The sequence below is a fragment of the Theropithecus gelada genome, chromosome 3 (assembly GCF_003255815.1).
Source record: "Theropithecus gelada isolate Dixy chromosome 3, Tgel_1.0, whole genome shotgun sequence".
Classification (NCBI taxonomy): domain Eukaryota; kingdom Metazoa; phylum Chordata; class Mammalia; order Primates; family Cercopithecidae; genus Theropithecus; species Theropithecus gelada.
Window position 1 is genome coordinate 137,188,947 of NC_037670.1, and position 144,179 is coordinate 137,333,125.

Below are 144,179 nucleotides of genomic sequence, written 5' to 3' on the forward strand. Positions count from 1 at the left end.
ACTGCCATTGGTATAGTTTGGATAATTGTCCTCACCAAAATCTCGTGTTGAAATGTAATCCGCAGTGTTAGAGGTGGGGCCTGGTGGGAGGTGTTTGGGTTATGGGAGTGGATTCCTCATGGCTTGGTGCTGTCTTCTGGGTAGCGAGTTCATTCTCACGAGATCTGGTTGTTTAAAGTGTGTGGCACCTCCCCTACTCTCCCTTGCTCCTGCCTTCAGCATGTGAAGTGCCTGCTCCTGCTTTGCCTTCCGCCACAAGTAAAAGCTTCCTGAGGCCTCTCCAGAAGCAGATGCCAGCACTGTGCTTCCTGTACAGCCTGCAGAAGCATGAGCCAATTAAAGCTCTTTCTTATAAATTACCCAGTCTTGAGTATAAAAATGCAAGAATGGCCTAACACAGCCAAGCTTGATATTTATGGAACCCTCTCTCAGGCTTAATAGTTGATTCAAACACAATGAATAAGTGGTCCCCTGTCTTTGTGAATTCATAGATAAAAAGACAAGACAATCTTGTATTGTGACTTGTTTTGTAGTTTCCATTGAAATCTTGTAGGGTAGGTTGTAGTGAAGTGCGTATCTTACATCATTTTCTGGGAATTCATAGGGAAGAAAAATTGAAGATAAGAAAACACTGATTATCTTGCTCAGTATGATTCTAAGGAGTTGATATCAGACTTCGAATTGGGTGTTCATGGTGGAGATGAAATAGTGAATGTGTGCGGAGCAGGCAAGACTGAATGAAGAGAAGGAATGGGGCTATTAAAGGCACTTTGCCAAAATAAATAATAGTCACTATATGTCGTATCCCTACTATGTGACAAGATTGTTATCTGCTTTACAGACATCATTTTGAAACCTATCAATAACCTTGCAAAGTGAATTTTGTGGATTATCAAACAGGTTCTGAGAAGAACTTTGCCCCAATAAGTTTTCATAGGGTTAGTGATGGAAATCTTTCTGGATACAAAAGCCAGTGGAAAGTAGTACAAATCATGTATCCCTTATACGAATAAAGAAACTTCTGGAGTACCACTACTCTTGTGGGGTTGAAGAGATCATTTAGGTAAATATTCCTTTTAAAGATGTAAAAGCTAATGATGGTTTACAAACTTAAATTCTTTTACCAGCAAGGAGAGGGAGCTGGCCATTGAAGAGAGAGTACTGACGGACATGGCAAGAAAGTAGCATTTTAGGTTTAGATATAATTCATTTTAATGAATGTGTGGGAATACACAGAAGAGAAATTATATGGCTCCAGGTTACTTAGGATTGATCTAAGCCTCAGTTTATACAAACCAATTTAGACTTTCCTGAAGTATAAATTGAGCTATATCTTAATTATGAGAACACATTAATTAATATAAACAGGACCAGACCACCCCAAAAGATTCATAAACTAAGCATCAGCAGTGGCCCTGTATCATCACAGTTGCATTTTGGAAGGTGAAATTAACCATTTGGAAATTTGTATTCAATCACCTTCTTTATGCAACGTACTTATTTAGGCTGAAGATACAGGATAGAAAGGGGCTTTGCCCATATACACAGATGAACATGGACAAAGATAAACTGCAGATAATTAGAGCTATGCAGAGACTTTATGGTATTGTGAAGAGGCTATTTTCGATTATGTGAACTAGGACGGTGTCCCAGAGGATGTGGTATTTAAGCAGAGATTTCAATAACAAAAACAAACTAGCCATGGAAATAAAATATAGGAGGAAGAAATTCTAGGCAGAGGGACTAGCTAGTGCAAAGGTGGGCACATGATGTGTGTGTGTGTGTGTGTGTTTCCCCCACAGAAGGTCAAGGAGAGAATGGTGGGAAGTTGGAAAGGTAGGGAGGGGCCGCATCATTTACATTTGGCCCCTTTATGATAAGGGGCATCCACATTAAAGTAAATTGCCTCTAGATGGGTTATGAACAGTTGTCATAAAAGTGAACAGGTTTCATTTATATGTACCACCAGATGCTGCAGTGCAAGAATGTTTTCTGTAATGTTTGTTTTTATTTTTTGCCTCATATTAATGCTAGTGTATTTAAGTTCCCATTGTCAGCCCCTGAAGAGCAGAGCAGACATCTGCTCCTTATAGTACCTAATCCAGCGCCATGGCACAGAAATTCTCAATTAGTGAATCAATATTGATTGAATAGTGTAGACTAGTTAACTATGTTATTGCCACAAATGACCCCTAACTTGAGCTAGTTATTCCCACAAATAGTCCTCGTAGTTATAAAAAGGGAACCACAAGGCCTACTAGATCAGTGAAAATTCATTATTACTCAAGACAACTCCAAGTACATAACGTCTTAGGTAATACTCTATATAAAGTGATTTGTCACAGACCTGTGCTTGCTTTCTTTTGAATTTCATGCTTCACATTCTGTGGGACTGTGTATTACATAAGTATCTCACAGAAGTATTACTATTAACCTATATTTACTTACAATACTGTCTTCTACAGCGTGATGTTAAAATGTTGCTTCTTTCTGTTTGATAAATTTTAGGGAGGAAAATGTTGGTCTTTTTTTTTTTTTTTTTCTCAGACAAGCTCTTAAGTCTGTTGCCCAGCCTGGAGTGCATTGGCCTAATCTTGGCTCACTGCAACCTCTGCCTCCCAGGCTCAGGTGATCTTTGTGCCTCAGTCTCCCGAGTAGTGAGGACTACAAGTGTGCGCCACTGCGCCTGGCTGATTTTTTAAATTTTTGTGTGCAGATGAGGTCTCACTATATTGCCAGGCCGGTCTTGAACTCCTGGGCTCAAGCGATCTACCTACCTTGGCCTCTCAAAGTGCTGGGATTACAGGTGTGAGCTACTACACCCAGCCTGTTCATTTTATTATAAATAATTCGTTGGAACTTTCTCAGTTATAGAATTGATATTAGCAGTTCAGTTTAGTCCAACCCTAAGACTAAAGGGATGATTTGTGACATCCTGACTCCCATTCTGTATCTCTTCATTCCAATTGGCACCATTCCCTAGGCCCACAGGGTCTTCCCCTCTGCCCTCCCCTTCCCCCACCTGCCCTCACCTTTTCTGGTTACAAGCTTCAGACCATTCCACTTTCCTATCAAAATATGTCTTCTTACTTTCAAATTCCCAGGTCCCTGTTCTACTTCCATCACACTGTACTCCAGTACTTTAATCTGTGGTAATGATTCAGAGGGGCCAGAAAATATAAAGCTCGTTATACAGTTAGTTAAGCTGTTAGGCCCTCTTTCTGTCTTAGGCATCTTTCTTCTTGCAGACAGTCTCAAAGATTTTTCCTTTTTCCAGTAATCACCCATTTATTTCCAAGGAATGTTTCATCCATGCCTAGCTTTAGGAAACATGTTATTTCTTGGATTTCTATTAGAAGTATCTGTGGCAATTTGGACACCATTTTTTTCCTGACTTCATTATTCTTTCATGTTTTAGCCTGTCAATGCAAAAACTCTTTTATCCAGAGACGCATTATAGAACAGGAGTTTAAGGGAGAAGGAAATTAATACTGGCCATGGTCATTGTTCGTATTCTTTCTCCTTGTAGAAGACAACGGGCATAGCTAGGGTGGATTAGCTAACTGCAAAAAGGATTTGTAGGTCTAGGGATGAATGTAAACGTAAACAACTTAAATATGGATTCTATTATAGCTTCATATAGAGTATCTGTGACCAGAAAACATATTCTTCTCAGTAGCTGATTTCCCACACCAGTTCAAAGAGCTACAGAAGAAATACTGTCATCAGGACACTACTGAATAATTTACTTGGATATATGCAGTAAAAGGATGCAAGTATATTTTCTTGCATTTTCTCCCTAAAGAGTTGCAAACAGGGCTGGATCTAGAAAATACTTTTTCATTTTTTGGGGGGTAATGCTCCTTACCATTTTTATGGTTTACATAGGCATTCCAATCCAACAATAGATTTGTTTTACAGCTTTCAAATTATTAATGACAAATTCAAGAAACAATTCTGCAAAGACTATGCTCTAATTTTTTGTAGTTTTCCTTTAACTTAAAAAACATAGAAGTACCATCTTTGATACTACTGATGGGCCCAAACTTAAAAGATTTATCAGGCAAAATAGTTTTAGCTATCATTTTTGATTACTAAAAACAAGCACTGACAGTAAATATTTTATACTATCACAAAAAGCAGACTAGCTTTCTCATAACTCAGCAAAGGTGTTATGGTTGAAAATAAAATTCAAAATAAATTGAACTGCTTAACTTATATTTACTAGAAGTTTATACTCAATAGTGCCATATGTAACAAGATCCTCATAAAAAAATAGATGCATACTAATTTAAAAACTACTGAGATGGTTATTTTCTTTTGAGATCGAGCCTCACTGTCACCCAGGCTGGAGTGCAGTGGCGTGATCTCAGCTCACTGCAACCTCTGCCTTCGAGGTTCAAGTGATTCTTGTGCCTCAGCCTCCTTGAGTAGCTGGGATTACAGTCACGCCATGCCTGGCTAAGTTTTATATTTTTAGTAGACATGGAGTTTCATCATGTTGGCTAGGCTGGTCTTGAACTCTTGACCTCAAGCAATCCACCCACCTCGGCCTCCCAAACTGCTGGGATTACAGGCGTGAGCCACCGCACCTGGCCAGAAAACTACTGAGATTCTGAAACAAATTTAGAAAAAAGCATACAAACCAAAGTTTAAGGTAAATTTAAAAGGTTTTCCAATTGTTGAAATTTGCATTTCTCTCATCAGAGAAAAACATTTAGAAAAACCAGCATCTCTCTCCTTTTATGCACTTAGAGATCTTTAAAATTGTTAGCTATTGTAGCCTGCTTGTTCGTTGGGTTTTGTAGTGTGTGTGTGTGTGTGTATATACATATATATAGGCCACCACTAATATACTTGGGGAGCTTTGCATTCACAGTAGCTCATGGATATGACTTTAACATGAACTATCATACTATCATGGTTATTGCAATTCAGTTTTTTTTTGAAGAATAGTTATAATACAAACATTCCTTGTAGTAAATGTTTGTATTACGGGTTTTGTTTTGTTTTTTTTGTAACAAAGAATATTTTCTACCTTTGTTACCATCTAACAAGCAATTCACAAAACCAAGAAGGAACCAAATCTTTGATTTACATTTCTGCTGACCTAGTGTGTGGACTCTGGCAGAGGAATAGCATTGCTGCATGGTGCTCAGAAAGTGTGGGAAAATGGAACAAAAAGCTTGAATCCATTTTTTTTTCTGCTTTTACATCAGAATTTATATTTAGGTTATACTTTTCTAGAGGAATGAACAATACATCTCTTATCCACAATATGTAATTTGCTAGTTTTGTGTTTAAAGCTTTTCTTATTTCCTGTTCTACGTCTGTGAATTAAGGATTTTAAGCAGGGGCAAAACTATAGGATCAGCAGGTAATCATTCTTGGATACAGATATTAAGTACACATAGCATGCTTGTCTTCACTCTTAGGTCATAAGCTCCACGAGAGCAGGGGACAATGATCACTCCAATCCTTGCTGCTTTCCGAGCAATATAGCACATGGCAGAATTCAAACATTTGTTTAATAAACAACAACAAAAAACCTTTCATATTACGAGAAAGACATCTGCTGCCCTGAAAGAACTGATAAATTATTATGTAGTTTACTTTCAAAAAAAAGAATATGATATGGTTGACACATAATGAAGTAGAATTTATGCTGTTGCCCTGCTTCTGTCATAAACATGACAAAACATGACAATGGGAAGTCACTTGAGTTCTCTGGATCTCAGTAAATAAATTTATGACATTAAGGGATTTAACAAAAATGAAACCCAGTTGGAAAATTGTACAAGTCACTCAAGTTCTAAATTGCTTCCCAATGCCAAAATCACTTAGTGAGATACATCAAGGACCACAGAACTTTCGGTTTACAAGTAACAGACAAAGAATACTAGAAAATTTAAAATTTTTAATAAATGTGCTTTGTTCACAAAATGTGAAAAAATACAACAAACACACACGTACATTTTCAGGTATGCTACCTCCCACCACTTGGCAACTATGGTAAAACCATATGATCTAGTCGTGATCCTGAAGAATCCAACCAAATGATTACCATTTGTTTTTGAAACAACCAAATTATTTTGGAGAACCTGCTGTGAATGTGACAGGAGGCCTTATAACTTCTTTATATCCAAAATGAAATAATTCTTAGGAGTACCCATACAGTATTAGAAGGCCCTATTAACTTCCACTTGTTATTACATACATGATCTGGCATCAAGCTGCAATGACTGCTTATACTTCAATACTTATACACTGAATTGGCTTTGGTGGAATGTATATCAGTTTAAATCTGTGCCAACCTAATTTGAATAAGCTGAATTTACAGTAACAAATGATATAAATTCAAACAAATTTATACTAAGTGGTAGTAGGTTTTATAAAGAGACTTCCTCAGAGTACTACGTAAAATACATCATGCACACTTTGGAGCATAAGCAGAATCAACATCTGTAAACAATCAGAATTTATAGCACCAACATTTTAGCTATAACACAAAGGCTGACTCCAGGGTCATACTACACCAGCCTTTCAAAAGTGCTGTTTTCATTTACTTTCAAAGCATTTTCATTTGGTGTATTGTTTTCTTTTCTCTTAAGATATTTACCCAAGTCAAAAAGCAAACAGTATGGTAAAAGTTACTACCAAAATTGTTCAAAATAGTTCTGTATTATCAACACAGTGCTTTTTTTCCCCCTTCTCTTGGGGAAGCTACAAGGCATAATCCTGTAGTGCTTAACTGGAAACAACAGTCAATCCTAAATATTAAGCAATCTTATGCTATTGAAAGTAAATGAAAAATTTTGAGTTACTTGTGGCATATTTGAGCAACCAATATTTATTGCATTTAATCAACTGACTTTAAAAAATCACAATCTTGTTACTTTCATTAATTTAGCAATGTGAAATTTAATTTGAAATACTGGGTACATACACTCAACCATTTATATCATAAAGGATAAGTTTTATATTTCTAAATAAAGTTTGACATTCAAAGGTACTACGGCAATTCACAATAAGCACAAAAACATCAGCTTTACCAGAGTAAAGAAGTGCAGTTTATGAAATTTAGGATCAACTATTGAAAATGCAAGTTTCCTTTAAAAACATACAAACATACGCACAACATTAACCATGAAATCTGAAACTGTGATATTTCAGTGCAAAAACCTCAGTATGAGGTAATTTTAATGTAATAACCACTTGAAAAAAAAAATCCACACAGTGGCACTCTTAAAAATGATAGTTTCCGTGACAATTGCTGGCTGACAAGACAATGTGGACTAAATGTTCTTAACTGTTTAAACTAATCTTGTCTTGTTTGGACATATATTTTTCTCTAATCATTTGCTTCTGATTCAGAAACACAGAAAGGCATTTATTAATGTGGAAAGGGAAAATTCCCACAGCCAACTAATTGATATATTCAAAGAAAATTTTCTGATAGAGTTTAGATAGAAATTAAGATACCAAAAGGTCAAAACCATTTTATGAGATCACCAACAGAGGATTAATTTTAAGTTTTTCCATATAATTTGAAACTTGTAGTGCGGCACCTCCTTCACAGAAAGGTGAGGACCCTATCAAAGTTGGTTTCAACAGAACATAAACTCTTCCAAGTGCAAACCCTTTCAAAAAGGTGTTTTAGGTCATTATTGAGTATTACATTGTTCCTTGCTTAAATAAAACATTTTGTAAATGAAACCTAAGTTTAAGAAAAGTAAAAGTGAACTCTCAGGTAAATATACTTCACACCAAGGCCCAAATCAACAAAGTTATGAAAATACTACTTTGGCAATGGTGTTTAATGGATAGGGCTAATGAAATTAGAATACATACTTTGGGGGAAATCTCTCCCCCAATGTCTGATGCTGTCAAATGAGCTTTTAATAGAAGGAAGAAAGAAAAAGAATTATCACCAATTACAAAAAGTTCAGGAAATATAAAGGAACATAAAATGACTTTCTGTAACATCACAATTTTAGTTAGAAAAAAGAAAAAGATAAGTGCATCACAAAACAACTAACCGATCTATTTTTCTGTATCACATTTAACTTGTGAGTCATCAAAGTGCAATCTACAGCTTTCTACATCTTAAAGTTTCCCATTCAATGGTTTATAGTCAACACTGAAAAGTTGAAAAGGAAAACATATAGCAAATTATGCTTGTTTTCACAATAGCACTAAAGAGAAAAAGGTACCTTTCTATGATAGTGCTAAATGCTAAAGTAACAGAAGTTTCTGCTATGACATGAGTCACTCTGCATGAAACTTTAAGCTTTCTATATAAGAATAAATTTTAAAATTGAGAAGTAGAAAAAAATAGCAAACTCTGTAAACCTCTGCATTTCTTTTATGCAAACCAGGTTTTCAGTACTGAGTTCATGTTAGTATTTCCAATTGGTGTAAGCAATTAGTTTAGGAGCCTGGACTGAAAGGGCCTTTTGCTTCTATATTAACTTAAAAGTAATATGGGGTCCTCTAGCTCATAGAAAGGAATAGAGCTGGCTTGACTTTCTCCAGAATCTGAGTCATATGGAGCATCAGGGAGTTCTGTGAAACCATATGCTAGTTGTTCATCTTCTATATCTGATCGAACATAGCAGGAAGGATTAGAATATTCCTCATCTTCTATACTGTTGAAATCTTGAGGAATATATAACATTCCTGGGTAGTTCCTACTAACCAAGTCACTTGTGGTTTTTAGAGAGATTTTCCTAAATGCCATCAGATGCATATGTGAAAATTTTGAGTACTTGAAGCGTTTAAAGCCCAGAGACTCTATAGCAATCTTCCAGCTTTTCATCATCATAGCATGACGGTTCTGATGGGAGGAATCAGGTGTGATGATAAGTAATAAACCATTTAACACTAACAGTTCATGGGCTTTCTTGCAGCAAATCCATCGCTGGTAAGGAGATGGAAAATAAGAAAGGAGGAGAGAGAAAACAACCACATGGAAAAGTTCTCCAGGAAGAGAATCAATAGGGTTTTTCAGCTGCTTCAAAAAAGCATCTATAGCATCCTGTGCAAGCTGGAGTGGTTGCTGAAGCTGTAAGTTCAGGAAATCACATTTATAGACACTCTGCAGAAACAGAAAACAAGGCATATTAAGAACTTCAAGATTATTTCCACTTTAATACATAGACTTTTCAGCAAACCATTTCACATATCATAGTAATAATTCCAGCATTGATTATACATTTTTCCTTTTAAATTTTAAACTTGAACAGATTTATTCAACCACAACTTTTACAAAAATCGCAAAGTAGTTAAGTCCAAAGACTTGCTAATCATCATTTAAATATATATTTTTGCCTAACAATTTAAAATGTGAAATAATTTAAGTGTGTATTTTGGGTTAGGACTTACATGAATTTTAATTTGGGTAGGAGTTTACAGGAGTGACATTTCTATTTACATTCAGTTTAACATTTACAGTTACCAAAAACAAGCTAATATAAAAACTCTAAACAAGAAATACCATGAAATAAAGATGAATCAAATAAATTAAAGAGGATAATGAAAGAGGCATTATAAAATTTGTACAAGCAGAATGATTCCAAAACTGAAGTTATTTGAAACCATTAACTTTAAGCATTTAAAAAGTAACCCTCAACATTACTTTTATTTTATTAAAAAGCTAATCCCTGGTTTGGAACAAACTAAATTTAGTTAGACAAATGGCCATGGGAAACAATACAACTAAAGGAATAAACAACATTATATAATTTGCTAAATCTTAAAACTATGGAAATGGACCAGAAGAAAGCAATTTTAAAATTAGACAAAAATTACTCTGTCATAGACTAATAGTTATTAACGAAGATATGACCTAATACCTTAATCCCTCACTCATGTTAGTGTATATACAAGCTGGCCACATAGTCATCTGGACTGTTTATTAGGAAAAGTGATATGTAATGTTCTAGTACCAGAAAAAAAGATGCTTTTCTTCTTCCCTTTTTCTTAAAGGCAGCTTTACTCATGTATAAGTGACACAAAAGCATAAGTCTGGCAAGTTGTGATGTATTTTTACACTCATGAGACCACGGGCATGGTCAAGTTAATGAATAGATCCAACATCCCATAATTTTCCTTATGCCCCTTTATAGTCCCTTCCTTCTCTTCCCCTGCCAGCAGGCAATCATTGATGTGATTTCTATCACTATATTCAAGTTTGTGTTTCCTAGAATTTCATATAAATAATAATTTTGAGATTTTTCTTGCAGGTATTAATAGTTTATTCCTTTTTAAATTGCAGAATGGTATCCCATTGTATCAAGGATGTACCACAGTTGGTTTATCCATATACATTTGTTTATGGATATCTGGGTTGTTTCTAGTTTTTGGTTATTACAATTCAAGCTGCTGTGAGTATTCCCATTCATGTGTTTGAATCAACATTCTTTAATTTGTCTTGGGGAAATATCTTGGGTGGCTAGATCATACAGTAGGTGGTGTAGTAAGTTTAATTTTTAAATAACTCCCAACTGATTTCAAAAGTGGTTATGTAGTTTCATGTTCCCACCAGGAGTATGTGAGTTCCAGTTCCTCCAAATCCTTATCAACTCTTGGTATAGCTAGTCTATTTCATTTTAGTAATTGTTATAGGTGTGTAGTGGTATTGCAGTTTTAATCTACATTTTCCTAATGAGTTAGTGATGTTTATCATCTTTTCCCAGATTTATCTGCCATCCAGATATCTTCTGTGTTAAAGTGTTCAAATATTTTGCCCATTTAAAAATAATTGGGTTTCCTTAAATTTTAAATATTTTCTTACTGGGTTTTGAGAGTTCTTTATATATTCTTGATGCAAGTCCTTTATGATATATGACTTGAAAATATTTTCTTAGTATCATGTAGCTTATCTTTTCATTCTTTTAACAGTGTCCTTTGAAGAGCTGAAGTTTTAATTTTGATGAAGACTAATTTATCAATTTGTTATTTCTCAGATGTTGCTTTTGAAGTCAGGTCTAAGAAGTCTTGTCCTATCCCAAGGTCATAAAGACTTTTTTTTCCAAAATGTTTTCCTTTAGTAGTTTTATAGTTTGTTTTTTTCCTTTAGGTCTATAATACATTTTGAGTTTCTTTTTTTTTTTTTTTTTTCCAGATGGAGTCTCACTCTGTTGCCCAGGCTGGAGTGCAGCAGTGTGATCTTGGCTCACTGCAACCTCCACCTCCTGGGTTCAAGTGATTCTCCTGCCTCAGACTCCTGAGTAGCTGGGACTACAGGCCCACATTACCATGCCTGGCTAATTTTTGTATTTTTAGTGGAGACGGGGTTTCACCATATTGGCCAGGCTGGTCTCGAACTCCTGACCTTGTGATCCGCCCACCTTGGCCTCCCAAAGTGCTGGGATTACAGGCATGATCCACCGTGCCTGGCCAAGTTCATTTTTTTTTATATGGAGTGTGGTATGGTCTGAAGTTTCTTCTTTTGTATATGGATACCCCTTTGCTTCAACACCACTGTGCAAAAGACTATGCTCTCCATCTTGGGCAAAAATCAGGTATCTAAGTTTGGGCCTATTTGTGAACCATCTATTATATTTCACTGATATTCTTGAACATCAATACCACACTGTCTTGAATACTGTAGCTTTATAATTTTGAAATCAGGTAGTGTTACTCTCCAACACTGTCCTTTTTCAAAGTTGTTTTGAGGTATTAATTCTAGGTCCTTTCAATTTCCACACAAATTTCAGAGTAAGTTTTTTAATTTCTACAAAAAAGCCCACAAGAGTTTGGTGAGGACTGCACTGACTCTATACAGATAGAGTCTCACTCTGTCACCTAGGCTGGAGTGCAGTGGTGTGATCGTAGCTCACTGCAACCTCCACCCTCTGGGCTCAAGCAATCTTCCTACCTCAGGCTCCTAAGTAGCTGAGACTACAGGCAAGTGCCACCACATCTGGCTAATTTTTCTTTTTTTTTTTTTTTTTTTTGTAGAGACAGGTTTTTGCCACATTGCCCAGGATGGTCTCGACCTTTTGGATACCAGCAATCCACTTACCTAGGCCTCCCAAAATGCTGGGGTTACAGGTGTGAGCCACTGCACCCAGCCTAGGTCATCTTTACTTTCTCCTAATTTGTGGTTTGCAGCATTTGGATTTTTCTACTTTTGTCAGATTTATGAGCTACATATTTTATATATGTTTACATATAAAATATTTCATATTTTTGATGCTAGAGTATATGGTACTGTTTTTAATTAAAATATTTCTGATTGGTTGCTGCTAGTATATACACACAAATATCTATTTTTATTTATCTTTAAAGAGTTTAAACAAGAAGAGAAAATCTTTTTAGCTGTATAGTTACCACTTCTAGTGTTCTTCATTCCTTTGTGTAGAGCCATATTTCTACCTGGCTAAAGCACTTCCAACTTAACATTTCTTGTAATATAATAAGCCTGCTAATATTGAATAATTTCAGTTTTTAGATATCTGAAGAAAATCAATTTCATCTTCATTTTTGAAAGATATTTTGGCTGGGTATAAAATTCTAGGTGACTTTATTTCAGTACTTTAAGGTGTCTTTACAATTTCTGGGAGCTTTTAAGACTTTATCACTAGTTTTAGAAGTTTGATTTGATGTTCCTTGGTGTAATTTTTCTTCATGTTTCTTTTGTTTGGAGTTTGTTGGGCTTCTCTGAATTTGTGAGTTTAAAGCTTTCATCAAATTGGAAAGTTTTTGGCCATTATTTTTTTAACCCCACCTTTTGGGGGATTCCAATTATGTTTATATTTAGCTGCTTAGATTTGTATCACTGATGCTCTTCTATTTTAAAAATTGTGTTTCATTTTGGATAGGTGTTATTATCTTCAATTTACCTTTCCTTCTGCAACATCTAATATGCATTAATCCTATCCGGTATGCATTTTCACATCACACATTGTAGTACTGTCTCTAGAACAGTTTCTTCTTAGCTTTTTATACAGTTTTGATATTTTTAAAATAATAACACTGTATTGAAGCATAACATGTATAACGGAAGAATATAAACTGTGTAAATGTTTAGCTTAAGGAATTTTCCCAAACGGGTATTATCTCTATTTTAATGTCCTTGTTTCTGTGTCAGTTTAGGGTTGGTCGTCGTTGGCTAATTTATCTCCTCACTGTGGGTCCTATTTTCTTGCTGCTCTTCATGGCTATAATTTTTTTTGGATGCTAGACATGGTGAATTTTACCTTGGTGGGTTCTACATAACTATGGATTGCTATAAATATTTCTGAACTGTGTTCTGGGATGTAGTTAAGATACCTGGAGACAACCTGAACTTTTTGGGTCTTGCTTTTAAGATTTGTTACGTGGGACTAGAGCACTAGTGTTTAGTCTAACGCAAATTATTCTCCATTATTGAGGTAAGACCCTTCTCTGTGTACTCTATTAAATGTCTGTGAATCTTGAATGTTCCAGTATGGCTGATGGGAACAGGTACCATATTAGTACTTCCCTGTGTGAGTGCTGGCCACTGTAACCTCTAATCCTTTCGGACAGTACAGTCTCATGTAGTCTTCTCATATACATGTGTGCTGATCTGTACTCAGCTGAGTATTCAAAGGGGGACCTTTTGCAGGCCTCTGGAGTTTTCCTTCTATGGCTTTCTTATTTTCAGTAGACCATTCTAGAAACACGAGCTGCCTCGGTCTCTGAGGACTCACAACTCCACCTTCACAAGTCACGGAATCACCTGAACTCTGCTAGGGTTTCTCTCTGTGCTACATCCTGGAAACTCTCTCAAGGCAATATCCTAGAGTAACTGTAGCGCTTGTCTCATTTGTTTTCCATCTCTCAGAGATCACTGTCCTTCATTACCTGATGTGCAGTGTCAAATTATTTCAAATATTTTGTCCACATTTTTGTTGCTTCAAGTGGAAGAGGATAAAGCTGGTCTATGTTATCCCATCTTGGCTGGAAGAGTAAGTCCCTTTACTCTGTTTTAAAATTATAGGATTCTGAACTGTGAAACTCTGATTCTACACTTAAGTTATTTATAGCAGTTCTTTTGTCTTCCCTGGTGACTATACAATTCAGTGTTTATAACCCTATCCATAGATAGATTTAATATTAAGCTTAAGGATCAGATCAAATGGTCATGATGTCTCAGCAGTCCCTGAATCATGTATGTCTTGAGGAAGGAAGGGAAGAGAATTCATGCATGAAGCCACTTGGGCTTTAAAACTAGTTCCTGATGGCACAGAAATTCTCTGCAGTGGTAAGCTAAGAACAGTGATTTTAGCATAGAGAAGACGAAAGTAGAACTAACAGGAATGGTTTTAGGACTTGCTTGTTCCTCAGTGTTATACCGATTTAATCATGCTCATCAAACTGATACATAATTAAAGTTAAATCTTCATGCAGGAACTTACCAGTAGTAACAACAAACATTTATTTAGCAGGCACTACATAAGAGGTACTATGCTTGATGCTTTAAATACTTTTTTTTTCCCCAAGAAAACATTACAACATCCTATGAAATGTGGTCCACTACTAACCCCATTATACAGGTGAGAAAACTGAGGATCAGAGACTAGAAAAAGGTGATGGAGAGGTTCAAACCTAGGTTGGAAATATTCTATTCTTTTATTTAAAAAAGTATTAAATATACTAGACACTCTTCTAGGTACTGGGAATACAGTAGTAGAGGGAAAAAATCCCTAATAACTGATATATTAATATTCTAATCCATACTTTAAAAATAACATTAAAATGCATTTTATAAATATTTAAATGCATTTAAAAAAATTTTTTGTGTCTGCAGTTCTATCAAGAGTAAAATGGTAAACATAATGAATTAATGTTATGCTGGAAAAAGATCTTTTTCTGATATAATGTGCCTACTTTAGAGTCATCTATCTTTAAAAAATGCCTTTAACACAAACTCTTGGCATCACATGATTAAGGTAAAAGAAAGATCAAGCTGGCTGGGTGTAGTAGTTCATGCCTGCAATCCCAGCACTTTGGGAGGTTGAGGCAGGTGGATCACCTGAGCTCAGGAGTTCGAGACCAGCCTGACCAACATGGTGAAACCCAGTCTCTACTAAAAATACAAAGTTAGCTGGGCATGGTGGTGCATGCCTGTAATTCAGCTATTTCAGAGGCTGAGGCAGGAGAATTTCTGGAACCTGGGAGGCATAGGTTGCAGTGAGTGATCACGCCACTGCACTCAAGCCTGGGCAAGAGCGAAACTCCGTCTTAAAAAAAAGTTCAAGCTGATAAGGAGGTGATCCTGCTTCACTGAATTGAAATGATACTGTCATAATAACTGACCCATAGGAAATGTTCTCAAAGGATAGAATCTATCATTTACTGAGTTCCTACAATTTACCAGGCGAAGTGTTAAGTAGTTTCATTGACTCAAGTACAAACAAGCTGGATTTAATAAAGTTCTGGCTGATGCAAAAGCCCTTGCCTCTTTCTACCATTCCATAATGGCTCTACAACACTATATATTTCAGAAAGAGATGCATTAAAAGAAAATAATAAACCAAATACAACAAAATGCAAAACCCAAACACTACAGCTATGTGGAATTCTGTAATCTACTGAAGTTTCTTTTTATTGTTAGATGGAGTCTCACTGTGTCGCCCAGGTTGGAGTGCAGTGACGCGATCTAGGCTCACTGCCACCTCTGCCTCCCAGGTTCAAGCGATTCTCCTGCCTCCGCCTCCTGAGTAGCTGTGATTACAGGTGCCTGCCACCATGCCCAGTTAATTTTTTTATTTTTTAGGTTTTGCCACGTTGGCCAGGCTGGTCTCAAACTCCTGACCTCAGGTAATCCGCCCATCTTGACCTCCTAAAGTGTTGGGATTACAGGCATGATCCACCATGCCCAGGTGAAGTTTCTTAATTGCTAAGCTTTTACTCTAACATAGTTCTAGATTATGGCTATTTAGATGATAAAGAAAATAAAGACAAAATTTGCTTAAATGCTCAATTTTTCACAAAATGTATTTAGTTTAGAATAGAAATTTCTTCTTAATGGGTACACATGAAATACGTTTGCTATTTTAGGGATGCAAAGACAGTGCTTTTCTTTTCTAAATATACACGTAAAATATTGAACTCTGAAACAAAACTATGCATACCTCTACAGCAGGTACAATGTCTATGCCAACAGTTAGAAATTCTTCAAACTTCAGAAATGGGTTAAAGCAGCTGCCAACATCAAGTAATCTGATTTTTCCTGAGGCTTGTAGCAACCTAAAAACACATATTTTATAAGAACAAAATCAAACATGAGAATTTAATAAATCACATAGATTATCAGTTTTTTAACTTGTTGGTCTCAGGACCCTTTTACACATTTAAAAATTACTGAGGCCCCCAATGAACTTTCATTTCTGTGACTTATATCTATTAATAATGATCATATTTGAAGTTAAGATGAACAAGTCTTAAAATATATTCATTTATTAGACTTAAAAAGGACAGTAAAAAAGTACAGCCTTGTTTTATATATATTTACTTATTTAATGTTTTAAAAATTGAGACAAGGTCTTGCTATGCTGCCCAGGCTGGTCTTGAACTCCTGAGCTCAAGTGATCCTCCAGCCTCAGTCTCCCAAAGTACTGGGATTAGAGGCATGAGCCACTGTGCCTGGCCCCCCCCAACGCCCATTTTAAAAAAATATATTTTTTCAAGTCTCTAATGTCTGGCTTAATTGAAAATGAATGAATTGTAATATCTACTTTTGCATTCAGGCTGTTGCAATATCACATGCTATGTAGTCTCTTGGAAAACTCTACCCTCATGAAAGAGTGAGAGTAAAAACCAAATGAGAATCTGTAACAATATGTAATACTATACACACTACTAGATACTCATTCTAATCCTTATTGGGCTATGGTTAAGGAGTTCTCGAATCAGAAAGGCTAAGATCATAACCTGACTCTGACCCTTAACATGTAATACGGGGATAATAGTGGTACTCACCCTTAGACTTTTTTCCAGAATTAATAAGATAATACATTTCATACTTGACCCTATGCCTAGTACATGGTAAGTGCTTAAAAAGTGGTAGGTATCATTGCTCTCTATTACCATGTTATATAAAAAATTTGTATTTCTTCCACTAATGGTTTTCCCAAGTATAGTAAAAGTAGAATTTGCTATATGCTAAATTCTGTAGTATAAATTCTAGTAAACTGAGTAGCAAAACATTTCTGAGAGTCTTAAAAAATATATACTTCTTATAAATTGAATTTTCTATCTCAATGGAGTAACTTAAACCATTCAAGTTACTTCAACATTATGGAACAATCACCAATAACTTAATCATATCATGGATGAGCTTAATAACTGATCAATTCTCAGTAATATACTTAGTCTATTTCAAATTATTTGGCTTAGCTCCTTATTTTTTTATTTGCATAAAGTATACACAGTTTAAAGAATAGTCACTCAGTAAGTGACCACGTAATTACCACTCAGGTCAAGACATAATGCCTACACCCTGGAAACATGATCCTCCCTGATGACATCCCCACACCCTTCCAAAATGGTAGTCACTATCCTTATTTTAGGTAGTCACTATCCTTATTTTAGTCACTTATCCTTATTTATTCCCTTGATTTCCTTTTATAGTCTTAAGTACCTATGACTGAGTACTAGAGACTTAAGTACCTATGTCTACAGTTTAGTTTAAACTACGTTTTGTGATTTGCTGCTTTCATTTGCTGTTATGTTTTTGAGTTGTTTGTGCTTCTATAATTCACTTTTATTGCTGTATAGTATATACTTAAGACTTTTATTAGTATGGCATTAAGTCTAAAGATCATTTAAGGAGAATTAACATCTTTACAATATTCAATCTTCAAATCCATGAACATGAATAGTTATCCATTTACCTAAAAAAACTGTCAATAGTTTTGATCATTTTCTCTAAAAAGTTTCCTCACATCTTTTGTTGGAGTTATATTCCTTGGTATTTCCTAGTTTTTGATGCTTTTATTATCTCCTTTCCCATGGAACACTTTACTTTTTTTTTTTTTTTTTTAAATTTCATTTTTTATTGTTGGTTACACAGATGCAATTGACTTGGATACAATAGTTCCCCCTTATCTGCTGTTTCACCTTTTGTGGTTTCAGTTACCCATAGTTAACCATGGTCTGAAAATGTTCAACAGAAAATTCCAGAAATAAGCCAATTCATAAGATTTAAATTGCGTGACATTCTGAGTAGCATGGTAAAATCTCACACCGTCAGACCCAGGACATGAATCACATCCATTTGTCCAAAGTATCCACACTTTTTACATTAGCCATTAACAGGATATCTTATGATCCTGATATCTAACAATGGACATAGGCATGGCTTCATGATTTAGGATTACTGAAAGCAGATGATCCTCCTCCTCCTGATATATGGTCAGAAGGTCAACAGTAGCCTAATGCTATGTCACAATGCCTATGTCATTCACCTAACTTCATCTCATTGTATAGGCATTTTATCATCTCACATCATAAGGGTAAGTGAAATACAGTAAGATACTTTGAGATACCATACTCACATAATTTTTATAGTATTTTGTTATAATTGTTCTATTTTATTGTTATTCTTATTGTGCCTAACTTATAAATTAAACTTTATCATGGGTATGTATATATAAAAACATAGTATGTATATAGATTCAGTAATAGCTGTGGTTTTAGGCCTCCATGGGGGGTGCTGGCATGTATTCTCTGTGAAGGAGGGGTGGCTACTATGCATATCTTTTTTAGATCCAGCAGCTTTACTAAATTTATCTCGATTGCTTATCTGTATATTATTTTGTGTACTCTAGGTACGTAAGTTCCTAAACTGTGAAAAATGACATTTGTGTTTCACTCACCTACCCATCCATATTTTTCCCCCTTACCACTCTGCCCAGGACTTCCAATATGTTGGTAGATAGAAGTGGGCAAGTGGATGGACGCTATTAATCCTAGATCAGAAGGAACATTCCAATGTTTCACCATTAAATATAATAACTGGTATAGGTTTTATATACTACCCTTGATAAAGCTGAAGTTCCTTTTTTATAAACTTTTATTTTAGGTCCAGGGGTACATGTACAGGTTACATAGGTAAACTACGTGTCTCAGGAGTTTGGTGTACAAGGAGTTTGGTGTACTGATTATTTTGTCACCCAGGTATAAAGAGAGTTCCCAATAGGTAGGTTTTTTATCCTCTTCCCTTCTCTGTCTCCACCCTTAAGTAATCCCCAGTGTAATCCCCAGGAAATGTTGTTTCCCTCTTTGGGTCCACGTGTTCTCATCACTTAGCTCCCAGTAATAAGTGAGAATGTGAGGTATGTGGTTTTCTGTTCCTGAATTAGTTTGCTTAGGATAATGACCTCCAGCTCCATCCATGTTGCTACAAAGGACATGATTCCATTCTTTTTTTATGGCTGCATGGTATGGTGTACATGTACCACGTTTTCTTTATCCAGTCTACTGTTGTGGGGCACTTAGGTTGATTCTATGTCTTTGCTATTGTGAACTGTGCTGTGATGAACATGTGTGTGCATGTGTCTTTATTGTAGAATGATTTATAGTTCCTTGGGTATATACCCAATAATGGGATTGTTGAGTCTAGTGGTAATTTTAAGTTCTTTGAGGAATTGCTAGACTGCTTTCCACAATGGCTGAACTCATTTATATTCCCACCAGCAGTGTATTAGCATTGCCCTTTCTCAGCAACCTTGCCAGCAGCTGTTATTTTCTGACTTTTTAGTAATAGCCCTTCTGATGCCTGTGAGATGGTGTCTCATTGTGGTTTTGATTTGCATTTCTCTAACGTTTAGTGATGTTGAGCATTTTTTCATATGCTTGTTGGACACGTTTATCTTTTTTTGAGAAGTGTCTGTTCATGTCCTTTGCCCACTTTTTAATGGGGTTGTTTTTTGCCTGTAAATTTGTTTAAATTCTTTATAGACGCTGGATATTGGACCTTTGTCAGATGCATAGTTATATTTTCTCCCGTTCTGTAAATTGTCTGTTTATTCTGTTGATAGTTTCTGTTGCTGTGCAGAAGCTCTTTAGTTTAAGTAGGTCCCACTTGTCAATGTTTTTGTTGCAATTACTTTTAGCATCTTTGTCATAATCTTTCCCAGGTTTTATGTCCAGAATGGTATTTCCTAGGTTATCTTCCAAAGTTTTTCTAGTTGTATATTTAAGTATTTTTAACTGATCTTGAGTTTATTTTTGTGTATGGTATAAGAAAGAGGTCCAGTTTCAATCTTCTGTATATAGTTAGTTACCCCAGCACCATTTATTGAATAGCGAGTCCTTTCCCCATTGTTTTTGTCAACTTTATCGAAGATCAGATGGTTGTAGGTTTTATTTCTGGGTTCTCTATTCTGTCCATTGGTCTGTGTGTGTTTTGGTACCAGTACCATGCTGTTTTGCTTACTGTAGCCTTGTAGTATCATTTGAAGTTGGGTAACATGTGATGCCTCCAGCTTTGTTATTTTTGCTTGGTGATCTGGGCTCTTTTCTGGTTCCACATGAATTTTAAAATAGTTTTTTTTTAATTATGTGAAGAATGTTCATTGGTATTTTGATGAAAATAGCATTGGATCTGTAAATTGCTTTGACAGTATGGCCATTTCAACAATAATGATTCTTCCTATCCATGAGCATGAAATGTTTTCCATTTGTTTGTGTAATCTCTGATTTGAGTATTGTTTTGCAATTCTTGTTGCAGAGATTTTTCACCTCCCTGATTAGCTGCATTCCTAGGTATTTTATTCTTTTTGTGGCAATTGTGGATGGGATTGCATTCTTGATTTGGCTCTCAACTTGAATGTTGTTGATGTATGTGAATGCTACTGATTTTTGTACATTTATTTTGTATACTGAAACTTTGCTGAAGTTGATCATCAGATCTAGGAGCTTTTAGCAGAGACTAGGGGGTTTTCTAGATATAGAATCATGTCATCTGCAAACAGAGATAGTTGGACTCTGCTCGTATCTGTTCCTTTTATTTCTCTTGCCTGATTGCTCCGGCCAGGACTTCTTGAAGTCATTTTTATGCTTAGCTAGGGTGGTTTTTCTTTTTTTGACACAAATCCATGTGGAATTTTATCAAATGCATTCTATATATTTGTGCAGTTATGACTATGTGGTAGAAAAAAATTCATTAATTGTACAGTGTCAAATCAATCTTGCATTCTTTGGAAGGCCTTAATTTGGTTTCTATATATAATTCTTTTCATAATCTGAAGGATTTGTTTTATATGCCTGTGTGTATATATAGTCAATTCTGACTACTTGTAGTCATTTGGTTCTATAAAGTGACCATGAATGTTGAATTACTGAATGCTGAACAATGGCTCTTACGGAAACTACAGGATTAGGTCTCTGGTCACAACATTTTCATCAACACAGACCTTGAATTTACGTGTTTCTGTTTAAAAGCACTATATTTAATACATATTGTTGATGCATTAACATTGAACTCGGGCCAACAGCACTATAACTCATGCCTGAAGGAAGCTTACATAACACATGTATTTTCTTTGTAAGGCACTATACAGCATTCTTGTGCTTAGGAACACTAGACTTCAACACCGTATGTGGGGGTTGTTTTAAAAGCAAAGTCATCAACAAAAAGCACAAACAAAAAATGTAACACCAAATAGGCTGTGAAAAGGGTATTTGTGTAAGAGAGCAGAAACAAGGCATAGCTCACCTTGTTGGACCTCAGCTGGGAAGTTTGTGTGTAGAATGAGCCAAATTTTTTATCACAAATATTGATTATAGTATTACAAGTAAGTAAGTTTTAGTAAGTTAGGTAATTCACAGGGAATTTACAAATGAGAACTGACTGTGTATATGTATTTTCAGGATTTTACATTTATGTTTATAAGTGGACAAGTTTGCTAACCATGTTGTTCAAATATTTGATAGTCTTAAAATGTTTCCTCAATCTTCCACCATTAAGAAAAAAAAAACCAGAATAATCTCTGCAAATTGATTTAAAGGTGTTTTGTTATTTTCATATATATGTTTATTTTTGCAAAAAGAAACCTAGAAAGGATAAACCAGAAACTAATAAAACCTCAGAATATTTGGAACAAAGTAGATGCTTTAAGTATGAGATGGGATGTCTGAGTATACCTTTCATTGTAGTTTTGACTTTTGAAAGTTGTTAATGTTTTACATATTCAAAAAATAAAATCAGTAGACTAGAGAAAAATACAATGGAATAAGAAGATAAACTAATGAATCTAGTTAAATGTCAAATAACCCAGAAGGAAAACCAGTAATTCAATACCACTTGAACATACTATTCTGAAGATAATAATCTTGATGGGTAATATTCTAAGGACAAAAAAAAAAAAGGGCTGCAAAAATACCCTGAAGTTTTATCATGAAAAATTTTTATGTTTGTTGTGGTGGTGGTGCTGATATAGTCATTTTGAAATTATTTTGTGTGTCTTGAAGAGCTGAGCAAATGGCAAATAAACTAAAGTTGCTGGGAGATACAAATTCAGAATGAGGGAACGGATGGAAAAAACCCTGCAGTGATGGATTAGAATTAGAGGTTTCATAAGAAAGGATGTCCAAGCAGTGACACCACAGTAATGAAGAGAATATCTAATACTCAGAATTTGGTTTCTAAATACCATTCTCTCACTAAAAGGAACCTGTACTACTTAGAGGAATAGCTTATGCCAGGGTTGAAGCAGAGAAAGTATATGGTAAGCCTGAATGATCTTATTGTACAAAAAAGTAAAGCACTGCTCAAACACTAGGAAAAGGCAAAAGAAACTACTTTAAAGGCATTTCCATTGGCCTAATTTGGGATGATTTCACCATCATAAGAATGAACTTTAACACAATGATTTAAATCTGAGTCTACAGGTACTTAAACAAATAAGAAAGGGGGAGAAGGGAAAGATGTTTTTACAAAAGAATGCCAACCAATATATTTAAGCACGATAGAAATTAATCACCATTTCGCAACCACTGTAATAAAAACAACTTGATTTAGGCAAGACCATTAACAGATGCTAAAGCCACTGGTGAAAACAGAAACTTCACTTGGTGTTCATGTATAATTCACTCCACAAATTACAGATTAAAGGTACTTTTACAATGGAGGAATCTAGTAGACATCACCTTAGTCAAAAGATCAAACATCACTGAAAATGGGACAAATTGACATTTGCCCCTGAGATGCCCTGAGAGCCCAGTATCACCTATGTAGCATGCTTACCAGAAACATTAATCATAGGGAGTTTTCTGTATTAATGCAGTCCAAGAGATATTTAACTAGATGCTATATGTAATCTTTGATGAATCCTGGATCAAACCACCATCAAAAATCTCCCCAAAACAACTGTAGATTTGTCTGTCAATTTTCATTATATATATAAAGTGTTAATAAATTTCATTATTTATTCAATATTTGTTTCATATATGCATGCAATACTATTAGGTACAAGTTTTAAAAACGTTATATTTTCCTACTAAATCACACCTTTTATCATGAAAAATGTCTCTTTTATCTCTAGCACTGATACTCTAAAGCCTCATGTTTTGGGTATCTCTCATAAGAGCATAAATTGGATTTTTATATGCAGAGTCTGACAATCTATGTTTTAATTGGAATATTTTGATCTATATTATATTACTTTTGTACTTTCTATCTGCTTTACCTATTCTATGTTTCTTTTCTCACATTCTATACTTTCTTTGGAATCACACTGGAAGTTTTAACACCCAGAGATTCTGATTTAATTGGGGTACAATGGAGTCTGGGCATTATGATTTTCAAAAGCTCCCTAAGTGAATGTATTGTATAGCTAAAGTTGAGAACTGGTTTTAGATTTTTCCTTTTTAAATCTCAGTAATTCCATATTTTTGATTTTGCTAACTTGAAAATTTTACATTGCCTTTGTCTTCACACCCAGACCATACAAAACCTTGAGAACACTTAAAATTCTGTTAACCACACAAATTAGACATTTTGTGTATTTTAATTCTATTATTATTACTGGTGTATATCTGTTTAGATTTAGCAACATATTTACTTTATTTTTTTGTTCTTCATCCTGTTTTTCACCTTAGACTTTCCCTTTGGGATCACTTTTTTTTCTGCCTGAAAGGTAGCTTTAGAATTTCTTTTAAGTGAGGTTTGGCTTTCCTATTCCCTCCTCTCCTTCTGCAACTCCAATAAAGATGTAAGTTATACTTCATTTTTATCTTCTGTCTTTAACCATTTTATTTTTTGTATTTTACATTTTCTTGTCTGTGTGAGGCAAGACAAGATAATAATGTTATCTGGATGATAATGTTTCCTAGTTTGATAATTCCCCTTCAATTCATTCCATATACTGAGTTTATGTTAAATAATTTTGGCTTTCCAAATGGCTAGTCTTAAAAGTTTCTATTCCCCATAGAAATTTTCAAGCAATTCTTTTCTCTAAAATAGCTTCATCCCTGGGATGCAAGGCTGGCTCAAAATACACAAATCAATAAATGTAATCCATCACATTAACAGAACCAATGACAAAAACCACATGATTATTTCAACAGATGCAGAAAAGGCCTTCGATAAAATTCAACACCCCTTCATGCTAAAAACTCTCAATAAACTAGGTATTGATGGAACATATCTCAAAATCATAAGAGCGATTTATGACAAACCCACAGCCAGTATCCTACTGAATGGGCAAAAACTGGAAGCATTCCCTTTGAAAACTGGCACAAGACAAGGATGCCCCCTCTCACTCTCACGACTCCTATTCAACACAGTATTGGAAGTTCTGGCCAGGGCAATCAGGCAAGAGAAAGAAATAAAGGGTATGCAACTAGGAAAAGAGGAAGTCAAATTGTCCCTGTTTGCAGATGACATGGCTGTATATTTAGAAAAAAACCCATCGTCTCAGCCCAAAATCTCCTTAAGCTGATAAGCAACTTCAGCAAAGTCTCAGGATACAAAATCAATGTGCAAACATCACAAGCATTCTTTCATACCAGTAAGAGACAGAGAGCCAAATCATAAGTGAACTCCTATTCACAATTGCTACAAAGAAAATAAAATACCTAGGAATACAATTTACAAGGGATGTGAAGGACCTCTTTAAGGAGAACTACAAACCACTGCTCAAGGAAATAAGAGAGGACACAAACAAATGGAAGAACATTCTATCCTCATGGATAGGAAGAATCAGTATCATGAAAATGGCCATACTGTCCAAATTTATAGATTCAATGCTATCCCCATCAAGCTACCATTGACTTCCTTCACAGAATTAGAAAAAACTACTTTAAATTTCATACGGAACCAAAAAAGAGCCCATATAGCCAAGACAATCCTAAGAAAAAAGAACAAAGCTGGAGGCATCACGCTACCTGACTTCAAACTACACTACAAGGCTACAGTAACCAAAGCAGCATGGTACTGGTACCAAAATAGATATACAGACCAATGGAACAGAACAGAGGCCTCAGAAATAACACATCTACAACCATCTGATCTTTGACAAACCTGACAAAAACAAGCAATGGGGAAAGGATTTCCTATTTAATACATGGTGTTGGGAAAACTGGCTAGCCATATGCAAAAAACTGAAACTGGACACCTTCCTTATACCTTATACAAAAATTAAGATGGATTAAAGACTTAAACCTAAGACCCAGAACCATAAAATAGCTTGTTTTATAAATTGTAATTCATAACTCTAATATACAAAGCCTTTATGTCTGTTCTTGCTGCCTCTGCTGACTTTAGGTCATACCGTGTTTTCATACATGCTTAGTAATGATTTTTACTATAAGCAATTTACATTTCTTGAAAAATTATTTATGAAAATTCTTTGAGTAGAAATGTCTTTGCTGTATCAAGCTACCTGGAGCACCACCAGTTTAGGGCCACTTTCAACTAAATAAATACAAGGTTTTTTGAACTATGAATTTGTGCTTGGGATATACTATGGTTTCAACCTGTTCGGGGTCTGTCTGCTTTGGATGAAGGAACAGATTTACTTCTGGTTCACCAAATTGAGAAAGCAGCTGTTTGGAGATTCAACTCTATCAGAGGAGTGTAAAAACCAAAGCTCAGGTTTGCCAGTTTGGACCAATGCTCTCAGCTCAACAGAAGCTTTATGCTTTGCTTACTTTTCTGGCTTCTTCCCATTATTTGGATTTTGGCCTTATCAGTTCTTACCTAAGAAGATTTATCCATCATTTAAAAAAAGTTTTCAGTTTGGAAGATTGGTTAGAATATCTAGATAATCATATTCCAGTTTAACTTTTAAAGTAGAATATGTAAACAGATAAAATTATCTTAGTCTAAGTAGTCAGCATAAAATCAGTTTGTGACAACATAGCCAATAGTTATGAAAGTGTATGTAAATAAACAGTAGTAGTGTTTTGTTACTGTTCATTGATGTGAAAGTACTGTATTACGTGAATACATTAAGTATGCTAAAGACAACAGACTTTGAATAATCTATTAAAAGACTGTACTTTCTTCATCAAAAAAAAAGGCTAGAGGGCCAATCTTAAGTGATCTTAACTGATACACTTTACTTCCATATTAATATATGCAATGCACATAGCAGGAGAACCTAACTTGAGAATCAGTCCCTCATTAAATTATTAAAAAACTAAAACTACAGAGAAGTGCTTGTTATAACATGAGTAACTACCTGAAAATGCATGTTCAGTTGCTTAAATGTTTTCAAACAAATAAAACTCCTTTGCCAAACAATTATAACTTAAATTCAGCAAATATTTAAGTCATCTAATTAAAGAATAAATTTGACTCTTCAAAGACTGTATCATGCAACCATGTGCACCTTCTTCGTCTAAGTCAAGGGTTTTAAAATAATTTTTGGACCCTCAACCCCTTTAAGCAGTCTGAAGACAGATCCCTTTTCAAAATGCTTTCAGAAATACATGAATAAATCAAATCACAAAATTAGTTATTCAGAAATAGTTATAATATTACAAGAAAAACAAAGCTACGATATAGTAACAAGTGTTACATATAATGTGTTAAAGTAACACATTAAATAATGAGGATTCAGCAATGCAATGACTGACTACCACAATTTCAAAGTAGTGATGAGAATAAGTATTCTGATATATAACTACAATATGATACAAACATCTGTAATTTCTCTAATAAAGTCATAGATACTAGTTTTGCTGCCTACATTCATAAAAGAAAGAATTGCTAAATTTTAATTGGAGTGAAACTAGAAAACCTGTAAGAGACAGATAAATTCCTGAACACATATCCCCTCCCAAGACTGAACCAGGAAGAAACAGATTCCCTAAACAGACCAATAATGAGCTCTACAGTAATAAGTAGCCTACCAACCAAAAAATGCCCAGGAGCAGATGGATTCACAGACTTCTACAGCTGTTGAATACTACAAAGAGCTGGTACCATTCCTACTGAAACTATTTCAAATAACTGAGGAGGAGGGACTCTTCCCCAACTCATTCCATGAAGCCAGCATCATTCTGATACCAAACCTGGCAAAGAAAACAAAAAAATAAATATCCTTGATGAACACTGATGCAAAAATCCTCAACAAAATACTTGCAAACCAAATCCAGCAGCACACTGAAAAAAGCCAATCCACCACAGTCAGGCAGGCTTTATCCCGGGGAAGTCAGGTAGGTTCAACATATGCAAATCAATAAATGTGACTCAGCACATATACAGAACTAAAGACAAAAACCACATGATCATCTCAATACATGCAGAAAAGGCTTCTGATAAAGTCCAACATCCCTTCATGTTAAAAACTCCCGATCTCACCACTCCTATCCAACATAGTGTTGGAAGTTCTGGCCAGGGCAATCAGGCAAGAGAAAGAAAGAAAGGTATTCAATTAGGAAAAGAGGAAGGCAAATTGTCCGTTTGCAGATGACATGATTGTATATTTAGAAAACCCCATTGTCTCAGCCCAAAATCTCCTTAAGCTGATAAGAAACTTCAGCAAAGTCTCAGGATACAAAATCAATGTGCAAAAATCACAAGGAGACAAACAGAGCCAAATCATGAGTGAACTCCCATTCACAATTGCTTCAAAGAGAATAAAATACCTAGGAATACAACTTACAAGGGATGTAAAGGACCTCTTCAAGGAGAACTACAAACCACTGCTCAATGAAATAAAAGAGGACACAAACAAATGGAAGAACATTCCATGCTCATGGATAGGAAGAATCAATATCGTGAAAATGGCCATACTACCCAAGGTAATTTATAGATTCAATGCCATCCTCATTAAGCTACAATGACTTACTTCACAGAATTGGAAAAAACTACTTTAAAATTCATATGGAACCAAAAAAGAGCCCTCATTGCCAAGACAGTCCTAAGCCAAAAGAACAAAGCTAGAGGCATCACGCTACCTGACTTCAAACTATACTACAAGGCTACAGTAACCAAAACAGCATGGTACTGGTACCAAAACAGAGATATAGACCAATGGAACAGAACAAAGCCCTCAGAAATAATACCACACATCTACAACCATCTGATCTTTGACAAACCTGACAAAAATAAGCAATGGGGAAAGGATTCCGTATTTAATAAATGGTGCTGGGATAATTGGCTAGCCATAAGTAGAAGGGCTGAAACTGGATCCCTTCCTTACACCTTATACAAAAATTAATTCAAGATGGATTAGAGACTTAAATATTAGACCTAAAACCATAAAAACCCTGGAAGAAAACCTAGACAATACCATTCAGGACATAGGCATGGGCAAGGACTTCATGTCTAAAACACCAAAAGCAATGGCAACAAAAGCCAAAATTGACAAATGGGATCTCATTAAACTAAAGAGCTTCTGCACAGCAAAAGAAACTCCCATCAGAGTGAACAGGCAACCTACAGAATGCGAGAAAATTTTTGCAATCTACTCATCAGACAAAGGGCTAATATCCACAACCTACAAAGAACTCAAACAAATTTACAAGAAAAAAACAACCCCATCAAAAAGTGGGCAAAGGATATGAACAGACATTTCTCAAAAGAGGACATTCATACAGCCAACAGACACATGAAAAAATGCTCATCATCACTGGCCATCAGAGAAATGCAAATCAAAACCACAATGAGATACCATCTCACACCAGTTAGAATGGCAATCATTACAAAGTCAGGAAACAACAGGTGCTGGAGAGGATGTGGAGAAATAGGAACACTTTTACACTGTTGGTGGGATTGTAAACTAGTTCAACCACTGTGGAAAACAGTATGGTGATTCCTCAAGGATCTAGAACTAGAAATACCATATGACACAGCCATCCCATTACTGGGTATATACCCAAAGGATTATAAATTATGCTGCTATAAAGACACATGCACACGTATGTTTATTGCGGCACTATTCACAATAGCAAAGACTTGGAATCAACCCAAATGTCCATCAGTGACAGACTGGATTAAGAAAATGTGGCACATATACACCATGGAATACTATGCAGCCATAAAAAAGGATGAGTTTGTGTCCTTTGTAGGGACATGGATGCAGCTGGAAACCATTATTCTCAGCAAACTATCACAAGAACAGAAAACCAAACACCGTATGTTCTCACTCATAGGTGGGAATTGAACAATGAGAACACTTGGACACAGGAAGGGGAACATCACACACTGGGGCCTGTTGTGGGGAGGGGGGAGGGATAGCATTAGGAGATCTACCTAATGTAAATGATGAGTTAATGGGTGCAGCACACCAACATGGCACATGTATACATATGTAACAAACCTGCACATTGTGTATATGTACCCTAGAACATAAAGTATTAAAAAAAAACTCTCAATAAACTAGGCATTGAAGGAATATACCTCAAAATAGTGAGTCATCTATGACATACTCATAACCAACATCATACTGAATAGGCAAAAGCTGGAAGCATTCCCCTTGACAACCAGCACATGACAAGGATGCCCTCTCACCACTCCTATTCAACATAGTACTGGGATTCCTGGCCAGAGCAGTCAGACAAGAGAAAGAAATAAAGGGCATCCAAATATAACAGAGAGGAAGTCAAACCATCCCTGTTTGCTGATGACGTGATGATCCTGCATTTAGAAAACATCATGGTCCTGGCCCAAAAGTACCTTCTGCTGATAAACAACTCCAGCAAAGTTTCAGGACACAGAACTTGTGTTCATCAAACACAAGTTTCAATGTACAGGAATCACTAGCATTTCTATACACCAGGAAGGCAATGCCATTCACAACTGGCACACACAAAAAATGAAATACCTAGGAATATGGCTAACCAGGAGAGTGAATGATCCCTTACAATGAGAATTACTGCTCAAAGAAATCAGAGACAACACAAACAAATGGAAAAACATTCCATGCTCATGGATGTGAAGAATCAATATTGTTAAAATGGCCATATTGCCCAAAGCAATTTACAGAGTCAATGCTATTCCTGTCAAACTACCAATGAAATTCTTCACAGAACTAGAAAAAACTATTTTAAAATTCATATGGAACCCCAGAAAAGTGCCCTAATTGCCAAGGCAATCCTAAGCAAAAAGAACAAAGTCATCACATTATCCAACTTCAAATGATACTACAAGGCTGCTACAGTAAACAAAACAGCATATGGGAGGCGGAGCAAGAGGGCCGAATAGGAACAGCTCCAGTCTCCAGCTCCTAGCGCGAGCGACACAGAAGACAGGTGATTTCTGCATTATCAACTGAGGTACTGGGTTCATCTCACTGGGGAGTGCCGGACAATCGGTGCTGGTCAGCTGTTGCAGCCTGATCAGCGAGAGCTGAAGCAGGGCGAGGCATCACCTCACCTGGGAAGCACAAGGGGGAAGGGAATCCCTTTTCCTAGCCAGGGGAACAGAGACACACNGTTGGTGGGATTGTAAACTAGTTCAACCACTGTGGAAAACAGTATGGCGATTCCTCAAGGATCTAGAACTAGAAATACCATATGACACAGCCATCCCATTACTGGGTATATACCCAAAGGATTATAAATCATGCTGCTATAAAGACACATGCACACGTATGTTTACTGCAGCACTATTCACAATAGCAAAGACTTGGAATCAACCCAAATGTCCATCAGTGACAGACTGGATTAAGAAAATGTGGCACATATACACCATGGAATACTATGCAGCCATAAAAAAGGATGAGTTTGTGTCCTTTGTAGGGACATGGATGCAGCTGGAAACCATCATTCTCAGCAAACTATCACAAGAACAGAAAACCAAACACCGCATGTTCTCACTCATAGGTGGGAACTGAACAATGAGATCACTTGGACTCGGGAAGGGGAACATCACACACTGGGGCCTATCATGGGGTGGGGGGAGGGGGGAGGGATTGCATTGGGAGTTATACCTGATGTAAATGACGAGTTGATGGGTGCTGACGAGTTGATGGGTGCAGCACACCAACATGGCACAAGTATACATATGTAACAAACCTGCACGTTATGCACATGTACCCTAGAACTTAAAGTATAATAATAAAAAAAAAAACCAAAAAAAAAAAAAACAGGATAGTACTGGTAGATAGACACATAGACCAATGGGAGAGAATAGAGAGCCCAGAATAGAGCTGCACATCTACGACCATCTGATTTTTGACAAAGCTGACAAAAACAAGCAATGAAGAAAGGACACTGAATAAATGGTGCTGGGATCAGTGGCTAGCCCTACACAGAAGATTGAAACTAGACCCCTTCTTTACACCATATACAAAAATCAACTCAAGATGGACTGAAGACATAAATGTAAACCTTAAAACGATAAAAACTTTGGAAGGCAACCTGGGCAACACCATTCTGGACATCGGAATATGCAAAGATTTCATGACCAAGATGCCAAAAGCAATTGCAACAAAAGCAAACTTTGACAAATGGGATCTAATTAAACTTAAAAGCTTCCACACAGCCAAAGGAACTACCAACAGAGTAAACAGACAAGCTATAGAATGGGAGAAAATATTTACAAACTATGCATCGACAAAGGTCCAATATCCAGCATCTATAAGGAACCTAAACAAATTTACAAGAAAAAACAACCCCATTATAAAAAGTGGGCAAAGTACATAAACGGACACTTCTCAACAGAATACATACACATGGCCAATAACTGTATTAAAAAAAGCTCAGTATCAGGATCATTAGAGGAATGCAAATAAAAACCACAATGAGATACCATCTCACACCAGTCATAATGGTTATTATTAAAAAGTCAGTAACAGATGCTAGTGAGGTTGTGTAGAAAAGAAAATGCTTATACACTGCTGGTAGGAGTGTAAGTTAGTTCAACCATTGTGGAAAGCAGTGTGGTGATCTCTCAAATACCTAAAGCAGAAATACCATTTGACCTAGCAATCCTATTACTGGCTGTATACCCAAAGGAATACAAATCGTTTTACGATAAAGACACATGCATGTGTATGTTCGCTGCAGCACTATTGACAGCAGCAAAGACATGGAATCAACCTAAATGCCCATCAATGGTAGACTGGATAATGAAAATGAAATAGTATTGCAGCCATAAAAAAGAACAATATATAATGTCCATTGCAGGAACATGGATGGAGCTGGAGGCCATCATACTTAGCAAACTACTGCAGGAACAGAAAACCAAATAGTGCATGTTTTCACTTATAAGTGATGAGAACATATGGACATAAAGAGGAAAACAACAGACACTGGGGCCTACTTTGAGGGAAGAGGTCAGGAGGAGGGAGAAGATCAGAAAAAACAACTGTTGGGTACTAGGTTTAGTACCTGGGAGACAAAGTAATCTGTACAATTTTTTTTTTTTTTTTTTGGCAAGAGAGAATTCTTTTACATTAATGCTACGTATAGCTATCCTGGTTTCTCTTAGATTTACAAGTTCTTACAGTATTTGTAATCACAGTTAGCAAACTAATGCAGAAACACAAAACCAAATAGTGCATGTTCTCATTTATAAGTGATGAGAACATATGGATATAAAGAGGGAAACAACAGACACTGGGGCCTACTTGAGGGTAGAGGTTGGGAGGACGAAGATCAGAAAAAATAACTATTAGATATTAGTCTTAGTACCTGGGTGGCAAAGTCATCTGTGACATGAGTTTACTTATATAACAAACCTACAGTGTTCTCCTGAGCCTAAAACATAAGTTTAAAAAAGGTGAATGAAAAGATTTTTCTCTTGTTGTTCATGGACCCCATAAAGGGTTAAGTGTCAAATGAAGTAAACCTGGACAGGTTCATTTCACACAGAAAAGGCTGTCAAATGAAAACTATTTTAAAGGAATAGAATAACTTTCTAGGGAACCTACGGTGATTATGAGCTAAATATGTGGCCAACTTCTAACAAGCACACCAGCATTTCCACAGGTTTTGTTTATATTTATCTCACTTCTGGTTCCATATTCATACATTTTATTTTCCTCATTTAAAAAATTGTATCTGTTTTTATAAGCCACTTATATCCTTTTTGGAATATGAGCATTCTAGAAATTTTCTGCAAATTAGTTAATACCTAATATAAATATGAATAAAATTAAACTGAATTATTCATTTTTCCCATTTTAATTACTGCTTATAATTGTTTCTCAAGAGAATTTTTTACATTAATGCTATGTATAGCTACCCTGGTTTCTCTTAGATTTACTATGGTAAGTTCTTACAGGATTTGTAATCATGTAGTCCAAAATAAGTCATTCTATAAGAACTACTTTCACATCAAGATAATTTTTATGTATGGAATCAACAACATTGATAAAGACTAAATTCTAGCACTAATCCTTATGCAAATTCTCACAGTGTAACTTTACCTAAGGGAAAAATCTTATTTGCAAGTTAAATGGTAAAGTTTGTGGTTAGATATCTGGATTTCAAAAAACTGCCTTAGCAAATTAAGAATAAATGATTTAACAGCAGAAATACTCAAATAGTACAACAGGATCTTTATTTTTCTTGATAATACTAATTGAACTATTCTTTCTTACTACAATTAAAGGACCTGAACATTCCAGTTTTTTGTTATCCAAACAATATTTCAGATTACCTTTTATTTACAGAGCACTACCCACCAAAAATACACAAGATAAACCTGTGTTCAGATCATAATTTGTAATTTTTTATGTGGAAAATATTACAACTATAGGCAGGATGCAGTGGCTCATGCCTGTAATCCCAGCACTTTGGGAGGCTGAGGCAGGCGGATCACCTGAGGCCAGGAGTTTGAGACCAGCCTGACCAACGTGGAGAAACCCTGTCTCTACTAAAAATACAAAATTAGTGGTGGTGCATGCCAGTGATCCTAGCTACTCAGGAGGCTGAGGCAGGAGAATTGCTTGAACCCAGGAGGCGGAGGTTGCGGTGAGCCAAGATTGTGCCACTGCACTCCAACCTGGGCAACGAGCGAAACTCCGTCTCAAAAAAAAAAAAAGAAAATATTACAACGATAAGGACTGTCAACCTAAAAAACCCAAGTTCTAAAAACAGAAATATGAGTATAGGCCAGGTGCTGTGGCTCATGCCTGTAATCCCAGTACTTTTGGGAGGCTAGGGCAGGACAGCTTGAGGCCAGAAGTTCAAGACCAGCCCACACCACATAGCTAGTCACTGTCTCTTCAAAAAAATTAAAAAAGAAAAAAATGAGCATTATAGGTCATGGTAGTGCATTCCTGTAGCCCTAGCTACTCAAGAGGCTGAGGTGGGAGGATCGCTTGAGCTCAGGAATTAGAGGCTATAGTGAGCTATGGCCATGCTACTGAGCTCCAGCCTGGGCAACGAAGTGAGACTCTGTATCTTAAAACAATTTTCTTCTGAAAGACAATAAATAATAGAGGCTTATATCAAGTAGCTATAATTATAATATATAGCTATTAAAACTGTTTCTCAGTTTAGAAATCATTATTTTCATTTGGAATTTAGTGAAAAAGTATTTCAAATCTATAAAAATTCAAGTACCTTTACTATCATTAAAAAATAGTTTTACATGTATACATACCTATAATTCGACATATTATTGAATACCTGTTGTATCTGTTAAGCCTGTTTCAGAGCTTGAGATATAAAGTTGAGTAAGAGAGTCCAGATACTCAAGAAATTAGTCCAGTGAAGAAGACACACATGTAAACAGTGCAATGTTTGCATTAGGTAGAGGAGTACACAAAATCTTATGGGAGTAGAACACTCACGGAAGGGAAGGGAAGGGAAACTCGGGGCTCTGGAGCCTGCAGAAGAAGCAAGCTTTTCCCAGGATCAAATGGAGGGGGGATGGTGGAGAGTAAAGGAGAAGACTATTGAGGTGGGTGACTATCATTCCAGTCAGAAAGCATAGTTAACTGAAAAGGTGTATGTTTCTAAGTAGGTATGAACTTTCCACAGACTCTGAATCTCACTGTAAAAGTGCCTTTTGAAATGTTGTGCAGTCACTTATTTCACTATATTTCTTTAAAACTTCTCCAATGCGGGAGGCCGAGGCGGGCGATCACGAGGTCAGGAGTTCGAGACCAGCCTGACCAATATGGTGAAACCCCGTCTCTACTAAAAATACCAAAATTAGCCAGGTGTGGTGGTGCACGCCTGTAATCCCTGCTACTCGGGATGCTGAGGCAAGAGAATTGCTTGAACCTGGGAGGCAGAGGGTGCAGTGAGCCGTGATTGTGCTACTGCACTCCAGCCTGGGTGACAGAGCGAGACTCTAAAAAAACCCAAAACTTATCCAGTGCAACTTTTTTCCCCTACCCTTAACACTGCTTTAAAACTCACTTTGATTTTAAAAATAGTTTAAAAAAAGAAAATATCTTAAATGGTTCTTTCATTGGTTTCTGCAAGATTATTAAATCCAATTCTACTTCCACAAATAAACACACATGTCTATGGAAGTATTTTTCAAAACAACTTATGCTTTAATATAAAAAAATCACAATGTAATTTCCCTCCACAGAAATAGAAAATAGTTTGGTACAGTAAAAAAAGGCTCTGGAGACAGATAATCAACAGAGCTCTATCTTTACCCACACCTTACTAGTATGTGACCTTACGAATTTTACTTATCCTCCTTAGGTCTCAGTTTCTTCAAACATGAAATGAGGGGGTAGAAGTAGATGACCTCCAAAGACCATTCTAACTAACAATTTTAGAGGACTCTTTAGCGTTTTCTAGGTATAAGACATCATTAACGAACAGAGAAAATTTGAACAGAGAAAATTCCAATTTGGATGCCCTTTATTTCTTTCTGTTGCCTGACTGCTCTGGCTAGGACTTCCAGTACTATGTTGAATAGTAGTGGTGAAAGTGGGCATCTTTGTCTTGTTCCAGTTCTTAAGGGGAGTGTTTTCAACTTTTCCCCATTTAGTATGATATTGGCGGTGGGTTTGTTACAGATGGCTTTTATTATTTTGAGGTATGTTCCTGAAATGCCTAGTTTGTTGAGGGGTTTTATGAAAGAATGCTAGATTTTATAAAATGCTTTTTCTGTGTCTATTGAAGTGATCATATGGTTTTTAATTCTTTTTATATGAATGACATTTATTGACTGCATATGTTAAACCATCTTTGCAGCTGGGCGTGGTGGCTCATGCCTGTAATCCCAGCACTTTGGGAGGCCAAGATGGGCGGATCACCTGAGTTCGGGAGTTTGAGACCAGCCTGACCAACATGGAGAAACCCCATCTCTACTAAAAATACAAAACTAGCCGGGTGTGGTGGTGCATGCCTGTAATTCCAGCTACTTGGGAGGCTGAGGGAATTGCTTGGACCCGGGAGGCGGAGGTTGCAGTGAGCCAAGATCGTGCCATGGCACTCCAGTCTGGGTAACAAGAGTGAAACTCTGTCTCAAAACAACAACAACAAAAAATAAACCATCTTTGCACCCCTGGACTAAAACTCACTTATTCGTGGTATATTATATTTTTGATACAAAACAGTATTTTGTTAAGGATTTCTGCACCTATATTCACCATGGATACTGGCCTGTAGTCTTTTTGTGTGTGTGTGCTTGCCTGACTCTGGAATCCGGGTGATCTTGGCTTCACAGAAATTAGTTAGAAAGAATTCACTACACCTCAATTTTTGGGAACAGTTTCAGTTTAAGACTGGTACTAGTTCTTCTCTGTACATCTGGTAGAACTGGCTGTGAACTTGGTCCTTGGCTTTTTGTTGTTGTTGTTGGGAGAGGTTTTATTACTGATTCAATTTCGCTATTAATTATTGGTCTGTTGAGGGTTTCTGATTTTTCCTGGTTCAATGTTGCAGGGCACTGGATGTTTCCAAGAATGTATCCATTTCCTCTAGGGTTTCTAGTTTGTGCATGTAGTTTGTGCAAGACTCAAGGCATCTCTGATGATCTTTTGTATTTTTGCAGTATCAGTTGTAATGTCACTTTTGTCATTTCTAACTGTTGCTTATGTGAATCACCTTTTTTCCCTCAGTTAGTTAGTGTAGCTAGCAGTCTATCAATTTTGTTTATCTTTTCAAAGAACCTTTTGTTTAATAAGTGACTTCAGTAAAGTCAAAATCAACATATAAAAGTCAGTAGCAATTCTATCCACCAATAATGATCAGATGGAGAACCAAATCAAGAACTCAGTCCCATTTCCAATAGTTACGAAATATAAAATACCTAGGAGTACACTTAACCAAGGAGGTGAAAGGTCTCTACAAGGAGAACTACAAAACACTGATGAAAGAAAATGTAGATGATGACACAAATAAATGGAAAAACATCCCATACTTATGGATTGGAAGAATCAATATTGTTAAAATGACTATACAGCCCAAAGCAATCTCAATCACTATTAAATTATCAACATCTTTCACAGAATTAGAAAAAACAAGTCTAAAATTCATATGGAACCCAAAAGGAGCTCAACTAGCCAAAGCAACCTTAAGCAAAAAGAACAAAGCTGGAATCATCATATTACTCGACTTCAAATTACACCATAAGGCTATAATAACAAAAACAGTGTAGTATTAGTATGAAATAGACACATAGATCAGTGGAACAAAACAGAACCCAGAAATAAAGCCACATAACTACAACCAATTGATGTTTGACAAAGTCAATGAAAATATACAATGGGGAAAAAAACCTACTCATTCAATGATGTTGGGAAAATTGGATAGCCATATGCAGAAGAATGACACTGAACCTATATCTCTTACCATACACAAAAATTAACTGAAGATTGATTAAAGACTTAAATATAAGACCTGAAACTATAAAAACTCTAGAAGAAAAATCCAGGGAAAACTCTTCTGGACACTGGTCTAGGCACGACTTCAAAAGCACAAGCAACAAAAACAGATGAATGGGACTTAAAAGCTTCTGCATAGCAAAAGAAGTAATCAACAGAGTAAACACACAACCTATAGAATGGGAGAAAATATTTGCAAACTGTGCATCCTACAAAGGGCTAATATCCAGCATTTAAAGGGAATTCAAACAACCTAAGAAGAAAAATAACAACCCCATTTAAAAAGTGGGCAAAGGGCATGAACACAGACATTCTTCCAAAGACATACAAGTTTCCAATAAATACATGAAAAAATGTTCAGCAGCTCTAATCATGTGAAATCACAATGAGATATCATCTAATGCCAGTCAGAAAGGCCATTATTAAAAAGTCAAGTAACAACAGATGTCGGCAAGGATTCCCACCACACAATTGGTAGGAATGTAAATTAGTGCCACCTCTATGGAAAATGGTGAACTAAAAATGTAACTACCATTCAATCTAGCAATCCCACTACTAGGTATCTACCCAAAGGAAAAGAAATTATATATAAAGACACCTGCCCTCGTACATTGATCACAGCACTATATACAATAGCAAAGTCATGGAATCAACTTGGTTATCAATGGATGGCTAAATACAGAAAACGTGGTGTATATATATATACACACACATACACACATCATGGAATTCTTTTTTTTTTTTTTTTTTTTTTTTGAGACGGAGTCTCGCTGTGTCGCCCAGGCTGGAGTGCAGTGGCCGGATCTCAGCTCACTGCAAGCTCCGCCTCCCGGGTTTTTACGCCATTCTCCTGCCTCAGCCTCCCGAGTAGCCGGGACTACAGGCGCCTGCCACCTCGCCCGGCTAGTTTTTCGTATTTTTTAGTAGAGACGGGGTTTCACCGTGTTAGCCAGGATGGTCTCGAACTCCTGACCTCGTGATCCGCCCGTCTCGGCACATCATGGAATTCTACACAGCCATAAAAAATGAAATTATGTCTTTTGCAGCAGTATGGATGGAACTGGAGGCCATTACCTTGTGTAGTGACTCAGAAAGCCAAATACATGTTCTAACCTGTAAGTGGGAACTAAGCAATGTGACAAACATATTGACCTTGTCAATGTGGCAAACAGAGTGAAATAATAGACACTGGAGACTCCAAAAGGTGGGAGGGGAGTGGGGGATGAGAAACTACCTACTGGGTACCATTTACACTAAAAGCCCAGACTTCACGACGCCATGTATCCACGCAACACAAAAGCATTTGTACTCCTCAAATCTATTCAAATAATAAGAAAAAAGTAAAAAATAATTACAAAATTTTTGGTCAATCCTTGACAGAATAAAATACCACTCTCTTGCCCAATTCTAGTTTTTCTATATCAACTTGCAGCTGTAAATTATTTAAAAATTACTACCTAGTAAATTAGGAGCCACATTTCATGAAAATCTAATAAGTCAGGTTAATATACATCTAAAAGCAGCAAAGCTCTAACAAGAACTTTCTCAGTGTGTCATATATAGAATAAAAACTGGTGTAATCCTGGCACTGTAACATCCAATGATAATGAACCAGAGTTTCTTTCACTGCCTCAACATGGAATCAAAAGTGTAAAGAGACTCTGTCACCTAGAAGCAAAAGACTCTCTAAAGGACAATGAACTAAAATGCTGTTAGGCTGGTTTCTCTTTTCAGCATATCTGCCCTACATTTCTTCATTTACATTTTGTAAAGTGATAAAACACACTGATTGGAAAACAAAGCTTGGCTAAAAAGTTTATTTCTGTTATGCTGCCTCTACATTTTAATGTTACTTTGAAATGTTCATTTATATTCCTTAAATTTTCACTTCTGATTCTTTAGACAAATTTATGCAGAGAATCTTAAAACTGCATTATTTAAAAATATTTTTATAACTTAAGAATTTACAGCCCTTATAACTTCACTTGACAATTTTTCCTTTATTCAGTGGAAAAAAATTGAGGAAAAACCCTTGGTATATATAATGATGTATATAAGCTGTTCAAATTATAATTTTCTACTTACATTTAAATTTCATGTGTGGTTTTTAAGTCAATATTGTCTTTTCTTTTCCAAAACAGAGTTCAAGATCATATTTCTTTACTCTCTCCCCCTTGATTCCCACCCTGCTGGTTATCTATTTTAATAAGGAAATATAGGATTTTTATTTCCTACATAATTTTCTGTTTGGTGTGTGGCCAGTGTTGACAACAGCATTTTGAACTACTCAAGACATGTTAAGAAAGAGCTGTAACTCTAAGTAAGCTTTTTTGCTTATTACATAAGAAAACTTGGCAATATTTATCCAAATATGTAGTTTACAGTAGCTTTTTTGTTGTCGTTTTTTCAAAGTGCTCTCTACAGAGCCGGAGGTATTCTCTAGAGTCAGTGAAGGGCCGGCAAAGGCAGATATGGGAGATATACCTGGAGGCTATACCTTTTATACCCTTCAAACAGAACAGCAATTTTGCTTCATATGGTGGGCTTCCATAAAAGGTTTCTTCTGAATAAAGGGTTCTATGGTTAAAATACTTTGAAATCAATGATCCAGGCCTTATTGATCATCTCTGCTGCTTTGAAGTAGGGGAACGAGAAAAATAGGTTTCTATCTCGTATCTTTTAGAACGGGGAAAATTAAAAAAGAAAATGCGTTGAAAGTCAGTATGTAAATAGCATTGTCACTTCTTGAATTCATGACAGTCATATACATGAGAAATTTTTCTAATGTCTACTTTTGGGGCTGTTAGATGAGAAGTGGGTAAAATTTATTACTAGATACCGGAGATGACATAAAATCATTAGTTCCTCTTGTCTCAGTCATTTAAGGAACAGCAGAAAAAAAATAGTTACAAAATTCCTGACTGTGCATGAGACTAGGCTTATTCTCATTTATTTGGCAACTTACCCTTAGCATTTTTTATATAATCCATTTCATTTCTGTATGCATAAAAAATCCCTGAAATACTGACTGGTTAAAGATTATTGGTTTTGATTGCAATGTGTAACAGTCAGACAACAGCTTCTCTGTATTTTGGTGATTAGGAAATAAAAAACTCATTGTAAGAGGTAAGTGTGGTGATCAAAGGTTACTTATGGGCTAAACAACCTGCACAAAGTAGATTAAAAAAATTCTGCCTATCATACCATACTTAACAAGCTTTAACAAGAAAAGAAAGGAATAGGTATTGGCTCATAGAATTAATGATTTATATCTGAAAAAAGTTTTTCTCAAAGAGCATTTCATGAAATAGTCTTGCAAGAAGCTCTTTAGTCAATAGGTCAATGAATGTGGGAAATATATTCTCTTTTTGAAAAGCTACACAAAGAACGTAACCATCTAATAGCTGTATGGTTAAGGAACTCTATTTCTTTAGTCCAATGTTTCCCCAGATTTATTTTGCTGACAAACTCCCTTTTCAAGAACATATTACTATCTTACAGATCTTTTCTAGAAAACTGAAACCAGAGATCTGGGAATAGAGGCTTAACAAAGGCAAGTATATCTAGTTTCTAAGTAAAATATTTGGAAAAAATAAAAGGATAACCCAGAAACTCCATATACAGAGCTCAGAGAAAGGTATAAAGAATTAAGTAAAAAGATCTTAGCCATGGCTTTTCTCCTGTAAATGTACAGATTCCTGCTCTTATTGACAATATTCTTTGTGTTGTTCTCATCATGAATATCACTACCATATAACAATGACAGCGGCCACTGCAGCAGCAATGCAAAGTTCTTATCAGTATGTACTACTACTCTCATTTTATAGATGAAGACTAAGTCTTAATACACCAAAGATCATATAGCTAATAAGTGATTTCAGATGGTATTAAAATGTTTAGCAGCCTGAGCTTTTAATACTTATACTTTCTAATATAGAAGGAAATGGCAGTTTGGATACATCTTAACTGTTTTCCATGCATAAGATTAATATGCAATGGAAATATATACTATGAATGTTATATATCACTTTGAAAACCACCATAGGTATTAGGTTTTTATTGCTGGGTAACAAACTACCACAAACTTAACTTTAAAACGATATCCAATTCCATAGGTCAAAAGTGCAGGCAGGCAGGGCTGGTACTCTTTTTAGATTCTAATAAAGCTGAAACCAAGGTCTGGGTTCTTATCTCGGGACTATGTGGGGTAGAATCTACTTCAAGCCTCATTCCGGATTTTGGCAGAATCTGGTTTTGCATGGATGTAGGACTGAGGTCCCTGTTTCCTTGCTGGCTGTCTGCTGGGAGTCATTCTCAGCTTCTGGAGGCCACCTATATTTCTTAGGTCACGGCCCCCTCCATTTTCAAAGTCAATAGCACATTGAATCCTTCTTATGCTTCAAATCTCCCTGACATCCTCTTTTCCTCTCCTCTTCTGCTAAATCTGAAGAAAGTTCTTGGCTTTTAAGGACTTAGGTGATTAGATTAAGTTTACCCAAATAATCTATTTTAAGTCAATTGATTCTGCAAAACCATTTTGGGAGTACCTAGATTAGCATTTGACTCAATTAACAAGGGATAAAAATTTTGGAAGTGGGGACATCTTCAGAATCCTGCCTACCTCACCATCCTTGGGGGGGATTAAAAAAAAAAAAAAAACTTTTACTTTCTATTAGCCACTAATAGTTTTAGGAGTTTATTCAGAATTTTTACTTCTGTGGTTAGAGAGTGACATGAGAAAGACTGAGACTTTAGTGTTTCATGTGTGTGTATATGTGGGCACATTTGCTAATAAAAAACGCTGAATTTTATGTTGTTTCTTTGAAGCTATGAATATAAACGAGTATACAACTAAGTCGGAAATTCGGTTAAATGAATGTCATTTTGATTGGACTGTTACAAAATGAAGAAAAATCACAATGGCAGTAGAAATTAATACCTGAATTATAGACTTTTTAAAAAAGAAAAGTTTATTTTTCATTTACTTTTTTATATTTTTATTTTATTTTTATTTTTTTTTTTGAGACCAAGTGTCACTTTGTTGCCCAGGCTGGGGTGCAGTGGTGTGATTTTGGCTTGTGGCAACCTCTGCTTCCTGGGTTCAAGCAGTTGTTGTGCCTCAGTCACCTTAGGACTACAGGCATTGAGCCACCACGCCCAGCTTATTTTTGTATTTTTAGTAGGGATGGGGTTTCACCATATTGGCCAGGCTGGTCTCGAACTCCTGACCTCAGATGATCCACCTGCCTCAGCCTCCCAAAGTGCTGGGATTACAGGCATGAGAAGCCTAGCCTATTTATCTTATTTACTTCTTTGAGGATGTAAAGAAGCAAATACCAGCTTAGCAGCAGTGACCTCTGCATATCTTTTTTGCTATAGTTTTGAAGTACTTGAAAAAGTTGCATTCAAAATTAACAGCTTTTGCAAATAACAGATAGAAAACACAAGGGAATATTAATATTTTGAGTATCTCAAATAATGTTCCTGTACAAGAAAAGTGATGTAAAAATATTTATCGTCCAAATGTATTTACATATTGAATTGAATTTAAATAAGTATCTCCTAAAACAATTCTTTTTGAACTAAAAAAAAAATGAGGAAAAATCAGAAATTAAACTATTCAAAACTATATAGTAAATAAAAACTGAACAAAGGAACAGAATACAGATAGCTTCAGCTCCATATATAAACTTATCTGATAAGTTAGATTCATTCCCTAAATCACATATACACATAAACCTTGGGCAAACTGGTGCTGAGTTACATATAATCTGAACGCAAAGTATTTAATATACAGAGTTTATGCTAAAGAAAAAAACTAATGAAGTCAGCAGTAAAATGTTCTTTTTATCTTTACAGCGCTAAAATAAAACCACAAAAGAATGGTTTGAGTAAAAATATAAACAAATACAATAAGAAAGTAAAAAGCAAACTGAAAACCATTAATACTAATCTATATTAGAAATCACAAAACAAATACAAACATATATCTAAAGTTATAAATTGCAAAAACTATAAAATTTATATATATACAATCATCACACACCAGTGACAAAATGAAAAAATTTCAGAGCTGTGCTGATCTATATTGTGTCTTTGCATCACAGAAGAAGAATTTAAAAGAAAAGATCCCCCCAGCTTCTTCAAATAAAAATGTTTAGTTAGTCTATTGCTGTACAAACTGAGCAACTGTATGCAACTGCCCAAGCTGCCTGTCCAGAGAAGCTTTCCAGAGCCCATGAAGAAGCAACCTGGCTGTACAAATGTGTAAGTCACACATATCCTAAACCTGTAAATGCACACACTGCCAGCAACCTATGACGTCCCAGTGAGATGAGCTTGTCTGGGTCAGAGTAGGAGGTGAGCAAACACTGGGCCTCCTAGAGCAGCAAGTAGGTGAGTGAGGTGTCCCCTGCCATGCACAATATGGCTGGGAAAGAGGAAGCAATGCTATGAGTATTTGGGTAATAAATCATGATGGTCTTTTTTGTTGCTCCAGGGCTGGGTCAGGAGGCAGGACCACCATTTGCTCTTATTTAAGTCAGTATAAATGTCTACCCATGTGAAAGGCTTACTCCTTGGATGTGGCTAACTTGTGTGGTGTGGAGTCTGAATACTATTAATGGCAACTTTTTAAATTACTTTTAAAGCAAAATGAAAATATTTAGTAAGAACGATGAAATATTCATTGTCTTTGAACTGCAATATCACTATAAATTTTCTCTTAAGGATAACATGATAGAAACAAAGACATGAAGCATGAACTTGATTATACAGCCATTAAAAATAAACATGAAGACCACACTAGATACAGAATGTTTACCCTGACAGTAAAAATAGAATATAAAATAATATACAGATTTTGAAAGCAGCAATGCAAAAATATATAAGAAAACAGAAGATAATAGTAATTCTGATAGTAAAATCATTACAGAATATTTTTTAAATGTCTATAATTTTTAAAAAAATCAAGTTGTTATTCTTAAATGCTTAAATACTTCTTACATTATTTACTAAAAATCCTTTTTCCAGTTATAGTAAAAATAAATTTTTGATTAGATGTTAATCATAAATTCAAACTAATATGATTTTAATATATGTCAGTGATTTACTTGTGAAAGTGTATATACTTAATGAAACATCCATCTTTGAGTTTTAACAAGTAAGGCTATGTGTACAGGGTATCCATTACTATGTTCCTAAAAGTAGAGAATATATAATATCACTTACAAGTATGGGAAGCCAGTATCAGAACTTCTATTTATTTGTGATTTTAATTTCTGAAAGAAATGAAGCTGTATTGATATTTAATACATGAAATGACACTTGAGACCCTGTGATGATTAATTTTATGTGTCAACCTGACTAGGTCATAGTACCCAGATATTTGATCAAATACCTGTTTAGATGTTGTTGTGAAGGCACTTAGATGAAATTAACACTTAAATTAGCAGACTTTGAGTAAAGCAGACTACTCTCTACAATGTGGGTGGGCCTCATCCAATCAGTTGAAGGCCTTAATAGAAAAAGACTGAGTTTGCTCCCAGAAGAGGAAATGCAGCCTCCAGATTCAAGCTGCAATATCAACTCTTCCATGGGTCTCCAGCCTACTAGCCTGCCCTGCAGATTTTGGATCTGTCAGCCCCCACAATTCATGTGAATCAGTCCCTTAAGTTTCTCTCTCTATATATACAATTATGAGCCACATAACAACGTTTCCAGTCAATAATGGATGGCATATATGATGGTGGTCTCATAAACATAATGGAGCTGAAAACTTCCTATTGCCTAGTGACACTGTAGTGCAATGCATTGCTCACATTTGTGGAGTTGCTGGTGTAAAACAATTCTGCATTGCCAGTCATAGAAAAGAAAAGCACAGAGAATTATGTACAGTACATAATACCTGATACTAACTATTGGTTATGTATTTACTACACTTTTGTTATATTAGAGTGTATTCCTTCAGGCAGGTCCCTCAGGAAATGTTCCAGAAGTATTGTTGCCATGGGAGATGAGAGCTCCTTGGCCAGTAATGACCTGCCAGTGGGACAAAATTTGGAAGTGGAAGACAGCGGTATTAATGGTCCTGACCCTGTGTAGGTCTAGACTAATGAATGTGTTTGTGTCTTAGTTTTTACCAAAAAAGTTTAAAAAGTAAAAAACCACAAAATTTAAAAGCTTATAGAATAAGAATATAAAGGAAGAGATTTTTTTTTTTACAATGTATGTTTTCAGCTAAGTGTTACTGCAAAGGAGTCAAAAAGCTAAAAATATTAAAAAGTTTATAAAGCAAAACAGTTACAGTAAGCTACAACTGATTTTATTGAAAATAAAATTTAAAAAGTATAGCTTAAGTGCACAGCGTTTATAAAGTCTACAGTAGTATAGAGTAATGCTATAGGCCTTCGCATTCACTCACCACTCACTCACTCTCACCCAGAGCAACTTCTAGTCCTGTAAGTTCCACTCATGGTAAGTGCACTATATAGGTATACCATTTTTAATCTTTTATAATCATATGTCTACGGTGTCTTTTCTATGTTTAGACACACAAATACCATTGTTACAACTGCCTTCAGTATTCAGTACAAAACACGCTTTGCAGGTTTGTAGCCTAGGAGCAAATGACTATACCATATAGCCTATAGGTATGTATAGGCTATACCATCTAGGTTTGTGAAAGTACACTCTATGATGTTCACACAACAATGATTGACGAATGACACATTTCTCAGAATGCATCCCTGTTATTAAGTGACACACGACTATATATGTATACCCATTCTATTCTGTTCTGTTCCTCTGGAGAACCCTAATACACAACCCTACACAGACAACCCTGTTATCTGATGGTTGAGCTTTTTGTTTGTTAAGGGGGAATAACAATGGCAGCACTGCTATTCGTTCCCTTATTGCATACTGTGACTGTATTGAGTTTCCTTGCTCTTAGTTAAGTGCATACAGTAAATTATTGACTTAATTAAACTAAGTCTCACAAAAGAGTAGCTCATCAAGATTCTTTGCAAAAAAACTAAAACTAATGCAAATGCAAGAAAAAAGTCAACAGATTTGATACTTCTGTTCCTAGTAAAAACACTCTTTGCAACAGTGAAGCAAAAAATGACTAAATCAGATCCTGACAAAAGTTGGAAAAAATTATAAAGAAGGCTAATGTAAATACAGATTTACATTTGCTCATGACATTGCCCTAAGTAATTATGTCTTGAGATATGGGTTTACAACACAGATGAGTTATAATATTTTAAAATATTATTTGCTTCAATTATCTCATCTCTTATTTATAGCACAAATAACTTGTTGGAAAACTATATTGCAGTAGTTTTTGACAACTCAATTTTGTGGTAGGACACGTTTCTTTAACCAAGGGGAAGTATCTAGTGCTTAAATATAAGTTTTATATTTAATAGAAATTTCTTATGATTTAATACAGACTTACCAGTCTTCTTAAAAATGACTTAGTGAGCTGAGTGTGGTGGCATGCACCTGTAGTCCCAGCTACTTGAGAGGCTGACATGGGAAGATTGCTTGAGCCCAGCCTGGTCAACACTGTCAGATCCCATCTCAAGACAACAGAATTTCTCGATAATAGCATTCATCATGACCATTAGTGATTTTTATAGACATATAGGACTCGGCTTCTACAATAAATACGGCTGTTTCTGGAATTATTTATCACTTTTCTCTAAAAACAGTTGGTCCCTTGACTCACTGTCACATTTTGTTATTAATAAATTTGATCCTCCTTCTGTCTTCTTCAGGTTTCTAATCTGCTATGCTTGACAAATTCTCTCCTCTTATTAAATACAAGTCAGTTGAAAGTGGACTTACTGTCTTATGCAAACTAGGGTAAGGAACTAAATAGTACAGCCATTAGATTACCAACATCTTCTGAAGATATAAAGTCCCCTTTTTAAAAAAACCATTTCCTAAATAGTCTACTTCCTAACATTTTAATTCTTTGTTTTTCCTCCTTGGGATCATCCATTAATGTTTTAATCTGTTGTATTTATGACTCCATCCTATTCTAAATACTTTGGGTCACATCACTGTACTAAATGGTAAACAACTGAAAAGAGGCCAGGTATGGCGGCTGAGGCCTTTAATCCAAGAACTTTGGGAGGCTGAGGCAGGGTGGATTGTTTGAGCTCAGGAGTTCCAGACCAGCCTGGGCAACAGCGGTGAAACCCCGTCTCTACAAAAAATACAAAAATTAGGCAGGCATGGTGGCACATGCCTGTAGTCCCAGCTACTTGGGAGGCTGAGGCAGGAGAATTGTCTGAGCCCAGCGGGTGGAGGTTGTGGTGAGCTATGATCACGCCACTGCACTCCAGCCTGGGCGACAGGAGTGAGACTATTTTTTATTTTGAGACAAACAAAACATGGAAGAGATCTTCTAGGGGTAAAAAGAAAACAGAGGATTATTAATTTTCCCTGTTTCTAACTTCAATGTTGTCATCTCCATATTATAACATTAGAGTTAACTTAATCATGAGATTGGCACTATGGGAAATTTGGATTAAAATTAACTCTATGGTCCCTTCTCACAAAGAATTTATTCATTCACTCAATTATTGGATTGCATTATGTGCAAGGCTACTGGTGCCAGGCCTTGAGACATAGCAGAAAATAATATAGTTCTAACATGTTTTCATGGAGCTTTACAATCTAATACAATGGTATGGAAAATTAAAATGCTTCTTGGGCCACTTATTAAGTGAAGAATTAATGGTTTTAGAATTCTCTAACCCAGGCTGGATATGGTGGTTCATGCCTGTAATCCCAGCGCTTTGGGAGGCCGAGGTGGGTGGATCACCTGAGGTTAGGAGTTTGAGACCAGCCTGGCCAACATGGTGAAACCCTGTCTCCACTAAAGACACAAAAATTAGCAGGGTGTGTTGGCAGACACCTGTAATCTCAGTTACTCTGGAGGCTGAGGCAGCAGAATCGCTTGAACCCAGGAGGTGGAGGTTGTAGTGAGCTGAGATCCCATCACTGCACTCTAGCCTGGGTGACAGCATGAGGCTCATCAAAAAAAAAAAAAAAAAGAAAAAAGAAAAAAGAAAAAAAAAAGTTAGAATTCTCTAACCCTCAGCCACTATGACAGCTGATGAAAATCTGGCATCACACTATTTGACTTCAAACTATGCTACAGGGCTACAGTACCCAAAACAGCATGGCACTGGTTTAAAAACAACAACAAAAACAACAACAAAAACAAGATATATAGGCCAATGGAACAGAATAGAGAACCCTGAAATAAGATCACACACCTACAAGTATCTGATCTTCAACAAAGCTCAAAGAAACAAGCAATGGGGAAAGGATTCCCTTTTCAATAAATGGTGTCAGGATAACTGGATAGCTATATTGAGAAGTTTGAAACTGGATCCCTTCCTTAAGCCATATACAAAAATAAACTCGAGATGGATTAAAGACTTACAGGTAAAACTCAAAACTACAAAAACCCTGCAAAACAACCTAGGCCATACCATTCAGGACAAAAGCACAGGCAAAGATTTCATGATGAAGATGCTAAAAGCAGTTGCACAAAAGCAAAAATTGACAAATGAAATCTAATTAAACTAAAGAGCTTCTGCATAGCAAAAGTAACTATCAACAGAGTGAACAGACAACCTACAGAATGGGAGAAAATTTTTGTAAGTTATGTATCTGACAAAGTCTAGTATCCAGCATCTACAAGCAACTTAAACAAATTTAGAAGAAAAAAAAACAACCCCGATAAAAAGTGAGCAAAGTTCTAAAGATGACATACATTCAGGCAAGAATCATATGAAGAAAGCTCAATATCACTTGCTATTAGAGAAATGCAAATGAAAACCACAATGAGATACCATCTCACATTGGTCAGAATAGCTATTATTAAAAAGTCAAAAAATAACAGATGCTAGCAAAGTTGTGGAGAAAAAGGAATGCTTACACACTGCTGGTGGGAGTGTAAACTAGTTGTGGAAGACAGTGTGGTGATTCCTCAATGACCAAAAGACAGAAATAACTTTCTATCCCATTACTGGGCATATACCCCAAGAAATATAAATCATTTTATCATAAAGACACATGCACATGTATGTTCACTGCAGCACTATTCACAATAGCAAAGACTGGAATCAACCTAAATGCCTGTCAACAGTAGACTGAATAAAGAAAATGTGGTACATATACACCACGGAATACCATGCAGCTATAAAAAAATGAGATCATATCCTCTGCAGGGACAGTGACCACTGTGGCCATTATCCTTAGCAAACTAACGCAAGAACAGAAAACCAGATACCACATGTTCTCACTTATAGGTGGGAGCTAAATAATGAGGAAACATGGACACAGAGGGGGACAACCCACACTGAAGCCTATTGGAGGGTGGGAAAAGGGAGAGGATCAGGAAAAATAACTAATGGGTACTAGGCTTAATAACTGGGTGATGAAATAACCTGTAAAACAAACCGCCATGACACAAGTTTACCTATGTAACAAACCTGCACTTGTACCCCTGAATTTAAAAGTTAAAAAAAATTCTGGCATTTGGACATGGGTTCTCCTGTGTTTTTATGATAAAGTTTAATGATAGGATACTGTGGATTCTATTTGTATTCAACCTGAAGTTAATCCATAACAGGACAAAGATCTTTGGGGGGATAGGCTTTTCCTTAAGAATGATTCTTAAACACTGCTTAAAGGCTTAGAGAGTGAGAAAGACTTCACTCTGAAGTACTTGACTACTCTACACTCATATTTACAGCTGGAAGTTCTGTGTTTTAACCACTGTCAAATTAACACAGGTAACAATACTTCTTTGAAGTCCAAAACTACTGCTTAGGAGAACTGAGGTGGGAAAATACTTCAGATGGCTAAAGTTCTTCAAAAATTTATATATTTCTTTTTCTTTTTTGAGACAGGGTCTCTCTCTGTCACCCAGGCTCGAATGCAGTGGCAAAATCACAGCTTACTGCAACCTTGACCTCTCGGGCTTAAGTGATCCTCCCGCCTCAGTCTCCCAAGTAGCTAGGATAGAGGCGTGTACCACCGTGCCCCATTAATTTTTTTTTTTTGAGACGGAGTCTCGCTCTGTCACCCAGGCCGGAGTACAGTGGTGCAATCTTGGCTCACTGCAAGCTCCACCTCTCGGGTTCACACCATTCTCCTGCCTCAGCCTCCCAAGTAGCTGGGACTACAGGCACCTGCCACCACGCCCAGCTAATTTTTTCATATTTTTAGCAGAGACGGGGTTTCACTGTGTTAGCCAGGATGGTCTTGATCTCCTGACCTGATCCGCCCGCCTTGGCCTCCCAAAGTGCTGGGATTACAGGCGTGAGCCACCGCGCCTGGCTGCCCCACTAATTTTTACATTTTTTGTAGAGATGGGGTTTTGCCATGTTGTCCAGGCAGGTCTCAAACTCCTGGGCTCAAGTGATCTGCTTGCCTTGACCTCTAAAACTGCTGGGATTACAGGTGTGAGCCACCAGCCCTGGCCTAAAAATTTCTGTATTTCAAAGATGGCTTCCATCTGAAGTTTACATTTCATCTTTGGTTAAATGTAAGATTAATGCTATACTCTTAATTTTAAAATTGGCAATCTCAGCTGGATGCAGTGGCTCATGCCTGTAATCCCAGCACTTTGGGTGGCTAAGATGGGAGGATCACTTGAGGACAGGAGTTCGAGATCAACTTATGCAACACAGTGAGACCCCCATCTCTCGCTCTTTTTTTTTTTTTGAGACTGAGTCTCTGTCACCAGGCTGGATTGCAGTGGTGCACTCAGCTCACTGTAACCTCTGCCTCCTGGGTTCAAGCAATTCTTGTGCCTCAGCCTCCCAAGTAGCTGGGATTACAGGCACATGCCACCACCACACCCAGCTAATTTTTGTATTTTTAGTGAAGACAGGGCTTCACCATGTTGGCCAGGATGGTCTCATCTCCTGAATTTGTGATCCACCCGCCTAGGCCTCCCAAAGTGTTGGGACTGTAGGCGTGAGCCACTGCGCCTGGTATCCCATCTCATTCATTCATATATATATATATGAATAATATAATATATATATATTAGCTACTTGGGAGGTTGAGGGGAAGGACTGCATGAGCCCAGGAGTTCACTATGACAAGCTATGACTGCACCACATCACTCCAGCCTGGGCAACAGAGTGAGACCCTGTCTCTTAAAACAAAATACCTAAAAAACTCATGACATTCTTCAGAAATAAAGCAATTACCCTCTAACATTCTATATTAGATTATTTATATACTAAGTACTTACATGCCAGGCATTCCATAGGTTTCAACAATACAGTGATAAAGAAGACAAAGCTATTATCCTTAAATATACAGAGCAAAAATATAATTTAGGTAATTGCTATATAAAATAAAATGCTTTATGAATTATTTTTATATGCTTTTCTATATAGAGAGCTGAACTGAGGAAGAACGTGAACCATACACAATATAATAAATGTACAATGCTACATGAGGACTGCAATTTAAAAAATGAAGAATAAGATTTGAGATTAAATGTCTATATATTCTTCCATATACAGTTGCTCAATACTAGGAATTTGGCTATTATCCACATAGTAAGAATAAGCTTACTATGGAATATATTATAAAATTTGGAATAGGGAACATCTCAGAACTCTGTGCAACATTACGACTAAAGAAGCCACCTCTGCCTTTGGCCGACTCGCAGCTAGGTAATCTCCCCAGGCCAAGTGAAACAGGGAGAGTGAAAAAGAGCCAGGGAAGAAAGGGCGTGGGTTCTAGTGGCCACCTGCCTGCAGCTACACAGCTGTTGCCTGGTAAAACAAAAGAAGTCAGGAAGGGAGTGGGGTGCAACCCAAGAAGAGGGCTCTTTTTTTTTTTTTTTATAGAGTTTCAGTTTCTGTTGTACCTCTTTAAATAGCAGCTGCCCCATAAGCTTCATGGTAGAAGGTTTAGAAAGCCAAAAGACTCAACCCCCATTCTCCACTGTAGGTCCCAAACACAGACTCTGCCCAGGCCTGAATACTAGAACGCGGAAGTGTTTAAAAATTTCCTTTGTTTTCCAATTAGCAGCAGACTTCACAATAATCCCTGCTTTTCTTATCTGTTTTTTTTCCTCCTCTCAAGATGCTTTCAAACAAAGTTACTGCTATACTTTCTCAAAAGAATGAGATTGTAAACAAAGCGGGGAAGACATTAAATACCAGATGAAGGAATTTAAAAACTGGGGTTTGTTTTCCCCTACATATACCATTGTCAATTATAATTCTTTGTACTATCCATCATTTGATACAAATTACTGGAAAACTGAAACACAATATAGCCAAATGTTTCAACATCTCCAAAGGACTGCACTAGCTCCCTAGCAATGGATCCTAACCGGAATGAAATGAAAATTAACATAGTGCCAGGGATAAGAAGCTTAGTTGTCAATCTCAATACAATTGAGACAAAGATAAAATGCATTAAGCTTGCTTAAAACAGTGAATTTTCAACCTCTCAATTTCGTAATCACTGGACATGTAATTGAAAAGCTAAAACTTCAATCATGTACTCAATTTTATGAATATTAAAGAACGTGTATAACTACTGAAAATATATTGTTACTAATTCTGTTCAAAGCATGAGGCATAATTAGGAATTTTCTATTTCTTAAGGAAATAGAATTAAAAGGCTTCTTATAACTGTCCAACTTCTGTATTTCATATTACTCTTATAAAAAATTTTGGGAATTCTTTATGATACAAAACTACCCGTACATGAAGAAGTTATGGTGTCCATAGGTACAATGCCACTTAGTATGCTGACAGTCTAAGTAAAATTATTTTCTTACTATAGTAATAGGATAGGATTTTATGTGTCAAAACTTTTGGATAATGTTCCTGAAGCATGGAATAACAATCTAAAAAGCACAAGACGTTTTCTAAACTCAGCAGAAAAGAACTATATTTAAATAAAATGCCTATCAGTTAGCTTGTTTACCAAATACAGTTAATATTTAAAAGCAAAACATGAAAAATTATGGCTCTGCTTTAGAACAGGGGTCCCCAACCTCTGGGCTGCAAACTGGTATTGATCTGTGGCCTGTTAGGAACCGGGCTGCACAGGAGGAGGTGAGTGGCCAGTGAGCATTACCATCTGAGCTCTGTCTTCTGTTAGATCAGCAGCAGCATTAGATTCTCATAGGAGCATGAACCCTACTGTGAAATGCATATGCAAGGGATCTAGGTTGTGTGCTCCTTATGAGAATCTACTGCCTGATGATCTGAGGTGGAACACTTTCACTCTGAAACCATCCTTCACTCCGTCCATGGAAAAATTGTCTTCCACGAAAACTGGTCTCTGGTGCCAAAAGGGTTGGGGACTGCTGCTCAAGAACACCTTACACTTGCAAACTACTATGTCTACTATTAAGCAACCAAGAGTCTTGTCTTTTTTCCCCTAAAATGGTGGATTAGAGGCTTTCGGCATTCCCCAGCCACTTGGAAACAGCAAAAATAGTGCGTAAAGATCAATCTGTAATTCAAGAAGGAAAATGGGAATTAACCTGACTAGTGAAGGACACCCTAGACCTGGGGAGGAGAAGGTAGGCCAGCAATCTTCGTGAAGGTGTTTGGCAGGTTACATGAATGAAAGCCCCAGTACGTGAAAGGGGCCGTCTGTCTTCCTGTGTGTCTCACCTTTCTGCTAGTTATCTGTGTAACCCAGACAAAGGAAGAGTGCCCTGTTTCTCCCAAAACTGGGAGGCAGTGTGGGGAGAGGCTGAGACAGAGAGGGGAAGACACCAGGAAGCTACAGGCATTTTCCCAGACCTAGGACTGAGAGAAGGACACCATTTCAAATTCAGGCTCATACAAGGTCAGTCACTGGCCACCTGGCAACAGCAGCCACTACAGACATTTTAGTATCAGCCAGAGATTGGAGTGCTTGCTCTGGGGCACGGAAAGGGCCCCCACAGCCAGAATCAAGCAGTGAGTGTGGGGAGTGCCCCAGCAGTAGTTGCTGGAATTAGGCTCTCTCCTGTTGCAAGACCAGAGTGGGAGGAGAGTTGCTGAAGCTGATATTTCTCCTACGTGGTTTGACTTGCAGGCAGGGACAGTTTTGTGACCTGGAACCAGTCTGCATGGGTCATTGCTGGGTGTCCCGGGCTGCTTCCTTGGTTGGTTGTGGGAGAGTAGCCCACCAGTCCAAAGACAGAGAGGGAAGGAGTGTCCAGTCCCCTGGAGATTTAACCTTCAGTGTGGACTGCCCCAACAGAAGGAGGAATGTGGCCTGCCAAAGCCTTCCTTGGGTCAAAGGAAACACAAGTGAAGCACAAGCCACTGAAGGGGGCAACAGCGAAGCCAAGGAATGAACTCAGAGGGGGGGTAATCTCTTGCCCCCAGCCCTGCTCATTAGTGCACTGGAATGGATGTGGCAGCAGCTCTACATGCTGGGGACCAGAAAGTGTGGGCTGAGAGAGGTGCTGTGCAGGTCTTTCCAGCAGCTCCATTCCCGCTGAAGACCAGTGGCACTGGCAGGGGAAAGGTGCTTATTTTGCCTCTGTCGCCTCCTGCTGGCTCTTACTCGTAAGCGCCATCTACGGGACTGCAGCCTGAATTACACCACCAAACATGAATACATCTCTACACCAAGCAACATCTGACAAAGACATTGTAGAAACTATCTGCAACCAAGGAACCCGTAATACAGCCCTGGCCCTCTGAATGCACCCAGAAATGAAGTCAAATGATCACATTCAACATATACCACAGTCATATCCTCAAAGAAATAAGGCATAAAAATTAAAAAAAAAATCATCCCAATGATAGCAAATTAAAAAAACGCAGCACCAGTTTCCTCGGATGAGAAGAAACAAGCACAAGAAGTTCGGCAATTATAGAAATCCAGTGTTCCATCACCTCCAAAGGATCACATGAGCTCCCTAGCAATGAATCCTAATCAGAATAAAATGACTGAAATGATATAGCATTCAGAATATGGATGGCAAGAAAACTCAACGAGATTCAAGAGAAAGTTGAAATTCAACAGAAAACAGAAAAATGATCCAGGAGTTGAAAGATAACATAACCATATTAAGAAAGAATCAAACAGAACATCTGGAATTAAAAAATTCACTACAGGAATTTCAAAATAGTTGGAAGCCTTAACAGACCAAAGTAGAAGAAAGAATTTCAGAGCTCAAAGACCGGTTCTTCAAATCAACCCTGTCCAATAAAAATAATAAGAAAAAAACACAAACAAGGCCTTGGGGAAATAAGGGATTATGTAAAGCGATCAAATCTGCAACTTACTGGCATTCCTGAGGGAGAAGAAGAGAAAACAAGCAACTTGGAAAACATACTTGAGGACATAATTCATGAAAATTTCCCCATCTTGGTAGAGAGGTCGACATACAGACGCAGAAATCCAGAGAAGTCTTGTGAGATACTAGACAAGATGCCCATCCCCAAGGCACACAGTCACTAGACTATCCAAGGTCAAAGTGAAAGAAAAAATCTCAAAGGCAGCTAGATTACCTATAAAGGGAAACCCATCTGGCTAACAATAGATTTCTCAGGAGAAATCTTACAAGTCACAAGAGATTGGGCTCCCGCTCTCTGTCTTTTTTAAAAAAAAATTCTTAAAAGAAAAGAAATGCCAGCAAAGAATTTCATATCCCACCAAACTAAGCTTAATATATGAAGGAGAAATAAAGTATTTTTCAGACAAGCAGTCGCTAAGAGAATTCACTGCCATCACCGATAGGCCCTACAAGAGATACTTAAGGGAGTTCTAAACAAGGAAAAAGAACAATATTCACTACTACAAAAGCATACATAAGCACATAGCCCACAGATCCTATAAAGCAACTATGTAATTGAGACTACAAAGCAACTAGTAACACTATGAAAGAAACACAACCTCTCATATCAATATTAACCTTGAATGTAACTGACCTAAATGCTCCATTAGAAAGACGTAAGTTGGAAACTGGATTAAAAAAAAAAACACCCATCTTCTGTCTTTAGGAACCCATCTCACAGGTAGTAACACACAGTCTCAAAGTAAAGGGATAGAGAAATATCTATTGCATAAATGGAATATATATATATAAAGGGGGTCACTATTCTTGTATCAGATAAAACAGAATTTAAACCAATAGTAACAAAGCACAGAGAAGGGCACTACATAATGATAAAGAGCTCAATTCCACGAGAAGATTGAACTACCCTAAATAATATAACACCCAATGTTGAAGCATGTAGATTCATAAAATAATTACTTCCATAGTCAGGAAAAGACTCAGACAGCCACAGGGTAATAGTGGGGGACTTCACCCATTCACAGCTTAGATCATTGAGGCAAAAAACTAAAATTCTGGACATAAATTTGACACTTGACCAACTGGACCTAACAGACATCTACAGACAACTTCACTCAACAACCACATAAAATACATTCTTCTGTCATCTATACATAGAACATCATCTAAGATCGACCACATGCTCAGTGATAAAGCAAGTCTCAATAAATTTTAAAAAGGTCAAAATCATATCAAGCATATTCTTGTATCACAGTGGAATAAAAATAGAAATCAATACCAAGAGGAACTCTCAATACCACACAATTACATGGAAACTAAACAACTTGCTCCTGAATGACTTTTGGGTAAACAATGAAATTAAGGCATAAATCAAAAAACGATTTGAAACAAATGAAAATATAAACACAACATACCAAAACCTCTACAATGCAGCAAAAGCAGCATTAAGAGAAAAGTTTGTAGTGCTAAATGCCACACCAAGAAGATAGGAAGATCTCAAATTAACAATCTACTATTATACCTAAATAAACTGGAAAAACACAAACTGATGCCAATGCTAGCAGGAAAAAAAATAACTAAAATTAGACAAGTAAATGAAATCAAGAACAAAAAAACATACAAATGATCAATGAAATGAAAAGTTGGTTCTTTAATAGCATAAACAAGATTGATAGACCATTATCTAGCTAAACAAAGAAAACAACCAGAATATTCAAATAAGCAAAATCAGAAATGACAAAGGTGACATTATACCAATCCCAAAGAAATACAAAAGATTCCTAGAGACTACTACGAACACCTCTATGCACACAAAATAGAAATTCTAGAGGAAATTCCTAAAACCACACAATGTCCAAAGATTAAATTGGGAAGAAATTGAAACCCCGAAGAGACCAATAATGTGTTCCGAAATTGAATCAGTAATTAATAAAACCCAGACAGAGGAATTCATAGCCAAATTCTACCAGATGCACAAAGAATAACTGGTATCAATCCTACTGGAACTATCCCTCCAAAAAAATCGAGGAGGAGGAACTCGTCCCTAACTCATTCTATGAAACCAGTATCACCCTGACACCAAATCTAGCAAAGACACAATGAATAAACAACAACAATAAACTACAGGTCAATATCCTTGATGAATGTGGATGAAAAAATACTCAATAAAATACTAGCAAACCAAATCCAGCAGCACATCCAAAAGTTAATTCCTGATTAAGTAGGCTTTATTCCTAGGTTGCAAGATTGATTCAACACATGCAAATCAATAAAGTCATTCACCACATAAACAATTAAAAACCATATGATCATCTCACTAGATACAGAAAAAGCAATAGAAAAATCCAGCATTCCTTCATGATAAAAATTCTTAAAAAACTAGGCATCTAAAGAATATACCTCAAAATAATAAGAGTCACCGATGACAAATCCACATTCAACACCATGCTGAACTGGCAAAAGCTGGTAGTATTCTACCTAAGAATTGTAACAAGACAAGAATGTCCACTCTCATCACTCCTATTCAACATAGTTTAGCATAAAATTATAAGGAAGTCCTAGCCAGAGCAATCAAGAAAGAGAAATAAAAGGCATCCAAACAGGAAGAAAGGCAATTATCTCTCTTCACTGATGATATGATTCTATTCTTTAGAAAATTGTACAGACTCCACCAAAAGGCTCCTCAACAGTGAGTGAAGTTTCAGGGTACAAATCAATGTATAAAAATTAGTAGTAAAAAAATAAAAAGAAATTTAAAAAATCAGTAGCATTTCTGTATTATTTATAATTGCCATTCTACACCAGTAACATTCAAGCTAAGAACCAAATCAAGAATGCAGTCCTATTTACAGTAGCTGTGCACGCGCACACACACACACACACACACACACACACACACACCCATCCCTAGGAATATATCCAACCAAGGAGGTGAAAGATCTCTGACAAAGAGAACTACAAAACTCTGCTAAAAAAAATTATAGGTGACACAAACAAATGGAAAAACATCCCATGCTCATCAACTGGATGAATCAGTATTGTTAAAATGTCCATACTGCCCAAGGCAATGTACAGATTCAATGCTCTTCCTATCAAATCACCAATGTTATTTTTCATAGAATTAAAAAAAAAAAAAACGATTCTAAAATTCACATGGAACCAAAAAAGAGCCCAAATGGCCAAAGCAATCCTAAGCCAAAGTTAAAAAGCTGGAGACATCACATTACCCAATTGCAAACTACAATACAAGCCTACAGTATTCAAAATAGCATGGCACTAGTACAAACACAGATATGTAGACTAATGGAACAGAATAAAGAACCCAGAAATAAAGCCACACACAATGAGCCAATTTTCAAAAAAGTCAACAAAAATAAGCAATGGGGAAAGAAGTCCCTATTTAATAAATGGTGTTGGGGAATCTGGCTACCCACATGCAGAAGAATGAAACTGGACCCTTACATCTCAGCATACAGAAAAATTAACGCAAGATGGGTTAAAGGCTTACATGAAACTATACAAATGCTAGAATAAAATCTAGGAAATACTGTAGCGGACAGTGCCCTAGGCAAAGAATTTATGATTAAATCCTACAAAGCAATTGCTACAAAAACAAAAACTGACAAGTGGAACCTAATTAAAGAGCTTCTGCACCGCAAAAGAAACTCAATAAACAGACAACCTAGAGAATGGGAGAAAACATTTGCAAACTATGGATCTGACAAACGTGTAGTATCTACAATCTATAAGAAACTTAAATTAACAAGCAAAAAACAAATTACCCCATTAAAAAGTGGGCTAAGGACATGAACAGATACTTAATAGAAGACATACCTGTGGCTAACGAACATTGAAAAAAATGTTCCACATCACTAATCATCAGAAATGCAAATCAAAAACCACAATGAGACACCGTCTCATATCAGTCAGAGTGGCTATTCTTAAAAAGACAAAAAACAGATGTTGGCAGGGATACAGAGAAAAGGGAACACTTACACATTGCTGGTGGGAATGTAAATTAGTTTAGCCTACATGAAAAGTGGTTTGGAGTTTCTCAGAAAACTAAAACTAGAAGTACCATTTGACCCAGCAATCCCATTACTAAGTATATACCCAAAGGAAAATAAACTGTTCTACCAAAAAGACAGCTGTACTCTTATGTTTATCACAGCACTATCTACAATAGCAAAGACACAAAATCAACCTAGGTGTCCATCAATAGTGGATTAAAGAAAATGTGATACATATGTACCATAGAATACTATGCAGACATAAAAAAGAACAAAATCACATCCTCTGCAGCAACATGATGCAGCTGGAGGCCATTATCCTAAGTGAATTGACACAGAAACAGAAAACCAAAACTGCATGTTCTCACTTGTAAGTGGGAGCTGAACACTGGGTACATAGGGACATAAAGATGAGAAAAAGGCACTGGGGACTCCAAATACAGGGGAGGGAGGTAGGAGGGCAAGGGATAAAAAACTTCCCATTAGGTACTCTATTCACTTATCTGAGTGATGGTATCAACAGAAGCCCAAACCTCAGCATCATGCAACATACCCTTGTAACAAGTACCACCTGAATCTAAAATAAAAATAAAGCAACCAAGAGTAATAATACAGAAATATGAAGTAATTAAATATAAACTTAGCCACCTGTAACTTTACATATATTTATCTGTCTTAATCTTGATGTTTTAAAAAAACCTTACCCTTCTTTTATTACTACCTAGCACAGGCAGCTAGAAATACAGTAACACTCAGCAAATATTATTCTGAATGACTGAAACTATATCATTCTATGTATTGTCATAACCACATAAAAGCAATCTGGCTCAACTTTTATGCAAAAAAGCTGTGAGCTATTCTTCAGTGGCCATGGACCCTTAGGTCACATAACCTGATAAGCCCAGATCAACCAAGCATGCAATCACAGGAAGAATCTAAGTGCTTAGACTAAAGAAAGAAGTGGACGCTGCATGGCAGTATTCGTGATCCAATCAGATTGAGTTCTGGTATCACCCATGGCAGGATTCAGTCAGATGATGCCTCTGTCATCACCTGACTGCAAGATCCAATCATATCTCACCTCATTACCCTGTGCTTATAAAACCTGACCCAGCCCCCAGCTCAGAGAGGCACTGCTTTGGGAACTCTCCTTGGTGTTCTCCTTACTTGTAATAAGTAACAAAATTCCCTTCATCTTTAGTTGTGGTCACTGGGTTGATAATGAGCAAGTGATCAAACCCACCGGTTGTGTGAGTAACATTCTGGTTGCTTGAGGCTACCTAATACTGTCATGGATAAAGCAGAAGCAGAACATTCTTCTGCTTTTCAGTTACAGCTTTTCAGACTGAATAACTTTTCAATTCCAATAGTCTCTATCTTTTTTCTTCTTCTAAGCTTTCTCCATCCCCTAATTTTGTTAATACTGTATATTAGCATTAAAAATAAATTCATCTTAGATATTCAAAAGATTAATATTTTTCTCTATAGACTTACACGTACAAAATAAAAATATGTGCTATAGTCAGTTAGGTAGAACTGATCTGAATTTCCCTCAAGGCATTACCCCTTAACCTTTCCCTATCACACTTCTCTTATGAGTATCATCTCTATAAACCTCCCACTTGAACTTCAAATCATTGAAATTTAGATGTCACCCTTAACATTGCACAAATCTCTCTCAAAGTCAATGATGACTTAACCATTAAATCCAAGAACATCCTCTTAATCTGTATCCCACTGATGATTGTCTTTCTGAACTGTTACATTCACTGTGGCTTCATCACCATTATAGGTAAGCCTTCTCTAAAGTTCCACAATTGAAGTTTCTCTTTTTCTATTCTATCATCTTTCTCCAGACTGATTCTGGTTATGTTCCAGATGACATGTGGTTCCACCAATCAAAATAATGCCAAATGTAGTAGAGACTATTTTTTTGAAACAGGGTCTTGCTCTGTCCCTCAGGCTGGTGTGCAGTTGTGCATTCTTAGCTCACCACATCTCCTGAGCTCGAGTAATCCTCCCACCTCAGTGTCCCAAGTAATTGGGACTACAGGCACATGCCACCACGCTTGCCTATTTTTTGTATCTTTTTTAGAGGTGAAGTTTTGCCATGATGCCCAGGCTGGTCTCAAACTCCTGGCCTCAAGCGATCTGCCTGTCTCAACCTTCCAAAAGTGCTAGAATTATAGGCATGCACCACTGCACCTGGACTGTAGTTGAGACTTCTATATCTATTTTCTGATTTTCGAACTTGTTTCTTAGGTCCAGACTCATATTTTCAACAACATGCAAGGTTCTGGCATAGGAGTCCTGGAAATATGTACAAATTCAATTTATCCAAAACCATACTAATCTTCCCATTCCTTAAAACTCTTCCTCATTTTTTACCCCATAATATGTCCTCTACCCCATAATATGTCTTCTACTCTGTGAGATAATGCTAAGTTCAGCACAACCTTTGTATTTCCCTACCTCAACCAGGTATTACAACTCCGTAAAATCTCTTGTACTCATCTTCTCTCTGGCTCTACCCAGAGTTCACAGTCTCGTCTTTTAGTATTGTAATTAGTTTCTCTGCTAAAGAGTATCTTTCAACCCATATAATAGCATGTGGACGCAGAGACCTCCTCTTAAAATATATTGTTTCTTAAGATGTTAAGATGGCTTCACCTCTACTGCAGAAACACAGGATGAATTGCTTGGCATAATATTCAAAGTTCTTTATTATCTAAAACTCAGTCAGCTGTACAAGTCACTGTTTTCTGAAAATACAACATATTTATGTACTTATAAGTCTTTGTTAATCTTTTCCTTCTCACTGTTAAGCCCTCATTCCTAAGCCTAGTCATCCTTCAAGGCTCATGTCAAATATTAGCTCTGTGATTAATTCATCAAATCTTCCCATAAAAATTATCATTAATTCCTCTGCCTTCACAGCACATTCCCTCATTCCCTTTTACTCCATTTATAACACTCTCTTGCTAGTTGCATTCATGGTCCACTGAACTATAAGATCATTGTAAATGTAAGAGGGTGCAAAAGAGTAAGAAACATGCTCTATTTATCTTTGTAATCCTTTATGACTAACCTATGTTAACAGCACATGTTTGCTGAACTAATTTAACAAGTATTTACTGAGGGCTTAGTATGTGCTGCCAGTTTTCTAGGAGCTAAGTTATCCACAAGGCAGATGTGGATCTTACCCCCAGAGAGTTTATGGTGTGTTCTAACAGGAAAGACAGACCATAAATAATTATAGTAAAATGTAAGAAAAGTTAGAATAAGAAAAATACAATGTGTTAGAGCATGGGTTTTCAAACGTTTTGGTCTCAGAACCCTTTTGTACTCTTAAAAATTACCAAATACCCCAAAAAGCATTTGTTTATGTGGGTTAAATGTATTGCTATTTACCATATTAGAACGTATAGGTGAAATATTTTTTAAAAATTTATTAATTCATCGAAAATAGCAATGATAAAACCATCCTATGCGAACATAATTTCTGTAAAAGAACCACGGTTTTCAAAACAAAAAAATTATCAATAAGAACGGCAATCACATTTTTTTGTAAATTTCTGGTGTATGCTGGCATAGTTTGGATATTTGTCCCCATTCAAATCTCACGTTGAATTGTAATCCCCAATGCTGGAGGTGGGGCCTGGTAGGAGGTGTCTAAATCACAGGGACAGATCCCTCATGGATTAATACTATCATCGCAACAGTGAGTTCCTGTGAGACCTGGTTGTTTAAGTGTGTAGCAACTCTCCCAAGTCCCCCAACCTTGCTCTTGCTTTTACCATGTGACATGCAAGTTCCTGCTTCACCTTCTGCTGTGAATAAAAGCTCCCTGAGGCCTTCCCAGTAGCTGAGCAATGTTGATGTTATGCTTCTTATACAGCCTGCAGAACCATGAGCCAATTAAACCTCTTTTCTTATAAATTACCCGGTCGCAGGTATTTCTTTATAGATAGCAATGTGAGAACAGCCTGACACAATGGCTAAACAGAAAATGGCTGGATAATTGTCATGCCATCATGTTTTAGCATGTAGCAGAAGTACTTTTTGCGCACTTCCCATTTCATCACATAACACAAAGACAGTTACTCAAGAGTTTAGTTTAGTAAAATTAATTTTTACTGCTTCATCCATGACATTTTTAAGTAAAACTGGCTTTAAAAGAAATTGCTAATGTATGAAGAATGCAATGACTATTACTACAGTTTGGTGCCACTGCCCTGATTTGTGCCAAGGTGCCAGCAATTTTATCCACCATTGCTTTTGAACTATCAGTACAAATTGCAACACAATTAAAAAGGCAAATAATGTTTTAGTATGAATATAAAAATTCTTTGAATTCACAGACCATTCTCTTCCGCCCCCCACTCTATGAAAGGGCTTCTCAGACTCCTGGGGATCCACAGAACACACTGAGATGTGCTGTGCTAGAGAAGTATGCAGCCTGTTGATGATAACAACTCTAGGAGTAAAGGAAGTTCTCTATCAGAAAGTTTAATATTTAACACTATGTCTAAGGACAAACAGGAAATTATCCTGGTAAAGGGAATAAGTAATGGGTTGTAAAAGGATGTTCTAGGCAGAAGGGAAGCACTAGGCATGAGCTGGAATTTTGCAGAAGCAAAATGAAGTTCAATATTACTGACATATAGTTTAAAATGTACTGAGAAATAAGGGAGGCAAAGGTCTATCATAACGGACTTTTTATGTTATATTAAGGAACTTGAATTTTATCTCAAAGGCAAAGTGACATCACTAAAAGGTTTTAGTAAAAGAGCTGGCATTTCGGGTTTGTGTTTCAAAAGAACTCTCAAGTTGAACTGTGAAGAACAGATGGGAGTACGACGGGAAAAGGAGACTAACTGCAATACCCTTAGTAAGAGATGAGATAGAGGTAGACAGACTAACGCAAAATTGAGAATTTAGAATTGATGGTAGGACTTGGTGAATAACCAGATGTGGGAAGTAAAACAGTGGAAGGGGTCAAAAGTAAATCTTAAAAGTTTCTGGCTTGGGTGTGTATATGGATTTAATTAGAAATAGGGAACTCTGGAAGAGGAATCAATGTGAGTGATTCAGGAGGTAGGAAAGGAGAGAAAATTAGCTCACTTATGACACAAGGATATCTCACTGGCACAAACACAAATAGAGAGGTCTAGTGGGCAACTAAATATATGCAGGTCAAGTTGGAGGTCTGAACTGAAGACAGAGATCTGGAATAATCAGCATATATGTGGAAATAAAGCTATAGGAGTTAATTAAGCCACCATATGTGGCTGCCATGTGCTGAGTGTGAAGAGTAGAGAATCCGGGACCAACAATTAAGAGAGACACAGAGAAAGGGAAAATACTGTTATTATGAAACAAGTAGATGGACTTATTTTTAAAAAGCAGGCTTTTATAGCACAAGAATTAAGATGAAGATTTTTAAAAGAAGATAACATTGCAGTGATGGAAGATAGGAGAATACAGAAGTTGATTGTCAGTAACCACTAAATTGCCATTATTGCCACAAAATAAGCTAATACAGGCTGAGTACTTATCTGAAATGCTTAGGACCGAAGTGTTTTGGGTTTTGGAATATATTTGCATTTTATTTATTTGCATATATTTATCTGAAACTTGCATTATATATAACTTGCATTATATTTATCTGAAATGCTCCAATGAACACTTCCTTCAAGTATCATATCGGAGCTTCAAGAGTTTGAGATTTGGGGCATTTTTGATTCTGAATTTTCGGATTTGGAATGCTTAACCTGTAGAACATGCATCTGCCATGCCCACAAAATGAGTAACATTCACAGATACTTGCTCTGGTAGGGGTTTTAGCTTAAAACTCATTTGAAAATAGTCATGTGTTAGTTAAAACTAAACAGTAAAAACTCAATTATCTTTCTACAATTTTACATAGAAGTCTAGTTAACCTTTTAAATTAAATTAGATTCAATTCTAGTTACTAAAATAATAAAACAACTTGTTTTAGATAGTAAATCTTTACTAGTTAGGGACATAATATACAGAACTACATTAAGAATCTTCAAAACAGGATAAATTTTTTGAATGCTGTACCTCTAAGGAAACACATCTACTTTATGAATCTCTCCAGACAATTTCTTTCAGTAGAAAATATTCTGCAATCATCATTCTCATTTATACAGTCACATTATAGAAATCTGGATCATGACATTCTTCTAAAAAGAATTTGCCTACTGAGCTGTTACTCAAATGATGATTTGAACCTTATAATCACTATTTTCATTCTCAATGTCTAGAGCTTTGGGTCATGATCAGAAAACGTAGAGCTTTGGGGTTTTTTAACATAGTTCTTCCCACCAAAAGCCAGCTAGATGATCACACATTTTTTTATAGAAGAAAAAAGAGACTCCGAATGTTAGATATTTCCCCAAAGTTATTCCCCGAGCCAGTGCTAAAAATCAGGTAAGAAACTGTAAAGAAGCAACAGATAAGCACAGATTATTTGCATTCCACTTATTAATAAACTTCAATATAATTTTTTAAGTCTAGAAAACCTATAGAGGGAAACTTAACAATTCTGACGTTGATAATAAGCATTCTTTCTGCATAAACAGCTTTAAAAACTATATTATGCATTTTTTACACAGGACTTAATATCTTAGTATTAAATACTAAGCCTCCAGAGACATCTGGTATTTGTAATTATAAACTTATCCAATTAGGATTTCAGCAAAATACATGTAGGATTTAACTTTCAGGTTTAAATACATTTGTGTATATATATTTGATTAACATATAATGGATTTCAAACTAGAAGCAAAACTATTAAAAACCATCATTGAAATACTTACAATTTTGTATGTGTATATTACTGATGGCAGCGGCAGCCCATCTGGAGTGGGTTTGAATGTGAGATTTGAATGGGGACAAATATCCAAACTATGCCAGCATACACCAGAAAATTACAAAGACACTGGCTGCAGCAGGGGAGGTGTGGCCAGAGCTACACACTCCATGAAGCTGGCAGGACCTGGGAACAGGTGGAAGATCCTTCCCCTTCCAAGTTGGAAGGGAAAGCTGTGCCCTCCTGGGAACAGCTGCTCAGCTGCGGCTGCAGACCAGGGCATCCCAGCGCTCTTGGGGGCCTGGGAAGCTCCAATGCCCTGCAGGCTCAGAAGGGCCTGCTCCTGCCACCCACTCCAATTTCAGAGCAAAGTTGTGGGCCGAGTTCGGATGTTGTTGCAACCTGGCTGGGTGTGCATGTACAGTGCTGACACTCCAGTCCCCTGCTACCCTGGCCCCCTCCAGACTTTGGGCACCGACGAGCATAGGAGGGAGGCCAAGGGTGGTGTAAGGGCAGCTTGGCACAGGCACCCCTTGGCATGAATAGCCTGGGTGCCGTGGATGACATGACGCCCCACCTTCAAGCCAGGGATAGCCTGAAGACTCAACTCAGCCAGGGGGCTGAGTTGTTAGTTCCAGGTGGAGTCTGCCACCCATAATGAGAGCTTATGGTGTTTTTTCTGGGCCTGCCAATGGCCCAATCAGTACAGGCCATCCCTTGACGCAGCTAGACTCAAACAGACATTGGGACTACCAGCTGTAGGAAGGAGCTACCCAATTCAGGTCTCCTCGACTCATCGGGATGACATGCCTGCAAATAAGAGCTACTGACTCCAGTGTCTCCCCTCCAGGGAGGGATACACTCAGGACTGCCTGCCTACAGAAACAAGTTACCAACTCTGGGTCTCCTCTCCGCTGAGAGCTGGACACTTGTCAGGACAACCTGCCTGCAGAGAAGCTACCACTTTGGGTCTCCCGAGAGCTGTTCTATCACTCAGTAAAGCTCCTCTCTACCTTGCCCACCCTTCAGCTGTCTGTGAACCTCATTTTTCCTGGATATGGGAAAAGAACTAGGAACCCACCCAATGACAGGACTGAAAGAGCTGTAACAAAATAGGGGGCTGAAATGGCCTCCTACCCGGCTTGACACGTTGCAGACAACAAGGAGGGAAGAGCTGCGGCCCCTCGGGGAGCCCAGACTGATGGGCTCCCTGAGCCAAGGCTATGAAACCCTCCTCGGGGCTCTGGGGTTTCTGGTGTCTTCATGCTTCCAGGCACACTGCATTCCCCTTGTTCAGACGTGGGTGCTCACAGTGGAAGCTGCCTGTGGTACACTGGATCCAGCAGCAGGCTTGTCTGGAGCTGCCTGCCCCGCCACAGCAGCTGGCATGCCTGGCTGTGTGCAGTGGCCCATTGCTCACTCAACGCACTCCTTGCCACTTTGCACCTGGCTCGCCCTTGGCAGGCATGGGATCTGGACCGGCAGCATAAGCTGATAACAGCCTGCCAGGCTGATTTGGCAAAATGAGCCCAGTGGGCTCAAGCAAAACTTGGGCAAAGGCGCCACCGGCCATAGGAGTTTCTGGCTGGAAAAGTGATACCCTAAGGATCCAAAGACATTATGTTAAAAAGACATTTAACTGCCAGGTGCAGTGGCTCACGCCTGTAATCCCAGCATTTTGGGAGGCTGAGGCAGGCGGATCATGAGGTCAGGAGATTGAGACCATCCTGGCCAACATGGTGAAACCCCATCTCTACTAAATATAAAAAAATTAGCTGGGTGTGGTGGCACATGCCTGTAATCCCAGCTACTTGGCAGGCTGAGGTAGGAGAATTGCTTGAATCAGGGAGTCGGAGGTTGCAGTGAGCCCAGATCACGCCATTGCACTCCAGACTGGCAACAGAGCAGGACTCCATCTCAAAAAACAAACAAACAAACAAACAACAACAACAAATTTAACTTCCTCCTTTACTACTGTAACATCTTAAAAAAAAAAAAAGGACATTTAACTTCCTCCTTTACTACTGGTACAACATCTTTTGCTCACTAGGATCACCTCCAATATTAAAAAGTAGAAGAAAATAAAAAGAATGTTAAAACTGAACAGAAATTAACAGCTAACTTAAAAAAAAAAAAAACTCCTAAGCCACAGAACATTAAAAAGGATATTAAAAAATCACATTTAAACTGTTATAAACTGAACTAGCAAAAATCATTAATATCTAATTCAGAACTTTTTATTAATTTCCTATTGTCATGCATTACATTACCTCTTTGTCACAAATCTTTTAAGTATATGTCCAATATTTTATATCTTAAGGCAGAATGGAGATAAGGCCTATAGTAAGCCTCTTGGATTGGCAGTGACCATCTAGCATGTTTTGTACTCTTTCCTTTGACTGACTGCCACTAGTCCTTCTCCTCTTCCTTTTTTCCAGTTAACAATCTCAAGTAGATTGTTATAAAAACATGACCCTGCTATCCTAAATATGTCCTTCCATTCTTTCCATCCTTCTTTCCTTTTGTCTGTCTTTCATTCTTTCACCTGAGAAGCCTGTGTTAAAGCCCCTCCTCCAATAACTACACATATCAAGTATATCTTGAGTACTACAGAACTCAAACGGTAAACACTTAATATCCCCAAACAGATAATTCTAAAAAACAGCAAAAAAGGAAATGAAGAAATGATCCTATTCACAGCCATGACTTAGTTGCCAAGAAGCTTAAAGTCAAAACTGTATTCCTATTTATAGCAAGGGTAATGGACATAAATGGCAGATGAGGATGAATTTCTCTTCTCAAACTGACTACTGGTAATGCTCTAGAGTGCTGTGCGTAAAGCATTCTGAGGCCAAGTCCAGGCTCTGTAGGAATGATCCTATGATAAATTACCTATGTTTATCATAGATTTTGGAAAGTGTGATGATGACATGCATGCCATACTTCTGCCATGGCAAGTACTAGAATTTCACAGAATGCATTTTACTTTCCCAATTTCACACTATTTTCCTTCTATTTTACAAATGTGCTTTTCCTTGTTGTATTTTATGTATCTGTTAGAAATGTACACAATACAATGGTGTATTAGTCTGTTCTCATGCTGCTAATAAAGACATACCCGAGATGGGTCAATTTATAAAGGAAATAGGTTTAATTGACTCACAATTCAGCATGGCTGGGAAGGCCTCAGGAAACACAATCATGGCAGAAGGAGAAGCAAACACGTCCTTCTTCACATGGCAGCAGCAAGGAGAAGTGCAGAGCAAGGGGTTTTATAAGCCCATTAATAAAACCATCAGATCTTGTGAGAACTCACTCACTATCATGAGAACAGCAGCATGGGGGTAATTGCCCCATTATTCAATTACCTCCCACTAGGTCCTTCCCACAACACGTGAGGATTACGGGAACTAGAATTCAAGATGAGATTTGGGTGGGGACAATGCCAGACCACATAATTTTACCCCAGCCCCTCCCAAATGTCATGTCCTCACATTTCAAGACACCATCATGCCTTCCCTACAGTTCCTCGAAGTCTTAACTCATTCCATTATTAACCCAAAGTCCAAGTTCAAAGTCTCATCTGAGACAAGGCAAGTTCCTTCTGCCTATGAGCCTGTAAAATTAAAAGCAAGTTGATTACTTCCTAGATACAATGGGGGTACAGGCACTGGGTAAACACACCTATTCCAAATGGGAGAAATTGGCCAAAACAAAGGGGCTACAGGTTCCATATAAGTCCAAAATCCAATAGGGCAGTCAGTAAACCTCCAAGTTCCAAAATGATCTCCTTGGACTCCATGTCTCACATCCAGGTCATGCTGATGCAAGAGATGGCCTCCCATGGCCTTGAGCAGCTCCACCCCTGTGGCTTTGTAGGGTACAGCCCCTCTCCTGGCTGCTTTCACAGGCTGGTGTTGAGTGTCTGTGGCTCTTCCAGGTCCACGAGGCAAGCTGCTGGTGGATCTACCCATTCTAGGATCTGGAGGATGGTGTCTCTCTTCCTACAACTCTGCTAGGCAGTGCCCCAGTAAGGACTCTGTGTGGGGGCTCCTAGACCACATTTCCCTTCCACACTGCCCTAGCAGAAGTTCTCCATGAGGGTTCCACCCCTGCAGCAAACTTCTGCCTGGACAGTCAGATGTTTCCATACACCCTCTGAAATCTAGGCAGAGGTTCCCAAACCTCAATTCTTCTATTCACACACTTTGTATGCACCCACAGGCTCAACACCACGTGGAAACCATCAAGTCTTGGGATTTACACCCTCTAAAGCAATGGCCTGAACTGTACATTGGCCCCTTTTAGCCATAGCTGGAGTTGAACCAGCTGGGACACAGGGCACCGTGTCTCGAGGCTGCACAGGGCAGGGGGGTCCTGGGATCAGCCCATGAAATCATTTTTCCTTCCTAGGTTTCTGGGCCTGTGATGAGAGGGGCTGCTGTGAAGGTCTCTGATGTGCCCTGGAGGCATTTTCCCCATTGTCTTGGTGATTCACATTGGGCTCCTCGTTACCTATGCAAATTTCTGTAGCCAGCTTGAATTTATCCCTAGAACACGGCTTTTTATTTTCTATAGCATCATCAGGCTGCAAATTTTCCAAACTTTTATGCTCCGCTTCCTCTTGAGCACTTTGCCACTTAGACATTTCTACCACCAGATACTTTAAATCATCTCTCTCAAGTCCAAAGTTCCACAGACCTCTGGGGCAGGGGCAAAATGCTGCTAGTCTCTTTGCATAGGATGAGTGACCCTTCCTCCAGTTTCCAACAAGTTCCCCATCTCCAGCTGAGACCACCTCAGCCTCAGCCTGGACTTCATTGTCTATATCACTACCAGCATTTTGATCAAAGCCATTTGACAAGTCCCTAGGAAGTTCCAAACTTTCCCACATGTTCTTATCTTCTGAGCCCCCCAAGTCTCTAGGAAGTTCCAAGCATTCCCACATTTTCCTGTCTTCTTCTGAGCCCTCCAAACTGTTCCAAGGTCTGCCTGTTACCCAGTTCCAAAGTTCCTCCCACATTTTTGGGTATCTTTATAGCAACACTCCACTTTCTGTGGTACCAATTTACTGTATTAGCCTGTTATCACACTACTAATAAAGACATACCCAAGACTGGGTAACTTATAAAGGAAAGAGGTTTAATTGACTCACAGTTCAGCATGGCTGGGAAAGCCTCGGGAAACTTACAATCATGGTGGAAGGGGAAGCAAACATGTCCTTCCTCACCAGGTGGCAGCAAGGAGAAGTGCTGAGCAAAAGGGGGAAAAGCCCCTTATAAAACTATGAGATCTTGTGAAAACTCACCTGGTATCATGAGAACAATAGCATGGGGGTAACCACCCCCATGATTTAATTACCTCCCACCAGGTCCCTCCTATGACATGTGGGGATTATGGGAACTACAATTCAAGATGACATTTGGGTGGGGACACAGCCAAATCATATCAGATGGGATACCATTTTATTCCATCATGTTAATAAAGAGTGAAAAAATGAAAATACTTAATGCTAGTGAGTTTTGGCTAAATGGGCATTTATACTGCTAGAGATAACGGAATTAATGTTATCTTTCTGGAAAGGAATTCAGTAATATGTACAAGAGGCCATTTATACTCTTCAACCTAAAAATCCACTTCTGGGAATCCATCCCAAATACATGCAAACTCAAGCCCAAAGATTTTATTGCTGAAATAAAACAGCTGTGAGAAAGGAAACAACCTAAACGTCCAATGAAAAAACAATTCATATAAAGCAAGATTCTACCATACTGTCCTTCAAAAAAGAGAGCATCAGCTTATGTTTGAGCCCTACAAAGTCTCTATGCTATTCAGCCCTCTCATTTTTTTTACTTTGAACAACGAAGACTGTTTTGGGGAAAACTAACACTGGCCTGAAAGGACTTCACACAGTGTAGCTTGGTTGCTTACCTAGTAAGAAATCACTTCATAAACTTGGTTCCACCATATCTCTCTGCCCCCGCACAGAAGCAAAGACATTTAGTACCAATTTGGTAATTATACGTTGAAGTACAGCTTTCCAGTAGCAATTATTGGATGTTTTCTTTAAAAGATCACACTGGGCCGAGCGCGGTGGCTCACTCCTGTAATCCCAGCACTTTGGGAGGCCGAGGCAGGCAGATCAGGAGTTCAAGACTAGCCTGGGCCAACATGGTGAAACCCCATCTCTACTAAAAATACAAAAAATTAGCTGGGCATGGTGGTGTGCACCTGTAATCCCAGCTACTTGGGAGGCTGAGGCAGAAGAACTGCTTGAACCAGGACCTGGGAGGCAGAGGTTGTAGTAAGCCTAGAATGTGCCACTTGTACTCTAGCCTGGGCTACAGAGTGAGACTCCATCTCCAAAAAAATAAAAAATAAATAAAAAATATAAGATCATATTATCAGTTTTTAAAAAGATGATATTAGGGCCGGGCACGGTGGCTCAAGCCTGTAATCCCAGCACTTTGGGAGGCCGAGACGGGCGGATCACGAGGTCAGGAGATCGAGACCATCCTGGCGAACATGGTGAAACCCCGTCTCTACTAAAAAATACAAAAAACTAGCTGGGCGAGGTGGCGGGCGCCTGTAGTCCCAGTTATTTGGGAGGCTGAGCCAGGAGAATGGCGTAAACCCAGGAGGCGGAGCTTGCAGTGAGCTGAGATCCGGCCACTGCACTCCAGCCTGGGTGACAGAGTGAGACTCCGTCTCAAAAAAAAAAAAGATGATATTAAAAAGCCATGTCATCAGGCAACTAGATAAATTCTCCAATTTCCTACTGGCCTTAGGTTTGTTTCCATCACCAGCAACCAAAGTGTAACTTAACCCCCAAATACAGATTCAGTCATTATCTAAAAATCATGTTTATACATCAGTCAGGAACAAGAAAATGTTAATTCAGATTTGGAATGGGAAAACTGGTTCAGTGTCTTAAACTTCATTCTGCTGGCCTCACAGAATGAGTTAGAAAGAGTTCCCTCTGATTCTGTTTTCAGGAATAGACTGTAGAGAACTGGTATTCTTCTTTCCTTAAATGCTTGGTAGATTTCACCAGTGAAACCATCTGGGCCTGGTGCTGCCTGTTTTAAAAGGCAGTTAATTATTTCTTCAATTTCTGTAACAGATATAGGCTTTCCATATTATCTATATCTCCTTGTCTGAGTTTCAGTAGACTGTATCTTTCAAGGAACCAGTCCATTCATCCAAGTTATCAAATATGTAGTCGTAGAATTGTTCATAATATTCCTTTTTATTCTTTTACTATTGATGGAATCAGTAATGATGAGCTCTCTTTCATTTCTGGTATTAGCAATTTGTGTCTTATCTCCTTTTTTGTTGGTTAGCTTGGCTACCGGTCTATCAATTTTGTTGATCTTTTCAAACAAAACCTTTTGGTTTCACTGATTTTCTTTATTGTTTTCCTGTTTTCAATTTCATTAATTTCTGTTCTAATTTTTCTTTTCTTCCGCTTATTTAGATAATTTGCTCTTACTTTTCTAGTTTCCAAATATAGATGCTTATCATATTGATTTTACACCTTTTCTAACATGTGCATTCAATGCTACAGATTTCCCTCTAAGTACTGTCAGAACATACTACAAATTTGATGAGATGTATTTTCATTTTCAGTTAGTTCAAAAACATTTTCTAATTCTTTTGAGACTTCTTATCTGACTCTTGTGCTATTTAGAGGTGTGATGTTAGATCTACAAATATTTTGGGACTCTTCAGTTCTCTGTTACTGATTTCTAGTTTAATTCTGTTGTAGTGTGAGAGAAGGCGTACTTTGTAAAATGATCTTTTAAATTGGTTAAGGTGTGTTTTATGGCCAAATACGGTAGTATATTTGAATATTTTGAAAAATTATAAATGCTTTTAAAAAGTCAGCAAAGTATTTTGTGATAATTACAAATATATGTGTACACAATGAAAGAGAAGTAGACACACAGCTTTCCTAGTGTTAGGGGAATGGGTAATTGGGGTTTGGGATAAAATTTCCAGTAATCATGTTATACACATATTCAAAAAGTGCCATATCTAAATTCTGAGATATAGATGACTTAAAGGTGACTCCAGTAGTAACAAAAATTTGATATGCATGAAATCTAAGTGTAAAAAAATATATCTTTACGATGTGAATCCTTGCTATCTGAACCCAGATATCAAATGACTTGAAAGATATTTGGAGATAAGCCTGAAAAGAAGGTAACTCTTGATATCTGAACTTGCTATCTAAACTAAAAAGTTGAATAGATTTTGATAGTAAAGGATGCACATCTTCCTATATGACAATATCTGTGACTAAACCAGTAAACATCTGACCCTTATTTCATCTACATATTTAAAAGTGGTATGTGGGGTATGTATGCTTGAGAGAAAGATTTCTCTTTGGAAAAATGGAGTATTACTTGGTATTTCAGATCATTTTATATTTAGACACATACAGTGGTAGATTTTCATGATGAAATATTATGCAAAACAGCAGTCTAGTGGCATGGGAAGAGAAGTTTACAAAATACTTTATGCAACATAGCCTCTTTTGTGTAAATAACAATGCCTAATAAAAAGAATATAAAGAAATGTACCTAAATGTAACCAGGATTAAGTGATCTTTTTTCTATGTCTATAATATCTGTTCTATGGCAAATTTTTCATACCTCAATTTCATTTGTAGTTAGAAAAATGTTCAACAGTGAATTTTAACACAATATAAATACCACAACAGAGTTATAAAGTTCAATACTGGTATCAAAGAGTATAAATTCTTTTGGGAAGTTCTAGAAAGTTCTGGAAGAGAACATGCTTCGAATATAGTCTAATATAAAATACAACAATAATTTATCAGAATTAGAATGTATCCCATTTGCAATTGCCAGAAAGTGAGAACAAACATGTACCACACTAGAGGAATTTAAAATAGGTCCATGTAACCAGAATACAGGCTGCAAGAATAGTGGGAGGAGAAGGAAGAATGAGAACGCATACACACACACACACACACACACACACACAAAATGGGGACTGATGCTATATTAAGGAGTTCAGAGTTTTTATAATGAACAAAATCTAAACCAAGCCATCCAGGGCTAAATCATTTTACTGCTACATTTCAATACTAAGTTAATCCCCTCCACGATTCAAGAAACAACTATAAAACTGGATAAAATCATCAAAAACAACTACTTCAGGGCTCAAACAAAGGCAAATAAAATGAAAAGTGTTTATTCATAAAAACCAGCTGAACCTAGTTTAGGAACAGTAAGGATCTGCCCTATCTTTGCCTGGAGCTGCTCTCACCACCCCCAACCCCTGCTTAGCTGGTATGAAACTTTCTCCAGGACAGGACTGGCTGTTAAAAAATAGCAGCTTTACTGCTAGAGGCGGCTAACTTGATTTGGAGCAAAGGGTATAAAACCTACACAGAGCAGTGTCAGTAAAAGCAGCAAACTTGGAAGAAACAAGTATAGAAAGTCAGTAGCTATGCTAGTCTCAGACTGCAGTTGTGGTTGGGTTGAGCTGCAGAATGGAGGACTAGTTAGAAATTTAACAAAGATCCTGGAAATGAGACAGGTACAGAGGAGTGAGATAAGCTCCCCACAAAGCCATGGCTGATGGGGAGGCTATGTGAATATGCAGAGAAAACCCAAAAGGGCCTAGAAGAAAGTAAAAGTTGAGGCAGATTTGAAAAGCACCTCAATGTTTAATGCACTCCCCCATCAAGACACACTCTACTGGAAGAGGGTGGAAGCCTTACTGACTGAGGTGTTTGAGCGCAACCTCTGATCTATCATTGTTTGGCTACTAAATTACACAGATACTGGTGCAACCCCTAGGAAATCAGCCTAAAAAATAAAAAATAACAACCCTCTCCACCTCTGAAAAAAAAAAAAAAAACAACTAAGCATAATAAGGGAGACAGATTCCACAGATTAAGTCTACACAAATTACTGAGAAACAACCACTACCACTAACCCTTGTGGGGGAAAAAATCCATGACAGTGTCTATACTTTTTAACCAAAAATTATGAGACATGCAAAAAAACCCAGAAAACCATAGTCCATACTCAGGGGGAAAAAAGCAGTAAATGGAAATTGACTCTGAGTGAGCCCAAATGTTGGATTAAACAGACAAAAACTTTAAGGCAGTAATTACTATATATATATACACACACACACACACAAATTTAAGAAAGTATACATACATACATATATAATATATATATTATTTATATGATATATATCATTTATATATTATATATATTTTATATATATATAATTTATATATACTTTTTTTTTTAAGACAGGGTCTCACTCTATCACCCAGGCTGGAGTACAGTGAGTGGTATGATCTCTACTCACTGCAACCTCCACCTCCCAGGCTCAAGTGATCCTTCTGACTTAGCCTCCCGAGTAGCTGGGACCACAGGCACATGCCAGCACACCTGGCTTTTTTGTTATTTTTTTTAGAGACAGGTTTTGTCATGTTGTCCAGGTTGGTCTTGAACTCCTGGACTCAAGCAATCCACCTGTCTTGGCCTCCCAAAGTGCTGGGATTACAGGCATGAGTCAATCGATATGCCCAGTCTTAAAAATATTCAACAAATTTAAGGAAATCATGCTTAAAGAATCAAAGGAAAATACAGTAACAATGACTCAATAAATAAGGGAATCTCAACAATATAACAGAGCTGTAAAAAAGAAATATATAGAAATCTAAAGCTGATATTTTCCATACATATCTGTGTTTGATAGAAGTATAACTATATAATTTCTTTAACTGGCCAACACTTAAAATATTAATGTTTAAGAATGTCCATAACGTATGAGTTAAAGGATGTTTAGTAAGTCATTATGCATTATAGGCTTGGTAGTAACCTCTGAATAAAGGTAAAGATGCCTTATGCTTCCCTACAGAAGTAATTAAAGATATTTTGATTTTTAAATGTAATTGCTTAAAACTAGATATTTTCAATATGATTTAAAATCAAAGTAACCAAAAGTAATGCTTGTTGTTATCTATAGTTTTGGAACTGCTTAAGAGTATCTTACTTTCATAATTATTTTCTGTGTCTATCAAGAATATTTATAAAACTATTCAAGTTTAGCATTTTCAAGTAATTAATAAAATACACTTGATACTACAAACCAATAGGGTAAAAGGGTATGGGAACAATTTTAATATTGCAGTTAAGTACCTCAGCGATACTACAGCTTTGGTTCCAGACTACTGCAATAAAGCAAGTTACACATTTTTTTTGGTTTTTCAGTGCATATAAGTTATGTTCCACTACACTGTAGTCTATTAAGCGTGCAATAGCATTGTCTAAAAAACAATGTTCATACCTTAATTTTAAAATACTTTATGGCTAAAAAATGCTAGTGATCATTTAAGCCTCCAGCAAGTTGTAATCTTTTTACTGGTGGAAGCTTTGCCTTGATACTCATGGCTGCTGACTGATCAGCACGATGGTTGCTGAAAGCTGGGGTGCTATCAGAATTTCTAAAAATAAGACAACACTAAAGTTTGCCACATACATTGACTGTAGCTATCATGAATTACTTCTCTGCAGCCTCAGCATGTGATGCTGCCTGACAGCATTTTACTCAAAGAATTTCTTTTAAAATTGGTTAGTCCTCTTAAACCCAACCACTGCTTTATCAACTTTTATGTAATATTCAAAATCCTCTGTCATTCTAACAATGTTCACAGCATCTTCACCAGTAGATGCCATCTCAAAAAAACACTTCCTTTGCTCATCCATAAGAAACAACTCCTCATCCATTCAAGTTTTATCATGAAATTGCAGCAATTCAGTCCCATCTTCAAGCTCCACTTCTAATTCTAGTTCTATTACTTTTTTCCCCGCCACATCTGCAGTTATTTCATCCATGAGGCTTGGAATAAACTCCTTCCAAACTCATATTCACGTTAATATTCTGACCTGCTCCCATGAATCACAAATGTTCTTAATGGCATCTAGAATGACGAGTCCTTTCCAGAAGGTTTTAATGGACTTTGCCCAGATCCATCAGAGAAACTGCTATGACAGCTACAGCCTTATAAAATGTATTTCTTAAATAACATGACTTGAGCCAGGCTCAGTGACTCATGCCTGTAATCCCAGCACTTCGGGAGGCTAAGACGGGAGGATTGCTTCAGCCCAGAAATTTGAGACCTGCTTGGGCAACACTCTACAAAAAATAAAAAAAAGTTAGCTGGGCATGGTGGTGGGTGCACGCTTGTGGTGCCAGCTACTGGGGAGACTGAGGTGGGAGGGTCACTTGAGCCCAGGAGGTCAAGCCTCCTGTGAGCTGTGATCATGCCACTCCACTCCAGCCTGGGCAATGGAGTGAGACCCCTGTCTCCAAAAATAAAAAAATAAAATAATATGACCTGAAAGTCTGAATTAGTCCTTGTTCCATGGGCTGCAGAATGGATGTTGTATTAGCAGGCATGAAAACAACATTCATCTCTTTGTACATATCTATCTGAGTTCTTGGATGACCTGGTACATTATCAAAGGGCAGTAATATTTTGAAAGGAATATTTTGCCGGGCACGGTGGCTCATGCCTGTAATCCCAGCACTTTGGGAGGCCAAGGTGGGTGGATCACGAGGTCAGGAGATCAAGACCGTCCTGGCTAACACGGTGAAACCCCGTCTCTACTAAAAACGCAAAAAATTAGCCGGGCGTGGTGGTGCGCGCCTGTAGTCCCAGCTACTCGGAGGCTGAGGCAGGGTAATGGCGTGAACCCGGGAGGGGGAGCTTGCAGAGAGCCGAGATCGCGCCACTGCACTCCAGCCTGGGCGACAGAGCGAGACTCCGTCTCAAAAAAAAAAAAAGAAAGGAATATTTTTTTCTGAGCAGCAGGTCTCAACAGTAGGCTTTAAATATTCAGTAAACTGTTCTTTAAACAGATGTGCTGTCATCTAGGCTTTGTTCCATTTACAGAGCACAGGCAGAGTAGCTTCAGCATAATTCTTAAGGGTCCTAGGATTTCCAAATGGTAAATGAACACTGGCTTCAATGTAAAGTCACCCGCTGCATTAGCCCCTAACAAGAAAGGCTGCCTGTCCTTTGAAGCTCTGAAGTCAGGTATTGACTTCTGATCTCTAGCCAAGAAAGTCCTAAAAGGTATCTTCTTCTTCCAATAGAAGGCTTTTAAATCTACATTAAAAATCAGTTGTTTACTATAGCCACCTCCATGAATGGTCTTTGGTAGATCTTCTGGATAACTTGCTGCAGCTTCTAAATCACCACTTGCTGCTTCACCTTGCACTTTATGTCATGGAGATGGCTTCTTAGACCTCATGAACCAACCTCTGCCAGCTTCAAACTTTCTTCTGAAGCTTCCTCACCTCTCTTAGCCTTCAAAGAATTGAAGAGAATTAGACCCTTGCTCTGAATTAGGTATTGGCTTAAGGAAATGCTGTGGTTGGTTTCATCTTGTATCCAGATCACTCAAACTTTCTCCACATCAGCAATAAAGTTGTTTTACTTTCTTTTCATTTCCATGTTCACTGAATAGCACTTCTAATTTAAAAAATAACTTTTCCTTCACTTTGGGAGGCCAAGGCAGGCAGATCACGAGGTCAAGAGATACAGACCATCCTGGCCAACATGGTGAAACCCCGTCTCTACTAAAAATACAAAAATTGGCTGGGCGTGGTGGTGAGCATCTGTAGTCCCAGCTACTTGGGAGGCTGAGGCAGGAGAATGGCGTGAACCCGGAAGGCAGAGCTTGCGGTGAGCCAAGATCGTGCCACTGCACTCCAGCCTGGGCGACAGAGCAAGACTCTGTCTTAAATAAAATAAAATAAAGCCGGGCGCGGTGGCTCACGCCTGTAATCCCAGCACTTTGGGAGGCCGAGGCGGGTGGATCACAAGGTCAGGAGATCGAGACCATGGTGAAACCCCGTCTCTACTAAAAATAGAAAAAATTAGCCGGGCGCAGCGGCGGGCGCCTGTAGTCCCAGCTACTCGGGAGGCTGAGGCAGGAGAATGGCGTGAACCCGGGAGGCGGAGCTTGCAGTGAGCCGAGATTGCGCCACTGCACTCCAGCCTGGGCAACAGAGCAAGACTCCGTCTCAAAATAAAATAAAATAAAATAAAAAAATAACATAACATAAAATAAAATAAATAAAAGAAAACGACTTAACCTTTGAATTCACAACTCCGTTAACTCTTTGGCAGAAAAGGCCTAGCTTTCAGCCTATATCAACTTTTGACATGCCTACCTAAGTTTAATTACTTCTAGCTTTTGATTTAGAGTCAGAGACATGTGCCTCTTTTTACTTGAATACTTGAAAGTCATTGTAGGTTTATTAACTGGCTAAATTTCCCTAGTGTCTTATGGAATAGAGAGGCCTATTCTATGAGGGGGAAGAGAGAGGGAAGGGCGGGAGGGGGAGAAGGAGGAGTAGGGAGAGAGGAGAGGGGACAGAGACTGGGGAACAGTGGATTCATGGAACAGTTAGAACACATATGACATTTATTGAATAAGTTCACTGTCTTATATGGATGATAAGTTCACTGTCCTACATGGTGCCCCTAAACAATCTCAACAGTAACATCAAAGATCACTGATCACAGATCACCAAAACAGACATCATAATAATGAAAAAGTTTGAAATATTGTGAGGATTACCAAAATGTGACAGTGTATTAGTGCATTTTCATGCTGCTGATAAAGACATCCCTGAGCCTGGGTAATTTATAAAGAAAAAGAGGTTTAATGGACTCATAGCTCCATGTTGCTGGGGAGGCCTCACAATCATGGTGGAAGGAGAAAGGCATATCTTACATGGTAGCAGGCAAGACAGAATGAGAGCCAAGCAAAAGGGGAAACCCCTTATAAAACCATCAGATCTCATGAGCCTTATTCACTATCACGGGAACAGTATGGGGGAGACCATTCCCATGATTCAATTATTTCCCACGAGGTCCCTCCCACAACACATGAGATTATTGGACCTACAACTCAAGATGAGATTTGGGTAGGGACACAGTTAAATCATATCACAGAGCCACAGTGAGTATATGCTATTGGGAAAATGGTGCCAAAGGACTTGCTTGACTCAGGGTTGCCACAAACTTTCAATTTGTAAAAAATGTAGTATCTACGAAGTACAATAAAGCAAAGCACAATAAATGAGGTATGTCTGTACTAATAATTAATTGTATTATAATAGTCATGTACTTACAAAATTTGTGCCTATATGCATATAATCTTACTAGCAGGCAGATTTGCTTATCAACAATAAAACAATGGCAACTGGTTTTATTAATAACCTTCCATTATTTTTCCTTATTCGTAAATTCTTAGTGGATAGCCACTTTAAATGGTTTAATTGGATTTTTCTGTTTTGATTCTTTGTTTTGATAATTACATAAGAATTACATATTGTTATATAATTATATATTACACTGTACATTATAATACTATTATATAACAATTATGTTATATATACACATATAGCCATAACATATATGTAATATATATAATTATATAACATAATATATAATTATATAATCATATTTATGGAACTATTCTTTTTCATTTTCCAGTTAGAACAACACATGCTACAGAACCACTAGTTTTCCAGATAGCTCTTACAATTTTATGCTAGTTTTTAATTTAATAATATTACCTAACTGCATTTCTCAGTCTATTATGTAACTACTGGAAAAGCAAGTAAACTGCTCATTGTTTAGTATGAACCACTGCATTATTTTACATTAATAGTTATCCAGGATAATCAAAGTAGAAAAAGTATACTTACTCAGTTATAAATTCAGGGTTTGTAAAGCTGAGGTTGGTTAAATGACCTTCAAGTTTAGAAGACTCATGCATATTTAAGGCTGGAGTGGTCTTAGTGGCAAGTACAGCTCTTTTTTCATCTTTCTCAAGTGCTTTTCTCTTCCCACCATTTTGGAAATATTCTCTGCATACACTACAAGTAAAAATAAGGCTGTATTTTAACATACTGTGTATGACTATAAAATAAAACAGAAAAAACTGGCTTTTATTAATCAAGATGGGAAACTTTCAAATTTAAGATTTCTGCTTTGAAAATGTCAAACTGAGATAAGTTTGAGCACCTTGTAGCACTTTCAAAATTTTAAAAATTACTACACAATAAAGAATGATCACAAATTATGTTTAGTAAATAAAAAATACGTTTTTTCAGGATTACACATGTGCCTGTACATGTTTCATTGAACTTCTCTCTTGACTAAAACTTCCTCCAGCAAAGCTTACATAAGTCTACTATGCAGTGACAACATCCAGAAGGAATAGTAGTCACAGTTAATTTCGAGCTGGCTTTGCTAGTAGTAGACAGATAACCCAACAGCTGTTCTTGAGGTCCCTCTTGGTTTATGATAACAAAGTCAGGATGAGTGTGTGTGTGTGTGTGTGTGTGTATGTTTGTGTATATATCTGTATATATATTTGTGTATATTTGTGTATATATATATAGAGAGAGAGCTCATTTTTCTTCTTATTTGTACTTAATTTACTACATATAGCGCACACTTTACACAAAGCTACTTTATCATTCTCCACAGACATTGTTTGGTGAAGTTCCAAAAATATATGGCAAAAGAAGAATTGAAGAGCAAAGAATTCACGCAAAACTGGTTTCAGCAAGTGCAACTATAGTCCAAGGGAACTATGCCCATTTCTCCTTCACGCTTACAGGAACCCATTAGTTTAACTTCAGTTTTTCTTAGTTCCTATTACGTAAGACTTCTTTAACTTATACTATGTAGATTTAGTTTTAACTCTATATGCAGAAGTTGAAACTTATTATGCATGAATTAAACATTTATTAAGTACGTATCATGTGTAGAGGTGCATGATGGCCAAATTGCAGAAGGCATAATTCTTAACCTCAAGAAGCTACTGTTACCTCAGTAAAGGACACAAATAATTATTATATATAATAAAAAACATGATTGATAGAGATTAACAGATAAACAAAGATAGTTATTTCTATAAATGAAGTACCTAACCCAACCTAAAATCAGCAATATAAATTGATTTTAGAAAGGTAAGTAGGAATAAGCCAGGAAAGTGAAGTTGAGTGGAAACTTTCTAGGCAGAAAGGACAGCATAAGCAAAGACATGAAAGAGAAAAGCAGAATGAATCTTCAGAGATGTACCTTAGTTCAAGGCACATGAAGTTTAAAGTACTAGGCAGAAGATGAGTGGACCTATTCTCAAAAGAAAAAGCCCTGAGCCTAGTGGACATATAGAGAGGAAGGAGAGTCAAGGTGTGCAAGCTTCAAATCACACAAGATCCATAGGTCAGTTTTAAAATGTGGTCTTTACAAATCTAATCTAATGACAGAGAGCAGTTTAGAGGCTGTCTGGGGTAGGGTATGGGGATGAGTGCAAAGGGGTACAAGCGAGCTTTCTGGAGAAAAATGTTCTGTATCTTGATAGTGGTGGTGGTTACATAAGTGTAAACAACTGTAAATACCCATTAAACTGTACACTAGATGGATGCATTTTATTGTATATAAATTATACCTCAGTAAAGTTGATAAAAATGTAGACTTTATCAACTTGAAATTATACTAAAAAGCTTATGTTTCTATCAGGTAGAACCATATAAAACTGGTGATATTCAAAAGTTCTTGAGCTACAAAAATTGCAATTTTATGTGGTCTAACCTAACAGCTACTAAGAAATTTGGCAGTAAAATACTTAAAGGGCTAAAATTCTAGGTTCTCATAGAATAATGACAACCATTTAAATTCCAATATCTCCATATACCCTCAAAAAATATAGATCAATAAAGAGAGCAAATAAAAGCACTTACCGTTCATACCTATGGCAAAACAAGGAAATAAAAAATAACATTTCATTTTACCTGTTATTGAAAAAATAAAAATCTGAGACTGAATTGGCTTTGGAGGCCACTCAAAGTACAGAGTTAGATGAGGACTGCATAAAACAGAGAAATGTATGAAAAGGTGGCCAAACAGAATCTTCCAGCAATCACCACCTAGACCTGCAAGAATATCAAACTGAGTAACTATTCACACAAAAAAGCACCTTCATAAGAACTAAATCAGTTAAGAGACCACAGTACCTGGTTTTAGCCTAACAAGAAAAGATGCATTGAAGAAGGTAGGAAGGACAGTCTTGAACTGTCTATACCATCCCTCTCCCAAGCCCAGGCAACACACCCCAGAGAGATAATCTTTGTGCTTTGGGGAGGGAGAGTGAAATTGTGGGACTTTGCACTGGAACTCCACATTGCCCTGTCACAGTGGAACACAGCACTGGACAGAAATCTATTGATGCCCACAGGGGGCATTTAGACCTTCCTTGAACAGACAGAGAGATATCTGCTGCCCTAGTGGGAGAAATCTGAGCCCTAGTCAGCTTCACTACTGGCTGAATAAAGTGGCCTTGGGCTCCCAATAAATGTCAGTGGCAGCCAAACCATAGCAACTGTAGTCTTTGGGTAAGCCTCAGTGCTGTGCTGGTCTCAGCAGAGGCTGTGGGCCCAGGGTACTACAACCAAGTGTGACACCAGCTGTGGTGGCCATGGGAATGCCTGCATCACCCCTCCCCCAATTCTAGGCAGTGCACTGTAGAGACTTCTTCCACTTGGGGGAAGGAGAGGAAGGGTATAGGAGACTTTGCCTTGCAATCCAGACACCAGCCCAGCCACAGTAAAACAAAGCACCAGTCAGAATCCTAAGGCCCCCGATTCCAGGCTCTTGTTCCCACATGGCACGTCTAGACCCACCCTGGGACAGAAGGGAATCCTCTGCCCTGGGGGGATGGACCCAAGTCCCCACAGGATTAATCACCTGCTGACTAAAGTGGCCTTGGGCCTTCAGTAAACATCAATGGCAGTTCAAAAATGACCCAGCATGAGGCCAGCTGTGGTGGCCACAAGATTGTCTGTGTCACCTCTTCCCCAACTCCGGCCAGCACAGCATAAAGAGAACTCATTCCACTTGGGGGAAGAAGAGGGATTTTGCCTGGGAACCCAGCAACTTCTCCCTTTAAGTCCATTAGGACTGGGAATCCAGGAATGTGCAGAAGTTGCAGCATACCTGGGCTTAGAGTGCCCTCTAGGGCTGAAATGGTTACAGTGACCACAGGCTTAGATATTACTTTAACTCTGAAAGCTTAAAAGGCCCTCTGAAAAATGATGGATACTAACAAGTCCAGACTACAAAGACTGGAAGAAGTATCTAACTCTTCTATGCCCAGACACTGAAAAACATCCACAAGCATCAAGAACAGTCAGGAGAAGATGACCTCACCAAAGAGACTAAATGAGGCACCAGTGACCAATCCTGGAGTAGTACAGATATACGACTTCTCAGGGAATTCCAAACAGCTTTTTGAGGAATCTCAACAAACTTCAAAAAAACAGAGAAGGAATTCATAAATCTTTCAGGGAAATTTAACAAAGAGAATAAAATAATTTAAAGAATCCTACAGAAATCTTGAAGCTGAAATAATTAATGAACAAAAATATGTATTACTATGTAAACAGAATTGATCAAGCAGAAGAAAGAATTAGCTCAAAGATAGGCTATTTCAAAATACAGACTCGGGAGAAAAAGAAAAAAGGAGTGAAAAAGAATGAATGAAGTACGCTTAAAAGTCTGGAAAACAGCCTCAAAAGGGCAATTCTAAGAGTCATTGGCCTTAAAGGGGAAATACAGAAAGACATTGGGGTAGAAAGTTTATTCAAAGAAATAAAAACAGTTTTCCAAACCTAGAGAAAGATACAAATATGCAGTTATAACATCAAAGAACACCAAGCAGATTCAACCCAAATAAGACTACCTTCAAGGCATAAAATCAAACTCTTACAGGTTAAGGACGAAGAAAGGATCCTAAAAGCAATAAGAGAAAAGAAACAGGTAACAAATGAAGGAGCTCCAATACATCTGGCAGCACACTTCTCAGTAGAAACCTTACAGGCCAAGAGGGAATGAGATGACATATTCAACGAATATGAAGGAAAAAAAAAAAAAGGAAACAACTTTCAACTAAGAATACTATACCCAGCAAAGCTATTCTTCAAACACAAAGGAGAAATATGTAGACAAACAAAAGATGAAAGACTTCATACCAGACCTACCTTACCAGAAATGCTAAGGAGAATTTTTCAACTTGAAAGAAAAGGATGCTAACACACAATAAGAAATCATCTGAAAGTATAATATAAAACTCACTGGTAAAGGTACATACATAGTTAAATTCAGAATACTCAATACTGTAATTGTAGTGCATAAACTATTCATATATTCAGAGGAAAAAACCCAATAGGATAAATTTATTATATCTGTACATATATATACATATAAATAGATATCTAAAAAGAGATTTGTAATAAAGAATTGGCTCTTATGATTATGCAGACTGAAATGTCCCACAATCTGCTATGCCTAAGGTGTAAAACCAGGAAAGCTCATGGTATAGTTCCAATCCAAGTCCAAAGGCTTGAGAACTATTTTATAAGTTCTGGTCCAAGTCCAAAAAGGCTTGAGAACCATTTTATAAGTTGTAGTCCAAGTTCAAAGGCCTAAGAACCGAAGTGTCAATGGTATAGGTCCCAGCTAGAGGGAAGGCCTCAAAAAAGGCCTACTCACTCACAACAGAGAGGGCAATCTGCTTTACTCAGTCTACAGATTCAAATGTCAATCTCATTTGGAAACATACTCGCAGATACACCCATAAATAATGTTCAGCCAAATATCTGTGTACCTTATGAATCAGTAAAGTTGTGAATAATATTCCATAGTACCTAAAATCAATATAGGCAACACAATATTGACAGAGAAAAACAAACTGAAGGACTAACACTACCAACTTCAAGACTTACTATAAAGCTACAGTAATCAAGACAGTGTGGCAATGGTGAAAGAAAAGACAAATACATCAATGGAACAGAATTAGAGAGTGCAAACATAGACCCACAAAACTATAGTCAACTGATCTTTGAAAAAGGAGCAAAGGCAATACAATGGAGAAAAAATATTTTCAACAAGTCATGCTAGAACTAGACATCCACATGCAAAAAAGAAAAAAAGTAAATCTAGACATAGACCTTATACATTTCACAAAAATTATCTTGAAAAGAATCATAAATGCAAAATGCAAAACTATAAACTTTCTAAAAGGTAACACAGGAGAAAACCTATAGTGGCATTGGGTATGGTGATGACTTTTTAGACATGACACCAAAGGCATGATCCATAAAAGAAAAAACTGATAAGCTGAATGTCACTAAAAACTTTTTGCTTTGTGAAAGACACTGTCAAGAGAATGAAAAGAGAAGCCACGGACACTGAGAAAATATTTGCAAATCATACATATCAGGGGTCCCCAACCCCGAATACTGGTCCGTGGCCTGTCAGATTGGGCTGCACAGCATGAGGTGAATGGCAGGTGAGTTAGTTAAGCTTCATCTGTATTTACAGCTGTTCCCCATCACTCACATTACTGCCTAAGCTCTGTATCCTGTCAGATCAGTGACAGCATTAGATTCTCATAGAAGCACGAACTCTTATTGTGAAATGTGCATGTGAGGGATCTAGGTTGCACACTCCTTAGGAGAATCTAAGGCCTGATGATCTGTCACTGTATCCCATAAAACCCCCAGATGGGACCATCTAATTGCAGGAAAACAAGCTCAGGGCTCTCACTGATTCTACATTATGATGAGTTGTACAATTATTTCATTATATATTACAATGTAATAATAGAAATAAAGTGCATGATAAATGTAATGCACTTGAATCACCCCAAAACCACCTGCCCCCACTCCAGTCGATGGAAAAATTGTCTTCCACAAAACCAGTCCCGAGTGCCAAAAAGGTTGAGGACTGCTGACATATACAATAAAGAACTGTCATCCAAAATATAGAAAGAACTCTTAAAACTCTGTAAGAAAGCAATTAAATTTAAACACCAGGCAAAAGGCCTGAACAGACATCTCATGAAAGATGACACACAGATTGGAAGCAACAAGAATGCTTACCAAGTGCTGATGAGAATGCAAAATGTTACACTTTTTACAGCAGCTTTATTCATAATTATCAAAGCTTGGAAGCAACCAAGATGTCCTTCCATAGGTGGATGGATAAACTGTGATACATCTAGACAACAGAGTATTATTCAGCACTATAAAGAAATGAGCTATCAAGCCATAAAAAGATACAGAAGAACCTTACATGCTAATTACTAAGTAAAAGCAGCCAATCAGAAAAAGCGACAAACTTTATGATTCCAACTATACGACATTCTGGAAAAGGCAATCTATGAGGTCAGTAAAAAAGCTGGTGGTTGCAGGCCGGGAGTGGTGGCTCACGCCTGTAATCCCAGCACTTTGGGAGGCCGAGGTAGGTGGATCATCTGAGGTTAGGAGTTTGAGACCAGCCTGACCAACATGGAGAAACCCGTGTCTATTAAAAATACAAAATCAGTCAGGCATGGTGGCACATGCTTGTAATCCTAGCTACTTGGGAGGGTGAGGCAGGAAAACTGCTTGAACCAGGAGGTGGAGGTTGCGGTGAGCTGAGATCGTGCCATTGCACTCCAGCCTGGGCAACAAGAGCAAAACTCCATCTCAAAAAAAAAAAAAAAAAAAAAAATCTGGTGGTTGCGCAGGGGTGAAAAGGCCAGCACAAAGGATTTTTAGAGCAGTTAAACTATTCTGTATGATACTATAATGGAAGATACATGTCATTACACGTTTTTCAAAAACCACAGAATGTACAACATCAAGAATGAACCCTATGGTAAACTATGGACTTTGGGTGATAATGATTGATCAATGTAAGTTTAAAAACTGTAACAAATGTACCACTCTAGTGCTGGATGTTGACAGGGAGGCTATGCATGTTTGGGATGGAGTGGGTTGTATATGGTAACTTTCTGTACTTTCTGGTCAATTTTATTGTGGGTTTCTGGTCAATCATGTTGTAAACCCACCGCTCTAAAAAATAAAGTCTATTTAAAAGAGAAAAACAAAACAACCTTGGGATAAATATATCATGTATCTCCTGATGTATTACACTGAGAGGGACACAACATCACCTATGCAAAACACTTGCTAATGATACACTTAACTTGTATCTAATCACAAATAAACTACACATATCCAAATTGACAGGCAACCTATAAAATGCTGACTTTTAAAAAATGGCCGTATCAGCCAGGCACGGTGGCTCACACCTGTAATCCCAGCACTTTGGGAGGCCGAAGCAGGCAGATCACCTGAGGTCAGGAGTTCAAGACCCATCTGACCAACATAGTAAAACCTCACCTCTTCTAAAATATAAAAATTAGCCGGGTGTTGTGGCGGGTGCCTGTAATCCCAGCTACTTGGGAGGCTGAGTCAGAAGAATTGCTTGAACCCAGGAGGCAAAGGCTGCAGTGAGCCAAGATTGCATCATTGCACTCCAGCCTGAGCAACAACAGTGAACCCGTCTCAAAAAAAAAAAAAAAAAAAAAATTGTAACATAAAAAGACAAAAAAGAAAAGAAAAAAAATGAAGAATTTTTCTAGATTAAAGACCAAAAAGGTTTAACAACTAAGTGCAATGAGTTATCCCTGATGGGATCCTGGATTGAAAAAAAAAAAAAAAATCCAGGTATAAAGGACACTATTGTGAAAACTGGGGAAATCTGATTACAGATTACATTATTAGTTAGCATTATATTAATATTGAAATTCTGTAGTGTGATAGTTGTATTATGATTACAAAGAAGAATGTTCTTACATGATACACATCGAAGTATTCAGGAAGAAAAGTCGGGTAATTTCCGTAACTGACTCTCAAAAGGTTCAGCAGAGAGCAAGAGAGAAAAAGGACCCAGAGGAGAAAGGGGAACAAGATAAAAAAGTAAGACCAAGTAGAGTAACATTTTTTTCAGAAGCTGAAGGAAAGAAAGTGTGAGTCAAGGATTTTATATTCATCCAAACTACATATCTTGTAACAAAATTATACAAAACCAGTTTTTAAGATGGGTGAACTCAGAGAACATCATAATTCCAAGTTGTTTTTAAAGAATCTACTGGAAGATGAACTTCATCTATGAGATGATTAGGAAATGTTGGTGAAGAAGTAGGGAATAAAAAGCATTAAATCACTAAAAAAAAGGGGGGTATTTTAAAATGCTAAAGGCATTCAATTCACTTCAATTCCGAGTAAAGTTATGACTATTATAAATAGTTATGTACCACTTATCATAGCAGCCATCTTTATAAAGAAGAAATTCCATGAGATGTATGGAGAAACAGACAAACACCAACAACAGGGAACATTCCACTTTCAATCAAGAGAATGAAAAGGTTACAGAAGCCCTAAAAAACATAATAAAGTTTACCTTATTGCTAGAAGATAACTCTGCATTCAGAGAGAATAGCTTCTTTTTAACTACACATGGAATAGTCACAAAAATTACCATATACGTGTATTAAGTCATGAAGAAAACCACAGTAAAAACCACAATGAAAAAATACAGACAAAATTATACAATTGCAATGCAATAAAACTAGAATTAACCAAAACCAAGAAATCCATTCTATCTGTTATTTTTTTAAAAAGTAAGTAACTTGGGTCAGAGGGCGAATACTAATAAAATAAAAAAATCTTAAAAAAATTAATGAAAGCACTACAAGTCAGAAGCTAAGGAATGCAACTAAAATAGCAATCTGATGAAAATTGAGACACTTTAATGTTTATATCAAAACAAAAAATAAAATTAAATGAAATAAACATTGAACTCAAAGGATTAGAAAAATAAAGCAAAAGAAAGGAACAAGAGAGTGCCAACAAATACACAAAAACTTGCGCAACTTGAGCAACTTTTTTTCTAGAAAAATACACCAAATATATAGAATAGGAAAATTTCTTAAACTTGAATGTGTAGAAATAAAAAGTTAAAACAAAACAAAAATCCAAAGATGAAATAGTTATCAGAGTTAATCTAACCAAAAAGCACCAGTATAAGCCTTCAAAAACCAGATAACCCCTGTATTAATCACGTTTTTTACTTTATCTTTCATGTTTTGATATTTTGGGAGGGGAGTTGGAGGGTGTGCTTATACATCCAGAGAGAGACTGCCCTCTCAGGACCAGCTAATTCCTTAAGGCGGTAAACTTACTTCAGAAAACATGTCTCATATGCAAGCCAACCACTATCTAACTTTTACACACAAGCCAATAATTCCCCACTATTAAATCAACTCAAGACCATACACCAGACAACAACGGACAGCCCCTAGTCCCCAAAGCCTACTGAAATTACTCAATCTAGCCAATCCTAAACCGTTTACTCTGCCCTGCCTTGTCTCTTCCATAAAAGGTCAATAATGGCTCTGGTCTAGGCTTTCCTTTAGCTCCTGCTTCTGACTCCTGACAAAATCTGGTGCTTCCTTTGTAGCCCTGCATAGTGTGGTATGTCCCCTTCTCTCAGGAAATATAAGTAATAAATAATCATTTCAATGGCATTAATCACTCCATGTTTTCCCTCAGTCACCTCTATAAATTAAAATTCCACTGATGCATGTGAGACAACCCCAAAAGTACTTAAACTGTTCCAAACCACAGAAACAAAAACATTTTTCCAAATTCATTTTCAGGGAGCAAAATTACAATGATACTTATCTGATCTGATAAAGATTACAAAAATAAAGACCAATATCACTTATAAATATCAATAAAAATATGAAATTAAATTTTAGCAAACATAATTAAACATGACTAAGTGATATGTATTTCAGGAATGCACAGATGGTTCAACATAAGAAAATCCACTAATATAATTCACTATATTCATAAATCTAAGAAGAAAACACATTTATTCTTCTCCATAGATGTTGAAAGGTCATTCAACAAAATCCAACACCCATTCCTAATATAAACACTCAATAAAATACAAGTTGGTAAACACTTCCTTAATATTAGAAATACATGTGTATGTATATATAGATATATAAGCCAAAAAGCCAGCAACTTAATGAGGATACACCACATATATTACTGCAAAATGAATAAAGTACAGCTATGTAATAGACAAGAGAAAAAGATTTAGTCAAATGAGTAAGAGAGGAAGAAATAAAACTTTGTGTATTTATAGATGACATAAAAGATATACCTTGACAACCCGAGAGAATCAATCATAAACTCATATAAACAGTAAGAAAATTCAATAAAATGGTAGGATGTAAAACACTAAAAAATGAAAATCATCCATATATATACACACACACACACACACAATAGCCTGTTAGAATATAGTCATGTGTTGCTTAACAATGGGGATATGTTCCAAGAAATGCATCATTAAGGTGACTTCATTATCGTGAAATCACCAGGGTATACTTAAACATAGAGGTATAGCTTACTACATGTCTACAGCATGTTACCATACTGAATACTTTAGGCCACTGTAACACAATGGTTAAGTATTTGTGTATCTAAACATAGAAAAGGTATAGTAAAATTATGATATTATAATTTTATGAAACTACCATTGTATATAGTATATATATTTCCACTGCTGATAGAGATGTCATTATGCAGTGCATAGCTGTATAACAGAAGGGAAGGGGAGATTTACAACAGCAATAAAAATGATAAAATACCTAGGAGTAAGCACAACAAGAAATGTGCATAACCACTATTACAGAAAACCTTAAAACACTGCTTTGCAAAAGTAGTCTGCTACTTTTGACTAAAGTAGACTAGAACAAATGGAAAGCCATTTTTTTTTTTTTTTAGACGGACTCTTGCTCTGTTGCCAAGCTGGAGTGCAGTGGTGCGATCTCGGCTCACTGCAACCTCCTCCACCTCCTGGGTTCAAGTGATTCTCCTGCCTCAGCCTCCCAAGTAGCTAGGACTACAGGCGCACACCACCATGCCCAGCTAATTTTTGTATTTTTAGTAGAGACGGGGATTCACCACGTTGGCCAGGATGGTCTCAATCCCTTGACCACTAATCTGTCCACCTCGGCCTCCCAAAATGCTGGGATTATAGGCATGAGCCACTACGCCCGGCTGACATATCTTTTTAATGGATAGGATGATTCAACATTAATGAGATACCTGTTGTTCCCAATTTATGAAAAATTAATGTAATCACAATAAAAGCAATTTTTTAAAATGCAGTTGGACCAGTTGATCCTAAAGTACATGTGGAAAAAAGCAAAAGCAAGAAAAACCAAGAAACCCCTGAAAAAGAATAGTGTGAAAGGGGGGTATGGGAAGAAGATGCTACAAAACAGCATTATAAGTCTTTATGATTAAAATGGTGGTATTAGGCAAGGATCAATGATATATACAAGGGAATATGACAGAAAAGCTAAAACAAAACCAAGTACGTGGGGAAACTTAGTACATCATGTAAGTGTCATGTCAAATTACTGAAGAAAAGGTAAAGTTTTTAATAAATGTTGGGGAAATGGATATCTTTGGTAGAAAAAAATTAGATTAACACTTCACAAGAAATACCAAATTTGACTTTTAAACAGATCAGAGATCTAATGTAATAATAGAGAAATCCCCTAAGTATTAGAAGAAAACATGAGTGAATAACAAATTGTTATTTGAATTCCTACAGTCCGGTAATTAGGAAAGCTTTTCTAAGACAATCAAAATCTGGAAGCAATAAAACAAACAACTGATACATCTAACTATGTAAAAGCAAAAACTTTCTGTATGGCAAAAGATAGAGTCAAAGACAAAGGGCACACGTATCTATAAATGATATAAACAGCTCTAAAAAATCAAGAAAAATTAGAAACCAAAAGTCAACACAAAAAACTATCAAAAACATGATCACATAATTCACAGAAAAAAGGCAAATGATTCCTAAATATACAAAAAGGTACTTGACCTCATTCATGAGAGAAATGTAACATAAACTCAAGCTAGAGATACCAATTCCAATCTATGAGACAAAAATTCAATAGCTGAGCCACATCCTATGTTGGTGAAGTTATAGAGAAATTGGTATTCTTATTTATTTATTTATTTGCTGGTGAAACTGCAAAATGATATAACCTCTACACAGGGCAATTTGGCAGCACATCTAATAAAATCACATATGCATTTAGTCTCCATTTCTGCAATTCCACACCTAGGAATCTACAAATATACAATGACAAAAATACAAAATGCACATACACAAGGTTATTCATTACAGCACTATTTGTAACAGCAAAAGCTTGTAAACAAGTTATGAAAATGAGGAATATATCTGTATACCTGCGATGGTTAATTTTAGGTATCAGTTGTCAAACATTATCTTGGGTGTTTCCTTGAGGGTGTTTTTGGACGATATTAATATTTACATTGTTAGAATGTAAATAAAGCACACTGCCTTTCCTTAAAGTGAGAGGGCCTCATTCAATCAGTTGATGCCTGAATAGAACAAAAAAGCTGACTCTCTCGTGAATAATTACAGAGAATTCCTCCTGCCTGACTGCCTTTGAACTGGGACACTGGCTTTTTCCCGCCTTCAGACTCAAAGTGAGACATCAGCTCTTTCTGGGTCTAGAGGCTGCTGGCCTTTAGACTGGATCTATACCTTCAGCTCTCATGGACTGCCACCTTGCCCACTCACCTTGCAGATCTTAGGACCTGTCAAATTCGATAATCATATGCATTAATTCTTTATAATAAATCTTACTATACATACTAACAGACACATCCTATTGTTTCTGTTTCTCTGAAGACTTCTGACCTCTACCAAATACAATGATTCTCATATTAAGTAAAAAAGAAAGGTACAGAGTATATAACAGTATACAACACACCACCACCTACAGGGATAAGAAAAGGTGGATATATGTACATATGCATATGTACATGGATATGAATTTGTTTATTTTTGCAAAAACAAACACTGGTAGGATAAAAACGAAACAAATGAAAATGGTTACCCATAGGAGGTGTTACCCGGTGTAACACCTATATGACATAGTTGAATTCTGACCCTGCCCCCCGCCCCAACTGTTTATCTTTAAGAAACAGGATACCTGTAATAAAAACTTCCCTTTGAAATAACGAGACCAGCTGAGACTGGTTAGAATCAAGATAGCTGACCTAATGAAAAGACCTCACATTTCATTACCATCTCATTTCCATGCTAAATGAAATGATACTCCCACCAGTTCCATGACTGTTGGCAAATGACCATAACAACTGGAAGAAGCCATAAAAGGACAAAAAGGACAGTGGCACTCCAGTTCTAGAACGTTCACTGCCCATTTCTAGAAAAGACGTGAATATTAATCCTCTTGCTTTTAATGTCCAATGCCTTCATTTGAAAACCCTGTATTTTAACCACCCAGCCTCTCACTAGTGGAGAAGTTGAATTGTGAGCCATGCTCCTGCTTCTCAATTCCACGGCCATCAAATAAAGCCTGCACTACCTGATACTCACTTTTGGTTTTGTGTACTGGTTTCGTGACAATGAACAGGGAAAGACCCCATCTTCTGGGGAATCAGCTTTGTTGGTAACAGGCAGGTGTAAATGAAGAAAATAAAAAGGAGTCTTGAGTATACTTTTTAATAAAGTTTGACTTTTGAACCATGTAAATGTTTTATATTCTCCAAAATTAAAGAAAGAACAACCCCCAAAATTGAAAATAAAGTGAAATCAACTGTATAGCAAAATTGGTATTACAACCATACAGAAAAGAACTATTCCAGGCAATTTTTAAGCATATATTCTGATCCTTGGTGGGATATGTTCTAAAGACAAAAGAACTGCAAAGAAATCTTAAATTTCAATTATTTTATTTTTAGAAGATCAGTACTGCAATTTTTAAATCATTTTATATAAATTGTAGGAAAAGGCTAATGTATTACTGTTAATTCAGAACCAAGTCCTTCTGGGTAACAGAAGAGAAATAAAAAACAGAGAAGTTAAGCAAAAATAAATATAAATATAAAACAAAGTTGTTAAGCAAAAATCTTGTATATTAAATTGGAGTGGAAAATATCAATAATGAAGTTGATTGAATATTTATATATAACACTATATATTATAACATATATATTTTTCTAATTCTGTTTACCAAAAAGATGCAGAATAAAGCATACCCTGTGCACATCTAGTGCCCAGATGTTACTTTTCAAATGCCATTTCCCACTAAATGAAACTAGGACTCCTTGAAGAAAGAGTTTGATTCCAGGTCTCGACGAGGGGAAGCAAAGACATGTCATCTTTGTACTAGAGAGCAAGAAAGTGCTCACAGGTGATGCAAAACACAGAAGCAAACTTTAACTGGGCTCCTGCTGCCTAATATGAAATTATTTGAGCACCCTACCCCCAAAAAAGACTAACAATGAAAAATGGAATAAAAATCCAAGATGTTACTGTGACATTCCAAAAAAAAACAAAACAAAACCCACAACCCATTTATTCTAACTGTAATAGACTATTATACCAATTGCTTTTGTGAAAACTGGTAATTAAACAGAATTACATATTTTTTTTATTCTGCTTTTCTGGATAACATGTAATCATCATTCACTGTTTATAAAGGAAAACTTTTATTTACAAAAGAATGCCAGCTAATAAATGTCAAGAAAAAATACAATTTTAAAAATAATTATTTTGTAACCCCAAATGAAATATTATTTAACAAATGGAAGTAAAACTGTTTGTTGAAAGACTGTTAGGAAAGAGGATTGCTCCACAAGCCAAAATACCACTCTACATATTACTCGTTAATTGTAAAGGGATAAGTTTACAATGGAAAGATTGAGTAGATACCACCTTAACCAAATGACAACATTTAGTATCTCTAATGACGGTACACCTCACAATAAAAATCTACTAATATGACACAAAATGATGTATAAAGCTTCATCTAATAGATATTTTTGCAAAAATACCTGACCTGAATCAATCCTTCAGACCCAACTTTCAGTTTACAGAAAATAAATGAGACTGAGGAAATAAATAATTGGTACCATGAGAAAACAATCAGATAAACCTGAATGCAGGACACAAAACTAGTTTGGAATTAGGATACAGATTATCAGAGCAGCTCATATGATAGAATTTAAAAAACAACATATTAAAAAGAAATCACGAGAGATGAGAATGCAAAGGGGTCTAAAGGAACTAAATAACAGACAAGTACAAGTCCTTCCAAAATGAGAAGAGATCACAGGAACTGGGGCATTTGCTGAAATGGTACCTGGGCTGCAGAGAGTCAAGCCTTCTAGGGTAGAAATACTCTGCTGGATTAAAGGGAAACGGCAGAGCTTTTAACAACTGCTTGGCTGTGTGACAGATTGAAATCTTTAAGAAACTCAAATGTAGAGATAATTCTCCCCATTCTCCTCCTGATTTCCTCCACGGGTCTATTTATGAGTATGTGAAGGCAGCAACAGCACTGGAGGCTGCAAGTGGGACTAAAAAGCAGAAAAAGATTAGGTTTATGTCCTGCAAGAGGACTGCACCTGTAATATACACAGAACAGGATTCATTCACTATCAAAGCACTTGAAACCAGAAGTGAATTGAAACCATCTAAAGCGGTCATCCAGTTCCAATACAGCTCAACTCCTGATGGTATCAAAGTGTTCAGTCTTTCATTCCAGCTTCCTGTCAGAGCAAAAAAAGCATGCCTCTCTGGAGAAAAATGGTATTTATGCCAATCTCTTCTAAACACAATGCCAGTATAAAAAAAGAATTACCACACATAAAGCAGGAAAAAATGATCCATAACCAAAAGAAAAAAATAGCCAAAAGAAACAGACCCACAGATAAGACATGTTAGAATAAGCAGACAAAAACTTTAAAATAACTACTATAAATTTATTTTTTTAAAATAGAGAAAAAGACAACCCAAATGGATAAAAACAGAGAACTTCAACAGAAAAATTAAATCTCTAAAGAGCCAAGTAACTATTATAGAAAAAACGAGAAAAACGGTATCTTAAAAACATCTTTATTGGTAATTGATAGATTAAAAAGCCAAGAAAGAAAAATCAGTAAATATATATAGAATATTGAACACTATTAACCAACTTGAACCAATAACTGCAAAATGCAGAATGTGGGATATTCTACAAATTAACTGACATTTGTCTAAAAACTCAATGTTATGAAAAAAACAAACAAAAAAACCCCAAGAACCTAAAGAATTGTAACCACCAATATATGAGACTTGATTGGATTTAGAAAAAAATTATATATATATATATATAAATTTTAAAATATATTTTGAAGACAGTGAGAAAAATCTGATCTTATGAACTAAATATTTTAGAAAATTAGAAGATTACTGTTAACTGTCTTAATATGATGATGGCGTTGTGGTTATGTAGAAAAATTTCCTAATTCTTAGGAGATGTATGCTAATAGATTTACCGATAAAATGTAATGTTATCTGCAATTTACTTTCAAATAGTTCAGGAAATAGTGTGTTTATGGTATATGTTTCTCTGTATTTAAAAGAGCTAAAAAGGGCAAATTCCTTTATTGAAGGTATAGCTATACCTGCATATTGCATTTTTTTCCTGGCTTTTAATGCTTCATATTACATATAAAATTTTATTATTCTGTCCTTAGCAGGATGCAAGGCTTACCTCATATAACATATTCCCATAAGTTTTAAGTACAACAAAAACAAACTTTTGTCCAACCCTTTTTAAAGCCCACTTTAGCTTTCAAACTGACATTACTTTTAGAATTATCAAAAAGAGAAAAAAACTGCATATAGCTCATAATTATATAAAACTCAAGTTTCAAAATGTAATATTGTTTCAAAGTCTTTTCCCCCAACCTAGTTTTATGTTTAAAGACATTACATAACTTCTCTTAGTATTACTTCTGATAGTAAAAAAAATAATAAATTTAACCATATCTTGCCACTGTTCTTTTTTTAACAGTATGACCTAAATTCCTAATGATTTTTTCAGCAGTTTACATAAAAAATGACCTCATGTGATAATATAACTATTGATAAAACACAAATCCAAGGAAAAAGGAAGAAGACTGAAGTTTGAGGCAGATTCACTGTTTAAGCAGAAGGTAAAAGCAAATGCTCCTATGAGAATACCACATATCAAAGTTCATTTACGAGATAAAGTTTGAGGGCCTGCCTGCTGTACTGTAATAGTAATTTAAAAGTACTACTGCTAAAATCCAACAATGATGATCTTAAACAGCAACAGTACTGATTTCCTGATTGGATTACACTGCCACTTTCTGTTACAGGGGAACTATTTGGTTCAGTAGTATGCCTCATTTTGTGTTTCTTGAGGGAGAAAATGTATATTCTGCAGAACAGTCAGATTTATAACCATTTTCTCTCTAGAAATGCAAATAAAAACATTTAACCCCAATCATCCCATTTCCTATTATTCTGGCACCTTTCTTTAGTTCCTTAACTCCATTATTCTTTGACTCCATAATCCACTGATGGTACCACTTTCTCACTATACTTTGTATTTTCAATTCCCTTACATATCATCATAATCACTAAAATGTGTGCCCCATCACCTCCCTGGCTCCTCTCTGAGTCATTATATTTATTTGAGCATTAATCCTGGTACACCGTCCTGTCAACTCACTATCTCGTTCACCAACTGTTTAACTATAATTTCATGCCATGATTATTAAAGTAGTTTTCTAACTGGGTTCCCTTACTGACACCCTTGCTCTTCTTATAGTCTATTCTTAACACATAAATTAATTCTTAAGAATTATTGACACCTGCAGATGGTTAATAAAATCCTATCACTTCTTTTGTCAAAACAGCCAATGACTTCCCATGTCAGAGTAAAAGTCAATGTCTTTAAAATGGTTCACAAGACCCTACAAAATCTAGTGCTCATTACCTTATTTTCTACCTCTCTTCCTCTGTCATTTTGCTCTGGCCACACTTTTCTCCTGGCTATTTCTGAAACATGCTAGCATGTCTCTACTTTAAGATCTTTAGACTTGGTAGGGCTGGCTTACTCTCTCATTTCCTTTACATCATTGGCACATATCACAACAGTGAAACCCTCTTCCCCAATCTTACTTAAAATTGTTTTGGTTTTCCTTGCTTTATTTTTCTCATGGCGCTCACCACTGTCTGAACTAGTATAAATTTAATCAACATATTGTTTCTGGCCACTCACCCCCACTAGCATGTAAGCTCTATGAGAGCAAGGATTTTGTGAATTTTATTGTACTCCTAGTGCCTATAATATGACTGGTACAAAGCAGACAATTACTAAATATTATTTATTAAATAACTAAGTTACATGCATATTTTTCTCTGAATTATTTGTTGAATGAATGCATTATTACAGTTTTAAAATGAGATGTAAAAATTTTTGAATAAAAATTGAAAGAAAATGTAAACCAGAAGTTATCATAAACTTACTGTCCAGGAGAAAGACAATGTTTTTTTATTTAGTCTCTAGTTTTTGGTTTTTTTTTTTTTTTGGTCCAAGGTTACATTTGCAGGTTTGTTATATAGGTAAATTGCATGTCACAGGGGTTTGGTATATAGATTATTTCACCACCCAGGCAATAAGCATAGTACCCAATAAGTAGTTTTTCAGGGAATTCATGTTTAAGTTTAGTCAATATACTTATCCTTTCTTATAATTTTACCACATTGAGAGAACTAGTATCAGCATTATTTCATTTTCTGGTATTTTTAACATTAGCATCTATATTATGAGAAAATAAACATTATCCAAAGTCAATATAAATGCTGGAATACCCTGAATCATACATCAGAAATTCAAGATATAAAAATTTTAAGATATTTTAAGACTTTATAGAACTTTTACTTGAATCTAAATATAATTATCCAAAGAAATTTTTATACCATAACTTATTAAGGAGTCAAGTATTAAATCATTATATTTAAATGTATTGTATGTATTAAATGCATTTAAAGCCATATTTTTTAAAAGTTAGAACAAATGTGCCAAAAACATTTTTATTTAAAAAGGTGAATGAAACGGACATAGGGAAAGTGAAGCAAAAGGGAGAAAAGTTGTTTTAAAAGACAGGATCTCTTTCATAGTATTTCTGGTATTCTATTTTGGTACTATGAATTATACACAGCATCACTTAGATTTAAGAGCTTCTGCCAGGTGCGGTGGCTCACATCTGTAATGCCAGCACTTTGGGAGGCCCAGGCCGGCAGGTCACGAGGTCAGGAGTTTGAGACCAGCCTGGCCAAGATAGTGAAACCCCATCTCTACTAAAAATACAAAAGTTAGCCGGGCGCGGTGGTGGGTGCCTATAATCCCAGCTACTCAGCAGGCTGCAGCAGCAGAATTGCTTGAACCCGGTAGGTGGAGGTTGCAGTGAGCCGAGATCACGCCACGCACTCCAGCCTGGGTGACAGAGCAAGACTCCGTCTCAAAAAAAAAAAAAAAAAAAAAGTTATAACAATACGTTAGAAACCAAAAACGTTAATTCATAAAAGTACTTACCTGCAACACCATTCAATACGACCTTCACCTTCACAAGTTTTTGCCCAATGATTATCTGCCAAATTTTTCATTGCAACAGCATATTCACAAAGAGTTTCTTCATCCTCACAGTGTTCTCGCCAGATCTTATCAAAATCTCCCACTAAAAACAAACAGATAAAGTAATTAAGTTTACATGAAACATGTCAGACTCTTGAAATAAGTTTCAGCACAATCTGAAATTATTTAAAGATAAATACAAGCAAAATTATAAAGTAAAACATCATAAAATTTTAAACATTTAAAATGTTTAAATAAATGTTTACATGTTTAAATATTGTATAAATAATACTTAAATAAAAATATATATTTACATAAAAATAAAAATGTTTAAATAAAAGTTCCTTTATGTAAAGGGATGCATCATTTTAATTATTATTATTTAATAAATACATGAATGATTGATAACAGGTTTGTGAAGCTGGAAAAATTGACAAAATATAAGCAGATATTGTATATATGAGTTATCAGTTAATAATCCAAAGACATGCTGGTAAGAAACAATCACAGCTGAGTACTCAAGAATTAATTTTCCTGTCACTGTTGTGCAATATGACTTTGCAGGAGCTGAGTACAAACACGTAAACCTGCTTCTTGACTGTTATTTTCTTGTGTTTCTATTGACTGTTACCTTCTTGTATTTCCAAATTTATTAAAAAGGGGTTGGTAGGTAAGATGACAATGTAAATTAAGCAATCAAGTAAATATTTCTATTTACACACTTGGACTTGCTCTAGGCATAATGTAGTTTAAAAATTTAAAATTCTAGGTCAAAAATGTCAAAAATTGCCTTGAAGGAAATTACTTTGGAAGCCTCTCCAAAGTTTGTAAGCCTTAAAAAATGTCCTATATAAAAACTATAAGCTGACTATATTATCCATTCAGCTACTACATTTTTTAAAATAAAATTAAATCAGTCATCACAATATGAAATTGGAAACATCGCTGTGATGACTGATAAAGGTAGGAAAATGTTATCGCTAAATAAAGGACGTTAATGCAACTGTAATGGTAAAAGAGTAAACAAAATTTATCAAGGTAGTTTCATTCACTGTCCTTGGACATAGAAGTTAGGTTCTCATGCCCCATAATGAAATGTAGGCCATTATTTGGGGACAGAATAAACTTAAAACTATAAATAGAACAGCAAAATGTGGGAGATAATTATACTAAAATTCTTCCTCCACTTAAGATTATTGAATTCTTACACTTAAAGTTTTTTTTTTTTTTAACAGAAAAGGAATTAAAATAGTTCAAATGTAATAATAAGTAACTATTCAAATTTGAAAAACTTTCAATTAATCCCATTTACGGGGTATTTTAGGGTCTAGTCTAATAAGTACCAAGTTGAAAACCAAACTATTAGCCTCTAATTTGATCAAGAAAGAAGGGTAAGGATACAAACAAACCCTCTCACACATTATTAAGATGGCTATACATCAGTCTGGGTCTTGGTCTGAATACTGATTTTAAACCTGAGAGAATTATTTTTGAGGGGGCTATGTACTCGTATACAAATATTTCCATTAATCGCTAACATTTGGGTAGCGACTGGACTCTCAATTTGTTACATATCAGACTGGCAATAACTATTAGCTTAAAAAAAGCAGGCACAAGTTTTCTAAATTCTCAAATAAAAATTCCTCAGTTTTAGAAATGTTTAGGTGTTCAAGTTCGATCATGTTAAATCATAATAAATTATGATTTATTTTAATATAATGGCCAATGTTCTTTTTTTAGCAGTTTGACCTGAATTCCTATTAATGTTTTTTTCCAGCAGTTTCATTTTAAAATGACCTTAAGTGATAAAATAACTACTGATAAAACACAAGTCCAAGGAAAAAGAAAGAAGGGTGAAGTTTGAGACAGATTCACTGTTCAAGTAGAAGGTATACACAAATGCTCCTGTGAGAATACCACATACCAAAGTTTATTTAAGAAACAGTTTGAGGGTCTGCCTGCTGTATTGGAATATTAATCTAAACACACTACTGCTTTCCTCAGTTTTAGCAACATCTTTCAGATGTAGTTATTTATCAAGTCTCTAAATAGAACTTCAGAAAGTGAGGTGTCTGAAACGATATTTTAATTAATGACACTTTCATAAACCCATGATGGTTCATAACACTATTTCCGACTTTATCCACCAAATTTGAAACTAAATCATTCATTAAGGTATTGTATAATTTTAATTATACAATAATTATATTGGATCGTTAGGTCTAGAAGGCCTTTTCTCGAACTTTTAAGTTTCACTGTCCTATAGAATATACACATTATAAATAAATACATAAATGTATTACATGTGCTGTTAATAGGAGTCATTCAAACAAAAGTTCTATGACAACATATACCTGGGAAAAGCTATGCTTAACACAAATACATTTTCTTTTCCTTTCCGCAAGACTTCTTGGAGTCTACAGAATGTACAACTTGGCTGGGTGCGGTGGCTCATGCCTGTAGTCCCAGCACTTTGGGAGGCCAAGGTGGGAAGATTACCTGAGGTCAGGAGTTTGAGACCAGCCTGACAAACATGGTAAAACCCCGCCTCTACTAAAAAATACAAAATTAGCCGGGTGTGGTGGTGCATGCCTGTAATCCCAACTATTCGGGAGGCTGAGGCAGGAGAATTGCTTGAACCTGGGAGGCGGAGGTTGCAGTAAGCCGAGATCACACCATTGCACTCCAACCTAGGCGACAAGAGCTAAACTCTGTATCAAAAAAAAAAAAAAAAAAGTACAACTTAAGACAAAGAACTGGGTCCATGTAGTTTATTTGGGTGAGAATCCTAGGAAACATGAGTGAGGAAGTGAACAGAAAGATGGGAAGGAGAAAAAACTAATACAAGGATGAATTACTGAGTTTGCTGCTGTTGGCAAACTGAAAAGCATACTGAATGTGTCCAGAATTGTGCATCTAAAGAACGGGAGGCCACGGCATTTATCTCTAAGTTCTTATCCCCTATTAACTGAGAATTATTAACAATCTGCACTGCTAGTCTGCACTTAGCCACTGAATAAGGGGACAATCTCAGTGGGCTCCAGCAGTGTGGGAGAAAGGCAGAACACAAAAAAGCAGCACTCATTTAAAGCGGGTCTATGTAAGGGCTGCTGACTCTGAGCTCAAAGTGTCTATCTACCATGGGTGAGGACAAAGGGTGTGCAATGTGAGGCAACAAAAGTGTTACAAATTCTTAAGAGTCCCTGCCATGTCACTATATACTTTGAAACTCAATTTACTCTATAATTATTCTACTAGCTATAAGATGCAAAGAACTGAAAATATACAGAAACCTACTACCCTACAACTTTTTAGAAGACCTCGAGTTTTTCATACTCAACACAATTCTCTGAAATACCACGTTATGAAATTTTATGGCTATCTACCTAACTGAAGTTCTAAGGAAGAATTCAAACTTGGTAGGCTAATGCAACTCAGATTAACCACAGACAACTTCAATTTAATGTTTTCATTAACACTGAAGAGTCTGCAGACTCTCACAAAGTGTGTTGACACTGAAAACTGATGTGATTCATAAAGTGAAGTATACTTAAATATATAACTGACAGTAGATGATGCAATTGTATATACTTTTCCTTCTTTGAACAGATTTTCTTTAAAAAATACTCTATATTAAATGCTACAGAAAATAATTAAAGTTAATGAGCAGGCATTGGTATCAAAAAAAGGGGAGAAGACATGTAAAGAAAATGTGGTAAATGCTATAAAAGAGATATGAACCTGATATGTTCCCTATATGCTACGTAAGGCATCCTGGACCCAAAACTTTTATTTCATATTATTTATAAAACAAAAATGTTTCAGACTCTGACTACTGTGTATACATTTTGTTAAAAGTCTGGTGGTTACAAAATTGAACAAAAAACATAGCTGGCCTTTAGTTATGAGAAAATTCCACTTCCCAAAATACTTCTGAAAGCTTAAGGTAATTTTAAAAATAAATGAAATTATTAAAACAGAATGAGATAAGCATTTTCATAATAGCCCATTTTTTGTTTTTATAGTATTTAAAATAATGGTATTTCAATTTTGAGCAAAGTTTTTCAAAGTAATCTATGATTCAGGTTCTAAAATCCAAAAAAATTAGGGTCCCCCAGTGACTAGTATACATATTTAAAACTCCTCTACCAACTCAAACTACATATATAAATATTAAAACTCAATTTTAAGGATTTGTTATCACTTAGTTATTAGGTCAACTAATAATTAAAAGATATACTATTTAAAAGGACAATATTTTTTCATTATTAAAAGGTAAATTAGGAGCTAGAAGTTCTTGAAGTTTGCATGAAAGGTCTAGTCAACATAGTATAAGAAACATTTAGGTCTTCAAGTTCAATCAGAACTCTCAATGAATTAATAATTAGCCTTGTGATTTATTTTAATATAATGGCATCTGTGAATGACTCAAAATTGTTGTGATTAATAACCCATTTTCTTACCAATTTCTTATAAGCGTTCTACAAAAAAATACATGTGTTTTAAAGTAAAAGTGAGAGAAAGAGAAAGAGACAGACAGGTACAAGGGGAAAGGGAGGCGTGGAGAACAAAATCTGCAATGGAGTACATACATTTTACTTTGACCAACTACAGGGAATTCACAAATTATTTATAGAAAGCACAATTTAAAAATACATGCTCTACAGCTTAAATTGTCTTACAAAATTCTAGAGAACGGTCACATTAATATGACTTCTATTTATTGTTATCCCATAACATTTAAATTTTTTTAAACACCCATTTAAAAAAACAAATTCATAATTTTAAACATGAGTGATGCCAACTTAAAGTTGCCAAACCAAGTTCAATATAATCAATGAACCAAATTATTCTGAATCTTATATCAAGATAATACCATAACTACTGCATTGACTAAACTCACCTTCAAAAACATATGTCACAACTAAAAAATAAATTAAGAGCTACTAATAAAAAGACAGCGACAACTAGGAAAGAATAGCACATTCATTAATTTTAAAAGGGTTCCATTTTTAATAACTTTGTGATTAAGATATTATTACACTGCAACTGCCTTTGTAAAAAAACAAATAGAAGGAAATGAATTTAAAAGTATTTTTGCTCTACATAACATCCAGAAGTGCAGCTCTAAAACAGTTTCAAACTCAAGTGAACCAATGGAATCCCTACACTATTTATTTAGAGTTGATACTATTCTTTCTTTATGAATTAACCTCTCTCTTGCCATCTGCTACAGCATTTTTTTTCCTTCAAAATGTAACTGAATTCATATTTTCTTCAAGAGGGTTTATCTGCCTCCCACTTTATCATCTTACACCTCCCCCATTTGCCATCCTTATCATACTTTGTCACTCATTTATACATGTCTATTAAAACCAGGTGTGATTTTCCCAATAGAAAGTATAAATGGAAAAGCAAAGACTACTTTTGATTTATAATTTGTATAAATTAGAGAAGTTAATTAGGGTGCTCAGCCAATGGAGGACAAAATATTTAAATTTTCATCATGCTCAAAAAATAAATGCCAAAAGTATAAACAAATCAAATTAGTTTCTAAGATAAAATTCAAACTACAGTTGATGGCTGTCAGCAAGTAGTAGTGACTCAAAAGCACAATTTAAATTTTTCAAAATAGTTACTGTTTTCAAAGTAAGAGTTCCAAGGTCAGTAAAGCAATAAATTCAACGTCATTTTTCTAGAGAGCATTGTTTTATTAAAAAAGGCTTTTCCATTTTGTGTTATTGTCAAAAGAAAAACCTGCAGCTGACAGTCCAGTCATATTCATTAAGTTCTTTAATAACAGTACACAGATCTTTTTGAAAAATTTATTAGCTCAAGGAGAAATGAACAGTAACACTACCAAATACATAATTACTTATATGTGAAAAAAATGAATAGGTGGTGCTAAGGTTCATGCATTTTTACATGCCAGAACCACTTGATTTTTATATACCTGATGTATATAAAAATATTATTTTTTCTCAATAACTCTATCCTAATTCTCCTTTTTAAAACATACAAAGCACAGAAAATAAGAAAGTTAGCAAGTATACATGTGATGCCATTTTAAGATAAGAATATATTTACAAACCATATACCTGATAAGGGGTTAATAGCCAAAAGATGAAAAAAACCTCATACAACTGAATAGCAAAAAAACAAATAATCTGACAAAAAAAATGGGCAATGACCTGAATAGATATTTTTCGAAAGACAACACAAAAAATGGCCAATGGGTATATAAAAGGGTGCTCAACATAACTAATCATCAGGAAAATGCAAATTAAAACCACAATGAGATACTACCTCCCATCTGTTAGGATGGCTATTGTCAAAAAGACCAGTGATAACAAGGGTTGGAGAGAATGTGAAGAAAAGTGAATCCTGTATACTTATGTTGGGTGTGTAAATTAGTACAGCCAAAACAGTATGGAGGTTCCTAAAACTACTATATGATTCAGCAGTCCCACTTCTGGGTATTTATCCAAAGGAAACGAAATCAGTATGTCAAAGAGATATCTGCAATCCTATACTCATTGCAGCATTACTCACAATAGCTAAGAAATGAAAATAAATGGAGGTGAATCTACAGTGAAAAGACATGTGGGACTGAGAGTATACAGAGAGACTGATTGCAAAGAAGTATGAGGAAATTTTGGCAGTGATGAAAATGTTCTATACCTTATTGTGGTAATGGTTTTACAGAGATGCATGCATTGTCAAAACTTATGGAATTATATACTTTAAATAGACATAATTTACTGTACATGAATCATACCTCAATAAAATTTTTTAAAATGATGTGCCACAAGCATGGTATATGTTACAAAATTAAAATTATATTTCATTAAATTTGAGGGCCATCAAATTCTCTACAAAAGCAAAAAAAAAAAAAAAAAGAGTATCAAAAGTCTTAAACTTTTAGAAATTCAGAACAATTTATTTGATTCTGACTTAGGCATATTGCCAAATACGGGACCTAAGATGCCTTATCTGTAGATGAACAGACTACCAAATTCAAGTTCAAAGCACCTTTAAGGGTCATTTTCTCTAACACAAGGTAAGCAAAGAAAATCATGACTAAGTGCAAACAAGTTCAGCTACCACTTCAAGGCATTAAAACAAAATGTTCGGAATTCAGATTGTCTCACATAGTTAAGCCATACACAGACCAGTCTTCTCAGCACTTGAGTACCTGATACAGTGACACATCTAAAAGTGGGATAAAAAACATCCAAGGTGTTCGGTAATTAAGAACCAAAAAGTAACCAGAAAACACAAAGTTTGAAAACCTGCATCTTATAGCCAACATGTTATGAATAGTCACTTCTCTAATGTGGGAAGAAAATACCACCAATAATTTGACATGCTAAAAATGTTGGACTTTTCATATAAAAACTTAGAAACACAAACAGCAAAAGGGACAAAAAAAAAAAAAGAAAAAGACAGTCATTTTAATACTGAGAAAACTACAGAACAGTCTAGGTAAAAATTCCAGGAGTCATTCAATCTTTAATGTCATAGTCCTTAAATGCATTGAAGCAGTATAGCTACAGATAAAAGAGCTGTTATTTTTAAATTTCTGCATTTTACAAGCTTAGTGTGTTTCCTATATGCCAAATGTTGTTTTAAGTGCTTTTCAAATATTAACTCATTTAATTACAATACCAATCCATTGAGACATATATTTTACTTTATAGATGAGGAAACTGAAATAGAGCGAGTAAGTAACTTTTCCAAGGTTACACAACAAACCTGGTAGTCAAAAGCTAAAGTCATGCTCCTAACCACAAACTCTGCTTCTCTTCATAAGTTTTTAATTCATGAACTTTTATGGATATGAGCAGAGCTTTGCAATAGAGGAAAGTACACAGACTCTACTAACCACAAACAAATGGTCTTTTGTCAGTCAAATGCAGTTATTTAGTCTGTGCAACTGCATTATTTGTTAGATTTCTGGCAATGGTTCTCAACTCTGGCTGCCAATTCTGGTTGCACATTGGAATCACCCAGAAGTTTCATTTAACTGGTCTGGAGTGGCAACTGGTCATTTATTTTAACATTCCCCAGATGAATCCAATGGGTAGCTATGGCTTAAAACCAACGGTGTATAGCAAGGTTGTGAGTTTAAAAGCCTGGCAAAATAATATAGAGAGCAAGGGGGTTGCGACAACCTTAAGAGTCCAATTTAATTAAAAAAAAATGCATGAATTGAACTTAATATCTACAAACATTGGCTCATGGTATATCTTCTGTTCTTGGAATAGCCTTTTATTATAAACATATCAATGATAAAAATACTCCAAAATGCAAGTCTCTGAACACATCCTATAAGGGAGATGGAAAGAAATCAAGAAAAAACATAACCCATGTCACCAACAGGTTATTCCCTTGTGAAAGTGAACTTCACAGATGGGTCTATGACCACACAGAGTACTTGCTTAGTTCAACTTTCAAACAAAAGGATTTATGAACAGCCTTTTGGAACTTGATTTTCATATGTTCAATTAAAAAGTCTTATCCTAATTTCTATATAAATGGAAATGGATACTCACATGCTGCTCTAAATGTATGAAGATTAACCATCTATTCTAAAATAACCGCAGCAATGGGTATTAGTGTATTTACACTTAAAGCACAATAAATCAGTATAGTTTAGTGGTTGTCAAATGTTAGATTTTATAACCAGTATAAATTTCACTTCAAATTTGAGAGACTGATATACTGGGGTTGCAAAATTTTTATCTGTAAATATAAATAAATACACAAAACTATTACTTTTTTTTTTCTTTTTTCAGAATGGAGTCTTATTCTGTCACCCCCAGAATGCAGTGGTATGATCTCGGCTCACTGCATCCTCCACCTTCCAGGTTCAAGAGATTCTCCTACCTCTGCCTCCCAAGTAGCTGGGACTACAGGCACGTGCCACCACACCTACCTAATTTTTTGTATTTTTAGTTGAGACGGGGTTTCACCGTGTTAGCCAGGATGGTCTCATTCTCTCTTGACCTCGTGATCCACCCACCTCAGCCTCCCAAGGTCTGGGATTACAGGCATGAGCCACCATGCCCAGCTCACTATTACCATTTTTATTACCAACATACAGAGAGACATACATTATACCCACTACAACATCTTTATGAGAACAAATAACGATACCATAATGACTGTAAGGATATATTTACCATTATATTTACAGAAAAATAGAATGCTATTCAGAATAACTTGGACCATTTAAAAAAGTAAAATTAATCTAATATACTCGATTTAAGAAGACATGGGCATAAATTAGAAAAGATGGGTATCCACAAGTAAAATTTTAAACTTATGAATATAAAAAGATAAAACTCAACTATCTGGAAATATTTATATTAGCTTCTTTTGTGTGTGTGCCTTAAATCTACAAGGTCTGGTGCTGTGTACTAAGGCTACAGAGATAAAAGGCAGAGTTTTACTCAAGGAACTAAGTTTAGCAGATAGACAAATGAATTGGCAAGTTATTAACACTATAAAGGTAGGCACAATCATGCTATGGAAGCACAAGGTAAGAGGGGTACTTATGTAGGGACCTTATGTAGGATTCTGTGCTAGGTGCTGTACACAACTGTGTTTGTGGGGATGGGGTTGTGATGATTAATAAAAACCCAGATCTTTGTTTCAAGAATTTACACTATAATAAACAGGACTAAAAGACCAACCACGAAGAGGTCATTTCAAAAGAGGCCTGAAGATCTGACTCTAAGCCACAATCCTCTACATTTAAAGTTGAAAATATTATGCTGCTAAACTTCCAGTACATCATTACTTCTGATTTAAAGAGGAACATTTGAGAAAATTTTACTTGAATCGGTGGCGGAAGGAAGAGGGGCAGGGATAATGCCCAGGAGTCATCCAATCCTTAATGCTACCCTGAAGACATAAAGACAGAATAGCTACGGTTAAGGCCTCTACTATTATTTTCATTACTTGAAGAGGGTAGGGATACTGTTGCTTTTGCTAATTAGCCAGGACTAGTAAAAACAGGAGCTCCAAAAGTACTGTATAATAAAACAGGAAAGTCTCAACTTAATTGTCAAATGTGGACAATGTATGAGATTGCTCTAGGAAATTTACAAGAATACTGCAAGAAGAGATGATTACAACAGGAACTATGTGACAAATATGCCTGACTTATTTAGACAGTATAGAAATGGCTCCCGAAAGACGGAAAACTAATATAAAAATGTGTCAAAACTATCAATGCAGAAATTTAAAGCTAACTTCTTAATGTGCGCCTTAAAAACAAGTAGCTCTTTACACAGAGGTGTAGCAAGACTACCTATTACTGAAAAATCATTAACTCATTCAGTTATCTCAACTGATGTTTTACTCTGTATACTGTATTTTTATGACAGAAATAAGTATTTCATAAGCACACATGAGTAAGGAATGAATGTGAAAAACAATTTGAACTCCCAGGACAAGCACATCCTTTAGTAAAGTACCCTGCTTTTCTTTGCAACAGAAAAATCTTAGTTCAATGTTTTATCAGAAAGTGTTCTTTCTGAGAAAGAATCACATGAGGGACATTAAATATGCAGATTCCTGGGCCCCAAATCTCAGATCCACCAAATTGGTTTCTGGGGACCTAAGAATCAGCATTTTAAAAAGTTCACTGGAAGATCCTGGAGTCCACTAACATTTTAAGAACCATTGCCTTAGATGCTCTAAAGCTGCAAACATGATATATACTTATTAAAGAAAACAAATGCACCAAAACCAACTGAAAATACTGATTTGATTCTGAAAGACTGGGACTCTTTGAAAATCAAAGCAAATCAATATTTTCTTAAGCAATATTATAGTAAACATTATTTTACCTTTTCTTGAGGACTTTAGGCTGTCACTATGATCACCTTCACTCTACTGTAAATGATGCATAAATGGCGGCAGATATAGTTCTATTACAGTGTTGGTACCCAGCACAGCAGACACCCAAACGCTGGGAGTACTCCCTGTGTTCTGTGATGGTTCCACTTTATTCTTCCAAACTCTTAACTACTGGTGTCTTCCAAGGATCTGTCCTCAGTTCTATATTATAACCCCACTGTGCAGTTTACTTGGCTCAAAGCTTCAACCTCCACAGAAAGCTTCCAAATTCTAAACTTCCAAAGGATACACTGCAAACTAAATCATTACCATTATCCCTATAACAAGCCAATCTGCCTGACTACCCTGTTCCTCTTGCCCCCAACCCCTACCATTTCCAAAGCGTATGCTAATAGCTATCTACATTTTCCCAGGAAAGAAATATTGGCATCATCTTTGACCCTTCTTTATTTTCACTAAAACTGCCTATTCTGATCTTCAAAGTCTGTCTTCTTCTATTTTCATCATCACTAGTGTTATTTAAGCTATTATTAACTTTGGATCAGGTTAGTATAAAAGCCTCCTTTCTCCTAGATTCCTCCTACTACAACAGCTGTGTTTCTCAACCTCTTTGTCCACTGTGTACTCTGGGAGCTTTTAAATATATAGATGTCTGTGTTCCACAAAGTTCCAAAGATGATACTGATGTGGAACCAAGGCTAAGAATCGCTATGTTTGTGGGTTTATTTTCCATTAAACAAGGAATCTGCACCAATGCTTTTGGCTTCTAGTGTATCTTTTCAACTGCAAAAAGCCCCTAAAACGATAACCTGTCACAAAGAACACTAATAATAACAAAATCAAACAGCTAAATACTAATGTACATTGTATACCTACATGTACTTCATTGAACTGACTATATAAATGGTCCCTTTATCTTTTAGTATTACTGATTACTGAACTCTTTTCATTATTTTTTCTTCTACTGGGAATGGCAGTTCAAACTCTCCTAGTGCAAACTTAACAGGATTTTCTGCGGACAATCTTCACCTTATTTATTTCACTGATCAGGCAAATACTCTATCACAAAAAGCTTTCTGATTCTGTATCAGAATAAGTATAAGAACAACATAAAAAGAAAACAGCAAAACCTCACTTGAGAAAATAATCTGTTCAAAGTTTCTTAAGGTCTTGGAATTGGTCAAAATTTTAAAGCAGCTATGTTCAAAGTCCACTGAGAAAAAAAAATAAGAAAAGTTCAATTAAAAGGAGTCTCATTCTAATTTTTAAAACAAATTTAAAACTTTGTTTCTGAAAAAATACCAACATTACATTCATTCTTTTATTTTTAGACTCTAATACAAAGGTTTTTCCCCTTCCCCCACAATTCTCATTTTAAGTGTTTGCTGCAGAATAGTCAATCACAAATGTATTTTTCAGCTTATCCTACACTGCTATTCTAATTCACCTGTTAAGATCACCCCCTAATTCCATGACCTTAAGAATACCTGTTTTAACCGTTTAGAACATACTTTTATTTTTTTGTGATTGATTTATAAGCTGCAGGTGTTTATGTGATAAACTGTTTTAAATCTGTTTGGTATGCAGAACAAGTAAATTAAGGAATTGAATAATTTGATAAAATGTCCCAAAGATATTAATAAGATAGGTTAAAAAAAATAAAAACGAAATGGAATTAAAAGTGTGCTTTCACTCCTGACAACTGCAGCCTTTTACATTTTCTTGGAATTTTTACATGAATGCTTTAAGTTCAGAAAGAGCAATGCCAGGCATAAAAGCAATCATTATAGGAACGGGTTCATGTGAATACGATTATGGGAAAAAAATCCTACAAAGACAACCAAAAACACACGTGGCTCTATTTCAGTTCTTGATGTGATACATATTTGTCAGGCTCATCTGATTAAATAATGAAGTCCCTGTTTGAAAAGCACAACTAGTTTTTTATTAAAAGGCTGTCTATAATATAACTCTTTTACATTTAAAATATTTTTGGTTTACATGGAGGTCAAATTTTAAAAATTATGTATGGCAAAGACAGAAAACACCTATATGTGCAAGCATATTTCCATTTATATAACCTCACTTTAAAAGACTGACTCTTAACTATCAATGGCAGATACCAGAAATACTCCTTCGCATCACCACTGCTAGGCATCTCCCTATCATTTCATTTTAGTAACTGCTTCAGATATGAGTGCTGCCTGGAACACACCTTTATCTCTAGTTCTCACTTTACCTTTAGACAAACTGGCAGAGTCTCTTAAGTGGTGACAGAGGGCAGGCCGTAAAGTGAGGAGTGAAAAGTGGTAAACGAAAAGAGTGCATTAAGCCTACTTGCTACTCTTTACAACCCTGTCCACCCTTCCCCAACTCAAGCCTGTTCATCATCATCAACTAGCATCAGTTGGGCAAACGGATGGAGAACAGTGGAAAAAAATCTTTTTTTATCACAGCAAAAAAGAACAACAAAAGTTATTTTCATTCTTTTTCCTGTTTTATTTTCAATTCCACTAACAGAGATAAGGGAAAAGAAGGCTCTGTTCTCCAACCTCCCAGTCATTATCTAGTCCTCACTCCTGTCCTTAATATTCAATGACCGTTTTGTCTCCTTATTCCACTCTAACTTATTTCCTTTCCTGCCCTCTCTCCCCAGAAAACCCTCCCCTCATATAGCCCCAACTCAGCTAATCATACCTAGCCTATGGATCATCCATTCCCATCAATTTATATCTTTTCCCCTAATGCAAATTCTAGAACCACTTCCTGCTTCCCATTTTCCCTCCTATTCTAACATTTGGAGTCACTAACACTAGGTTTGGAGTCGGGGATGGGGAACCTGTATTATTCCCAGAAAATATGTATAGTATTAACAATGAACTACCAAAGCATCAAGAAAGTTATTTTAATCTTTTTAGGACTCAGCTCACTCATCTGAAAAATGAAGAAACTATTAGATCACCACTCTAAAATCTGGCTGACAATTTCTAATTCCTAATAATAGGGATCTTAAACTATAGATCTGAGGTAGAATACAGGAATTTTCTAAGAGGCACCCAGTTGAATCTGCTGATCATCCATGTTTGGGAATCATTGCTAAATGCTAAGAGGTTCCTTCTAGTCTAAAACTCCAAGATCCTAAGCTGGAATTTTCACTGCATTTGCTGGTAGAGAAACTGTGATAAGAGTACAGTTTCCATAGTTATTGGTGCTATAGTTCAGGTATGTTACTGATTCAATAGGCCTCTGCAGACTGATCTAGCACTTAAGCACGCTTCAGATTACGGTAACAGCTGACTTGCAAATGAACTTGTAAAATATGTTTACAGATTAGGGACTATTACCACAATACTAAGTCCTCAAAGTAAAACACTAAAAATTATTTCCGTAGTATTATTATGTGCGCAGTGTTTTTCACAGATGGCTTTTTTACCACTAATATTTAGCCTATATGTCAGAAATAAAGGCAGAAGGAACATGCTCATTAGGATCACTTATTCTGCTAATTCACTGATGGGGCTTTGTATATCATTCGAGCAAAGCCTAGAGAAGTCTAGATCACTAGTGAAATTCAGGGTATTAAAACGCCTAAAGAATAGTCTCATTCAAATGTTTAAACTGCCAGGACTTTAACTCCCCAGAAGCATACTAGATCATTCACTTACGAACTACATGTATCTATTCTAGATCTGGCAACTTCCAATTCTCATTATAAACAAGGGTTCCTGTGGTTAATATTCAGGCTTAAAACATGTTTAAACGTGTGGGAACTAAGCACATATAAGCAGCACTTGAAGAGATGACACATTAGTGTGTTAATTTGAGTGGAACTTATTCATTTATGAATAATGAAATTATTAAAAGGTAAAAATAGAAATGGAATTCTATGCTAGTCATTTCTCTCTTTAAAAAGATGCACTTAAATTTGTACAAAATAGCAGGGCAAATTGCAGGAAAGTGTGTCCATTTATTTCCTAATTTCTCCAAATAACATGAAATCTACAGTGAATGCCATTATGTAAGAGCATTCTTTGAATATCAAGAATGATGCAGTTGTTGCTATGGTAACTACTCATTTTATTGACTAAATTGTGGGTTTGGGTAGCATTCTTTCAAAAAACATATTTCAACCTCTTAAGTAGGTCTGATAAGATTCTTTCTATTGTTATCTGTTAAACAATAACTACAAGCCGCATTTGGGGATGATTATTTAAGCAGCCTCTATTAAAAGCTAAGCTTGATTTGCTAAGGAAAGAAATCTTTAAAGTTTGAAAAACGAAACATATCAACTACATTCAAAAGAACAAAGGATACTTAGTTTTAACTTTCTAGAGTAGTTGAAACGTGTGTAAAAATCAACAGTAACATGATCTCACCCGTCTGTGTTCCTTCACTGCCATAATTTTCCTTCTAATCCTAAATTATTAACTAAGTATAAGACTAACACCAGAAGACTGCTGACTTTTCAGTTTGCAATTAAGCTAAAATGAGAACCAGTGGAAAGCTTTCTTCATTTCGGTACTTAGGAGAAGTCTCTGTCCTGAGCCTATGAAAACACAGAATTTTCACTGTCAAAATCTTATAAAATAGCTGTGTACAAAAGCCTATATTTAAAGATATCAAGGATAACTGTAGACTCCAACTATAAACACTCTTCAAGTACAGGCAAAAGCCACTAAGGCTTCTTCCCCTATGAGCTTCCATAGAGGAGGTTCTCACCGGAACCCCATCCATGGAAGCCGAAGGTGGGCTTCATCCGCACGTGTCTTCAGGGGGCTTCCAATCTAAACGGTATTTTCAGAACCTGTCCAGATCTCTTCCTCACCCGTCTAAATAAACAGTAAGACCAAGTATTTAAGAAACGGGACTGGGGGCCACGGGTGTAGCCCGTCCCCCTTTTAATAATGTTAAGTCCAGTCAGCTCAAAGGCCTGCTGACTTCGCAGCCCTGGAAGCCAACGCGAGGAAGGCTCTGCATGGTTGTAGGAATGAAGTACTAGGAAGGGGGTCTGATGAGGAAGCAAATGGACAGCTGGCAGGTCAAGCGTAAAAGAGGGACAACTCAGGTTTCTTTCCATCTTTTACAAAGGGATTTTACCTGTCTTGTTTTACCTTGGCGTCTCTTGGAAAAAGCGACCCCCACGTCCTCCGTGAGCGTGTATGTGTTTGTGTGTATCGTGACAACAACCTCAGCACCCCGGCTGAGGACGGGGGCTTGGAGGCGGTGGGGACTCAATTCCTTTACAGGCCTAGAACTCTCCCGAAGGGCCCTCGAAGAAAAGGGGGCGGGGAGGAGCGCGTCTGATGCGGACTAGGGGGCTCAGACCAGGCCCGTGAGAGCAGCAGCGGCTTGGGGGACGTGCAGATCCCTTAGGTTTTAATGGTGGCCTCTTTGGAGGAGGGAAGAGGTGACAAGGGGTTAGGGTTGATAAGGCCTCCCCTTCCCCCCTCGCTCAGCGCGCTGTTTACCTTCTCGGTACTTCTTGCGGAGCCGCCGGTGGACGCTTTTCACCACACCGGAGAGCTTCTCCTGTTCCAGTTTCCGCTCCTGCTCCCGGGGCGGCGGAGTGTTCGGGGGCCCGGCCCTCTGCCCACGAGCAGTACTTCGCCCTCCGGCCCCTGGCTCCATATCGCAGCCGCCGCCGCCGCCCCTCAAGCCCCCGCAGACGCTCCCCTGATAGAGGAGGTGGGGTAGGAGGAGGGAGCAGCGGAGGCAGCAGCCGGAGGAGGCAGAGGAGCCGGAGCGACAGCCTAGGAGGTGGACGCTCACCCAAAAGTGCAAGCTGATTGGTGGATTTTGAGGGCTGGGCGGAAACGGAAAAGACTAAGGGCCAATGGGCAGAAAGCGCCGGCGGCGAACCCGGTTGTTTGGGAAGGCGAGCAGCTGGAGGAGGCGGAGCTTGCGGGGGTAGGGAGGCTGAGGCAGTGGGAGCGCTAGGCCTGGGTGCTCATCTCTCCCCCCACCCTCCCCGGATTCTGTGCGCAGGCGCTGTGGCCCGGCCTCGGGAGAGGAGCTGTGAGCAACGCGCTTGCGCGTCTCAGTTTGCTTAGTTTGGGCTTTTTTACAGCCCGGGTTTCTGATGTCTTCCATTATTTTCACCCCCTACGCTTTATAATCTGTTGCGATGCGGCCGAGGTACTCTGCTTGAACCTCCGCTGCACCTTGTCACATATAGGTTCCCTTTAGTTACGTGAGCTTTGAGATGACGTTACACTTCAGGGAACTCAAGCACAAGCTTTCTAAGGCTCAAGGAGAGAGGTCTGGCTACCAAATGCTAATTTAATTCTCAGGTCGACAATGGTTAATGCCTGCAGTACTGCTGCTAGGCAAAGGACATAGAAAATGCGAAACGGAGAGGGCCAAGAAAAGCAACAGGAGATGCAGGAGGACAACAAGTAACGATGGAAAACTCACAGCAGATGCCCTCAAGAACTTTTGTAGTGACCACGGTGTTAATAAGCAGCCTGCCCTGACCTTATTCGCCTCAGCACTCTGAGCTTTTATGGTCAGCTCAGGTAACCTCCTGCCTTTTAATTTGGACAATTAGCCTATGCGGAGTGTATCTAAGTGGGTTTGGCAAACTGTTCACCCTCCGCCACTTCTTTTCCTTCTTTTGAGGAACGTGATTGATGACTTCTGTCCCATTAAGGTGGAACACTGCTCTCCGGAGAGAGGTAGACTGCATTGGCTCCTGAAGTGGCACCGAGACTGCTGGAGTGTCAGAGATTCAATAGACTGAGAGCCCCTAATGAATTGTGTAGGATTGTGGACCACTTCCCCATTGCAGGTGTTGGTTACGTGACAGTCTACGGAAATGATTGCAATGGGAACATTTTGATGATTTTCTAACGAATAAAGCTTGCGTTATGTAACTTTTATATGCTATCTTCTTTATATTGAATACGATGAAGAGCAAAGAATTATACACACTGTCTAGGACGCAGGAGAAGCGCGAGGTGAAGGGAGATTGATGGAATTTAAAGGCGGAAGATGTGTCCCTTCAGCACAGTGGAGAGACAGGTCAAACACAGAGATAGGGACATGTAAACTTCAAAAGAACTCATTATAATTATGAAGAGAAGTTATACGGAACTGCCTAATAAATTGGGAATGTGGTGGTCTTATTTGGGGGAATTTCATTTGGGAAGAAAGGGGAGCTTGAATGACATATCTCTTTTGGCTCTTTCTATATTTTAATTTATATGGGAGGCAAATAATGGTGCAAATATTCGAAAGATACAATGATAGTAGAAAGAGCATTAAATTTCACTTGTGAGGCCGGGCGCGGTGGCTCAAGCCTGTAATCCCAGCACTTTGGGAGGCCGAGACGGGCGGATCACGAGGTCAGGAGATCGAGACCATCCTGGCTAACACGGTGAAACCCCGTCTCTACTAAAAAATACAAAAAAGTAGCCGGGCGAGGTGGCGGGCGCCTGTAGTCCCCGCTACTCGGGAGGCTGAGGCAGGAGAATGGCGTAAACCCGGGAGGCGGAGCTTGCAGTGAGCCGAGATCTGGCCACTGCACTCCAGCCTGGGCGGCAGAGCGAGACTCCGTCTCAAAAAAAAAAAAAAAAAAAAAAAAAAAAAAAAAAAAATTTCACTTGTGCAGAACTAGTTTTTTTTTTCTTAAAAATATAGAACTTTTCAGCATACTACTAGCAAATGAAATTTTAAGTCCTCTTAAATGAAGATGTTCACTGAAGGAAATTTGGAAAATACAGAAAAGAGTAAAGAAAATAAGTCATCTGGACTGAGAGATAACAACTGTTAACATTTTTTCTGTGTATATACTGATTTCAAACGGGATATTTCTTGATGCCTATGTGGCAATCTATTGTATGAACAGCCTACTATTTCATTAACCAATTCCCAGTTATTGTATATTTATGTTTTCTCCAGCTTTTCTGTATTACAAATGTCATGACAAACACATTTGCACACAAGTGTTTGTCCATTTTTTTAATTATACATTCCATCAGTCTAAACTCCTAAAAGTTCAATTTCTGAAGCAAAGGGTCAAACATGTTAGGGTTTTGATGTATATTGTGAAATTGCCTTTTCTGAATGATAGTAGCAGTCTATGCCATGTCCAGTACTACCTGTGGTTGTTTATTTCATTGCACACTTACCAAAGGTAGGTATTACAATTTACAAAGTCATTAATGAGATTTTCAAAACATGTCTATTTTTAATAAATATGGGGAATTTCCTGCTGTTTCATAACTAGCTATTCTTATAGGTATAATATTTAACTTAAAATACTAATGTAAAAAAAAAAATAAAAGGAACTTATTTAAGACTATCTAGTTGTCATTGTTCAAGCAGATTGAAGAGTCCTACCTTTTAAAATTACTTTTTGACTTCTCACTTTTTGAGAAGCAACTGAAGAAATAACAACTGGACAGCCAGATTTTATTTTATTTTATTTTATTTTATTTTGAGATGGACTTTTGCTCTTGTTGCCCAGGCTGGAGTGCAGTCGCGCATTCTTGGCTCACTGCAACCTCCACCTCCTGGGTTCAAACGATTCTCCTGCCTCAACCTCCAGAGTGGCTGGGATTACACGCATGTACCACCATGCCTGGCTAATTCTGTATTTATGGTAGAGACGGGATTTCTCCATGTTGGTCAGGTCGGTCTCAAACTCCCGACCTCAGGTGATCCACCCACTTCAGCCTCCCAAAGTGCTAGGATTACAGGTGTGAGCCACCACACTAGGCCCAGATTTTATTTTAAAGATGCATGAATTCAAATGAGGGATAGGCCAACATGTCCTGAGAAACATTTTAAGGCAATTTTTTTCAACTGACTATCTATCACAGTAGAAAAGGGAGTTTATAACTACTTTCCTCCTGTGTAGTTAGTAATATTACAAAAAGCTTTCTATCTGTTAAGGTTGCTGAGGAATTGTAATGGAATTCTCCATTTAAGGGAAACAACTGTCCTAATTGCTGATAAAATGGATTCACTGAAGGGAGCAGGCTTGGTGCAATATTCAATGAGCATATCCTATGCCCAGGAAAATGTCAGCAACTTTCCCCCCCATGTGGTGACTGGTTTTTATTTACTGTAAATATCTTGTTTTTAAAAAATTCTCTCATTATTTTAAATGCCTGTTAGGGAAAGAAGATATTGGAATAAAACACTCTTCACTGAGCAGGACAAACCAGTCTGGGAAGAAGAGGCTTTTCTAATGACTGCTCTAAACCCCTGATAAGTAAATTTCTCATCCTCATTCTTTGCCTTACCTAACCGGTCTGCACCTAATTCCTTTCACATTTGGTAAGCTTCCTGTGTTCAAGAACCACTCAGTACAGAAAAAATGTTTTTGGTGAGAAAAATACCTTGTCATCTTTGTTTACAGTTATATTTTTATAAGTAACACATATTCCTACAAAGGATGTAAAGGGTCAATATATTGCGATAATAAAATATGTTCTATTCTCAGTGGGAGTTTGTAAAAATTAATGGGTGATGAAAAGTAAACTTAAAAATCCATATCAAAATCTGGGATGAGGCACTGAGTTAACCAGTAGATTCTGGGTGTACTTTGTAAAAGTGTTGAACATTTCATTCTGACCCTCTTGAGGATTCCTGTAGAAGAGAGAAGGCTACATAATAGAAATTGGGGTTCTTGGCCAAATGTGGTGACTCGCACCTGTAATCCAGGCACTTTGGGAGGCTGAGTTGGGAGGATCACTTGAGCCCAGAAGTTCAAGACCAGCCTGGGCAACAGAGCGAAACCCTATCTCTACATAAAATACAAAAATTAGCAGGGTGTTGTGGTGCACAACTGTAGTTCCAGCTACTTGGGAGCCTGAGGTGGGAGTATTGCTTGAGACCAGAAGGTTGAGGCTGCAGTGAGCCATGATTGTGCCGCTGTACTCCAGCCTGGGTGACAGAGTGAGACCCTGTCTCAAACAAAAAAAAGAAAAAAAAAAACCAAAAAACTGAGCTTCTTTGAATGATCTAAAGCATTATTTATTTTTATTCTTCAGTGACTTGGTATTATGTACTTTGCTTTGGCCCTCTTTATTATAAAAATCATAAAAACAGATTTTAATGTTGCAAAATAAAAGTATTAATATTAAACTTCTGTTTCTAAAACATAAAAATGTTAAAACAACAGTGTATGTCAGTTGTGCAAAAAGACTTGATCAGCTTTATTATTGAAGATACAGCTGTATTCCAAGCTGGACAAATCCGTGGTTCATGACTATTTAGAAATAGAATGTTTAGGAATTCAGTTAAAATGAGAACTGGAAAAGTAAAATCTATGTTATTTTGAAAATATTTACCACTATTTGCAAAATTCTTACCCATGAATATAAAAATATCCATGAAGTTTAAATGATTTGTTATATTCAGAATTTTAAAAAGTAGATGTATCATTAATTGAGCACATTATTGAGAAACTGTTAAGCCTTTTGTTTTTCATATTTTATTTCAAATCATAGAAACTTTCTTTGGAAAATTCCATATTTAATGTTTTGATAGAAACAAACAGTGGAGAACTAACAAGAAAAATATTTTTAGTGATATATTTCTATTCAATATGGCAGATTACAACTTAAAAATCCTATTTATTAAAAATAGGGTTATTTTCTTTAAAAATGTATGTCTTTAACTATTATGTCAATCAATGACTTCCCTGCAATTCATAATTTAACTGCGAACATTAAAAGTATTCAAAATAACACGCAGATTTGTTATCTTTCAAAAGTTAATAGACTGGTGTTAACCAAGTGACAATCATTAATTAAGGCTTACCTCAAAATACAATTGTAAAACATACTATTTTGCAATATACTAATTAATGAAATATATTTGATAATCATAACAGGGCTAATGTAGGAATAGATTTACATAAAAAAGAAGTACGCTTCTTCTAAGTGATAGATAATGTCCTTACAGTGAAATGTAGGACTAAAATTTTCTGTGTCCTAATTCCAGCTTTGCATTAACCAACAGAGCAAGGTTCTCTGAGCCTTTTTTATCCTCTGTCAAATGTAAAATGAAGAGGTTGGATTTGACTAGTGTTTTTCAATTTTTTTTTTTTTTTTTTTTACCGTGACTCTAGTAAGGAATACATTTTACCTGGGGGCACAGGACCCTTAGACATATACTAAATATACTAAATATACTTAGACATATACTAAATATACACATATGTATTTATACCCACATAGATAATGAGGACAAAAGTTTCACCAAGCAATACTTATCTTCACTAATGCAGTGCATGGTGATATTTTCCATTCTATTTTTCGTTTTTTAAAACTATAGGGTGCACTATGTTGATTTTATGGCCCTCTAATGAATCATGGCCTAAAATTTATAAAATACTGGCAATTGGAAAGATCCCTTTCAGTCCCCAAACCAGTAATTCTATGACTCACATTGATTTTGAGAAAGCTTTATGAGATGTACCTTGCTATGTTGAGGCTACTCAGTCCTTTCAAACATCATTTTTACCTTGGGAGATTTCTTACATTCTGAATGCGGGCTCAGAGAAGTGACCTAGACTCTGCTAATCATAGTCTCTGAATGAAGTATCTATTTGGAAGAGAGCAAAATGACGAAGTAGAAGCTACAGGGAATCTTTTGGCCTGTTGAGGGAGAGTGGAGATGTAGTTCTTTTAGGATCACCAAGCCTGAGGGTCTACCTTCCAGTGTCTAACATTTGCTTTATAAGCCAAATAATAGGGGCAATGGGTCTTTCGCAGAGTAGTTGCTGGGTCAACTCATGTGGGGATCTGGGCTGCGTAGTCTCCAAGTCTGCCTCTCTGGTCCTTGTGGAGATCTGGGATGCCTTTTCTATCTGAACTAGCTGAAGCGAGTTCTATTTTTTTTTTTTTTTTTTTTGAGATGGAGTCTCGCTCTGTCGCCCAGGCTGGAATGCAGTGGTGAGTTCTATTTTTTTATTGCACAGGGGTGGCTAGTGCTGAGACATTCTGGAAGAGAATTAGGTAATCAGGAAGCAGTGTTCGCTAGCTTTCTCTGTGACTGGAAGTGATCTGCTATCTGCTAGGTTCCTTGGTTTCCTCAGCTGTCAGATGATGACAACTTACCATTCCTACCTCACAAAGTTGTGTGAATAAAAAGAAATTATGGACTGAAAGTGTTTCAGAAAGTTAAAAAAGTACAAATGTGAATAAATAGTATAGATGTTAATTGTTTCTAAGGGGCCAGAAAAAGTGAAATTTTTCTAAATGCAGGAAGCTAAATTTACACTTCTTTTATTAAATGTACACCAGTCTCTCTTTATATTTTAATAGTTTGTCACTGACTTCCCATTTTTTTTCTTTTCCTGAAGGTAGAACATATTCCCGTATTAGCGCTGAAATTACAAGGTTTTATTTGTCAAAGTATGAAGTAATCACCATATAATTCCTAAAGTTGACTGTTATCTCTCCCCAAATTTTTTTGTAAGATAATTAGAATAAATGTTTTATGAAAAGCCAGATCAAAATTTACTACCATAATATTTTAATAAACATGATATTTCTTTTTTTAAAATTACATATACTGAATTATTTTTTTTTAAGTTTCTTTTTAGAGATAGGGCGTTAATGTGTTGCCCAGGCTGGAGTATAGTAGCGCAATCATAGCTCACTGTAACCTCAAACTCCTGGGCTGAAGTGATCCTCTTCCCTCAGCCTCTTGAGTAGCTAGGACCACAGGTGCATGCCACTATACCTGGCTAATTAATTTTTTTCCTTTTTAGAGATGGGGGTCCCGTTATGTTGCCCAGGCTGGTCTTGAACTTCTGGTCTCAAGGGATCCTCCCTGCCTTGCCTTCCCTAAAGCAATGGGATTACAGGGTTGAGTTGTTATTCCTGACCACATGATGTTTTGATATACACAGTGGAATGGTTACTGCAGTCAAGCAAATTAATATACACATCTTCGCACATAGTTACCTTTCCGCCTTTGTGTGTGTGGTAAAAGCACCTGAAATCTATTCTCTCAGCAAATTTCCAGCATGCAATGCAATACTATTAACTGTAGTCCTCATGCTATGCATTAGATCTTTAATCTTATTCTCTAGACTTATTCATCCTATATACAACTACAACTTTGTACCCTTTTACCTCCATTTCCCTATCCCCTTTGTGTGTCCCCAACCCCCACCTCTAGTAAATACCATTCTACTCTCTGTTTCTATGTATTTGTCTTTTTTTTGATTCCAGATGCAGTTTTAATTTACTTTACCTCATTGAAATCACTACCATTTGAAAGTGACCATATCTTTCAAATCACTACCATTTGAAAGTGCACAGGGGCATTATTAATTATTATGCTAAAACAATAGGCATATATTGGGACTTTCTCAGACAAACTGAGATGTGTGATACGTGGCCACCCTTGTTACATTTCAGTAATTTCTACAAAAAACAGGAAGACAGATCAACAACCCAGTAGAAAAATTGGTAAAGGATATAAACAAATGATGATGATGGCAATAAGAGTAACCACTTACATGGTGTTTATTATGTTCTAGGCACTGTTCTTGATATTTCTGCATATGAATTATTTTATCTTTACAACAACCCTATGAGGAAACTGAGGTACAAATGAAGACACGAAAGTAAGAACATTTAAGTAGTTCATACAAAGAAATATAAATTGTTCTAAAATATATCAAAATATACTCACCTCATTCATAGTAAGAGAAATAAAAAACTGCACTCCAATAACATTTTTCATCTATGAAATTTACAAAGGTCTAAAAATTGAGAATATAAATGTTTCTATTACCCTTGGATGGCAATTTGGCAATAACTATCAAAAGTATAAGTATCTATACCCTTTGAGGTGTCAATCCCATTTTAAAGAATTTATTCTTCAGCTATGCACACACATGTAGGAAATTATGATTGTATACGGTTATTTATTGTGGAATTTTTGTAGTGGCAAAGAATTAGAAGTAATCTAAATGTCCCTCACTAAGACACTGATTAAATAAATTATGGAACATTCCCACAGGCCATTTTATGGCCCTATATCCAGGGTCATAAAAATGAATGAGGAAGCCTTTAATGTGCAGATCATGGAGGATGAGAATTGGGTTCCTGGGAGGCAAGAGTGGGAGGGATACTCTGTATTCTTTTATAATTTTGGAGTTTTGAACCATATGAATGCTATCTACATTTTTAAACTCTGCATTGTTATTTTATCTCTTTTTAAAATTTCAGTAGCTTTTGGTGAACAGGTGGTTTTTGGTTACAGTGATAAGCTCTTTAGTGCTGATTTCTGAGATTTTGGTGCACCTGTCACCTGAGCAGTGTACACTGTACCCAATGTGTAGTCTTTTATCTCTCACCCCCCTCCCATCCTTCCCCGCAAGTCTCCAAAGCCCACGATACCATTTTAAGCCTTTGCATTCTCACAGTTTAGCTCCTACTTATAAGTGAGAACATACATTATTTGGTTTTTCATTCCTTAGGGTTACTTCACTTAGAAAAATGACCTCCAGCTCCGTCCAAGTTGGTGCAACATACATTACTTCATTTCTTTTTATGGCTGAGTGTATATACACCACATTCCATGGTGTATATCTACCACATTTTCTTTATCTACTCATTGGTTGATGGGCAGGTATGTTGGTTCCATATTTTTGCAATTATGAATTTTGTGGCTATAAACATGCATATGCAAGTGTCTTTTTCATATTATGGCCATTCTTGCAGAAGTAAGGTGGTATCTCATTGTAATTTTAAGTTGCATTTCCCTGATAATTAGTGACGCTGAGCATGTTTTCATATATTTGTTGGCTGTTTATATATCTTTCTTGAGAATTATTTATTCATGTTCTTTGCCCACTTTTTGATGAGATTATTTATTTCTTTTCTTGTTGATTCGTTTGAGTTCCTTGTAGATTCTGGATATTAGTCCTGTCTCAGATGCATGCTTTGTGAATATTTTCTCCTACTCTATGGTTTATCTGTTTACTCTGCTGATTCTTTCTTTTGCTGTGCAGAAGCTTTTTGGTTTAATTATGTCCCATTATTTATTTTTGTTTTGGTTGCTTTTGCTTTGGGTTCTTGGTCATGAATTCTTTGCCTAAGCCAGTATCTAGACGGGTTTTTCTGATGTTGTCTTCTAGAATTTTTATGGTTTCAGGCCTTAGATTTAAGTCGTTGATCTATCTTGAGTTGGTTTTTGTATAAGGTAAGAGATGAGGATCCAGTTTCATTATCCTAGATGTGGCTTGCCAATTATCCCAGCACCATTTGTTGAATAGGGTGTCCTTTCCCCACTTTATGTTTTTGTTTGCTTTGTCAAAGATCAGTTGTCTATAAGTATTTGGCTTTATTTCTGAGTTCTCTATTCTGTTCCATTGGTCTATATGCCTATTTTTACACAAGTACCATGCTGTTTTGGTAATGATAACCTTGTAGTATAGTTCGAAGTCGGGTGATGTGATGCCTCCAGATTTGTTCTTTTTTGCTTCGTATTGCTTTGGCTATGCAGGTTCCATATGAATTTTAGGATTTTTTTTCTAGTTCTGTGAAGAATGATGATGGTATTTTCATAGGAATTGCATTGAATCTATAGATTGCTTTGGGCAGTATGGTCATTTTCACAATATTGATTTCCTCCCCCTACCCCAAGCATAAGATGTGTTTCCATCCGTTTGTGTCATCTATGGTTTCTTTCAGCCGTTAAACATATTTCTAATTTTTCTGGAGCTTCTGAAAATTATTCCAAAACTCAAGTTTCAAAAATTCTTCTTTTATTTAATAAAAATACATTGAGCCATGAGTCAGAAGTCTCAATATGGTTATAATATGTCAATTTTCCTTGGATTGACCTAAAGAATAAAAAAAGACTCAAGCAAAATTCTGGCAAGATTTTTTTTTTTGGTAGAAATTGATAAGCTGGGACAGGCATGGTGGTTCATGCCTGTAATCCTGGCACTTTGGGAGGTGGACGTGGGAGGATTGCTTGAGCCCAGGAGTTTGAGACCAGCCTGGGCAACATGGCAAAGCCCTGTCTTTACAAAAACTACAAAAATTAGTTGGGCATGGTGGTGTGTGCCTATAGTCCCAGCTACTCGGGAGGCTGAGGTGGGAGGATCACCTGAGCCCAGGAGGTTGAGGCTGTAGTAAGCTGTGATCATTGGCACCACATTGCAGCCTGGGTGACGGAGTGAGACTCTCTCAAAAAAAAAAAAAAAAAAAAAAAAAAAAGAAAAGAAAAGGTGATTCTAAAGTTCATATGGAAAAACAAAGAAACTAGAAGATCTGATACAATTTTGAAAACACAGAACAAAGTTGAATATTTTAAGATTTAGTATATAACCACAGTAATCAAGACAGTGTGGTATTGGCATAAATAACAGATAGATCAATGGAACAGAAGACAGAGTTCAGAAACAGACCCACACGTGTATAAATAACTGAATTTTCCACAAAGATGCAAAAGCAATTCAGTGGAGAAATAATCATATTTTCAACAAATAATGCTGAAACAATTGGACATCCATATGCAAAAAAAAACCACAAAAAACAAAAATCCCTTCAAATTAACTCAAAGTGGAACACAGACCTAAATATAAAAACTAAAACTATAAAACTTCTAGAAGAAAATATAGCAGAAAATCTTTATGACCTTCAGTCAGGCAATTTTTTTTTAGGTTTGACTCAAAATACAATCCATATAAAATTTATAACTTGGACTTTAGTAAAATCATAAACTTCTGCTCTTTGAAAGACACTGTTAAAGGACTGAAAAGATAAGCCACTGAATGGGAGAAAATATTTGAAATCATATGTCTCATAAAGGACTTATATCCAGAATATACAAAGAGCTTTTAAAGCTCAGTAATAAGAAAACAACCAACTCCCTTCCTATACCAAATGGGAAAAAGACATAAGGACACTTTACTAAAAATGATGAACAGATGGCAAAAAAATGCGTGAATGCTAAACATCATTAAACATTAGGGAAAAGCAAAACCACAATGAGATACCACTGTATACCTATGACAGTGGATAAAATTCAAAAGACTGACCATACCAACAGTGAGAGGGAGAATGCTATCCAATGCAGGTGAAAATGTTTAATAGTAGCATCACTTTGGAGAACAGTTTGGCAGTCTCTTAAAAAGTCAAACATACACCTACCATATGATCCAGCCATCCTACTCTGAAGTATCAACCAAGAAAAATGAAAGCATGTCTATATAAAGACTTATGTACCCATCTTCACAGTAGCTTAATCTGTAAAAGCCCCATACTGGGAATGACTCAAATGTTCATCAACAGATGAATGGATAAACAAACTGTAGTACAGCCATACAATCGAATACTAGTCAAAAAAAGGAATAAAAATAAATAAGCTATGGTTTCACACATGACAAATGAATCTCAAAACAATTAAGCTGAGTGAAAGAAGCCAGGCAGAAAACAATATATACTGTTCAATTTCACTTATATCAAATTCTAGAACATGCAAACTAATCTGTGGTGACAGAAAACAGATCACTGGTTGCATGGGGATGGGGTGTGGGGTGATTGTTGGGAGAGATTACAAAGAAAGCATGAGGAAGCTTTTGGGAGTAATGAATTTGTTGATTACCTTGATTTTGGTGAGGGTTTTATGAGTCTGTACATATGTCAAAACTGATCAATTTAAATGTGTGCATTTATTGTATATTAATATACCTTAATAAAGCTATTAAAAATAATTCTGCACTTGTTATATGCCAGACATTCTGCTAGTCATTGCAGCTTCAGTGGCAAAAAAAAAAAAAAAAAAAAAAATTGTATTTTTATAAAATTTGTAGTTACTAGTAACAGGATGCACAGCAATGAAATTTTTATTTACTATACATAAAATAATGTAAGTAGAAATTTGATACAGATTCATTATCTTTTTTGCTACCTAAATCAACCAAGTAATCAGTTTATTGTGAAAATAGCAGAGGCTCGGCATACCTGTTAACTGAGAAGATAAGTGGAAATGAAAGACACCAAATAATTCCTTATCAGGGAATTATTTATAATTAATTAGGGATTAAATAATTCCCTTATCAGGGAATAATTCCTTATAAGGCACAAAGGGAATATTTGTCCCTTATCAATACCCATGACTTTAAAATAGAAAAGGATAGGCAAAGTTTTAAATTCTTAACCTGGTCTAATTCCAAATAATTGATAGTGGTAGGAACTGAAAATATTAATAGAGTTTTGTTTTGAATTAGTTTTAGAAGAATATGTCTTTTAAAGAAAATTTTTCCTGAATGTATCAAATCACTTAAACAGAAGTGTTGGTAGACTAGTTGAAGATAAGTGTCATACATTATTTTGTTTTACTCTTTGGTTCATATTGCATGTTTTGGGAAAAGCATCAGATAGGAAAAGTCTTTTGTTTGTTATTTAAAAATAATTATCTGCCAAGTTGATTTTAGCCTAGCATAAATTAGCATATGAGTTTTATAAAACAAGGGTTAGTAATTAACTTTTCTCAATTAAAAATGTACCACAAGTGACATGGTATTTCTAAGTAGAGAAATTAGGCAAAAAAGAATTATGAGCTAGATAACACAAAGCGGTGTAGCTTATATTGGATACTTTGGGCTCCCACATGGCGATTTTACATGTTTCCTTTTCTTTCTACTTCATTACATACCCCCATCCTACCCCACCTCCAACTTCTTAAATACTTGAGTCTTAAAAATATTCCTGTCTTCCCTCGTTCAAAAATAAATAACATAGGAAGGGACCCTTTAACTAAAAAATAATAATTAATTAACCAGTCATCATTTGACATGGCATTTAAAGATAAATACTTCTAAGTAGAAGGGAAAACTTAAAACTAGGGAAGTGAACAATAGTGAAGCAAGAGGCCCTCTTGATTCCTTATCTCACAATTTAAACCAAATTTTTTAAAGTTCAGGGGTACATGTGCAGGATGTACAGGTTTGTTACGCAGGTAAACATGTGCCATGGTAGTTTGCTGCACAGATAATCTCATCACTTAGGAATTAAGCCCAGAATCCATTAGCTATTCTTTCTGATGCTCTCCCTCCTCCCCTCTGCACCCTCCAACAGGCCCCAGTGTGTGTTGTTGCCCTATATGTGTCCATATGTTCTCGTCATTCAGCTCCCAGTTGTAAGTGAGAATATGCGGTATTTTATTTTCTGTTCCTTGGTTTGCCGAAGATAATGACCTTCAGCTTCATCCATGTCCCTGCAAAGGACATGATCTCATTCCTTTGTATGGCTGAATAGTATTCTATGGTGTATATGTACCACATTTTCTGTATTTGGTGCATTATTGATGGGCATTTGGGTGAATTCCTTGTCTTTGCTATTGTGAATAATGCTACAGTGAACATACGCATTCATGTATCTTCGTAATAGAATGATTTATATTCCTTTGAGTATATACCCAGTAATGTGATTGCTGAGTCAAATGGTGTTTCTGCCTCTAGGTCTTTGAGGAAATGACAAACTGTCTCCCACAATGGTTGAACTAATTTACACTCCCACCAACCGTGTAACAGCATTCCTTTTTCTCCACAACCTTGCCAGCATCTGTTGTTTTTTAACTTTTTATTAATAGCCATTCTGACAGTTATGAGATGGTATCTCGTTGTGGTTTTGATTAGCATTTTTCTAATCATCAGAGATGTTGAATTTTTTTTATGTGATTGTTGGCCACATGTATATCTTTTGAGAAGTATCTGTTCATGTCCTTTGCCCCCTTTCTAATGGGGTTGTTTTTTCTTGTAAATTTATTTCAGTTCCTTGTAGATGCTGGATATTAGACCTTTGTCAGATGAACAGATTGCAAAATTTTTTTCCCATTCTGTTAGGTTGTCTGTTCACTCTGATGGTAGTTTCTTTTGCTGTATGGAAGCTCTTTAGTTTTTTTTTTTTTTTTTTTTTTTTTTTTTTTTTTTTTTTTGTTGGTTTTTTTTTTTTTGAGACGGAGTCTGGCTCTGTCGCCCAGGCTGGAGTGCAGTGGCCGGATCTCAGCTCACTGCAAGCTCCGCCTCCCGGTTTACGCCATTCTCCTGCCTCAGCCTCCGGAGTAGCTGGGACTACAGGCGCCCGCCACCTCGCCTGGCTAGTTTTTTTTTGTATTTTTTAGTAGAGACGGGGTTTCACCGTGTTAGCCAGGGTGGTCTCGATCTCCTGACCTCGTGATCCGCCCGTCTCGGCCTCCCAAAGTGCTGGGATTACAAGCTTGAGCCACCGCGCCCGGCCGCTCTTTAGTTTAATTAGATCCCGTCTGTCAATTTTTGCTTTTGTTGCAGTTGCTTTTGGGGTCTTCATCATGAAATCTTTGTCTGTGCCTATGTCCTGAATGGCATTGCCTAGGTTTTCTTCTAGGGTTTTGATAGTTTTTAAACCCATGCTTAATTAAGAAAAAGTCAGTGATTCACTAAAAAATATAGTTATTTAAAATGGTATAAATCATTTATTTGCTCAAAATGCTGAAATTTAGGCAGGATGGCTCAACTACTCTTGGAGGACCCAGTTCCAAGATGATCTCATTCACCCTGCTGACATGTTGATATTGTCTATTTCAACTGGGAGCTCAGGGCCAGTGGCCTCAATTCTCTACAGGACCTCTCCACCTGGATAGGTTGGGTTTCTCAGAGCATGGTAGCCTCAGGGTAGTTAGACTTTTTACATGGTGGCAAATTTCTCACAGAGCACAAAAGAGGATACTTCCAGGCCTTTTTCAGGCCAAGTTGGTTTATTATAGCTTGAGCAATTCTACTGGACCTTTGCCTAACTTGTCTGTCCTACCTATGATGCCTTTTCCATGCCTTTTTGCTAATCTACATTCTATACTTTCTCCACGATCCAGCACAAAGATCACTTCCTTCATGAAAAGTTTCTAATTATTCTGCCTCAGTGTGATAGCTCTTTCCTTTTGAAATCTGGCAGCTCTTATTCTTTGTACTATTCACTTCTCATTGAAAATATGCTGTCATATTATTATTTACTTTCCTATGGATAGCATATCCTATCTCCTCAACCCACCATATCATCCTTGAGGATACAACCCAAGGTCCATATCTACATCACAGTGTCCATCATGTAATGTGTGCTAAATAAGTGTTTGATAGCCAGGTCATTGGTTGTACACTGAAGTATTTTAGTTCTTTTCAGGAGATGTTATTCTACATGAAGTGATGTACATCTTGAACTTATACAGATGCTTAAGAAATCTATTTGAGGAGATATTTACCTGTGCTACCAAAGAAGAATTTAAATTAGTCATTGTAGGTAAGAGTTCATATTATTTATTTTATAACATTTGAAAAAAATGTTTTTTTTTAAAAAAAATTCATGTTTCTTGGTCTTTTTCACTGACTCAAAGCAGCAGAAGCTTTTTAAGATGTTCAGCCTCAATGAGGTAAGCCTAAAAAATGCAAAGATAAAACTAGTTAGCATGGAAATAATGAGTAGAAATGTTTATTAAGCTAATCATCTTCAGCTGGAGAGAGAACTAGAGGAAGTTTAATAGTATTTCTTTTCTGAACCACGTTAGCTCTATCAGCATAGAGCTGTGATCAACATATTAACTGATTTTGTCTTCTACTACTCTATATGTCTGCCATTATGATTTGGAGAGTAATAAATGTACCATTATAGTGAAGGAAGAAAATCAATGCTGATAGAAACTTAACAAGGAATGGGTTGGGTCTGTAAATCACTGAATACAACCCAAGAATTGTCTTGACATACACTTGTGTCAGCATCTTCAAAAATAGTTTCTTTTGAGGACTCTACAGTGATTTCACTTTGAAGAAGTTTCTGAACCTTTAACTCAAGGTAATGAGCCAGTTAATAGGAGACTGGGTTTTGTGTAGGAAGCAATTACCCCAATTGATAGGAAACTCAAAATGAGCACAAGCTTTAATGAGATTGGCAAAAAGGTCATGTGTCTGAGCGCTGAGATGGAGTAAAAATGAAAGATGGTGGGAGACAATACCATGAATACCACTGAAAAGAAATACCATGAATACCACTGAAAATAAGGATGAGATATATTATTAGAAATACATCTACAGAAGTCTATAGAATTAATTTGCCTGCAGGTAAGATGACTTCTAGAAATGTGGAAGTCAGGAGTCCATGGTTCAATGCGAGCTTTATTAATGATCTAGTTTTAGTCCAAACAATATAGTGATAAAATAAATTTTAACAGAATAAACAATTATATAGCAGTATATACTTCAGTTAATGCACAGTTCTGGAAAGATCAGGTCATAGGCACCGTTTCCACTTCCTTGTCTCTCGGTCTAATTTCAGCCCACTGCAATCTGGTTTTCACAAACAACTCTATGGAAATTGCTTCGAGAAAGCTCAGCAATGATGTGATTGTCAAATATGTTAGCCTCTTTCAGCTCTCATCCTACTTTTCTTTTCTGCAGAATTTGATTGTTTATCATTTCCTTCCTCTTAAAACTCCTTCTTGGCTTCTAAGATGCAGCTCTTATTCTTCCCGTGTGTCTCTGTTTACTCTTTATCTTTCTTTTAGTACCATCTCTTCTGCTGGAATCTTCTGAGCAAACTACTCTCTTTTCTCACTCTACATGAGCTTTCTGAATAATCTTGTGTGATCCTGAAGCTACAACTATTACCTATGTATCTCTCAAATACTAATCACTCAACATTCTTAAGCTTTGGATCTGACATTGAATGTACTGTAACTTTTCAGGCTCAAGATTGCCCTCTCCAACCTTATATTTTTTTCTTGTTTTCCTTGTCTCAATTCTCAGCAGTCCTATCTATCCTATTGCCCAAGCTAGGAATCTTGAAGTATTCATTTCCTTTACACCTTTCCTCACTACTTATATTCAAATATGGTCCATTCAACCTCTGAAATGTGTTCAGTATCTGCCCATGCCTTTCTGTTGCTACTATTACTCTGCCAATACAAAAAATACTCTCTTATTTTTTGCCTGTAATTTTTCTTAATGGTTTTCTCACTGGGCTTACCTCTTTGAATCTGGTTAATCTCTCTTCCAATCTATTATTCATATTGCTGCTGGAGTTCTCTTTTTTAAATGATGGATTTGATCATGTTCCTTCCATGCCATGCTTAAAACAAAAACAAAAACACCTTCCAATAGCTTCACAGTTTGAGAACTGCCTGCCTAGCTTCTAACAATATCATCTTCCATGATATTGATGGTCCACAGGAATGGGCCTCCAGAAACCATATTTATTCAAAATGTCTCCTCACTCTTCAGCCATAGTTGATTGAAACAAGAGTGAACACTTGAATGGAGTCAATTATTCTCCCCCTATAAAGAATATAATTATGAGTTATGTAGTTGCCATATTATAATATGTGGAATGGAGAAGAAGGAAACAGACTGGGAAAGAAAAGGATAAATTATTGATAAAGTACTGGCCATATTCTAACCTCTTCTCAGGCTGTCATTGTATTCCCACTCTTGGATTCTATAGGATACCTGTACCCTTTTATTGAACAGCCCCCTTAATTTTATTATTTATTTATTTTTTATTGTTAAGTTCACCCAAGTAGACCTCTGTTATTTGCAGCTGTACTAAAAATACAAAAATTAGCAAGGCTTGGTGGCGGGCACCTGTAATCCCAGCTACTAGGGAGGCTGAGGCAGGAGAATCGCTTGAACCCGGGAGGTGGAGGTTGCAGTGAGCCGAGATCATGCCACTGCACTCCAGCCTGGGTGACAGAGCAAGACTCCGTCTCAGGGTGGGGTGGGGTGGGGGGAATAGTAGCCATTCTGACTGGTGTGGGTTGGTGTCACGTTCTTTTGAGAACACCCTAATTTACTATACTCCTCTTTCTGACTTCTTTATTGACAGTCCCTCTTTCCCTGAATCATCAATCTTTTTGTCTATACTAGAGCATTCCCATCAATGCACAAATATGCTCTGGTATCTCCTCTTCAGTAATAATTTCCTCCAGCTCTCATTTCATTTTTCTGCTTCCCTTCAAAACTAAACTTGAAAGAGTTGTCTGCTTCAGCTTCTTCAACTGCCTTGCTTCCCATTCACTTTTCAGCCTACTCCTATCTGAATTTTATTTCACTCACTCTACTGAAATTGCTTCAGTTAGGATTACCAACAATCTTCATTTTGTCATATTCAGTGGATTCTTTTCTGCCCTTATCTTAGCTGCTTAGCACCATTGAGCATATTTGATCACTTCTTCCTTCTTGAAATACTCTCCCTTTTAAGGGAGATTTTTAGATTCTGAGATTCCTCATGCTCTAGGGTTTTTGTTGTTGTTGTTGTTGTTGTTGTTATTGTTGTTTTTCCCCATCCTGGTTACTCCTGGTTAGTTCCTTTTCTATTCAAATTTTAAATGGTGGAATTGACCTATTTTTTCTCATCTATGCAGATATTTCCTCAATCTTTCCATTTATAAAACTCAGAACTCTGGGGTTCATTGTTGATTCTTCCTTCTCTTTCATCCACTCAACCCCTCACCGAGTCCTAACAATTCCTTCTGAGCTGCTCACTTTTCCCCTTTGCCACTGTGATTGCACCAACGTATTGCCTCTATCATCTCTCACCTGGACTTCTGCAAAGGCTTCCTAACTAGTCTACAAGCCTCCATGTTTGTCCACACTTGAGTCTATTCTACATAAGGAAAAAGAAATAATCTTTTAAATATACAAATTGCAACATGCCGTTTCTTTGCCTAAAACTATTCAATAGATTCATGTTGTACTTAATAAAATTCAAACTGTCTACCATGGCCTACCAGGCTGTGCATTTTATAACCCCACCTTTTATTCCACTTTCAACTTGTTCTATTTTCCATTTATGTTCCAGCAATTGAATTATCTCAGGTCTTTGAACATGTCAAATTCTTTTCTACCTCAAGTATTTTGAACATGTTTTTTCTTCTGCTAGAAACTCTTTTCCCTTAGCACTTTGCTTTGTTGGCTTCTTTTCATCATGAATGTCTCAACACAAATGTTTCCTCCCTAGGGAGGTATTTTCTGACCATCCAATATAAAATAATGCTCTCCACCTGACCAAAATTCTGTTAATACATAACAACATTATACTCACTTAGGTCATTGAATTCATTGCACATTTTATTATTTGTTTCCTTATTTATTGTCTTTCTCCTTTACTAAACAGTAAGCTCCTTGAGGAGAGGTATTATATTTGCCTAGTTTGCCACAGTGTATCCTAGCACATATGTGTATGGCACATAATAAGCACTTAATAAATAAGTGCTAAATTAATAGATAAATGGGTGAATGTTTATATGCTAGACTTTCTCTTTACCACTAATCTACAATAGACTGGGAATTTCCCAAATGTAGGACCACGTCTTTTCACATTTATAAACCTTACTCTGAGCATGATACCTGATCCATAGGAAATTTCAATAAAAACTTAATGATTTTCAGCTAAAGTTAATACAAATTATTAAACATTTTAATAAATAGCAGCTTGGCATTGCTTCTTTTATGTCATCTAAAGGGATTCTGCCATTATGTGTAAGACCGAAATGATTTCTTGGCTTTCAAAAACTTGTTTATCATTCATTCATTCATTCATCAAATATTCATTGAGCCTACCATGTGCCAGGCACTGTTCTAAGCTCTGGGGGCATAACAATGAATAAAATAGAACAAAATTCTTTCCTCATAAAGATTCTGCTTTAATTAATAAGAGTCAAGCCCTGGTATATAGTATTTTATAATCTGGCCAAGTGATTCTATTGTACAGCTAGGGTTGAGAACAGTTGCTTTAGAATCACACACTCCTTATTGCCTTTTTAAAAAATAATGTACCTCTAGTGACAACTTATTAAAAATCAGAATATAAGTGAGTTAACTTTCAATTTGTCACTATTTTTTTTAACTTACAAGATTTTAGGATACAATGAATATGCAATTTAAAATGCTATGTTATAATAATTTACTCTGCTTCGCTGGACCCAGAATCTATTCCAAAGGAGTGGAGCAATTTGAATTCTCTCCCACTTAAAATGTAAATTTCTGAAGGCAAAAAGAATTTTAACAAGGAACAGAAAATATCTGTAGTTTCCCTTTCCCAAGTAAGCACTATTTTGTAAGACTGGAAAATTTCTTGTTCCTTTTTCTTTTTTTGTACTCACATTGCTTTCTATATTTAGTATTTATTTTGATCACATGGACAACTATACACAGCAATGCTTTATCATGGAGAATAATTACATGCAGTGGGTTCATATTCTCTAATGGTCTTGAGGAATTTAAATTTTATAAGTGAATATATAGTCTGCAGATGCTTTCTGATACCATTTTTAAAATTCATATAAAATATACATACATGGTGGTGAATTTCAGTAGATGAATACAGCCATGTAAGCATCAATTTAAACAAGATATAGAAAATTTGTTTTATCATTCCAGGAGGTTACACTATGTACTTTCCAATCAATCTCTGCTCCCCATATGAAATCAATATTCTGATTGTGTCAGTACAGGGATATTTTGCTTATTGTTGAACTTCTTATAAAAGGAAGGATACAGTGTGCTCCTTTGCCTCTGGCTTCTTTCAGACAACATGATGTCTTTCATATTTATTTATGTTGTTACACACTAGTACGTTCTTTTTCTATTGCTGGGTTGCATTCCATTGTATAAACAGATCATAATTAGTTGTCTAATAACCCGCTGATGAACATTTGAGTTGTTTCTATTAACATTTGTTTGCAATATTTATGTAGAAATATTTTTTATTTGTTTTTTAATAAATACCTAAGAATGGAAATGTTGAGATTTCCTAGGACAGGTATGTATTTTACTTTATAAGAAAGTGGCAAAACTTGTTTGTAAAGTGACTTTATCTTTTTTACTCTTCCTAGCAATGTTCAAAACTTCTGGTTGCTCTACATCCTTGCCAACACTTGGTGTTGTTACCTTTTAAATTGTAGCTATTCTAAGGGTGTGAAATGGTATTTCATGGTGTTTGTAATTTGCACTTCCCTGATGACTAATAAAGTCATAGAATTGCTATTTGGTTCTTTTTTATAATTTTGTTTCTCTGCTGAGATTTGCCCATCTGTTCACTCATTTTGATAATCTTTTTCTTTAAGTCATGAACATCTTTATGATTATTTCTTTAAAAGTCCTTGCCTGCTAATTTTAACATCCAGGCCAATTGGAGACCTTTTTCTATTGATTCTTTTTTCTTTCGACTAGGGGTTTTACTCTTTTAATTCTTGGCATGTCTAGTACTTTTTGATTGCACACTGTGAATGATGCAATATAGAGACTCAGGATATTTAAATATCTCTCTGAGAAGTGTTAATTTTTATGTGCCCTGTCAGTGAAGTTACTAGCTGAACTTGTCAAGGCTTGCATTTTATTCTTTGTTAGGGAAGGTTTTACCCATAATATTAGTGTTTAGCTTTGCTCTTAGTCTTAGGATATATAATTCAATTTTAGAAAATATATATTTTTTTAGAATCAAAAATTATGATTGTTCTGCTATTTCCATGTAAAGCTTGAGGCATTTACCAAGCCCCTTCAACTGGACTAAAGTCAAACTTCAAACTCCATTTTCTATGATGTAGTCAACAGCTAGATTACTTGTCCAGCTTTTAAAACCTTACTTCAGTTGCCGTTCCCTGTCCTCCTTGGACTCTGCCCTAGACATGTGCAGTTTGGGGTTATCCAAAGGCTTAAAAGTAGTCTGTATCAAGATTTTAAGTCTTGCCTCTCTATGGCACCCTCCTTTGTGGATTTATTTACAAAGTTTCCAATTATCAGCATCCTCAAATTCTGTCCTCTGATACTTAAGCCAATAAAAATGTGACTTTCTGTTTGTGTTCTAATTGCTCTATGGCCTTAGGGGGAAAATATATAAATATGGATCTTATTGAGTACTGTTTTCTCCTTTCAATAATCGAATTCCTATTCAGTTCCTACCTGCTTTTGAACACTTTATACTGCTTTCAAATAGTTGTGTATGTGTTTGTATTTTTTTCTTGTAATTTGTAATTAATGTCTACAAGAGATTTAGTCTGATACTAGCTACTCTGCTATTGCTGTACTGTTACCATTATTATAAGGAGAAATTTCCCTATATGTGAGCCCATCTCATAATCCTTCTTTGTAACTTATCAAGAATTATGAAAGGCATGGTCTTAAGAAGGGGGACTGAGCTTACTTAAAGAAGGGAGCAGACACATTCACATTCTCGTTTCAACATAAATTTGCTAACTATATTGTGTTACAATCTTTCTGCATTGTTTTTCTTGGGGGCAAAGCATAAAAACTCTTATAATATGATAATATTGAGATGGTCTTGCAAATTAAAAATTAACTTTCTGTGATTATCACAATTAGTAAACATTTTATGACAATTATCACGAAATGCTTGACCTGAAGTAGAAAAGCCAATATTTTGGGGTATTCCAAAACATACATGTTATGAGTGGAATTGTGTTCTCCCTTCCCCCAAATTTATTTTGTGCTGCCCTAATGCCCAATGTATTTGGAGAAGAGCCTTTAAAAAAATCATTAAGGTTAAATGAGGTCACAAGAGTAGAACCCTAATCTCATAGCACTGATGTCCTTCTAAGAAGACAAAGAGATACAAGGGCTTTTTCTCTCTATATACACATGCACAGTGGAAAGACCATGTTGAGGACATTTTGAGAAGGCAGCCGTCTGCAAGCCCAGAAGAGAGCCCTCACCAGTAACTGAATTTACTGGCATCTTGATCACAGACTTCTGAGTGAACATAAATTTTATTGTTTAAACCAACGGTTTGTGATATTTTCTTGTGGCAACCTGAGCAGACTAATATACCAAGTTTAAATCTTCTTGATTATTCATTATTAAAGTAATGATGTTAATTATTAGGATTTATAACTAATGACTATTTAAGATTCTTTAACCAGATAATACTATTTTTTTCTTAAGTTTTTCCATCTTCTCCCTTTTTCTCTTTATTTTAAAATCATCTGTATTCACAAATAAGAAGACAAGTAGCCTTAGAATCACATCTAAGGGAACTGATTCTTAACATTTCTTGAATAACTCTAAAATTTTCTAGAAAATGTAGAAAACCTGACAATGAACTATCTCAATCATTGCATTTCAAAATCTAACATCAAACTTACTTTGGCTTCAGAAAATGTCAAATGTGCCACTCAAGATTATTTTCAGAATAATAATCACTGAAATCCAAACATTACATAAACTAAGGCATCTTTCATCTTAATTCCTTGTGTTTACTCTTGTCAAGGAGGGTCACTTTTACTTTACAGTTCAGTTCCTATGACTGGACGCCAGTGTTGGTAAGAAAAATAAATACCTCATCACAAGAATCTATAACCCAATTTTATAATTATATACTTTTATAATACTAATGTATGATGTCTTACTTACTCAGAGTTCTACTTTATGTTGTAGCATAATACAAATCTGTCAGTTTTTGTTCTGTTTTAGCTGTACAAAGGAAATAGTCAAAAATCCAAGGGGGGAGAAGGGGTATTTAAGTGTATTGGGCAGTAGCAATTTCAAAGAATATCTACTTAATTTCATCTTCCAAATCCTGAATATAGTAAGGTGTTAGGTTTATCACAATGCCTATCATATCATGTGTTGTGATTTTACAATTGAAGAGACTATGACTTCATTATTTGTCGACCTGCTACCAGAGTAGAAAAATCTCATAATTACACCTTTATGGGCTTTTTAGAAATGTGTGTTCATTCCAAACCTGAGTTCAGGTAGGCAACAGGAAAGGGGAGTGTTGTGGGCTAAGAAATTGCTGGATAACATTACCTGATTATGTTACTATGCTATGTTATAGGATAGACATTGAAGTAGCTGCTTTAATTTCCTATAATTAGAACTTAGATGATGTATTTTGGATCTTTGTTGTATGGATAAGGAAATTATGTTTCATAGAAGGTGACCACAGAGATAATTCCTCAAAGAATAAAAAACAATAAAAATTGGCAATGTCTTTCATTCCCTTACGTCTGAATTCAGTTATAAACATGCCTCTTTGGTAGTCACTTCTCCAAGTGTATCATGTCCCATGCATTTAGAAACACAGATCTTTCTACTTGCAAATCTGGTTCTTGAAAACAAAAACAAAAACAAAGAACCATACCATGAGAATGAGAAATGAGAACTACAGAATGAGAAATGAAAATGCATTGACACTACGGAGTAGATGGTAAAAGTTCCTTGAGTTTTTAAAAGAAGGGTACTAAAAAGTTCAGTACAAAACATGTTGTCAAAGGAAATGAGAAAATGCCAAGCTAAATTTAAAAAAATTAGTTGGCAATATTCAACAATATTTAGGCATTTCTAAGACATTGTATATCTTAGTTAATTTAAAAAAAACTTTTAACCCACACCTTTCATGATTGTAACAGATGTTAGATTTTGTCCATAATTTGGTAGATATAAAATCCTTACTTTTTCTGGGTAGCATATCCCATATTATTACCATACTATTTCATGCTATGGAGTAA

At 36.6% G+C, this 144,179-nt stretch overlaps 1 protein-coding gene across 1 annotated transcript; it reads right to left on the bottom strand.

The window, feature by feature from the left end:
* Positions 1–5,897: 5,897 nt before the first annotated feature.
* Positions 5,898–119,490, bottom strand: BMT2 (base methyltransferase of 25S rRNA 2 homolog). Its single transcript, XM_025381247.1, has 5 exons — positions 119,177–119,490; positions 102,801–102,942; positions 83,125–83,295; positions 16,107–16,221; positions 5,898–9,097 (listed from the first exon to the last, which is right to left on the bottom strand). The coding sequence occupies exons 1-5, from the start codon at positions 119,334–119,336 to the stop codon at positions 8,468–8,470; spliced, it is 1,218 nt and encodes a 405-aa protein (XP_025237032.1). The 5' UTR covers positions 119,337–119,490; the 3' UTR covers positions 5,898–8,467.
* Positions 119,491–144,179: the final 24,689 nt, after the last annotated feature.

What these genes read in the sequence shown, in the direction of transcription:
- BMT2 (XM_025381247.1), bottom strand. Translation starts at nt 119,336, where the DNA reads ATGGAGCCAGGGGCCGGAGGGCGAAGTACTGCTCGTGGGCAGAGGGCC. An exon ending in CGTATTGAATGGTGTTGCAG is followed by an intron (nt 83,296 to 102,800) that starts GTAAGTACTTTT and finishes TTTTACTTGTAG; the next exon opens with TGTATGCAGAGAATATTTCC. An exon ending in ACATTGTACCTGCTGTAGAG is followed by an intron (nt 9,098 to 16,106) that starts GTATGCATAGTT and finishes CTGTTTCTGCAG; the next exon opens with AGTGTCTATAAATGTGATTT.